General features: G+C 39.3%; 1 protein-coding gene across 3 annotated transcripts; it reads left to right on the forward strand.

Annotated features, from left to right (window-relative positions):
- Positions 1 to 7,944: 7,944 nt before the first annotated feature.
- On the forward strand, positions 7,945 to 119,519 carry furin.L (furin, paired basic amino acid cleaving enzyme L homeolog). Of its 3 annotated transcripts, none has more exons than XR_005966350.1 (17): positions 7,945 to 8,102; positions 23,325 to 23,677; positions 72,047 to 72,145; positions 84,364 to 84,459; positions 88,877 to 89,005; positions 89,800 to 89,876; positions 96,678 to 96,766; positions 98,277 to 98,449; positions 99,351 to 99,563; positions 100,807 to 100,907; positions 101,405 to 101,508; positions 102,557 to 102,674; positions 106,722 to 106,901; positions 107,482 to 107,606; positions 112,151 to 112,267; positions 115,604 to 117,276; positions 117,593 to 119,519. XR_005966350.1 is itself a non-coding variant. In XM_041586821.1 (17 exons), exons 2-16 carry the CDS (start codon positions 23,507 to 23,509, stop codon positions 116,167 to 116,169), a joined length of 2,358 nt encoding a protein of 785 aa, XP_041442755.1. In that variant the 5' UTR covers positions 7,945 to 8,102; positions 23,325 to 23,506; the 3' UTR covers positions 116,170 to 116,175; positions 116,222 to 117,106. The 3 variants fall into 3 exon arrangements, 1 of the variants encoding a protein (XP_041442755.1); XM_041586821.1 differs by lacking the exon at positions 117,593 to 119,519 and having other exon boundaries at positions 115,604 to 116,175; positions 116,222 to 117,106; XR_005966351.1 differs by lacking the exon at positions 7,945 to 8,102 and adding an exon at positions 8,133 to 8,286.
- Positions 119,520 to 144,179: the final 24,660 nt, after the last annotated feature.

Consider the following 144,179-nt stretch of genomic DNA (forward strand, 5'->3'; position numbering starts at 1 on the left):
CCCATTATGCAGAAAGCTCAGAATTACGAGCCATCTTTCATAACCTCCATCTTAAACTATTTTTTTCCAATTATTTCCTTTTCCTTTGTAATTATAAAGCAGTGTCTTGTACCTGATCCTAACTAAGCTGCATAAATCCATATGCATGAAAAACAATAGCATAAGTTCATGTTTTTTATTAGACTTCTATGGTATGGAGATCCAAAATGCATAAGGACCCCTTATCCAGAAAACCCCTGGTCCTAAGTATTCAAGCACAAGTTTCAGTTAGTGATGTGATACAAATTACATAACTAAGCACCCATTATAACTAATGACATTACTAAGCACCATTTATAAGGCTAATATTTACAGGATTATTCATAGCTATTTTATATATACCCATACACACACAAACACATACATATTAAAGACCACAATTCAAGTATTTCATCTTTTTATCTGTATTAAACTCTAGTGCATGCCTTTATACACTAAAAGATACTATTGGGGGATGTAATATGCTTTGTTATTGCACTAGCACCCATTTACACCTTTTTTCACTGATTAAGACCTCAATAACTTCCTTGCAAAGTTTGAGACCAAACTGCTTTTGCACATTTTCACAGTGTATGTAATAAAATTTTGCAATTCGCAAACCGTTTTTTGTGTTCAAAATATTAACTGAAACTCCAGAGCAGGCGTTGCAATTCACAATTAAGATAAACAATGCAATAAAAGCTTTTAATAAAGAAAACTACATTCTGACAGGCACATTTTTATTTGCAACATTTTTGCTCTTTGCAGATTTTATTACATTTCCCCCATATGAGCCTTGTTCAGTTTAATAAATGTTGATAAAATGCAAAATATTTCAAGGATCTAGCTTGCTAATCAGTTATCTGCACAAAAGAACCATTTCACAAAACACTCCTTGGCAATTATATTCAATTCAGACAAAATTAGAAATCTGCCTTTTTATTCCCCTCCTCATAGTTACAAGCTGACAAATTTTCAGCAAGATGGCAGCCACAATACTAATTTTAGATTATCTCCATCTATTCTCAGATAAGATGGTCACATATCTTTTGTATTCCCAAATAAGAAAATGCATGGCAATACATTGTTCCATTTGTTGGCAATAGAAATCTAACTGCATGCTAAATCTATGATTAGTTCTTGTGTATCATGTGTAAAACAGTCCATTTTTTCCCACCTAAGATTATTTTGTCAACAGCAAATCTGTTCTAAGATTGCTGAAAACAAATGTAGTAATGTGAAAGGAATGTTGTAGTTCAGTGATAAACAGTCTAAAGGTGGCCATACACGGATAGATCCGCTCGTTTGGCGATGTCGCCAAACGAGCGGATCTCCCTCCGATATGCCCACCTTGAGGTGGGCAATATCGGGCTGATCCGATCGTGGGCCCTAGGGCCCAACGATCGGATCCTAGCGTTCGCCAAACGGGCGGTCGGATCGCGGGACCGCATCAACGAACAGATGCGGCCGCGATCCGACGGGATTTTTAATCCCATCCGATCGAGATCTGGCCGACGTTCGGCCAGATCTCGATCGGGGAAGCCCGTCGGGGGCCCCCATACACGGGCCAATAAGCTGCCGACACGGTCTGTCGGCAGCTTTTATCGGCCCGTGTATGGCCACCTTTAGGGTAGTGGCACATGTGAAAATTTGGGGGAGATTAGTCACCCAGTGAATGGGCCTTCCTGCCGCCAAGAATACAAATTACCGACAGGATGGCATACATTTTAGAAGTTGCCTCACAAGGAAACTTTGGGCAACTTTGGAAATCCAAAGCGATTCGTATGCCATGCCGGGGGAAAGGCATTTCAGGGAAACTAGTCACCCAAAGTAGAGAAGATTTGTTGCTGGGCGGCTAAGCTTCCCTGAATCTTCACGTGTGCCACCACTCTTACAGAAATGTGAATGGATAGGATTAGCAAATCTTCCAAATGGTCAACATAGCACATCCTGTGTACAACTGTGGATAAGACTTTCCTATTTCAGAGGATTTCCCTTGACAGATTTCAGTCACTTTTACTTTAATGAACAATCATATCTGTGTGGGCAATGTCAGCTGAAGGATAAACTTAAAAGGCTATATCACTACACTTGTACAGAAAGTTCTTTTATGAGTTTTCTTTAGATGTTATGTGTGTGGTTGATCAAAAAACTGATCTTATTACTTTGCATTCTTTAAATCTTTCTGGTCTTTACATGTATGAATGTTCAAGACATTCTTACACCACATCCTGCTGATCCATTAACTTCCCTACACAGTTTCATATTTTTATTCCTTGTATCTCACATATGCCACCCTTATCGATTGTAAGCCCAGATTTAACGTACAGGAGCCCCTGTCATTGACTCATCACATAGCCCCCTCCCCTTCATGCATTTCTGTGCACAAACTTCCCTTATAGGGTGGGCAGGAGAAATCAAAAACAAATCAGTGCCTAATTTACATGTTGCCCCTAAAATCCTGCTGCCCTAGGCCCAAGCCATTATGACCTTCCAATAAACCTGGGCCTGGGAAGGGCCCTCATTACATAATGCAATGATCCCCACTCAGTGGCTTGTAAGCAACATGTTGCTCACTAACCCCTTATATGTTGCTATCAGTGGCCTCAAAGCAGGTGCTTAGTTTTGAATTTCAGGCTTGGAGGCAAGATTTTGCATACAAACTAGGTGCACTGCCAAACAGAGCATTCTGTAGGACATCACATGTAGGCTACTAAACAGCCCTTATTTGGCATCATGGGCCATTACTCCCTACTGCCTTGAGGCAGCTTTCATGCTGCCCCCCCCAGCGTGCTCACCTTTCCAGGGGAGTCCACAATGCAATTGCTCTCTCTGCACTAGAAGAGCCAAATTTCTGTTAACTGGTGGGGCGTTGCCGGCTGAGGCAAGGTTCTCTGCTTGTATTGTTCCCCAACTCTTTTTACATTTGAAAGTGGTTCATGGGTAAAAAAGGTTGAAGGCTAAATTCAGTGCTGTGAAATAGGATAGCTCTTTATAAATAAATGTAATTATAAAACTCTAAGGGTTTTTGGCTAGCTTATTTGTGATGAGTTCTACAGTAGATATTTATAATCCAGTTTCAAACTCTTAGGTGCTTTGGATTTTTCATTTCGAAAAAAGGGTTAATGTTTTTCATTGACATACAACATATAGCAAAGTATATTTTCTATTATACACTACAAAAGTATTCAGATACTTATCTGTCCAAAATCTCTGAATCCACATATATTAACGTGAAGGTGGTGCTCTTTGGCTCCTATAGAAGCCCCTACTCTTCTAGGGCGGCCTTCCACTAGATGTTGGAACACTGTTGCTGGAGTTTGCTTCTATTTTAGCCATTAGTGAAGTTGGGAATCAGACCTGTCTCACAGTTAATCCCACAACCGTGTAGTATGATTGAGGTCAGGGCTCTGTTCAAGCCAGTCAAGATCCTGTCACTTTTGCACATTATTGTGCTGAAATGGGAATGGACTCCTCCAACTTTCCCACAAAGTAGTAAGCACATAAATGTGGCAAACACCACTGTACACTGCAGCCTTCATGGATAACTTTCACTGGAACCAGGGGCCTTAGCTCAAATCATGGAAACAGCCCTATATCATTAATCCTCCTTCAACAAACTCCACTTGGCACCTGCCAAACCCAGACTTTCCTGTCAGCCTGTCATGGATGAACTTTCACTGCTCCAATGGCAGCAACCTTTATGCCACTCCAGCCAATGACTGGCACAGAGCATGGTGATGTTAAGATGTTTGTAGTTACTTTCACAAAAAAATTATGCGTAAAACCGCAGTTCTGTCAGCCAATAGGTTGGATCAGGAAAACAGTATGGGAACCTGTCATAGACCCTACAAGTTTACTTATCTGCTATTCTCTGAATTCTAGTTCCATGAGTTTTTAATGAATTGGAGATTTTACCACATATCCTAGATGAAGCCTGAGGCTGCCCCCATAGATTTTGTACTGCAGTTTAACTGTTTAACCCTACTGCCTAAGCATGTGTCAGTTCTAACAGATCATCGTGTGATCCTATCACATTGCAGTTGATGTGCCAGTACAGAAAATTCTACTGATGCACAGTAGAATCACAGTAATCTAACTGAAATTACTTCTTGGCTATTGTCCTAGCTGGACCTCCTACACCATCCCCCCATTAGTTGTAATGTCTCCATATTTTGTCATTGTCAGGTAGAGAATTAAGTAGGCCATAGACGCACAAATAATATTGTATGAAACAAATTTTTGTAAGATATTAGGTGCGTGTATGGTGGGAGACAAGCCGCCCAATATCTGCAGAAGACTTGGATATCGGTCGGCTCTTAGATCAGGCTGGCCAGAATATTTTGATTTTCCAGCGAGCCTTTAAAGCCCCCTGATGTCGGCCATTGTTAGCGCTGTTCATCAGATACGGGTAGAATTCTATTGTTTCTTCCTGAATATCTGACGATTCAGCTCTACATGTCTGTATTGAAACAAATGATCTTTCCTGCAACTAATGGTCACAAGAACAATTGTAATTGTTACATCTATGGCCACCTTTAGTCCAGTATACAACCAGTTTACCAGTATACAACATCCTACTTTCCACCTTAATCATGAGTATGCTAAAACACTGAAAGCCTTCCACAGAACTGTCTTATTCATGTAATAACTTTTAGGCTATGGGCACACAGTCTGTTGTCAGTGGCAGTTGTCAGTCTACGTATTTTTGCAGGCTGAGAGAAGAAGATCTAAAGAAGTAAGCCGAATTTTCACCGGCGAATTTTAGCAGGAAATTCGCAAATTTATTTGCCAGCGGTGAAACCCCCATCACTACCCAGTGCGCTTATAACGGGCTGTTGAGCAACCCAGCATAACCTTACCTATGGAACCAAAACATACAATTACACTAATCTTATCTAATTAGGCAGTTTTTCCTTTCAGTTTAGTTGCACATCTCTGCACTCTGTCCAGCTCATTGATATCCATCTTAAGGACTGGAGCCCAATACTGCACTGCATATTCACGGTGAGGTCTTAACAGGGACCTAAAAAAGGCAAAATAATGTTTTCATCCCTCCAGTTAATGCACTTTTTTATGCAGACAGTAGGTATTTGCTGTAGTTGCCATTACCTAGAGTTACATAGCTTGTTAGCCACAAAAATCCCTAGATCCTTCTCAATTAAAGATACCCCCGACTCTCAATTATACACATAACCTTGCACTTATTAACATTAAACCTCATTTGAAATCTGCTGCCCAGTTATCTAGTTTAGTCAAATTGCTCTGTGATCTGCAACTTTTGGTTTTGCACAATTTAGTATCATCAACAAAAAATAAAAACAGTATATACACTACCCACCTCATTAATACACAAGTTAAAAAGCAAAGTGCCAAAGACAAACCCTTGCGGTACTCCAATGCCAACACTGGTCCAATTAGAAAAATTAGCACCACTCTTTGTAATCTATCCTTCAGTCAGTTCTCTATCCAAGTACAAATATTATGTTCCAAGCCAATATTCCTTGATGGAGAAGGATAGGCAATTTACTGTAGTGCCATGCACAATTTTTGCAACTCCATTTCAGACACACTACTTATTCAAAGAAAATTGGGGAAAATCAGAGAACAGGCGCAGGTACATTCAAAACCTCCCCTGCACATGTGCACTAACCTTTTTGGAACAGAGGTGCTGATTGCAATGGGTATTGTTGGCCACCAGTAAAAAAATTGTTTCTTTTTCTTCCCTGAGCAGAAAAAAAAATATTTGCACTCTTGGTCAAATATTGGAAGTAGAGGCCTTGATGATGATGGTTATTGTTGGAAACCAGGAGAAATGTTACATTTTTTGATCCCTGCAACAGTCAGAGCTATAACTAAAAAAATGGTTTGGTCAAATACTGGGAGCTGTTAAAGGAGAGCTTAACTAACGAAGTAAGCCAGCAATGTTGCACATTATGTTTTGGGCTTCTACATTAGCTCAAGGAATCCACGGCCAATGTTCCATCTAAGCTGTGCACTCATGTACACACACACAGATTTAAAGGCCAGCAAATACAATAAATTGTATAGCAGGCATATATTTTGATCTGCACACACTGCTTTTTAAAAGTGCACACACACTGTTTTTTAAAAGTGCACACACACTGTTTAAAAGTATCCACACAATAATTATTTTGCCCACACAGTCAAGAAAAAATTAGAGGGAATGTTGGCCCTTTAACACTGAAGATCTTTACCTCCAAAGATACCCTAGTAGTTACCCATCTATTTTTCTGTTGATTCCCACGTTATGCTGCGTTGCTATCAGTTACTGAGCTTAGGCACTGGCTCAGAATATAATGAATATATTTAAATATAAATGGCACAATAAAATGCCAATTAGCAAATAATTCAGATTATTGACGGCTCAGAATCCAGCACAAATAGTATTTGAATTTTATAATCAGCCCTGCAGCATCAGTTTATATGCTAGGCAAACCTCATTTTCTGCTTGATGATTTTTGACGACCCCTAAGCTCAGCTTCTAAACAGCTTCTCAAAGCACACTGAGCATGTGCGTGTTGCAGACACTCCTAAATAAAATGCAAGATGGGAAATGCCAGTGACAACTTTTAAGGCCAGGATCATTACTACTATAGAGATGCAGAACCTTTAGGCTGGTTCAGTAAGTTAAGTCAGGCCCAGACTCCAAAAACCCAGTGGGCCCCAGCTAGGGTTGCCATCATTTCTGGAAAAAAATACTGGCCTTCCTTTATATTTATCTTTTTTTCCCTATTAATAACATTGGGATCAACCATCATTTTTACCAGCCAGGCCAGTATAATACTGGCCAGGTGGCAACCCTAGACCCAGCCCCTGTCGGCCCAGACCTGCTCCCCTAACAGGCGAAACGAAAAAAAAAATATATGTTGGGCGGTGCACGATTGCTCATGCATGCACGTGGTGCTCCGTTTCTTGCGCATTCACACAGCAATCTGTTTCTTGCGCTTGCGCACACCAAGCCAGTTTTTGTGCATGCGCACAGGCCCCCGAGGTTAGGAACCTGGTGGGCCGCAAATGCGCAAGTCCGACCCTGACCGGACTGGCAATCTATGGGTTCTGGCAAATGCCAGAGGGGCTGCTGTAAGATGCCATAGGCAGTCACTGTGGAGTGGGCTGCTGGGGGACTGTTTGGGCCTCTACTTGAAATGCCAGGGCATAATTTGACTCCCAGTCCAGACCTGAAAAGTTCAGTATTTAAAATATGGCATTTCTAGCCATATTCTAGCCATATTCATTTTCAGGGTTCAGTTCTCTGTTAAGATAGCCATAGATGCAAAGATCCGATCAATCGGAATCATCAAACTATTGGACTTATTGGACTTCCCCATCTCCCGACCTGCCACTAACCATTCAGATCAAAGAAAGTAGAAAAAGAACAGATCAGCCGATGTTCTGCCCCTACAGCAATTTGTATAGTTCCTGACACAAGAAGAAGCTCTAGTGAGCAAAGAACTAGAACTGATAAGGAATCTACATGCATCAAAGACAGGATCATAATAAATCCAAGATAACTGGTTTTGCTAAATTTTGCCCATATCCCTTGTTTGTATATAAGACTCCTAACCGGAACTGTTTATGGGTAACCATGGGTAACCGTGTGTAACAGCTGCTGTGATGTGAGATAAGAGGCTCTGCAGACAGCAGGAAAAAACGAAGTGGGGGTTTTGTCGCCTGGCACAAGTACGAGAGACTAGGAGCTCAGGCTCCGGTGCTGGCGGGCATCGCTGGCAACAACCACGAAAAAACAAAGCTCTTTCCCTGTTCCCTTGTAGGAACTGTGATCCTTCTACTATTGACAAACTGTCCCTATCAGCTTGTGATTGTGTAACACAGAAACACTCCGTCCCTGCTCGTCACTCCCACAAGGCGGCTACCTGCGCGTCATTGCGCTTATATACACAGTCTCGCGAGATGAGCTATTTGACATCGGTACTAGGTGTCCGGCGGGAGGCAAGAAGCTGGATATTAACGGCGTTGCGGAACGTTTACGCAGCGATCCGGGCTTGCGGGTTATGTTGAGAAAATCGGAACTATCCCGCGAAGGGCGGGGCTTCTGAGCGGTATGTAAAGAGGGCGTGTCGCAGACTTTGTCAGTGCAGCAGCCTGCTGGTATATCTGGTGCGGGTACCTCAATGTGTCAAACTGTTCTGCTTGTCGGACTTGTGATCGTGTTTATACAGGGATAGAATCGCAGGCGTTTTTTATAGGCGCTTTCTGGGAAAGGGACAATTGTGACTCTCCATAGTAAGTTCTAAGAACTTTTAGAGGACATAGGCTGTTACTTATTCATGGAGCTCAGCTGTTCTCCAACGCGGCATTAAAAATTCACTTGCGTTTTGTGGCCAATCGCTTGGAATGAGCTTGTTTTGTCCTTCAAGGTGCTCTGTACATTTCCACACTGTCTTTTTTTGCTGACTGAAGTCTCTGCATTCTTTCTTCCTCTTACGTTTTTTCACTTTTTTTTTTTTTTTTTTTTTTTTTACCCTTCTGATCCCTTTCATTCCTCATCTTTCCTCACCGTCTTTGTTTTTGTGCTCTCCCACTGAAAAGTACCTGGCAAGAAATAATGATCATATCCTTGTTTGATGACAAATCCAGAAGCCTCGAACCTTTCCTTACATCCTCTAAACCCACTTCTCTGCTTTTGTTGGTTTAGCTTTGGTCTCTTGCACACTAGAAAACCGATCATTTCCCAAGCAAACATGTATTGATTGTAGTTTGCTTTTTCCTGTACATAAGAGTTGCTTTTTATTCATCCCTGTATTTGCCTTCTGTTCAAAGTGCAGACAAATGTCCTTTATTTTCACACTGCAGATTATTGCTCCATCTGTGAACAGGTATACAAATATTTAGGGCTGTGTTGCAATATGTTAATACAGGTATGGGACCTGTTATCCAGAATGCTCGGGACCTGGGGTTTTCCGGATAAGGGATCTTTCTGTAATTTGGGTCTTCATGCCTTAAGTCTACTAGAAATTAATTTAAACATTAAATAAACCCAATAGGCTGGTTTTGCTTCCAATAAGTATTAATTATGTCTTCGTTGGGATTAAGTACAAGCTACTGTTTTATTATTACAGAGAAAAAGGAAATAATTTTTAAAAAATTTGGATAAAATGGAGTCTACGGGAGACCGCCATTCCGTAGTTCGGAGCTTTCTGGATATCGGGTTTCTGGATAAGGGATCCTATACCTGTATATGTTATGTGTTTTCCAAACTTAAGGTCCTAAAGTATTTTACTCTACGTCCTGAATGTTATGTTTGCCAATGAAAATATTTTTTCATAATGCATGTTTACATCATTGTATATTGTCTTCTTTTTTTTTTTTTTTTACGCATTATGTTTTGCTTTTCGCACCAGCCTTGAGTGTACTGACCATGACCGAACATGGCGTGTCTGTGGTTATTTTATTCATTTACTAATCTGGGTAGAAAATACAGGGAAGTAGATGTTTTTGTTGATGCATCGGTGTGCTGGTATTTGTTTGCATTGGCGTATTCGTTCTTTTTTTGTGGAAATTTAGATATTTTTTTGAGATGAATCCTGATGGGAATGATAATGTTCAAAACATGAGTAGTTTGCTTGTTGCATAGACGGGAAAGAATGTGTCGTTGTGTTGGACATTGTTTTTCTGTGACTTCAAAAGAGCAGTCACTAAGAAACCAAACGGATGTCGGTGTGTTTTTAAAGGCTCAATATATGTTGTAGAAGCTTTACCTTTAACCTATGCCAGATGCATACAGACTGTGGTAACCAACACAAAACTATTACACTGTAAGACAATGAGGGGTATCCGACTCTGTTGCCTACAGAAGACAAACTATGTGTTGCACCCCCAGCCCGTATAATAGACAGCTATATAGATCTGCATCTGTTATGGAAGTACGACACCAAAGTCAGCAGCTGAGTGTTGTTGCTGTTCACAAAACTCAAGGAGCCCGAAATCTGTCTGCTCTGTGTGAGCTTTGCACCTATCTGGAGGTCTTTTGTAATTCGAGTTTAACAAATTACCTTCTTCTTGAACAACCCTCAGCCAAAAGTACATCTAGTTAAATTAACCATATGTTAAAGAGAATGCCATGTGTTTCTCACCTTTCTGCACACTTTTATTACATTGTGCCACATTATAAATATGTTTACACTGTGCTAAGCCATATTCAGAAGAGCATTGAAATGACTGCAGTCCTTAAACATGAAGTACTCGTGCCTTGTTTGTTTTTTCCTTTCTTGACTTCTTTTGTCTTTTTTTTTTTTAAATGTTTTCAGGGTCTTTTTCCTCAAAGCACAATGTAAGCTGCCCCTGGCAATCATAGTGGTCCTTGCATTTAAATTCAGCTTGCTTTTGCTTGCTCAGTATGGGCTACAAGAAAGATAATGAACATGGGAGTATAGATGAAAGTATTTTACATAAACTCATTTGTACTCAATCTGCTAAATTTCCTATGTATCACAAAGTGATATGAAGTGTCACTACACTGTATGTTGTTCTCACGAGTAATGTCTGCCCAAGGTTAAAATAGGAATAACCATCTGGGTTCTAACAAGTCCTGTCTGACTTCTTTTTGTGTGAACTGGTTTCCACAGGGCTGTAATAAAAACATCCTTAGGCTGACCAGCAGATCATTCAAGACTGCACCCTTCCCAAAGGCCTTTGTTGATCTGATATACATGCATAAGTATTATGAGTTGCATAGGTGTTTTTACTTAGATTGAAATCATTTTACAAGGCTATTGTACACAGGCATGCCTTTTGTTTGTGCACCAGGTTGATCCTTCAGTTAAACTTTACTGAAACTACTAGTAATGCATATTTCTAGATAAGGCTGATTGCTGAGTATTTAAACACAACCAGAGCTGGATTTACTTGCAACAGCCCCAATTCTTTTCACATGATCTGATACCTTAGCTTTGGTACAATTCCACTTTATTGCATTGGTGGGCATCTTATCACTTTTTTATACTACTTTTACATGTGTTACACAAAAGCATACATTACCTGTAAACTATCTAGATATAAATTCTATTTAGTGATGCTAGATATGAAATATAAGTCATTGAAGCTTGTAAATTGTATGAAATCGCTAAATCTTGCTCGAGGTTGCTAGGTACCGCCTTAAAGTTTCATGCCTGTATAAAAGCACTTGATCTACAACTTATGTTCTCTTGGAATATCCTAACGTTTTTCAAGAGATCACAAATTTATTATTCACTTAACGGCACCCAGGCTAAGGTTAAGTTATGAGTGTGCTCCTCCCATCTAAATAATATGAATAAGAAATAATAACCTTGCCATCTATCACTGTGCATTCACTATGCACGTATTTATAAAACACTGGCATCTTCTGCAGCTCTGTAGAATAGGAGGTTGTTTACATGTAATCTATGTAAAAACTGTTCTTGTATATAAATATTCCATTATCTGTGTTGTGTTGATTTAGTGCATGGAAATATATAGCTTTCCTTTTGAGTGCTACTACATTTCTGGATTTGTGGTTCATTGGTTATTTCACTTAATTATCAATGTTAGCCAAAGAGTTAGAGAGAGAATTTTAATTTTCTTTGCAAGGTAAATTATCTGGCACTGAGCATCTAATTGCCTCTTTCAACACTAACATTATCTATCAAGCAGCCTACACCTCTCCTCCAGCGCCTGGCTTACATGCGTGCGCACACACACTAATGAGGTAAAGAGGTGCCTTACTTATTCACTGCACACTTGAAAGTTTTTCCTATCTTGTTCATGTGTTAAATTTCAATATTGGTGAGCCAGAGCCCACGTGCTTTCTGTCTGGCAAGATTAGTAGATTTGGTGAATCAGTATCTGACTGCTAGTTCCAATAAACTGTCCTTCAGCTGAATGGTATGCCAAATTACTTTATATTCATGGCATGGTATGTTTTCAAAATTAGCTCTTCAGTTACTTTATCACTGTGATTCCCATCATGCTTAGCTATTATTATAATTGCATTATTGCAGAGCTTGATTCTTGAGGGAATTAGACATAAGCTTTGAGACTTTAATATGGAGAATTCTTGAATGGAAAATTAAGACAGAGCAAGAAATCTAGGTTATGTTGGGAACAGAAAAAAATATTTTCGGAGATTTATGAGAGAAGCAATTAGTAAAGTAAGAGGAGGTAAAGGTGGCTGATGCAATCAGAAACAGTTTGGCCCCGTACAGATTCCAATCCAGATATTTTAACTAATGAGATTAGTGAATCGTGGGAGATGATAAAAGGGGTCATGGTTTAAGTAAATATAGATGTTAAGATGAGAAGATTATGATAATAAACCAGCAAAAGGGAATGGTTGTATACACATTTCTAAAAAGATTCCAGTGAGCAGATGTATTAACTGACAAGGTGTAATTTCGTAAAAATAGAATTATCTGAGCAAATACTGGAACTTGCTAGGCTTCTCTTCCCTTTCCCACCAAGCTCAATAACTGTTAAAATACTTAAACTTTTCCTCATGTTTTGTAAAACTTGATGTCTATATGGGACTTTTTAAGCATAGAGCGAACTTTTAAGCTTCTCGGAAGCTGTTTTTTTTGCATTGCAATAGCCCGAAGCACTGGGAGATAAAGTGACTTGCCTGAAGCAAGAAGTAGTTGGCAGAAGCCAAAAGCAGTTTCTGCTTATGGACTCATCACTTCTCCATAAATTGCCAGAGGCCTGCAACATATTACTAACCCAATAATAGGTTAAACCATCAAACCTAAGGTAAAGGTAGAGGGACAGCACCCTTGTTTATTTATGAGATCTTGTCTCTCAACAATATAAGTCCTCAACATCATTTAGAGGAAAACTTTGATATCTTTCTCATTTCAATAAAAATCCTAAATGACCCTTATTACCTGGCTAATATCCATTAAATTCTGCATCTGTTTCATTGTTTACTTTTTCCTCGGTTGAAACAATAGAAAGTGATTGAGCTTTAACCTGTAACAATGCTACATGTTATAAATTAAACTAGCATTGCGCCTGAAATGTATTAATCTAATATGTACAGGGATATCAAATGCATGGTATTAATGATGTCTGAGACCACAGTGCTCACCCTTGCTTAGATATCATTACATACTATGAATGGGTTTTAAGTCTGGAACCTGCACTAGAATTCTGTTCCCCCAAGTAGGGCACAGAAGTTTTTGATTGCTGCAGTTTTTACAGTGATCAGGAATCGACTTGCAGGCAGTTTTTTACCCTCACATTCCCCAAGGGCCATGACTTGACTCTTTATACCTTGGCCATAGACGCAAAGATAAAGTCATATGAAATGTACGACGACCGGTCATTTTAGTCGATCGAACAGGTTTTATTTCTTTTGGCTAACGATAGTATCTCTGCATGTACAGGTATAGGATCCATTATCCGGAAACCCGTTATCCATAAAGCTCTGAATTACGGAAAGGCAATCTCCCATAGACTCCGTTTTATCCAAATAATCCAGATTTTTAAAAATAATTTCCTTTTTCTCTGAAATATTAAAACAGTGCCTTGTACTTAATCCAAACTAAGTTATAATTATTATTGGAAGCAAAACGAGCCTATTGGGTTTATTTAATGTTTACATGATTTTATAGTAGACTTAAAGTATGAAGCTCCAAATTACAGAAAGATCCATTATCCAGAAAACCCCAGGTCCAGAGCATTCTGGATAACGGGTACCTGACGATATCAATGGTGACTCTCACTGCTATTTGTTAGACATAACTTTCGTATGATTGCTGTCTGTCAATTCATGGCCAGAACTTTGTCTGATTTGTTCTTTTTACTACTTTAATATATAAGCCTAACTAAATAAGTTGGTATATTGTACATTATGTTTTGGGCTTATGTATCAGCCAAAGGCAACCACAGCCCATTGGCAGTAAAGATCTGTTTCTCCAAAGATGCCCCAGTAGCTCCCCATCTTCTTTTCTACTGATTCACAGCACGTGCTCTGTGCTGCTGTCACTTACTGATCTTAAGGACCCACTCACAATATACAGTACACATAGAATATAACTGTCACAATATAAGGCTGATTAGTAATTCATATGGATGATTATTACATGGCAGCACAGAAACCAGTGCAATTAGCATCAGAATTTAATAATCAGCCCTGTAGCATCAGCTTTTATTACAGGCCAACCTCATTTTCTGCTTGATAATTTGCGACAACCCCTAAGCTTAGCTTCTCAACAGCTGCTCAGAGCCCACTGAGCATGTGAGTGTTGCAGACACTTTCCAAGATGGTGACCCCCCTGTGACAAGTTTGAAGTCTGGATCATTGCTGCAATTGAGAAGCTGAAACTTTAGGCTGGTGCAATAAGTTCAGTATATAAAATATGGCATTTTTAGCCGCATTCATTTTTAGGGTTTAGTTGTCCTTTAAGCCTCCGATTGAGTCACTTTAATTGACCGTGTAGGAAGTATGCAAAATCTCTTCCTTCAGTGTGGGCACACTGGATTATTGTTATACGTAGATGAGGTTGAGAAGCAATTTATGTTGTCAAGTTCAACCTGTCCATCAAGTTTGCCTGCTTTACTAGAGGATAACACACAGAGAAATGATACATACACTGTCACACAGAAATAGTTCCTCTGTGTTCTGCTACAAGATCCCTCTGTACTCCAAACAGGGTGGGGGGGCAGCATTTTATATCTGCTGACTAGTTTTACTAAAATTATATGAGTATGTTTGAAACGTGTCACAACCTCTTTGTGAAAGTCTCTAGATTGCAACTAATCCTGTGTGTCCTGGACTTTGTATTGATTGTTTGCTAAGGTTTATTCTCATTACTGTAACCAAAGCTGCACGGCATCCATTTGGCGCTCCTCTTCAACTACTGTTTAGAATTATCTGTATGTTCTCCGTAGATTGGGTACTTATACAGCTTCAGTATGTTTTGATTGTTTCACACGGTATAACTCAGTCAGTGAAGGCAAGTCCGCTTTGAAGGAGCACCCCCTTACAAATCGTGGTTGATTTTCAGCTGGAGACCTGTGAGCCAAGGGACCCTCTAAGGGATTTTGTATAACATCATTTTAATGTAATTTGGTTCTCCAAAGATGTGGTATTAGAAATAGCTATCCTTCGGGAAAAATCCACTGACCTATTGAATGTTTATTGTAATAAATATATATTAAAAGTTATGCTACATGGGCTGCTTTGTAACACATTAACGTGGATTCTCTGACCAGGTATTACTTTTTCCCTGTGGAAAGTAGAAGTTTCTTCTCCTAATGTAAAAGTAACCCATCACAGACGGGCGTGTCTCTGACTCACTAGTGATTTCCTCACTCTCTGAGGCTTTTTTTGTAATCATTTTGTTCACTGACTCTTTTACACGTCATGCTCACTTCTTTCCTAGAATCTATGTAAGATTAGGTAAATATGCCTGCCCTAAAGGATGTTCATCACTGCAGTGTGAGTCACCATAGACCTGTACAGTATCTGTCTGGGCAGTGTATCTCTGTGACCTTCTTAAAGGGAAAAAAATTGACATGTATATATTTATATCAATCTAGTATATGAATTGAATGAAAAAAAAAAAAAAAACACTTTGAGAAAAAAAAAAAAAAAACCCTTTGAAAAAAAAAAAAAAAGTAAGTTCAGTGTTTATGCCTGATTGCTCAGATTGAGAGGAAACCATGATGGTCTTCATGATTCTAACGTTGTAGTGCTAAAAATCTTGCATGTGATGAATTGTTTTAAAACATTTTTAAGCATAAAAACCACAAGTCTCTAATATAAAACGACACCATCTAAAAGATGTTGAAATCAATGGGAGGTGCCCTTTTGTAAAACAAAAAGAAATTGAGAGTAAATGAGGAATTCTGTTTTTTTACATTCTTATTCAGGTTAGTTTGTGCTTTTATATACAGATCTTTTAAGGATAAGTACCGTCATTTTCAAAAGTATTCCTCTGCACAAAAGTCAACACCGCGCCTGTCGTGCAGACACTGTTGGGGGCTGTGAAGAGTGGATCGACAGATTCTCTGCCAGTGTTTATATGTAGGCTGATAAATAGCACCTTGTGGCCATAGCTTTAAACTGGCCATAGATGTGCAGATATAGCCTTCATATCGGACGAATGATTGTCCGGTGCCACCTTCCGACCTGCCACTAACCATTCAGATCAAATAAAATAGTAGAAGCAGCAAAGGGAACAAATCAGACATTATCCTGCCCCTGACTGCAATTGTACCAAAGTTATGTCCGACAAATTCTAGTGACAAGCTCCCTTTGATATTGTCAGATTGGCAATACATGCAAAGATATTCTCGTAAGCCGACACATCTTTTAACCTGTCCAATCGACCAAACGACCGATCTCCATGGTACAAAAAATGTTGGGACTCTCCACACACGGTCCGAAAATCGTACAAAGGATTTGTACGATTATATCTGCATGTCTAGGCCAGCTTTAGGCTGATATTCATATAACCCTTATCTCACCTTGTTCCAGCAAACTGATGAATTCTGGTCCCTATGCTTTCTATAGTGGTCATTCTCAATTCAATCATAGGCTGAGGGTGGCCTCTCTCTAAGATGTTCCTTTTTGCGTAATAAATCATTTTTTTTTATTTGCATCATATTTTGGAGTGAATTCCAGTTTATAAGGTTTGGGGACCCCAGCCTATGTCGAAGTGCTTGTGTGCAATAAGCAAATAATTTAAATGCATACCTCCCAACATTTCAAAAACATAAAGAGGAACAAAAAGATCTGACTTTGGCAGTGTGTAAATTTTTGGCCATATCCATTTTCTGGGAGTTAGGGCAATGTTTTATGTGTTATAATGAAGCTGAATTTTCCTTTTAAGGGGTGGTTTATGTTTAGTATGTTATACAATGGACAATTCTAAGCAACTTTTCTACCATTATTTTTTATAGTTTTAATTTTAAATTATTCACCTTTTTTCTTCTGACTCTTTCCAGCTTTCAAATGGGTGTCACCGACTCCAGCTAAAAAAATGCTCTGTAAGGTTAAAAAGGTATTGTTTTTGCTAATTTTTATCACTCATCTTTCTATTCAGGTCCTCTCCTATTCATATTCCAGGCTAGGGTAATTTGAAGTCTAGCAACCAGAATGCTGAAATTGCAATCTGGATTGCTGCTGAATAAAAAGATAAATAACTCCAAAACCACAAATAATAAAAGTCAAAACCAATTGCAAATTGTCTCAGAATTTCACTTGCTACATCATATTAAAAGTTAATTTTAGGTGAACAACCCCTTTAAGATTTGAGTCTCCAGTCTCTCAAGACTTGCTTATTTAAAATTGTTACAGACTTATCAAAGTGCAGGAGCTAAGTGCTCTGGTCTCTCTGCTAAGAGCCTCTTATTTAATTAAATTTCAGAAACTTTGTATCTTTTTCTGGCTGTTCAGTGCAGGGCTGAGCTGTCAAAATCGGGACAGTTGGGTTAAACGGGACGAGTTGTGAAAAACGGGACAGTTGGGTGTATAAATATAGTGTATGACTGAAAAGCACTCAATTAGCATGTAAAGTGACATAATCCCAGAGAGACACCCACCACATCCCGTAAAAGTAAATGACATCATCACAGCAAGCGAGTCCTGCGTGGGTCCATTTTTTGGGACCCGTACCCAACCCGTACCCGCAATCTGTAACCCGGACCCGCAACCCGCATTCTTACCCGCTACCCGACCCGCAAGTACCTTATTCGCTGACCATCAAGACTCAGGAAGTGCTCTTATTGTAAAATGGAAGTGACATCATCGGAAGTAGCCATGATCAGAAATTAAGGAGTAAAACGGTAAGTGCTGTCATTGTAAACCGGAAATGACGTCATCTGAAGTAGACGTGACCAGAAAAAAGGAGTAAATATCGCTATTGAGAAGACCCGTGGCCCGACCCGCTGACCCGTGTCTATACCCGCACCCTGAACTTCTATCCGCAACCCGCAAGGTATTGCAGGTTTTTGCGGGGTACCCGACCCGCTGCAGGACTCTACAGTGAGACAGCCATCGTAAACGGTTTGACTGAAAAATCACCCATAAATATTAAACTGTCATGGATGTCTCACTGTGATAATGGTGCTCGGTATGGCATGTGGTGGGTGTCTCTTTGGGCTGATGTCACTTTACATTGAATGCTTTTCAGCCAAACACTGCATTTAAGGATTTGCTTATTGTACACTAGCACTTTTACAAAAACTGGGGATCCAGCCAAAACATTTTTGTTTTGTTTTTGTTCTCGAATAAATTACCTGTTGCATTTATAAGTGCTGTGAATGTGGATTTTTTCTTTGGTATGTAAATATATAATATGTGTAAAATCAAGTCATTTAAGTTGGAACTCATGCATCGAGTTGAAAGCTTTCCCGATATATATATATATATATATATATATATATATATATATATATATATATATATATATATATATATATATATATATATATATATATATATATATATATATATATATATATATATATATATATATATAATATAATATATACAGGTGCAGGGTGGGACAGCACTCCAAGGATTTGAAGACAAGGATATAATGTCAAGAAAGTGAGCAGGTTTATTCAATCCTTGGATTGAATAAACCTGCTCACTTTCTTGACATTATATCCTTGTCTTCAAATCCTTGGAGTGCTGTCCCACCCTGCACCTGTATCCATTTATCTTTTGGATTAGGATTAGCACACAGGTCTTTTGCCACTTATGGTGTGCGGAACATCTGCATCTCTATCTATCTATCTATCTATCTATCTATCTATCTATCTATCTATCTATATTCTTGTGTGTGGAGCTTATCTAGTTTTTGGGCCATATATATGGAAGTATATGGCCAGCTAAGACTTTTATTCCTTGACTGAACAGGTTTATCTGAGGCTTTGTTTTTGTTTTGATTTGTTTGCACATTATGGCAGTTGAAATACACAGGATGCATTTTTAAATCAGATCCTTGAATAAAAATGTCAGCCCTAATCCTGTGGTTATGCACTTAAAAAAAACGTTCTTAAAATAAGGGTTATAGCAAGCTGTAAACCAGACGTTCTTAACCATTCAGTCACCATTTTCAGTCACCGCTTTAGTTGTAATTACTTAAAAAAAAAACAAAATGTTACTTTTTGTTATGAAGGGGCTACAAGACAGGTCCAAGATTAAAGGCATGCTTTAAAATCTGCTGCAAGACCAGGCCTGTTAAGAATCCAGCATTCTTTCAGTGTAAAGAACTAGTATTGTGAAGCAAAGCGACATTTGCTTAAAGGGGAAGTTAACCCAAAATAAAAATTTGCCTAATAAAAAAAAAATAATTCTAAGCAACTTTCCAATATACATTTACAATTTATTTGTAAAAACAATTGCTATTGAAAGCAGGATTTGCTCAACTCCTTGTTGCTTTTTAAACAACGTTGCAAAAGTCTTTTTTTCCCCAGCAAATCAGCACCTTGTCTTACATTGTATCCACAGTCTGAGCCACCAGGGCAGAGAATGGAAAGGGACAGACAAACTGCTTTCAATGCAATACGTATACAAATAACGTAAAAACCGTAGAGAACTTGTAATTAATTCATATTGCAACGTTGCTTAGCGTTATGTTTTCTTTTATTGGGAAAATTGTTGTTTTTTTTTTTAAATTGACAGCATTTTTAAAAAATTATTCTGCTGTAGTCGGCCATTATTTTGCCAATTTCTATTCAAAATCCCAGCTTACCCACTGCATTCTGTGGAGCCATAGATAATATTTTCAAGGTATGCGCTAAGGGAGCTAGCACACAGGCAGATTCAGGGAGAGTTAGTCGCCTAGCGACTAATCACCTCTTCTGCGGGGCAATAATCTCCCCTAACTGCCTTCCCCCTGCTATAATGAAAACTCCAGCACAATGCACTAGCGGTGCTGCCTCGTGAGGCAACTTCTGACTACGAGTGCATTGGCGCTGGTGTTTTTTCATTATAGCAGAGGGAAGGCATTTCGGGGAGATTGTCGCCCGGCGACTAAATCTCCCTGAATCTGCCCGTGTGCTAAAGCCCTAAAGTAAAGCTACTGTGAGTTGCAGCAAACTCTATATTTTCTAATAAAAATACACTTTTTCAAAAGTGTATACAGTTAATAATTATAGATGCATTATGGGCATTTTCTCTCTGATGTTACTGGCTCTTTGAAGGGAATTAAACAGCAGTGAAAAAGTTAGCAGCTTCCAGAACACAGCTTGTCAGTACCTGCACAAAGCAAGATGGGATAGCTGTGGTCATTTGAGAGTAGGAAGCCAACCACTCCCCTTCAGACTGACCTCATGCCACATCATGTCTACAAATAGGTCCTGGCACATTACAGAATGTCTGAGAGAGCCCTACCCTGTGGTCTGTTGTTTGTGAGGTGTAAGGCTTCTTAAGAATAGATGCATTTTATGAGAGAATGGATATAAGGTATGAGCAATGTGAAATCTTTGCTTTCTAGCTACCGCTGAGTCTCAATTTCCAGTACCCTTCACCGAAAAAACAGCATTGACCTGAAAGCCATGCTTGCAGATTCTTCATGTATAATTTATCAAGTACTGATGAATTTTGCACGTGACACCTATAGACTAGTTCTGAACTCATCATGTTGGCATAGTTTCTTCACTCGTTCAGGGGCAAACCTAAATGTTAATTGAGATATCCTTCTGTTGTACAGTTCCACTGTACATTGTGTGTGTAGTCTTCAACAACTGCAACATATTGCACTATTCATGCATTGTTATACAAGCTATAGCCAAGGTGATTGCAAGGTCTCCATTGCACGTTTAATCATCGGCATGCTGGAATGTTATGGCATGTTTTTAAAGTGGACCCGTCACACAGACATAAAAAGCTGTATAATAAAGGTCCTTTTCAAATTAAACATGAAATCCAAATTCTTTTTTTTATATAAAAGCGTTCATAGCATTTGTAAACTCATTTAAAAATCTCAGCTGTCAATCAAATATTGCCTGCCCCTCCTCTATGCCTAGGCATAGAGGCGTGGCAGACAATTACTTTCACTTTCCATTCAGCACTTCCTAGATGTCACTGCTCTCCCCACATTCCCCCAGTTCTCTTCACCATTTAATTGTGTAACCAGGGCATGGGGATGGACATCAGGTCCCCCATTCAGGTGCGCAAACAAGATTCTGAGATGATGCAAGGCTTGCCTTAATAACAGTGTTCACAAAATGGCGCCTGCCTGCTTGCTATAATTATAAATTCCCAGACTGATGGAAACAATATTCAAATAATTTATATAGCGTCATTAATTTTGCTTGACTAACATGGTAAAATAAGATTTGGGGTACCCTTTAATGAAGTATTACACTTACTTAACCGTGTATATGTGCCTGAATCATTTTTTTTTTTTTTTTTCCATTTCTTTCTTCTGACCTATAGTGGCTGCTTTATACTATCCTTGTATTATAGTATCTGGGTATATTTATCTTTAATTTAGGATAATTTTGAGAATATTTTTTTTAGTAGGAGTTTGTATAATATAATTTTTTCTTAAATTTTTCATCAGTTTCTGCTCTTCAGCTCCTGGCCTTCTCTGCCAACACTTTTTGGACCTGTTAACATTTATATGTTGCAACATATACAGGCCCTTTTTTGATGGGGTTTCAGAATATAAGGGTTATTTATGAATTTTATAGATAATTGAAATCCATCTCAAGATGGAAGTTATTGCTTTAAAAGCCTGCTAAGCATTGCACTTTGTTTCCCATTATTTGTTTTACTGGGTCTGTAGCTAATTTTTACTCTTTTTGTAAAATGCAAGGCACTGTGGCGGTCTCTTTATGCATATCTATGTTTTTGTATATTTGTCGAAAAAATTTGTAGAAAAAAATGTCTCTGTTTTAGATTTCTTCAAGGGCACTTGTCATCTGATTTTTTCCCCCACCAGAAGAAACAATAGTTTTTTGGGGTTTTTTGTTGTTTTTTTAATTCTCTTTTAAATTGCCCTGCCATCGCTAAGCTGCCCGTACCAGGAGGGAGCTCCCAATGTGATGTTGAGCACATGCATGCGCATAATGATCGAGTGCTGTAACTTGCTCAACTCGCTATACAACAGGGCAGCTTTCACCGGGAGTTCCCTCATGGTATGGGTGGCCTAGAACTGGTGGTGGCAATGTTTTTTTGGGGGGTGGGATTTTTTTTCCCCCCAACTGGAGTGTGGGTTCTTAATAGTCTGCACCTCTGGGGGGGGGGGAACATTTCAGGTGACCGATGCGCTTTAAGTGAAAGCAAACCCTTGTATAAAATGGGTTTTCCTTTAACTTAGGCTGCAAATACATTATTACAACCCCCCCCCCCCCCAAAAAAAACAACTTTGAATTATGCATTTCTTTGCTTCTGCTCCCGCTAACATGGCATGGCTCTCAGCTACTGCAGAGGTCTCCATACAGCTGACTATGCCAAGTAATAGAGTTGCACAAACGCCCAGTGGAACCACATGTATTTATAGGCATGTCACTTTATTTTGGCAAATTAGCGGTACCAGCAATCCTGTTTCAGAGAAAATGTGTTTTCTGTTTTGCAGCATTAGGCTAAACTTAAGAGGGAAAGTGGTATAATTCTGTGTTTTTATTATGTTTTGAGGCTAATAAGTTCCACTTTTATCTGTGTGAAGCTCTGCTCAGGGGAATATTGTGCAGTCTGTATGCCTTGTTGCTTGGTATAAGCAGAGTGAACTTATTTTTCCAGAGGAAATGTGTGGGGGAAATCCAATAGTTTTCAAACATTTGGAATGATGTATGCTATTTTTTTTCCCCCTCATTAGATAAGGCCAAAATGTTCAGAAGAGAACAGCTGCTGGAGAGCTCTGTGTAAAAATGCCGGTTGCATTTGTAAAGCCGTGATCTGTTTAATTTTTATGCTTTGGGGTCTGACCTGGAGTTCTTTTATTTATTTATTTTTGCCAAGCCATTCCACAAAAATCATCCTACACAAATTACTGGAGGTGCCAAATGTCCGTGGATTTGGCTATTCATTTTTAGGGGAATGTTGGGTTGTGGAGCTTCAACTGTTTGGAACTATACAATCCGTCTGTCAACTTTTGGTTGAAGTTTTTGGCTACAGCAGATGGTTGTACTTGGGTGTGTGGTGGGGGAACAGATTTATACTTCAGAATCATTTTAAATCAGTTATTCATATATCTGACCAAGAAAGACAGCAGGTTTCCAGGAGATAAATATGTTTGAGTAGTTTGTGTCATTGAGTGATTTTTCCTGTGACTAATACTTAAAACTGTACAATTACACTGTATACATACATTTTGATATCTATTTTTTTTTATTTCTGTTTCTAGATATAAATTTGAACCAAAGTCCATCCTGCAAGATTCCTCGCGTGGAATGAGTTGGTAAAAGTGTTCCGTTTTATCTATGGAATATATTTTGCATTAAGAAAGAAAACTGTGTGGGACCCAGGATTCTTTTTTTCTCTGTTAAAAGCTGGTTATTAGCTAGCCCAGGAACCAAATTTATTCCCATGGATCTGTCGCCCAGTTTGCTGCTAATGTTATGGACTTTGTTGAGTGTGCTATTCAAGGAGATTACTGGACACAAAGTGTATACAAACACGTGGGCAGTTCATATATCTGGAGGCTCTGCTGAAGCTGACAGACTATCCAGGAAATATGGATTCATTAACCATGGGCAGGTGAGTGATTCTCCCCACAGTATAGTTGTTCATTACACTGAGATATTTATTAAGCCTGACACATCTACATCAATGTGTGGATTTGCAAATTTTATGCCCTTCTTGATCTTTCTCACCACAATCAAGCCAATCTGTATCATAGTGAACACATTTCCACTTGTCAGTTAGCAGTCTTTCTCTATTTAGATGTACTCTATTAGCAATGTGGAGGCTGATTTTTCTGCAGATTTGGTGTGTACTGAACATTGCTAATGCTATTGGCTTTATCCATCCTGATGACAAATTCTACTTGGCTGTTTTAGACAGACTAGTTTGGATGTACAAGTATTCAGCCCTAATGCTTTGACATGCCGGGTAAATTTTCAGCAACCTCATTTTTTTTTCCCTTGTGTTTTTATTTCCTGCTTTGATTGCTTTTTCTCTGATCATTATCCGTCTCTCATATGTTGCATTTCTATAGACATTAGCCTGTGCTGTGTCTCCATGGAGTCAGACTACTTCATGGCTCGCTGGTTTTCTCAATACTTATTTGTGTGTTAAAGGAAAACTATACCCCCCAAACAATGTAGGTCTCTATTAAAAGATACTGAGTAAAACAGCTCATGTGTAAAACCCAGCTTCATGTAAATGAACCATTATCATAATAATATACTTTTTTAGTAGTATGTGCCATTGGGTAATCATAAATAGAAAATTGCCATTTTAAAAAAAAAGGGCCACCCCTGGGATCGTAAGATTCACTGTGCACACATACAAACCACATGTAAGGTCACATGAGCCAATTAACAGACAGAGTTCTGCCTTTTGCTTCCTCACTTCTTCCTGTTACAGTTAGTGTTGTAGTATTTCTGGTCAGGTGATCTCTGAGGCAGCACAGATAGAGTCACGAAATGGTGGTTCAAGGCAAGAGATGTAAAAGGGCAATATTTATGTAAATATTTATTCCAGTTTGGTAAGATTCTTTAATATGTCATTCAATTTGATATAAACTATCTGTTGCTTAAGTATTCATTTTGGGGGTATAGTTTTCCTTTAAGCAGTTTTTCTTTCCTCTTCCGTTAATTTTTAAATGATGGACTCTTGAGGCTTCTTCTGGTTGTGCCAGTGATTTTATTTATTTATATATATATATATATATATATATATATATATATATATATATATTTATATTTATATATATATATATATATATATATATATATATATATATATATATATATATATATATATATATATATATATATATATATATATATATATTTTAGTAGCTTGAATTGCCTTTTATCATTATTCTTGTGCAGTCCTTGAAATGCAAATATTGGCCCTGTGGAAATGGAAGTGCACACTGGTTATTTCAGTATTATGTATGTGTGTGTGTGTGTGTATATATATATATATATATATATATATATATATATATATATATATATATATATATATATATATATATATATATATATATATATATATATATATAGTGATGAGCATGTGCTAGAAACATTTCTTGCAAGTGTCTTACATAGTTTGTGATTATCGTGAAGACAAACAGAGGCATAAAAGCGGTGCAGTATTTATATTGGGCAACATTTTTAGCAGTGCGAAGACATCAGTTTGTCCAATTAACGTCCACTATTTCTTTTTTTTCCTGAGGCTGACTTCAATATCTGTTCACCTGAATTCTGAACTGAGCAGTAACATATTCAATAACTTTTGAGGTCAAGGCACAGGTGATAAAGAGATGCAGAAATGAGTTTCTACTAATATTTCAAAAGAGAAAAACGCTTATAGGACAGTGGTTCACAATTAGAGGGTCTAGTGTTAGACGGTCGACCAATTGCTGTCTTGGATACTGCTAGAGAGCACACTTTCTTTTTTTTGTTTGGCCTTGTTGTACAGATTTATACATTTGTAGTAAAACAAAATCAATTATGGGGTAGCTGCTGTCTATACAGCGAGTCCTGTGCACAGGCCCAATTAAACCAAAGTAAATATCAAAGACATGCACAGTTTCTCGCTTAAAAACATTTATTGGTGCATATAAACCACAAAAAATAACATGTCAATATTCAATTCACACACACCACAAAGCAGTGTCTCCCCCCCAGTCTGCCTACCTGTTGTTAGCCACACCCTCCTGACGCGTTTCGCGCTATTGGGCGCTCAATAGCGCGAAACGCGTCAGGAGGGTGTGGCTAACAACAGGTAGGCAGACTGGGGGGGAGACACTGCTTTGTGGTGTGTGTGAATTGAATATTGACATGTTATTTTTTGTGGTTTATATGCACCAATAAATGTTTTTAAGCGAGAAACTGTGCATGTCTTTGATATTTACTTAGATTTATACATTTGACTGGATCCTCTCAGTTTTGGCCCTACACCTGCAGAGCTAAATAGGTCATTCTCTGTACAGCATTGAACTGTTGATACATTGCAGTATATAGGCAGAACATAAGAGGAACACTTGCACAGTTAAATCAGTTATATATTTCATTAAGACACCCTTAAGCTGGCCTCCTACACACATCTATTTGTGTGTGTATATACGTACAGAAACCATTTTTTCTGTTTTAGCCTGATAAAATGATCATCCCGAATTGACTCATAATATTTATGCACTTTTCTTTTTATATTTTTGATCACAACAGTGCTTTTCTCTATTTTTCTGTTTTGTTTTTTTTATGGTAAAACCTCCGGTCTAAATATGGGCCATCCAATTTGACATTCCCTTTAAGGGTGGTGGCAGACCGGCGATTAGTCGCCCACAGACAAATCTTCTCTACTGCGGGCGACTAATCTCCCCAAATGACTTCCCGCCGGCAAGAATACGAATTGCCGGCAGGATGGCATAGACTGTTTTTCGAAGTTGCCTCACGAGGAAACTTCGGGCGACTTCTGAAATCCGAAGCGATTTGTATGCCATCCCTTGCCGGCGGTAAGGCATTTTGGGGAGATTAGTCATCTGCAGTAGAGAAGATTTGTCGCTGGGCAAACTAATGCCACCCTTAAGGTGGATATAAACCAAAAAATAAATAACATTATGCGCAATGAAAGAAAATGTTATTCTGAGCTCTTCCAAATATACATTCATTAAAAAGATCAATGGCTTTCTAGTAACTTGCAAATGTATTTATAGAAAGCAGTCTTTATAGATGTGGGCATACACATAACTTCGATGCTGTCAATACTGGACTGAGGTCAGGTCTAGAAACCACACGACTTAATGAGCATTCCAGAAGACCTTTAAAAAAAATGGCAGACCCGTTTTTACATGCATTTGCTGTGATTAAAGCAGTTGTCCATTATTTTTTAGCCTTTTGTGTATTTGGGAAATACTTGCTATCTTTTCATGAACACATGCTAATATCCCACAGGAAGCAGTGGGACAATAATGGTTTCCTTTACTTATCTTTATCCATCTTATTTTTGTTAAGGAAAATGAATTTGCCACCTTTTTGATTTGAATGAGGTAGGTAGTAAACAGATTTATTTGATTAAAGCAGAAACCTGTTAAAGGAGAAGGAAAGCTATGGAGGCATTTTATTGCCAATGGATTAGCTGCAATAGTGCAAGCTAGAATGCTATATTTATTCTGTAGAATGTTTTACCATACCTGAGTAAAAAGCTCTAGAAACTCTCTGTTTGTTTAGGATAGGAGCTGCAGTATTAACATGGTGTGACATCACTTCCTGTCTGAGTCTCTCCCTGCTCTGGGCTCAGATTACAGTAGAGAAGGGAGGGCTGGGGGGGGAGAGGAGCAAACTGAGCATGCTCTTGCCCAGGGCAATGAGGTTTAAGCTGAAGGCAGGAAGTCTGATACAGAAGCCCATGAGTACACAATAGAAGGAAAGAAATGCATTGTTTCTTTTGACAGGGGACTCAGAGCAGCACTACTTTGGGGGTTTACTGGTATATTTAGATGGATCTTTCTGATAAGGCTTACTTAGTTTTAACCTTTCCTTCTCCTTTTAAGGACATAAATGTTTCATCTTGCCCGATGTTGAACTTTATCTGTATGAGGGCTGTGGGTTTTATTATGATTGTGTTAAATATTTCTCCGTATTGTGAAAGAAGCTTTCCATTTTAGATTCAGGCTTAGGGTAAGGCCACAAGAGGAGATTCGGGGAGATTTTGTCGCCTGGCGACTAAACGCCTCGTCTTTTGAGCGACTATCTCCCCGAACTGCCTCCGCATTTTTCCCCATAGGCTACAATGAAAAGTTGCCTGCGCTAATGCACACGTGGCGATGTGTTTTCTATAGACGCCGAAGTTGTCTCACTGATGTGGCTCAACTTTACAGGAGCTAGCATGACTGGAGCTACCTGGGTTTTGCAATTACGCTTACAGGAATCTGCAATCTGATTTCCTGTACTATTTGTTTACAGATAAACCCCTTCAACCTCTTTATGTGGTGACAGGTGTGAGGAAATGTAAAACAACTCCATGAAACCTTTAAAACATTTGCCTGTCCTTTTAGTACACCCACATCGTGCCAGAGCAAAGAGCATTGGTACCCAAGGCACTTTTGGAAATATTCAAACCAGCTGACACAGGAAGGATGAGGAGATGCAAGGAGTTTGTCTAATGATGAGCTACTATTCTTTATTTTTTTATTATCATTCTGCTGTGCCGCTGCGGTCTAATCTGCAAGAGATTATATAAAAGCAACAGTTACACTGCAATAGATAGAAGTTGGCAGGGTTGATAGGCCTGTGTTCCAAAGCAGCCATTTGGACTTTAAGTGCACGGTCTTCCATGATATAGCTACATTTAATTATGCATTGTATATACCATTTAGGGTTATTACAAGGTTTCAAATGAATTATTTTCATGTACTCTACCTCAGAAGGTATATTAAAAAAATCTAACTTGTGGAAACATTTTCAAAATGGTGCAGCCTTGTATATTAAAAATTCCGAAACTATGAGAATAAAAAATATCAGCAGCCACCTAATAAGCAAATCTGGAGAAGAAATTACTCTTAAACATTGTTTCTATTGTCCAAACCAGAGAACCGAAAAGGATAAACAAATACAGCTTTAAATGCAATTACATTTAAAGGACACCTATCCTAGCAAAATTGTTTCTCACGCTGGAGGTGCTTATAGTAGAGACTGTACTCTGGTTGGGGGAAAATACTGTTTGGGCCAGGAAATCCTCCTAGTCAGCATTTTGCAGCCCACCAGGGGGGGATCTCCAGGTGTGTGCAGCCATGTTTGGGCACATGCAAGTGGTTAATGATAGTTTCCCAGCTCACTAATGCGATTGCAAGCGATGTAAGATCAGAGGAGTTGCATAATAATCTTAAACCACACAAATGTACATAATGAGCATGCTCGGCCATGCCTCATTATGTGCATGCATAAGAGTTCCAACATGGCTGCCCAAATTGGGAGCTCCTACCCATTATGTGTGGCATAGCACCAGATGGTGGGGCACGTTTGTTAAAAAAGGGTTCCATCATTAACTACAGGATGTCATGGGATGTTGGGTTTGGCCCACTGTGGTGAACCTAGATTTTGTTATAAGATTTCATAAACCTATATTTATTGTTGCCCTCTTTCCCATAGTATTATTTTTAACACAACAGCATAGCACACAGTTTGACTGTTGGAGTTAATAATTGGTTATTGTTAAAACGATCCAATTAGTCAATGAAAGGTCACATTCTTCAACAAAATGAGCAATCCTTCTTTTAAAAGTCCAGAACTGGTCATCATTCACTATCAATGATTAAAGGGTTTTATTAACCGTAGTGTGCTCTAGAATGTGCTGCCCTTGTGTTCTTCCTTTGTGGTTGATGCCCTGCCAACATCCAGACAGCTGGACGCCTTGATATAATGACATACTGTGAGTGTAGGAGTTCCCCCATTGTTCTTGCAAAGTCTGTATCATTAAGTAAAAAAAATAATCAATTCTTCCTGTTACTCTTTTTAAAAAGTTTCAATGAATATATGAAAGGCAATAGTTTATCTCTAAATAATTGGTGTGTTTTAGATGGACATTCTAAGCAACTTTCCAAGCCTGTTATACAGAAAACTTTAAATTACAGGAAGGTCATCTCCCCTAGAATTCAAATTTTTTTTTTTTTTTTTTTTTGATTTCCCTTTTCTTTGTGATAACTTAATGGGTAACTAAGCTGCGGAAATCCATACCAGTGGCAAAACAATCATATTTAATGTTTAATTCGATTTTGTGTATGGCACACGCAACTGCTGGCTGAACCATTGCTATGCATTCTGTTGTCATATGTATCTCTGTAGTTTGCATGAGGCATTTTCACCATCTTAATGGAAAAGAACTATAGCATAGACATTACCTTTTTTACATTTTTAATTTGTTTGTGTATGTTTTGAAGGGTTTCTTCTGAATGTTACAGACCTGTGCGCTCCATTTGAATTGTTAGTTCTTCAGTGCAGGAAGCTAACTACCTGAAACAAATGCAATGTCTGTGTGAGTTGACCTGCACTTTGGAGATAAATGGGAGTAGAATGACAGTGAGCAAGAATATTTATGATGAATGTGTCTGTACAATACAGAGCAATAGACTCGTTCAATTTTTCACAACCCCACTGGGCCACATGTACTCCTAATGAAGAGTGCTATAAAGTTAATGGAGTGTATCACCGTTTTACAGCCATTAATGTTTTTTAACCTTTACTTTTCAGCTTTCCACTTCTCGCAATTCCTTGTTCTTATTTTGGGAAATGTGCACAAGGTGTTTATTTGATTCCATGTTTCAGTGACCTTACTGACCAGACCTGCTGTCTCTGACCAAGGGCACAGTGAGGCAACAATATCACAGGACATAAATAAACACTAATGGTTTTATTTGTTTAACCATTTGGTGTGGAATCTTCACTCCTTATGGTTATTGTTTTCTTTCCTAATGACACAACACTAAGCGGATCCTTAACTTGTTTAGTACTGAGCCAGGGCATGTGCTGTCAACGCTCCTTCATGTGGCCCTTTGGAAAGTAACGAGTGCACCTGTGTGGAGCTACACCGAGTAGCAAAACGCAGCCGGAAAAGTGGACAATCCGTTCAGTGTGACCTTTGATCTTTAGCTCTCCTATGTATGACCATCTTCAGTCTGTAATCTCTTGAGAGGCCTGAACACTCAAGTTGTGCTCTTGTTTTAATGGATTTTAGTGAGACTTCTCATAGCCTATTAGCGCAGTGGACCACAAGGAAATTAGTCGCCCATGACAAATGTCCTCTTCTGCGGACTACTAGTCTCCTCCAAATGCTTTTCCACCGGTGATAAAGTGAGTCACTGGTGGTAAAACCCATGTGTCCCTCAAGTCTCCTGAAATCACCCCATGTTTCTTCTTGAGGCAACTTCGGAAGTGACACATAGGTTTTACTACCTCTGATTCACTTTAAGGCAGTGTGCGGTGAGATTCCTCCAGAGGCAACTTTGGACGAGTTATAGATATGTTGGTTTTACTGACAGGTTCTTTTAATATAGATTGCGGAGCATATTCTGGAGATCTGTAGCTCGCAGTCATTCATAAATAATCGCCGGCGACAAATCTCCCCTTCGGTCACTGCCTTAAAGGGGTGGTTCACCTTTAACATAACTTTAAACAATATTATAGAATGGCCAATTCTAAGCAACTTTTCAATCAGTTTTGATTATTTAATTTTTATAGTTTTAGAATTATTTGCCTTTTTCTTCTGACTCTTTGCAGCTTTCAAACCCTTTATAAAAAGGAAATGCTCTGTAAGGCTACAAATGTTTTGTTATTGCTAATTTTTCTCTAGACTGGCCCTCCTGTCAGTGCAGACGCTATGGGGTTAAGTTCCACCTCCGGAGGCAGGACAGAAGAAGTAGCTGTTTTTGGCTCCACCCTCCTCTTATAATGCCAGACTCCTCCACTTTCTCCCAGTTTTTTCTTCTGTCCCGTGGAGGTAGGACAGTAAAACATTTTTTTTTTTTTTTAATTTATTTTAATTGTTTTCTGTGAACAACTTTTCAACTTCAGTGAGGACACCTAACTGCTGGTTGTCCTTCACTTACATCTCAGGAAAGATAGCAGTTCGGCCGTATACCACTCCACAGGACTGGTAGGCTTAGAAACTGGAAAGCAGCAGTCAAATCTCTCAGAGATACGCACTGCTGTATTACACAGACCGCAGTCTCCAGCAGCGCACGATCTGAATCTCTTCATAGCGCACGGATGAGTTACGCAAACCATGGCAGCGTTACCCCTTACACATGAGCGCAACCCACTGGGCTTCCGTAACCCGAACTTCCGGTTTACGCATTGGCGCCAAACGATACGTTCACGTAGTTCGGCCGCCAGCGCCATCTTGTCTTCCAATTGGCGCGTGCTGTGCGCAACGGAGAGGAGCAGGTCACACCAGTCAGGTCAGACACGCTCATAAGAGCCTACGGAAGGGGACATTTATTAGGGGATTTCATCCTCTGTGCGGTATATAGCCTGCAGGCATATCTAATTTTATATATATATATATATATATATATATATATATATATATATATATATATATATATATATATATATATATATATATATATATATATATATATATATATATATATATATATTTATACCGGAGCCCTCATACAATGAATTCCCTGGGGAGTGGCTAATAAGTTAAGTGGCAGGAGGCATGAGGGCTTGGGGCTACTGTCTCAAATACTGAGATACCCTTCTTTTACCTACAGATTCACTATGGAGGTAGACACAGCATTAGATGATCTCAAAAAAGACATGCCAACTGCTACTACTACTCCCAAGAAAAAGGCAACAGATAAAAGATATCAATCTCATAGGAAATGCAAGGTCTGCAAGCACACCTTACGCAAGGGGGAACAAGGGATCTGCAAACAGTGCTCTGAATCAATTGACTCAGCTCAAACACTGTCCCCTAACCAAAATATGCAAGATACACAGGATAGCCCCTTGATTCCCGATGCACAGGATCAAAACCCTTCCACATCAGCAAAACCTCCACAATTTGAGGAATTGCTTGATTGGATCAAATCCACTATTCAATCTTCCATACGGCAACCCTCAGTTCGCGTAAAAAAGCGAAAGGCCCGTTTAAGTTTAGAATCCAGCTCCTCCGAATCACATGGGGTCAGTGATCAGGATAGTGACATAGAGCCGGGAGAGATTTCTGTTAGTGAGATATCCTCTGACGATTCAGACAACGATAACCAATACCGCTCTCTAGCGGGCCCAGACACAGCAAAACGGTTGTTACGGGAAATGCTAGCCACATTAGAAATTAAAGACGAAACAACAACTGCCTCAAAAGCCGATAGAGTTTTGGGGGTCCAACCCAGGAAGTCCAGATCTTTTCCTGTTTTTAAATCCGTATCTCAGATAGTGGAAAATGAGTGGTCCAGGCCAGATCATAGGTCTTCTTTGACCCAGAGGTTCCTTAATACTTACCCCATACCGGAAGAGCAAAAGAAAATCTGGGACAAAGCCCCAAAAGTGGATTCGTCTGTTGCCCGCCTCTCCAGAAATACCACGCTACCAACCGAGGAGGCGGCATTCAAAGAATCAATGGATAAGAAGATGGAGGTTTCCTTAAAAAAAGGTTATATGCACTCAACAGCTATACTTCGGCCCGCGGTGGCATCCGCAGGGCTAGCACGAACAGCTAGATTTTGGTGCCAGGAATTACTACAAAATCCCTTATCACCAGAAGAACTACAGGAAGAGTTGCAACGAATCTCTTCGGCTTTTGCTTTCCTATCGGATGCAGCCATGGACACAGTTAGACTGGCTGCAAAGGCCAGCATGGACAATGTAGTAACCAGAAGGGCTTTATGGCTATGCCAGTGGTCAGGGGACACCGCTTCCAAAACCAAGTTACTCAACCTTCGGTTCACAGGTGACACACTGTTCGGTCCCGACCTTAAGCCAATCATAACAGAGGTCACGGGCGGCAAAAGCACATTCTTACCATCTGGCAAGAAACCCAGACCAGATCTGCAAACTAGACCATACAACCGACAATGGCACTCACAAGGCAAGCCATTCCGCTCCTTCAGAAACAGTTCCTTTCGTACCTCCACTTCCAGTGGGGAGCAAAAGAAAGGCAGGCCTTCCTGGTCAAACCAACCAAGACAAAACCGAAAGACAGGACCTCCCAAACCCTCCTCCACCTGACTCCCATCACCCACGAGGGGGGTGGGCGGCCGTCTTCAAACATTTGGTCCCATCTCGCAGACCCACACACAAGACAATTGGGTACTGTCCATCATCAACGACGGATACAGAATTCCTTTCACTACATTACCACCCCATACGTTCAGAAGATCGTCAATTCCAAAAAATCCCGACAAACTCAAAACTCTGTTGTTCATCGTAGCAGACATGCTCGAAAATGGAGTAATCAAGGAAGTCCCCCATCAACAACATTTCCAAGGTTTTTATTCAAATCTATTCCTGGTCTCTAAAAAAGACGGCAAGTTCAGACCAGTACTAAACTTGAAAACACTAAATCCTTACGTAGCCAAACAAAAATTCTGAATGGAATCAATTCGATCAGTGATCATGGCAATGTCAAAAAATTGCTATATGACAAAGATAGACCTTCAGGACGCTTATTTGCACGTTCCTATCAAAGAGCAATCTCAAAGATACCTCAGATTCTCTCTACAACATCACCATTACCAATTCAGAGCTCTGCCCTTCGGCCTCTGCACGGCACCAAGAGTGTTCACCAAAGTCCTCAGCCCCCTGATTGCACACCTCAGGGGCCAGGGCATTGCGATCACACCTTACCTAGACGACCTGCTCATAAGATCAACAACATACGAACAGTGTCTAGAGGATACCCAAACTTGCGTCAGAACACTCAGCCAACACGGGTGGCTCATAAATCACAAAAAGAGCCAACTCATCCCGACTCAAAGAATTCAGTTCCTCGGGTTATGGTTAGACTCGACTCGACAGACTACTTCGCTGACAGACGAAAAGATTCAAACACTTCAGTGCACGGCAAGACACATCTGTCTTCAACAGACAATGTCGGCGGAATTGTGTCTAAGAATGCTGGGTTACATGGTGGCAGCACTAGAGGCTCTGTCCTTTGGCAGGTTTCACATGCGTCAACGTCAGAATCATTTTCTACAACACTGGAACAAAAATCACTTAGACTTGACACAGCAGATACCTGTGACCGGAACGGTCACTCAGTCCTTGAGTTGGTGGACACTGGCTCAGAACTTGTCCCAGGGAAAGACATGGGTGGCACATCAATGGACCGTGGTGACCACGGACGCCAGTCTCAAAGGCTGGGGAGCCACATTTCCCCCCCGCACATGCCAGGGGACTTGGTCACCTCAAGAATCAAGACTACCCATAAACTTATTGGAAATCAGGGCAATCAAAAACGCCATTCTTCATTGGTCGACGGAACTCAGAGGTCGACCCCTCAGAATCCAGTCAGACAATGCGACGGCAGTGGCCTACTTAAACAAACAGGGAGGTACACGCAGCACCAGGGCAATGCAGGAGGTAGCACGAATTCTCGAATGGGCAGAAAGCCATCTCCGCTGTGTTCATACCAGGGGTACTGAACTGGGAGGCGGACTACCTCAGCAGGCAGCAACTAGACCAGGGCAAGTGGGCACTCCACGCAGAAGTCTTCGACGAGATAGTGTACAAGTGGGGAATTCCGGACATAGACATGTTAGCGTCAAGACACAATCACAAAGTACCTACGTACTGCGCCAGGTCACAGGACCCGGGGGCAGCGCATGTAGACGCCTTAGTCATTCCGTGGACTTTCAGCAAGGTCTACGCTTTTCCCCCACTGGTTCTACTACCACGCATTATCCACAAGATCAAGCAAGAAGGGACACGGACTATCCTCATTGCTCCAGATTGGCCGAGGAGGGCTTGGTACTGAGACCTAGTCCAAATGTCAGTAGCTCCTCCTTGGAGACTACCTTTACGGCCAGACTTACTCACACAAGGTCCGATCAACCACGAAAATATACCAATTCTACATTTGACGGCGTGGCTATTGAAACCGAAATTTGGCAGTCTAAGGGTTTCTCAAGAGAGGCCACTCACATCTTAATGAAGGCCAGAAAACCAGCTACCACTAAGATCTATTACAAAACATGGAAGGTGTTTATCCAGTGGTGCACTTCCACTGGAGTACAATGGAAACTTGCCTCAGTTCAGACTATTGTAGAGTTCCTCACACGAGGTTTCCACCTAGGACTATCGTTAGCAACACTAAAAGGCCAGATTTCAGCCATTTCGCTCCTACTCCAACACCAATGGGCGAGGGAACCTGACCTTATACAATTCCTACAAGGGGTGGGTAAGGTTAGGCCCCCATATAGAGACCCCACCCCACCTTGGGATCTTCATACGGTTCTCACGGCACTCCAGGGGCCTCCATTTGAACCATTGGCATTTTGCCCTCTCAAATTCCTCACCTGGAAAATGACTTTTCTCCTTGCTATTACTTCTGCTAAAAGGGTGTCGGACATGGCAGCGCTCTCACATAAAGAACCCTGGCTCATAATTCACCAGGATCGGGCAGTGTTTAGGACGATTCCCTCTTTCACACCGAAAGTAGTCTCAGCATTTCATATTAACGAAGAGATTAATCTTCCGTCCCTATGTCTGAATCCTTCTAATGACAAGGAGAAGTCCCTACACAAGCTGGATGTAGTTAGGGCAATCAGATACTACTTAGACAGAACCAGAGCATTTAGGAAGGTGGATGCTTTCCTGGTCACTTATGGGAACAATAAAGGGTCACCAGCATCAAAACGTACAATGGCTCGATGGCTGGTGGAAACCATCAATTTTGCATATGACCTTAGTAATAAAGTTAAACACTTTAGCGTGAAAGCACATTCAACGAGAGCTATGAGTACATCCTGGGCTCTCCACAACTCTGCTACACCCGAGCAAATTTGTAAGGCGGCCACTTGGGCATCATTGTCCACTTTTGCTAAATTTTACAGACTGCATGTTTTTCACTCTGCTCCTGCAGCATTTGGGAGAACGGTACTACAGGCCGTAGTACGGTAACTGTAACTGTCATGTACCCTCCCTAGTTTTGGGACAGCTTTGGAACGTCCCCATAGCGTCTGCACTGACAGGAGGGCCAGTCTAGAGAAAGGAAGATTTTACTTACCGAAAAATCCTTTTCTAGATGGCCCGAACTGTTAGTGCAGTAAGCCCCACCCTTCAGATAGTTACTCAAGTCAGTTATAGATAACCAGTTTTATGAAGTTACTGTTGAGTTTAGTTACTAGTTAGCCAAAGTTATTGTACTGTATTGTGGCATGTGTCTCCTCTAATTTTCATCCTACCTAAGCTGGGAAACAACACTGGGAGAAAGTGGAGGAGTCTGGCATTATAAGAGGAGGGTGGAGCCAAAAACAGCTACTTCTTCTGTCCTGCCTCCGGAGGTGGAACTTAACCCCATAGCGTCTGCACTGACAGTTCGGGCCATCTAGAAAAGGATTTTTCGGTAAGTAAAATCTTCCTTTATTACTGGTCCTTCTATTCAGGCCCACTCCTATTCATAGTCCAGTCTCTTATTCAAATCAGTGCATGGTTGCTAGGGTAATTTGAACCCTAGCAACCACATTGCTGAAATTGCAGACTGGAGAGCTGCTGAATAAAAGAAAGGCTAAATAACTCAAAAACCACAAATAATAAAAAAATGAAAACCAATTGCTATTGTCTCAGAATATCACTGTCTACATCATACTAAAAGTTATTTCAAAGGTGAACCACCCCTTTAAGGGTGTGAATCGCAGGCGTGATGGCATAAGCATCAATTCAAGTTTCCGAAGTTGCCTGAAGTTTCCATGTGGGAAGGTATTTCGAGGAGATTAGTCACACGCAGTAGCAAAGATTTATCGCAGATCACTAAATCTCCCCATGTGCCACCACCAACCTTTGTCTAATCTCATGGACCATTGCACTCCGCTATCAGTAGCAACTACAAAATACCCTGCCATAGGCAATACTGATAATTTCCTTTGCTAAAAATAATGTAGTGTCTTAGTAAAGCCAATAATCTATATTGTCGATTTTGTAGCCATGACAAGTAGCTGCTACTAGTAGCTTTGTGTGTCTCGGAGCACGCAATTAGGGAACACATGTAAGTAAAAGTGTGGAGAAGATGAATTGAGTTTGTGTAGTAAGGCCACCACAAGCTTGCACACTGAGCTGCTTGTGGTGTTAGTTTTGGCAACCCTTGCCACGAAAAAATACATTGACAGAATGGCAGGAATTAAATCTGTGACAGTTGATTAGGTTGTTTCTCGAATGTCACTTCTTAATTCACAACTAATTACACAATTCCAGATGTTTTTTGTTTTGCTGGTGTTTCTTTTTTACTCCACTGAGAGAAGGTATGGATGAAATGCCAAAAAGCTCTGTATGCCTAAGGGCATACACGAAGTGGTGCACTGGGTCGCACTGTGAGGAAACGCAGGCAACCAGTCGGAGGTGCAGAATATAATGCAAGTTATAGAAACATCGCAACTACAAACTGCATGCATCCGCCTGTCAGATGAAGACGCAGCTTGCGTAGCTGCAATGTTTCTATGACTTAAATTATATTCAGGGCCTCCAACTGGTTGCCTGTGTTTCCTCGCAAGCGTGACCCAGCGCACCGCTTCGCAGAGTTCTGCCCTTTATTGAATAGAGTTCTCAAACCGTTGATATCTTCAGCATTGCAGTAATGTACATTGGTAAAACATACAGGAAGGTATTTCATTATGCAGATATTATCATAGTGCGTTGCTGGAAACCTCTGAGTAATTAGCTCTTGTTGACTGTACTCTGTTTCTTAGGAAATGGTAAATTTATTTTCTGTAGTGCCAAGATTTTTTTTGGAGGGGGGTTCTAGGTAGGAGAACAGACACCTGTCGGTGCAGTACGCTTATACATATTTTTGGCCTTGGGCTGACTTGATTGCGCCTAGGTGTGGCCACATAAAGTCTGAACCTTTTTTTTTTTTTTTTTTAAAGAGTATTATTATTTAAACCTAGATTTTATTTCTGCTGCATAGTTAAATATCCCAAGCCGAAGGGTGAGTTTCTCCTAAGGTATCCGCTTTCCCTCTGTAACCATTGTTTAAAATCTTTTGCGGAAACATCTGGTATTGCTTATTCCTATAGATTTTATTTCATTATTTAAATTTTTTTGTGTGGTTGAAATCCTGCAAAACCTTTTACAAGGTCCCATTATTTAAAGAACTCTGAAAAAGCCTTAAAAATAAAAAGTGTAGATCCCTTGCCAATTTTCAGCTACATGTTGAAAATGTAGGAATTTTTGTAAAATCCAGTTTAATCTCCAGCTGTTTGAGCAATGAACAGCTGAAACTGATGTACACATGCTGTTCTGATCCAATATTTCAGATATGATTTCAGTGTTGCATCCTGTGGGGCTTGAAAATTGTCTTTGTGTGCAATTGCTCCTCTTTTTAATGTGTTCTTATTAACTTAACTGCTGTAATTGTCACCATTGTCTGCCATAGGCAGAGTTTGTCCAGTTGTTTTCAGTGGGAAGTGGTGTTTGATGATTAAGAATTTTTGACCACCATGGTTCTCCCTGAGGGCATTATGGCTATCAAAGAGATCAATAGAGCAGAAGTGAGAAGGAAATTGTTAGGAGAACATAGTCAATGGCAGACCAGGAAAAGCAAAAATATATAAACACAGGAGAACATAAGGTATTAAAACAAATGGTACATGGAGCATAAAACTGGCAGTGAAGCACGGCTATAGCATTATCCAGAATGCTCAGGACCTGGGGTTTTCCGGATAATGGAGCTTTCCGTAATTTAAATCTTCATATCTAAATTCTACTAGAAAATAATTTAAACATTAAATAAACCCAACAGACTGGTTTTGTTTCCAATAAGGATTAATTACATCTTAGTTGGTTTAAGTACAGGGTACAGTTTTATTACTAAAGAGTAAAATACTTTTTACAAATTTTTATTATTTTGATAAAATGGAATCTGTGGGAGACGCAATAGATACGCCAATATCTTTGTTTGCTGTGGGAGACGGCCATTCCGTAATCAGAGCTTTCTGGATAATGGGTTTCCGGATAACTGATCCCATACATGTATTTTTAAAACTATCCATTATATAATCTTTTGGCTTTACTAGTAGTTCTCAGTTCTCTTGTCTGTTGTGTGTTGTGAAATCCATTGTTTTTCAACCTTACATGGTACATTTAGACCTGTTTAACCAGACTTTTTATAGGGCATATTCCATACCCATCACATGCTTTTGTGTGGGTTGGCAGCACCCTTCCTTTCACAGAAATAAATGTCTTGAATTGTTTATAAATCTCTTCCTATCTGATGAAAAGTCTTTGTTCCATTCTTATAAAGCTGAACACAGTGGCCTGATTCTGTAGTGAGTGGTGCAGTGGAGGTAAAGAAACACCACCAAATTCTCAGGAAAGCTGGACACATGTTGTCCATAAAATCCCAAGGCAATGCAGCTGTACGTGGAATAACAGAGAAATTTTATATGCCTGGAGGAAGTATAGCTGAAAAGGAAATCTCCTGAGTTTTGTGTTTTGCAGATTAGGGGGTGAAGGGCTCTTTTAGTGTGGGTATTCTCCGATTACACAGCAAAATTATTTCATAAACTTTTTTTATCTTTTTATCTAAAATATAACAAACCTCTTTCCCTCTTAACAAGCTGATTTTGTTTTTTTGTCTTTTAGTGAGAATGCATTTTACAATCAGTGTTGTAATTGGTGGTTGGGCCAAGAACAAAATGTCTTAAAGTGGTAGCTCATCTGTAAGTTAACATTTCGTATGTTATGGAAAGGCCTATTCTAAGTAGCTTTTCATTTGGCCTATTATTATTATTATTATTTTTATAGTTTTTAAATTATTTGCCTTCCTCTTCTCTTTCCATCTTTCAAATGGGGGTCACGGAGACCATCGAAAAACAAATGCTCTGTAAGGCTACAAATGTATTGTTATTGCTATGTTTTTATTGCTCATCTTTCTATTCAAGCCCTTTCCTATTCATTTTCCAGTCTCTTAATCAAATCAGAGCATGGTTGGTAGGGTGATTTGGACCTTAGCAACCAGACTGCTGAAATTGCGAACTAGAGAGCTGCTGAATAAAAATCAAAGACTCAAAACCACAAGAAATAAAAATGAAAACCAATTGCAGATTGTCTGTCTCAGAATATCACTCTTTACATCACATTAAAATTAATTTAAAGGTGGACAACCCATTTAAGCATGGCTGCATTATTCTCTGTATGATCCAAGATCTAAATCTCTAGTTTTATATTTAAAGGCTACTTTGTGCATCCCCTATGACATTTGGCTTTTGCCAAAGCTACAGCCTGAGCTATCGGATGATTTTGGCAGCATTTAGGCCCAAAGTGCATGGGGCATCAAAACGGTTAAGAGAGAAAAAGAGTCAAAATAAAGCACTAATGCTACTCAATGGATGTGCTGTGTGTGAACCCGGAGCAGTGATAATGTTTGAGTGGAGGTATGGCTCTTATCATTGAATAGCATTAACCGCAGTGACAGGTAGACAAGGCATTCTGACAATTGCATGAGTGTGGATCATAAATACAGAAACTAGGCCTACTAATAACCAGATTTGATGTGTTCATTGGGTTAGTGGTTAAGCTTGAAATTTACAGCATTCTCTGCATTAGTCTCCCATTGCTACAAATCTCGCCATATGCCTCAAATCTCGCCATATGCCTCCACACTAAATGAAGTGGAGGAAATCAGACTCCAGTTACATTGCTTAGAAAAGGTCACACCCAGAGAACAGAAAGGGATAGAACGTCAACATTTTTTTTTTTTGATGAATGTATACTGAAAAGTTGCTTAGAATTAAATTTTCTTCTATTATGCAAAAAAACAAAAAAAAAGATACCTGTTTAAACATCCAACTATTGAAATGAATGTTGAATATGATAGTCTCTTCTTGAAAAGCTTCTTTTTTTTCATTTAGAATGGATCTTACTGACCTCTATAATCAAAGGTTAACTTTTTTGTATATTATTATTTTAAAACATTATGGTTGATTTGAACTTGGAATGAAATGACTCTCTTTGCGGTAAGTGAAACTATTGCAGCATTAGCAGTCCTACTTGCACAGATAACAAGCCTAGTTTAGCACTAGTTGTAAAATACAGTGGTTAAACTGCTATGCAAAATGGATCATTTTATACTGCAGAGTGAATTGTAATTGGTTGGTGACAGAAATCGTTACATATGGTGGTCTCCTTCACATACTTAGAACCTGTATTTTATTACTCCCCTGAATTTTATTATTAGCTCAATTATAATGAAAATACAGTATAAAATAAGTGACTATTTGGAATGGTTTGATCATCTCCGTGAGATTAAACTTCGTTATGTTATGCTGCATAATTAAACTGATGTTTCCAACATATTATATTAAAGGGGCAGTATGCCCTGAGTTTCAACATGTGTTTAAAAATTGAGCTTGTGCTGAACATCTTGCCTATTGTGTTAATCATGAGAAATCTATGTTTTGCTTTCGTTCTTTCTTGAACTAAACCGATCAAGTGGGGAAAATTTTAATTTAATCTGTTTGGTTTTTGTGAGGTAGATGACAAGTTCAGTTACCCTTTATCTAAAAACCTTATTTACATTTACTTTAATGACACGTGTTTATATCTGTGGTTAATTTTTAGGGTTGTGGCACACGCTGCTATTCGGGGAGATTACTCGCCCAGATTACTCGCCCAGCGACATCTCCTCTTTGGGCGACTAATCTCCCCGAAATTCATGCCTGCCTGCTAGAATGTGAATCGCTGGCTAGAAGGCACTTGAATTGATTCGCTTTCCGAAGTCACACAAAGTTGCCTCACGAGGAAAGTCCATCACAAATAGGACACCATTTGTGAGTTCAGAGTCCTCCAGAACAAACTGTTTCCATTTCTATTGGAGTTCTGCTCAGAACTCTCAAAACAACCAGTGTATTTGCAATGTTTACAGACCCTCATTTCCTTAACTGCTCTGATTTTAATGTATTTACATTGCAGCACCATGTACTATAGGTCTTACACACACACACACACACACACACACACACACACACACACACACACACACACACACACACACACACACACTTGCACACAAACACACATACTATTTTATCCCCTCTGTTTTGTTCCAATTTGCAGCTTGCAAAACTTCAGATACGGCTACACTTGCACATACAGTCTCACAGTTCATTGCTCTCATGACACAGCGACAATATGAACTAAGACTGCCATTTTGCACTGCTCTATAATTTGTAAATCTCTGTTCATGTTTACTTACTTACATAGTGTATGAATGTGGCAAGCTGAAAGGATTGCTGTTTTGTTACATATGCTTGGATACCTGTGCATTGCTACAGCTGTAATATCTAAAATGCAGGGCTGCATAGAATCCAGCAGTAAGCTGCGCACATTGTTTCATGTGTGTGATTAACAACTTTGGCCTTGCTCTGACTGCATTCAATCAACCAACCAACAATGTGTACATTGGTTTTTGTCTCCCAGCACAGCAACCTGTGGTTTTCCATCACATGCTGAGCTGTAACTTCACCTATTCCCATATTTTTGCTTATTCCCCTTACTGCTATAACCAGTCACTGTGGTTAAGCAAAAGCTAAAGAAGATTCCAGCTGTAGCCAAGAATACTTCCTAATAAATATAGATATTAGTCACAATTTACAACCCCTTGGTGGGGACGGCCCCAGGCAATGTATTTCAGTACTATATTTTTTTTTATGGAGGGACCCCCCTCCCATACAGTGTTTAATTTACTGTCTAGACATCTTCAGTCTACAGATCCTTACTTTTAACGAAAGTATTTAGCTGGAAATTACTTACAACTGTTTCAGTGTGATGCTGTATGAGAGCTATTACATCTGCCTTCTTTACAGTGAAAGGTTAAACTTGTTTTGCAACCTACCGGAACAGTGCCGTCAAAACACATTATGCCTAAAAATGTTTCCTTTATTTTAAAGGACACCTCACGACTAAGGGCCAGTAGGCATATGCTGTTAAACACCAGCTTTGATAAGTCCATTCTCGGAATCATAGCCATTTGCTTATTCATGGATTGGCTTTCCTATTTCATGCACTGCTTTTCTTCCATACTGCTGCTCTCTGTTCAGTGCAGGTATAAGTGTGGATGCCTGTATGTATGCCAGCTATATAACAAGTAGTTTGATAGTTTGCACTGTGGCCCAGTGGTTAGCACTTCTTTGGTGCAGTGCTCTGGTCCTGGGCTTGATTCATACCTGGACTCTAGGACTTTGGATTTTTTCTTCATGTTTGTGTGGCTTTTCTCTGGTCACTCAAAATATAAAGGCAGGTAAATGGTCTCCAAATGAAATTATCCCTAGTATATGAATATAATAAGGAACATAGGGCTTATGAAATAAAAGGCAATGTTTGCCCAGGAGCAGTAACTGTTTACAACCAGTCTGCAGGTAGCATTTACTGGTCACCTATTTAACCGCATCGTATTGACTGCTATGGGCTACTGCTTCTGAGCAAACATAGTGCCTTTTATTACATATGGAGGTTTTATATTATGTCATGCAATGGGCAAGATAAATGAAGTGGCTTTCTAAGAGGAAATCCTGGGTAGCTTTGTTAAATGAATTGTGTGATAACTAACCAGTGAAATAGAAATTTTAATGCATTCTTTCATTTTCCAAGTGCTTATCTCTCTGTTGCAGTGCAAGTCATCTGGTTGTACCTTATTCGGGAAGCCAGAGAAAATACTCACTGGGTTGTCTTGCCTGTGCACCGCTGATCATTGTGATGATATTTACCGCCATCCATTTCAGCAGCTGGGTGTGCATAGACCACATATCTCTTCTGTTGATGAGATTTTCTTCTTCTTTTTTTTTTTTTTCTGCGCTTCCTGTTTACCAGCTGTCGGTAAAACACACTGGAAAATGTCTGCATGGCTTTGGCAAGGCCGGCTGAGACAAAGAAGAGAAATATAAACTAACAAGATCAGATTGCTTTACAGGGAGATCGGTATGTAGCAGGCACAGCTGAGTCTGATGGAACTTTAGTTGGCAGCACAATAAAGCCCATCATATGAACTTGTCATAAGTGTCCCTTCTGCATTGTGGAATTAACGGGTTTAAATGTTGGGGGCCAAAAAGCTACTAATGCCTTTGGCAAGTTGCACAAATGTCTAGTAGTCAAGACCAATGATTATACATAGCGAGATCTACATGATCGGAACAAAATGATCGTCTCCATTTGTCCACACGGTTTTAAGTGATCCGATTTGATGTTGCAGCCTTTGAGGTTAGTTGTGGGAGCCCTTGCCAGTTAGGTTGTCTGAAGATGAACCAATTGATTTTACTGCCTGCTTGATCAAGGTTCGCTCTACACTAAACACTATGGGTGGCCAAGCTAGGCAGATTAGATTTTAAAGGAGAACTAAAGCTTAACTAAAGAAGTAGCTAGAAATTTTTACACATGTTTTAGGCAACCACCACCCTTTAGCAGTGAAGATATGTGCCTTCTACCAAAGCCCCAGTAGCTCCTCATCTTCTTTCTGCTGATTCACTGCACATGCTCTGTGCTGCTGTCACTTATTGAGCTTAGGGCCCAAATCAAAATATACAGTACACATAGAATATAAATGTCACAGTATAAGACTAATTTAATACAGATAAATGCTACATGTCCGCTCAGAAACCAGCACAAAAAGCTTTAGAATGCAATAATCTGCCCTGTAGCATCATCTTATATTACAGGCCAACATCATTTTTTGCTTCATAATTTGCGATGATCCCTAAGCTTAGATTCTCAACAGCTGCTCAGAGCCCACTAAGCATGTACATGAGATGGTGACCCCCTGTGACAAGTTAAAGTCCTAGATCATTTCTGCTGTTGAGAAGCTGAAACTCAGTATATAAAACATGGCATTTTTAGCCACATTCATTTTTAAGCTTCAGTTTTCCTCCTTTAAAAATTGAAGGACAAGACTCAGAACCTGAAAAGTTACAAGCCTACATACTTTTTTGCCTTTTTAAGTATGATTAAAATGATTGTCATGATCAAAGAATATTTCCTTGTCATGTAGATTTAGCTTTTTATTAATAAGGAAACATCTGCATTCTCCCAATTGTGGCTTATGCATTCTTATTAGCCAGCAATAGCCGAGCACTGAAGCATGCCAATGTCAAGGTAAACTGTATGGCAACAGACACTGTATGAAAATAAGTAGAGAAAAATGTTTACCATAAACACTAGGGTTCAGTGTGATCAACATTCCCACTCCAATTCAAAAAAGTAATAAAGCATGAACAGAGTTCCCAGTTATTACTAAATCCTTATTCTAGCACTTGAGTGTTTTTACAAGATGGATTCTGGCAGTGCCCCTAAAAGACAGTTTGTTCAGAAAGATTCAACTGTTGTGTAAAGTATCACTAGAATATTATGACTTTACAAAATAGAATGGATTTCCTAGCCATTTTATTACCTTAAAGGGGAAGGAAAGTAAAAATTACTGGGATGGTGCCAACCCCCCCCCCCAGGGATTATAATCAGTTACCTGATAACCCCTTGCTGGTACTGGGATCTGTTATCTGGAAACCCATCATCCTGAAAGCTCTGAATTACAGAACGGCCATCTCCCATTGACTTCAAGTAATCTACATTTTTAAAAATGTATTTTCTTTTTCTCTATAATAATAAACAGTACTTTGTACTTGACCCAAGCTAAGATATAATTCCTTATTGGAAACAAAACATGCCTATTGGGTTTATTTAATGTTTACATGATTTAAGGTATGAAGATCCAAATTACGGAAACATCAGTTATCTGGAAAACCCAAGGTCCCGAACATTCTGGATAACTGGTCCCATACCTGTATTTCTTTTAGAAGAAAACTGCAATGGACCAGGGTACTTCTGAGCGAGTGCCCATCTCCTCCCCCCCACCAGTAATTTAACCTCTACTTCTCTTTAACCCCTATAAAAACTGGCAGTGTGACCATTGTCTTTTAAAGGAGAAGCAAACCCAAAAGTTAAAAAACCCCTACCCTACATAGACCCCCCCCCCTCTATAAACCCCCCTCTCTCCTCCCCCCAGCCTAAGTGTTACCCCTAAGACTTACCCCTCCATGCAGATTCTGTCCAGCGGAGTTCACGGGCACCATCTTCTTCTCTTCGGAATGAGATCGGCGGATTGGCACACGCGTAGTTGGAGCAATTTTCTGTATCGCGACAACTGCGCATGCTCTGAAACTCACGGTCTCATTCTGAAGATAACCAAAGAGGCTGAAGATGGCGCCCGTGAACTCTGATGCCTGAATCTGCACCAAGGGGTAAGTAAAAAGTTAATGGCATTTGCCCGGGGTAATACTTAGGCTGGGGGAAGGAGGAGGAGTCTATGTAGGGTAGGGGGGGTAGGGTTTTCTTTTTTTTAAGGCTTCATACTCTTAAAGAATTAAACCCCCTAATTTGCATCCCCCCTTCCCTCCTATCCTAAATAGGCCCTCCTCCCCCCTGGCACCCTGGGCAAATGCCCCTAACTTTCTACTTACCCCTCCTTGCAGGTCCTGTCCAACGGAGTTCACAGCAGCCATCTTGTCTCCTTCGGTCTTTTTCCTGTAGTGATCTGCATTTTCGGGCGCATGCCCTGTTGGAGGAATCTTCCATTGCAGAGATACTGCGCATGTGCCGAAAGTCACACTATTTGCGCTTTTTTTATCGGAAATTACATGACTTTCGTCACATGCAAATTACCTCCTTAACGGAAGATTCCTTCAACTGCGCATGCGCCCGAAAATGCCGAACACTACAGGAAGAAGACCGAAGGAGACAAGATGGCTGCTGTGAACTCCACTGGACAGGACCTGCAAGGAGGGGTTAGTAGAAAGGGGCATTTGCCCAGGGTGCCAGGTAGGCCAGGGGGAGGGGGGGCCAATTTAGGGTAGGGGGGAAGGGGGATGCAAATTAGGGGGTTGAATTCTCCTTTAAAACCAGTCCATTACAAGGTTACGTCTGCCCTTTAGTTTAGGGACTGTAACCAGAGGGGCATTATATGCCTTGGAAGCTGCTTATAATTAACATTTGTCAGTCAAAGACAACAATAACTTCATGACAGTATTTTTCTAGTGGCACAAATACTGAATCTGGGTTATTGAATTCTATAAGAATCCCAATCCATATACTTCTAATAGTGCCACATCAACAGGATGATTACCAGCTTTATATTCCTAATGAGGCAGCAAATGACAGGAGTTATTAGCATATTTGAAAGGTACAAATCTTGTCACGAGCCCTCACATATTTTTTTAGGCCGCTTCCATAATCCACATGCTCTGCTCCTGCCAGAATCTCGGCTGCAGAATGGATTAACTCACCTTGTGTATTCCTGAATAACAAAATCGTTTTAGGTGGAAGTGCTGAATTTCTCATCAATCCAATTTGTTTTCAGTGTAGCATTTTCTGCTGACCTGGTGGTGTATGTATTGCTCTGAGCCTGCAGTTTTAGCAGCAACACTTTAGGGATATTTAGCGTGCTCTGTCCCAAGAAACGCCTTTTTCCTTGCTACTGGAAAAATGTAAATAGTATTGTTCTCTAGATAAGTCTCTAAACACTACACGGTCTCCTCTAATCCACCTGCATCTCAGTCAGTTGGCATACTACATGCTTGTGGGCGAGGTTATATTAAAAGGATGCCATAGTCAGTCTAATAAAGTAGTAGGCAGATGGGGAGCATAACAATATCTTGGGGGGCCGCACCTTTCCCGTGGGCCTATGATCAAACAACCCTAGTATATAAAAAAAGTCATGCCTTTCATCTATTTTATCCCACTAAAATATCTTCTGTTATCTTCTTTTTTGTTCATATAAGGTATGCCCTAAGGTATTTCCAACATGGTGTTCTACACAACAAATTAGCAGTGCTGCCAATCTCTGTTAGTGAGTAAAGCTTCTAATGGGGTCCTACAACCATTATTTGTGCCAATACTAGTGCTAAAATGTTGTATCAAGTACAGATGAACGGGACAATTTATTAACCCGTGATTGTTTTTACCACTGCTGCTTGAGTAAACCATTTTTTAGAATCGAGATTTAACCACTTTGCCTGGTGGAATTAAGTGATCTATCACTATGCAATCAGGATTAACGTGTTCAGAATTTGGAGTGGCAATAGTCCTCGAAATTGTATTAAAGGAACAGGAATGCCAAAATATGAATGTTTTAAAGTCATGTCAATTCAAAATACTGTTGCTCTGCACTGGTACATCTGGTGTGTTTGCTACAGAAACCCTACTATATAGTTTATATAAACAAGCTGCTGTGTAGCTATGGGGCAGCCATTGAAGCACAGGATATACAGTAGATAACCGATAAACCCATAGAATCCCACTATTTACTATAAAGATTATCTGTTTTTGGCTATGTAACCTGTGCCTTTTTTCCTTTTTCAGCTTTGAATGGTTACACAGCAGCTTGTTTATTTAAACTGTAATAAAGTTTCTGAAGCAAACACACCAGTTTTACCAGTACAGGGCAAAAGTACATTATATTTTCATTCCTTTAAAACATTTTAATTTTTTGGTGTTGCTGTTCCTTAAATTCACAATGATAATGAACCCTTATTCGAAGGGGCTGATTCACTAAGGGTCGAATATCGAGGGTTAATTAACCCTCGATATTCGACTGGGAATTGAAATCCTTCGACTTCAAATATCGAAGTCGAAGGATTTAGCGCAGATAGTACGATCTAAGGATTATTCCTTCGATCGAATGATTAAATCCTTCGAATCTAACGATTCGAAGGATTTAAATCCAATGATCGAAGGAATATCCTTCGATCAAAAAAAGTTAGCCAAGCCTATGGGGACCTTCTCCATAGGCTAACATTGACTTCGGTAGCTTTTAGATGGTGAACTAGGGGGTTGAAGTTTTTTTAAAGAGACAGTACTTCGACTATCGAATGGTCGAATAGTCGAACGATTTTTACTTCGAATCCTTCGATTCGTAGTCGAAGGTCGAAGTAGCCCATTCGATGGTCGAAGTAGCCAAAAAAAACCTTCGAAATTCAAAGTTTTTTACCTTCGAATCCTTCACTCGAAGTTAGTGAATCGGCCCCGAAGTGTTGATGAAACCTTTGAATGTGAGCGTTCAGAAATCCCCGGTTTTACAGAGCAAAAAATCCATGCAAATTGAAAATGTGGAAAACTCTATTGCAATGATTGACTCGTTTGGCCTGCCTCCCTGTAAACCCCCCCCTTCAAAAAAAATCTAACCGCAAATGGTTTCAGGCTGATTGCAATGATAGCAATTTTAAATATGTACGTTTACCTGCGCCTTTTCTTGGCAACTTGATAAATTGCTCTTATTATTTAAATTTTTTAATAATTCAACTCCCTATTCTGCTTCTTTCCATAAAGTAGTTTATAATACCATTTGGTTTTTGGGGTTTCTGTCCCCTGCAGTCTTTGTTTACAAGGAGAAATCAATGAAATTCCAGCTGCAGAGCAAAAATGCAAACTGTCATTAGAATAGTATATGCTTCACACTAATTCATTCAATTTGATTTTAATGCGTTAAATGTTTAACTAGGCTGACGTACAAACTAAAGCAAACAAAAGTCGCAAACAATGAAATCATTTTTATTATGTTATTGTTGATAATGCCTCCGCATGAAATGTTACTTTAATACAACAGAACCTGCACATGTTGCTTTGAAAATAACCTTTGGATGCCATTCATTTTATATTGTGCAGAATTCATTATTCGTTTTGTGAAAATTGTTTGAAATTGGTTTTCTCTTAATCTCAAGGGGGCTGTTTTGCGCCTCGAGAATGCCTAATATTCTCTGTATAAAATGTCTGCCCTCTTTTAGAGCAAGCATTTCAGTGTCTTTTGACCTGTGAAAAATCCATCTTATTGTGTATGGTTTAGTTTTATAAGGACGACTACCCTCCTGTATTCAGTCCACCAGAAAGGAATTATTTAGGGCAAGGAAAGGCCACATAGGAGCAAATTGCTGTCTCTGGCAGCGTAGCTGACAAGGAGGAATACACTTATTAAAGTTTCTGCTGTGATGGTTTGAAACCCGAGAGATACAGTATAGTAAACTCCGCTGAAGGACTTAACTGTTATCTACGGTATATGCACAGATCGCTTTAAAGCAAGTTTCAAATTTGAATTCTTGCCATATGTCTTTATTTACTAATAACTGCTTCATGACTTGCAGTATATATTCAGTATCTATATAAAATTGCCTTGTTTTCAAGTGTATCTTATCAAGTTTGAGGCTAATGGCACACATGGCAGAGAAAAGCCAATGCTCTCCAATCCAAGTGCGCAGACCAGCATGGTGACCGCCTATGAGTGCACAGGCAGAGCAGATTTGTCACAAAAACATGACATATGGGATCGGCTATCTGGAAACCAGTTATCAAGAAACCCCTAATTACAGGATGGCCACCTTCCATAGACTCCATTTTAATGAAATAGTTCAAATTTTTTAAAATGATTTCCTTTTTCTCTGTAAAACACTACCTTGTACTTTATTCCAACTAAAATATAATTTAATCCTTATTGCAGGCGAACAATACTGTTTGGTTTAAATATTTTTTTTTGTAGGCAAAAGGTATGGAGATCAGCATTCTGGATAGCTGGGCCCGTACCTGTACATGCTTAAAATGCAGTAGCTAAAAAGCCATTTAACAGCCCTGTGCGCCACTAGCCTGATAGGCATATTTATTAAAGGGGAATTATTGTGAAAATTATCATCATAATGAAATAAGAAACCTTCTAGATGCAAGCAATCAAAAATTCTGTTCTGTTTCTGAAATAATCAAGTTTATCTTCACTATTCCTCTCTCAGCATCTGTTTCCCTTCATTCTCTTTTCATGTAGGAGTTGGGTGTCAGATGAATATCTTATAGGGGGGCTCCTTTTGACTAGAACATGTATTAGAGCTCACTATTAAAATCACCAGACATCCTGTATCTGTACATGCAGGATTTGTGCAAAAGTCAAGTTATTTTGTTAGATTTTGTTTGTACTGGAATCTGTTATTTGAGTGAGCTCTAATTCATCTGCTAGGAAAGGAAGCCCCCCTATAAGATATTTTGGATCTAACTATCTGAATATCTGCCACCCAACTCTTGCAAGCAGAAAGAATGAAGAGAAACAGCTGAGAGAGGGTTAGTGAACATAAACTTGATTATTTCAGGATGCAGAATATTTAATTGATTGTATTTAGAAAGTTTCTTATTTCAGTATGATGAAGCTTAAAGGAGAATTCAACCCTTAACTTAAAAAACCCTACCCTACATAGACCCCCCTCTCTCCTCCCTCTTCATTGCATACACAGTTGTCACGAACCGGGAAATTGCTCCAACTGCTCATGCGCCGGTCTCCGTCTCAGATTATCGAAGACCTGGAAGATGGCTGCCGTGAACGGAGATCCCTGAATCTGTACTGAGGGGTTAGTAAAAAGTTATGGGCATTTCCCTGGGTTAGCAACTATGCTGGGGGGGGGGTCTACTTCTAGTCGGGTGGGGTGGGGTAGGGGTTTTTTTGTTTTTTTTTTTAGTTAAGTGTTGAATTCTCCTTTAAATTACATCTTCATTTTTGCAATAGTTCCCCTTTAATATTGGAGACAAACCTCACCTCTATAGCAACCCATAGCAACCAAATAATCTATTCGAGTTGAACAGTCCCCTCCAAGTTAAGGTCCCCATAGACGCTAAGATTTTTCTTGCCGAATGACCGATTTTAGCGAAGTCCGACCAATCCTTCGAAATTATTGTGCGTTTAGTGGGATTCGAACGATCGTACATCTTACGTGCTGATCACATAAAGTTCAATAAAATGGCGTTTCCTTGGCGTATTGACGTTTCTGCTGAAAAACACAAATACTGGTGTCTCATGGCAGATGTTGGCTCGCAAACGCCCTGTGGGAATTACTACTGTACATATTCCATTAATTTTAGCTGGGCCTCATTTTGTGCATATTTACCCTGGAATACATGGTTTAAAAAAAAACCAAAAAACTTAACATAACACGTGTGGCCTCGCCATAGCAATCTTTAACCTTGCTGGAATCTAGCACCAGTTCTGGTCATCTGGTTACAGTTATGAAAATGGCACCCAGACTGATTTTTACACTAAACAACTCATACGTCCAAATGCAAAGTGTGGCTAATTTGTTTATTCTTTCATTTTGCAATGGCAGCGTCTCAGGTGACTAGGCTGCTCACGGGTTTAGCTATTAGCTGCTGCTTTTTAATGTCGAAATCTATTAAGGAGTTTCTATTTGTAACCACAAGTGTTAAACTATAAAAAAAATCCCCTTTTCCTGTCATAGAGTGAATTTTATATAAAGAAATTGAATCTGCTTCCCCCACCCTGCAAATATCCTACAATATGTTACACTAATAACTGGCAAATATCTTCTCCAGCTGTTAACTCCCTGTCTCCTAGGTAACTGCCAAGGACTGTCTTGGATGCTGGATTTTTTTTCTACTTTTGCCACACCAACTTTGCTTCTGGTCATTGTTCTATGACTGGAAGAGTGGGCTATTGTGACGTGGCTTCTGTTAGGAACACTGTGGTACATACAGCACACAGACTGCTTCTGGGAAATACATTTAGATATTTGCTCAGCTGTGCTATAAATCCAGCATTCCCATTAGCCTGTTCTGTGTGTTACATCTATACTGTGGTACTGTTGATCTATAAAACTGTCGTTTCCAGAAATTAAATTTTTTGTGTGTGTTTTTTTATTTATATGTGTGTTCGTGTGTGTGTGTGTATGTATATATGTATATATGTGTGTATATATATATATATATATATATATATATATATATATATATATATATATATATATATATATATATATATATATATATTTACATTATATATATATATATATATATATATATATATATATATATATATTTACATTATATATATATATATTTATATTATATATATATATATATTTATATTTATATATTTATAATATATATTTATATATTTATATTTTATATATATATTTATATATTTATATTTTATATATATATTTATTTATAATATATATTATATATATATATATATATATATATATATATATATTATATATAATATATATAATATATATTATATATAATATATATATATATATATATATATATATATATATATATATATATATATATATATATATATATATTATATATATATATATATATATATATATATATATATATATATATATATATATATATATATATATATATATATATATATTATATATATATATATATATATATATATATATATATATATATATATATTATATATATAAAACAAGGGAAAGTTGTGCTCACCACTAATTTTTAAAAGCATTAGGCGGGGGTGCAATGAGGCTGTCTTTTGTTTAAAGGGTAAGGCATTTTTCAGTAGCAGTATGCACAAAATGTCAATGCCTTAAATATATTGAGATATATATATATATATATATATATATATATATATATATATATATATATATATATATATATATATAGACACATACAAGAGTCCTCTGCACCCAACCCATTATCAATATATTTAAGACAGAGACATTTTCATTCACTATATATACACACACACACTAAGAAAAACTATGTGTTCAACATGTACCGTATATACTCGAGTATAAGCCGTCCCGAGTATAAGCCGAGGTACCTAATATTACCTCCAAAAACTGGGAAAGCTTATTGACTCGAGTATAAACCTAGGGTGAGAAATGCAGCAGCTTCTGGTAAGTTTCAATCAAAAAATTTAGGGTTTCTGCTCCCATTGGAGGTGCCGGCGTCTCGTTTTTGGATGCCGGCGACCATTCTTGGACGACGGTGAATATTCTTGGAGACTATTCTTGGAAGCCGGCTACTATTCTTAGATGACGGCGACTATTCTTAGAGGCCGCAACCGTTTTTGCGCTTGACCCGAGTATAAGCCAAGGTAGAGTTTTTCAGCATATTTTGGGGGCTGAAAAACTCGGCTTATACTCGAGTATATACGGTAATACATATCTAGTAGCAAATCCTTGATACTGTTGCATATTAGATCAAACAAATTTGAAATAGTTACTGTTGATCTTGGTAAGTCTATATGTATACAGTATGGTTCCTCCTATATCAAGCTACACTTACACTGACACCAGAAATTAAACCTTTTTTACATCTATCATATATATATATTGCCTTTGACAGCTACTTATAACTTTGCCATAAAGTATTTGCACAATGCTTTTACATAACCTGTCTGATGCCCCATGTTCCTGTATGAAAGTGCTGCCATATTTGTGCAGCAGGAGTCCATTAGCATTAGAAACTTTAACTGACAGGCTGAGATGGGACAGTCAGGTTGGCAAAATAGTCAGGTTTAGAAACTTCAACTAACCATAGCTTACAAAAACAAACCTCTCTGCAAAAAACGATCAACATGGCCTATAGGTAACTTTTAATGTAAGTTCATATTTTAAAAAGTAGTTTTTTAGTGTCAGTATCACTTTAAAGTGATCATGCACTAGATTTAAGCTGCAGAATCTGGTCCTTTAGACTGATTGATTCAGTAGCTTATCTGCCAGTGTATGGGGCCCTCAGACGGGCCTCCCACACTGATATATGACCAAAAATCACAATTGGGCAGGTTTGACTTTTCCACCCAATCAAGAACCGTCTAGGCTAGTTGATGTGGTCCTCACACAGCTGGCTGGTATGCCCGTTGTTGTAATCTGATCGTTTGCCATGTGTCTGCACCCAGGCCAACTCTGTGCCTTTCAGTGCAGACACAGAAAAGTGCGGAGACCCAGGTATCGGCTGATTTTCCGGATGAGAATCAACCCTATCTGGTAGCATTGGGTCACATCTGGAGATAACGGTTAAATGCGTGCTTGTATTATCTGTATTTAAACATAAAAGTCTGTAATTGGCACCAGAGGCTACAAAGCAAAACTGTCAAATAAATGGGGGCATAAGGGCTTCTTGAAAAGGTGTTGAACCCAATCCATTTCCATGCCATCACAAAATATGTTATAATATAGTCTATTATTGTAACTGCCGTCTTAATGGACTGTTTTAGATAAAATAAATGCAGTGATTTCATATACATTTTATGTTCTTCTTGTCTGTCCTTGAAAGAAAAATTGTGTCCTTGTTTCAGAAAAGCTACAGTCTTTTGAAGGGGAAAAATATATTTGGTATCTATGGAGATTGTCACAAAGAACTTCTGGGCTCTATCTGCATAGTAAATAAGCTATTTGTAATGAAATTGTTTTTCCACTGTGGTTGTCAGATATATATGAAGTAAACAGCAGTCCAATGTCCATGGATTTTTGGAAACTATATATGAGCACTGACTGGAAAATTGGAAACTCTTAGACGTGACTAAGTGCACTGAGTACAGTATCTGTACAGGTATGGAACCTGCTATCCAGATAAAGCTATCTATGTAATTTGGGTCTTCATACCTTAAGTCTACTAGAAAATAATGTAAACATTAAATAAACCCAAATGGCTGGTTTTGCTTCCAATAAAGATTATATGTTAGTTTGAATCAAGTACAAGGTACAGTTTTATTATTACAGATTTAAAAATGTGGATAAAATGGAGTCTATCGGAGACGGCCTTTCAGTAATTTGCTGCTTTCTGGATAACAGGTTTCCGTTTAACGGATCCCATACTTGTATTTTATACTGAAACTTAAGTGGTGCATTAAGTGCAGTATATATCTACTATGACAGCAATGATCCATACCTTTAAAGTTTTTGCAGGAGCTTCCCAACTTGGATTCTTTGAAGAGTGTCAGTGACACTGCACATGCTCAGTGCTTTGTGCAGTTGAGTTTCAACTGTCTGATACAAATTGCGCTGATTTCTAAGCTTCCACATAATGAGAATTTGAATTCATTTCTAATAAATCTTGTATACTGACTTTTATATTCTCTATATATTCTGTTGTGCGTTAGTCCCTGTGGTCAAGTAATAAATGTATGGACTGGGTAGCAAAGAAGATGGGTAGCTGCTGTGGGCATATTCGAGGCACAGGAGTTCACTGCTTTAAGAATCCCGGATGCCTTCAACTTGTACAGAGCCACAAAAGGCATTTCTAGCTTGCTTCATTTCTCATTTAAGTGTCTGACTGACTGGTGACTGATACATTACAGTAGCAACACATGCACTGTAGCTTTGTAGACTCCTGTGTTGCCAAATATGCCACCATTATCTCTGCCAATGACTTATATGAGGACACTTAGGGCCGATTTTAGGGAAGTCCAACCAATCCTTTGAAATTATTGTTCGGTTAGTGAGATTCGAACGAAAGTACATCTTACGATTTTTCGGCTGACATCTGCCAGGCAATTGATCGGCCAGGTTAAAAAATCTTTGTCGGTCCCAGTGCAATCGATCAGTTTGCAGGGCCAAGCAGGCAGCTCCCCTTCGTTTTTCTGGCAAATTGGTCTTTTTAGTTGATGGTCAATTCGTACGATCGTTCCGAGAAAATCGTGGTCTCATGATGACGATCGGATCTTTTAAAAATCTTTTAAAAAACATCTATGGCCAGCTTTAGTCAGACAAATGGAATCTGAATTGGGTGCAACTGTGATAACAGTCCCTGGCATACAAGACATTTTGTCTGCCCTCATGTAGAGTACAGCAGAAAAAAAACACTCCTTACTACTTCTCATACTAGTGAATGTTAAGTGTGCAATGGAATGCACACCAAGTGGTGACAGGCGGACCTCCATGCCAGAGCATTAGCTTTGGCTTCAAACAAACTTGTTGACATCAGGGCTAAGTGTATTAATATTCTGTTTGGGTATTGCTAGAATGTCAATAACCACTTGGACTCTTTTCTGCATTATAGTGGATTCTTGGAAAGATTTATTTTCGGTGCATGTTCAGAGTTACAAAGTTACAGAGCTGTGAATGTCAACTTCTTCCTGTTGAGCTCTATTACTGTATTGTTTTTTTTTCATTTTTAAATATACTTTATCTATATTTGCCAATATGCACAGAGCCAAGAATTCCTCCCTGACTGTGAAATACGGTGACTGGTAGTTTTGATCTTAAAGTTCATGCTCCCTCTTTGTTAAAGTGACAGATACAGGTATGGAATCCGTTATCCAGAAAGCTCCGAATTACGGGAAGGCTGTCTCCCATAGACTCGATTTTATCCAAATTTTTAAATATTATATCCTTTTCCCTGTAATAATAAAATCATATCTTGTACTTGATCAAAACTAAGATATAATTAATCCTTATGGAAGCAAAACCAGCCTATTGGTTTTTTTTTTAAAATTTTTACATGATTTTCTATCAGACTTAAGGTATGAAGATCCAAATTATGGAAAGATCGGTTATCCAGAAGCCCCCAGGTCCCGAGCATTCAGGATAACCAGTCCTATACCTTATTTCTCATTGGTTTCAAGCACAAGAAAATGCTTATTTCTGACAGGATCCCTACAATTATCCAGACAACTATAAGAGGAGAAGCTGAATGGTGTGTTTGGAAAAACTGTTGTGCTGTGCGTGGTAACAGAGGTGCAGGATCCCTATGTGTGTCCTCTACAGAAAGTCTTGGTGCTGAATTAAATTGTCAGAAAAGGATAGAAGGGATAAAGAAGAATGTTTTTTTTTTTTGTATAAGGGTGCATTTGTGCCAAATGTAACTAAACTTCTCAGTTCTCCTTTTTTTGTTCAAAAAAGCATCAAGGTCCCAACCATGCAGTGGCCCTCCATATACTGGGGTCCTGTTGCATTTATTTCCATAATTAATTCAGTTGGATAGAATGCAACTGAACTTTACAGGGGCCATTGGTTCATCCTAGAGACGGATGACTACTTTTGATTCACAAAACATCAGTCCCACAATAGTTGAACGTTGTTTTCTAACCAATCAGATATCATTTTGTAAGGCACAATCAAATACAAAAATCTACACAAAGTCTGCCGTATGTTTACTCCAAATTCACATACCTGCAATATGACCAATCGTATGCATGCCATACTATTGTAGATCTACTCAGAAGTGCTTTGTAGCCAAGGGGAAACAATTTGTGCCTATGATAACCTATAATTTGCCATCTGTGTTACCCAAATATTTCATGCCTGACCATCCTTAAAGGGATACTGTCCTCGGAAAACATGTTTTTTTCAAAACGCATCAGTTAATAGTGCTACTCCAGCAGAATTCTGCACTGAAATCAATTTCTCAAAAGAGCAAACAGATTTTTTTTATATTCAGTTTTGAAATCTGACATGGGGCTAGACATTTTGTCAATTTCCCAGTTGCCCCTGGTCATATGACTTGTGCCTGCACTTTAGGAGAGAAATGCTTTCTGGCAGGCTGCTGTTTTTCCTTCTCAATGTAACTAAATGTGTCTCAGTGAGACATGGGTTTTTACTATTGAGTGTTGTTCTTAGATCTACCAGGGAGCTGTTATGTGGTTACCTTCCCATTGTTCTTTTGTTTGGCTGCTGGGGGGGGGGGAAGGGAGGGGGTGGTATCACTCCAACTTGCAGTACAGCAGTAAAGAGTGATTGAAGTTTATCAGAGCACAAGTCACAAGACTTGGGGCAGCTGGGAAATTGACAATATGTTTAGCCCCATGTCAGATTTCAAAATTGAATATAAAAAAATATGTTTGCTCTTTTGAAAAATGGATTTCAGTGCAGAATTCTGCTGGAACAACACTATTAACTGATGCGTTTTGAAAAAAACATGTTTTCCGATGACAGTATCCCTTTAAAGGGGTTATTCATCTTTAGGTTAACTGTCAGTAGGTTATAGAATATAGCCTTCATTTTTCTTTTTTATAGTTTTTAAATTATTTCCCTTTGCTTCTTCTGACTCTTTTTCAGCTTTTAAATGGGGGTCGCTGACTCCATCTAAAAACAAATGCTCTGTAAGGCTACAAATGTATTGTTACTGCTACTGTATTGTTATATTACTCATCTTTCTATTCAGGCCCTCTCCTATTCATATTCCAGACTCCTATTTAAATCAATGCATGGTTGGTAGGATAAAATAAACCCTAGCAACCAGATTGCTGAAATTGCAAACTGTAGAGCTGCTGAATTAAGCTAAATAACTCAAAGACACAAATAATAAATGATAACCAATTGCAAAATTCCTCAGAATATCACAGTCTACATCATACTAAAGGTTAATGTAAAGTTGAACAACCCTTTAAGAGAGTGCAGACATGTAAAACTGATCACATTTTACAGTTTTACATTTAACAGTTTCTGAATGCACAAATGAGACTTTGTTTGAAATGAGTAGAATAATGTGTAATGCCAAACAAAATTATCTTCCTATAATAGAATTCATATCCTCATTATGTGGCACGAGATCTCACAGAGTGTGTAATCTGTTTATCTGACTGGAAAATCAGTTTGTTATTAGGGGACACATCATGAAGACAGATGTGAGCTATATAGTGGTATTACATGCAGGTTTTTCTACCTCACCTGATGCTCTTGTCAGGTTTTACCGATTTTTGTTTAGAAAAGCCATAGCCCTGTTGTAAATGCAGGCCTTATATATGTATATAATGGGGAAGGACCGCAGCCAGCAGCTTTAATTTAATCACCATTTACGGCTTTAAAGATTGCATTGTAGCAGGCAGAGGAGCGAAGAATAGGATTTTCTTGCCAGAGAGAATTTATATTCTGTCCTTGATCCCATCCTTGAGTCGATGCTATGATTTTTTTTTTTAAAGCAATTCTTCTTTATGGTAAAACACAATGTTAATTATTAAAAGGTTGTCCTATTAAATATGTAGTAAGGTTTTTAGTCCTCCCCCCCATTGTGTTTTGTGATGAGTTTGTTTAAGCCCTTAAAGGATAAAGAATCTTTGCTGTGCTATTAACTTGGCTTAATGCTGGATTTCATTATGTACCAGCTAAACCAGGATGTCTCTGCGCAGGGTTCAATAATCGAAGAGGAAAAGGGCTTGCTGGCTCCATCTGAACATCCAATCTTATCCTCATTTCAGACAAAATTGCTCTCTGTTCTGCCTCACTGGTTTTTGCATCCTGAGACCGAAAGAATGCTTTTTTTTTTTTTTTTGGTTGCTGCTTGTAGAAACTAAGAATTAATTAAAATCTTATTTTATTTTTTTTTTCAGGACAAATATGTCTATCAAAATTCTGCAGATGTCCAGTAGTTTTTTTTTTATTTGTAGAATACTTTCATCAGAATACTATCATGAAAAAATAAGAGTGCTGTGTAGATTCTTTTTGATTACCATTTAAATTACTAATGCTAAAACTGAAATTGTAAAAGGTTTATTTTTAGAAACCGAACCATATCAGCATCCAATTGGAATTATCCAAAATATTACATAAATAAATGCCATCTGAAACTCTTAAAGGTGAACCCAGCTCAGTGTAAAATTCCATTTAGCCGTATCTGCCTTGAGGGCGTTGACTAGTGATGGGCAAATTTTTCACCTTGTTTCGTTGTGGAAATGACTTGTATGGTGTCGCACTTCAAAAAGGGCCAAATTCACTAACCTCCAAAAATTCCACCAGCGACAGCTTCACTCACAGCGCAACACTTCGCCAGGCATAAATTCGCCAGGACAACGCTAATTCTCTAATATCCAATGTTGCATCCAGGGCGCCGAATGCTGGTGAAGTTGCGTTAGCATTACTGTGCAAAGCGGAGTTAAGCTAGTGTTGCCTTATTTTCATACAGCAGGAAGTTAAAGTTCAACGGACATATATGTTGCAGCAAATACATTACACTACACAAGCCCGGGCAACCCTAATAAAAGAAAATAGAGTTGTTATATTGCCCTACACATGAGCCCAGTGTATAGTTTATGTGCCGTATGTTAGGAAATGTAGGGGGGAAGCCTGTTACCCCAAAAAAAATGTACGCTCTTTTGCAGCCTATCACCCTGAAAAAAGGAAAAGACGATAAGCATTTTTTGGGACTTTTTGAGGAAGTCCTATCTACTCTATTGCACTTCGTCTGGTCTGAGGTGGCAAAGGCAAATCTGGCGCAAGAGGTAACTTTCAGTAAAAGCCGCATCTTAGTGAATTTGCGCAGTTACATCCATTCACCAGAGTGCAAATTTGCCGGCGTTAGGGAGTGAAGTACCACTAGAGTCTATCTCCTTCGCTAGCGAAGTTACGACGGTGACTGTTAGTAAATAGGTGAAATTCCTAAATGACGTCACGCTGCCGAATTTTCGCCAGCGTTAGTCAATTCGCCCTTTAGTAAATTTGCCCCATAGACTTTAATGGGCGTTATCGACATTTTGGCGGTGGCAAATTTTTGCCAAAACGGGTCAAATTCACCCAAGCCTAACGGTGACCTTGCAAGGGAGTTATGTCACGGATAAGCGGATTTGGCTCTCTAACATTCACGTTATGCCACTCTTTATTGCTGTAAAGCTTCTTGGACCTAACGGATCATGTCCCAGCATTCTTATTGGTTGACTCAATCGCTTCTACTTGCGTGAGCATCAATTAATATTTATCAGTTTATCTGCAAGGAGTTTGTATAAATTCCTAGTGCTTGCATTTGTTTATTCTAATACTTTTGTGTTATTCCACACTCCAAAAATGAACAGGTTATTTCTGTAAAATTGAATTATGGTGAATTGAAATATGTATTATTTATTTAAATAAACATTCTAATCTTCACTTCCCAAAAAATTTATGTTCACTTTTTCATGTGCGCCATTTATAAAAGTTTGTTCTGGCCACTAAAGCCTTATATACTTCTTTTTAAACGTATTGATATGAATTATGAAAAACATTGCTTCTTCTCAAATGTGTACAGCTATAATGGGGCATCGTACACCTTTTTCAACATTTGTTCAGTGAACAGGGTTTGTGCTGAAATATTTTTGCCTATTTTAATTCTGGAAATATTTGAATCTCCGTTATTTATATGTTTATATAAAATCACCAAGGAGTTCCATGACCATATTGCACACTGGTGTGTAATAAGCTTTTCTGCCTCAACTGGCCAAATCCATATTCATGGGTTAGATAATTTTGCTCTATTGGGTTTTGCAGATGCTCCTGATAGACTTGGCTTGAGAAAGGGCAAGACAAGGCCCGAAACGTTGCCTGTTACTGACCAATTGCAATAAATTTTTTCACATTTTGCAAATAAGAGGTGCTGCAGTTTTTCCTTTTTGCTCCTGATAGACTGGGCCTCTCATCATCATAGCCCTCTTGTTAAGAAAAAGTGTCCAAGTCAGAAAAATCAAATATCCTTATGTCTGCTAAAGTTTAAAACCAATGATGGCACCAGCTATATTGCAATACCTTTGCAGACTTCAAGTATATTCAGCTCTAAATTGTGCAAGGTTCCCATGGATTCATTGTGTGAATGTGGATGTATTTGACATAAAGCTAAATTGCACTTTAAGTACCTCAAATCCCTACAGAACAGGAAGTCTCTAAACTTTCTTCCTATTTGTCGTACCTGTTCTTCATCACAGAGTATTCTTTGAAACAAAGTAGCTTTCTTTCATTTTAAAGACTCCAGCTCATATTATTTTTACATTTGAATCCTGTACCATAAGGGAAGCCACATGTCTCTTTGGCGGGTTAAACACAATGCTTTGCTAACCTGTACAAATGCCATTTTCTATTTGGCAGCTCTTCATTTTTTGAGCCACTAAGCTAAATGTATAATTATTTTCTTCATGAGCTAAGAATCTATTGGAAAGCTCAGCATTGAATGGTGTAAAGTAAATTGTACTTTGGGGATATATCCGACAAGCTACTGAACTTGGCACCTGAAAGGTTGAAGCACCAGTTTATTTTCAGCATAAAATCTACACTTGTGTAATTTAAAGGGAAACTATTGTAAACATGTAATTTAAGCTTCATCATACTGAAATAAGAACTTTTCTAAATGTAATCCATTAAAAGTTCTGTACTGTTTATGAAATAATCAAGAAATAAAACTTGTCGTCGTCCCCTTCAGCACTTGTCTCTCTGCATTCTCTGTATGCTATTAGGCATACCTTCAGAATGAAAAAGCACAAGGAAAGTGAGTTTTGTATTGCCTATTGGCTTGCTTGGAAGAGTGTACTCTGCGGTGAGAAAGTGCCAAAATTATCTGGTTACTTCTCCAGTGGAGTAAATTCAAAAATGCAAACAGCGGTTATTTCTGCTGATATAACCTTGCATTTTAATGGATTTTTGTGAAATGGTTGAACCTAAACTGGGTAAGAAATTGTTGGGAGCCACTAGATTACACCATGGTAAAGGTGACCAACCTTCTTTAAAAGAAAAAAGTCCTTGTTTTACTTCTGTGTAAGGGCGAGGTCAGTTTGAAAACACCTTTAATTTGCTAATGCTGAGCCAATCTGTCTGCAACATTTGTTCTGCCAAACCTGTTCACAAAATTACCCCTGCAGAATAATGATAAGGTACTGGATGAGCAAATCCTTCATTGGCATGCTTAGAATATATAGCAAACGGCCACATCAATAATCCCTCGGTCCCTGAATGGTCTGGCATGCATAGGGATGATAAAAGGTATTTTTCTAATATAAAGTACAATTACATAGCAATAAATTGAGAATGCCTAATAATTCCAAAAAGCTGGCATGCTGGAAATCTGTCAGTGTACTGTAACATTCTATAAGTCTGCTCCTTATTATTGTCCTTATGGGGACTTCACTTAGAATGTAGTTACATTGTTCAGTGCAAGAGCTTGATGCTTATATAGACAGTAACACCAATAAATAAGAGCATTTTAAAATAATTAAAATTTAATGTACTGTAGCTATGCATTGGTAAAAGTTACATGTTTGCGTTAGAAAGACTACTATAGTTTATGTAAATAGGATATTGTGTAGCCACGGGGGCAGCCATTCAAGCTAAACAGGAGAAAAGGCACCGGCTACTTAGCAGATACAGATAAGCTCTGTAATAGTATACAGTGGAATTCTACAGCGTGCATCTGGTATTTGCTATATAACCTGTGCTTTGAATGGCAGCCCCCATGGCTACACAGCAGCTAGTTTATATAAACTATAGTAGTGTTTCCAAAGCAAACACACCAGTTGTACCAGTGCAGTTAAACAGCATGTTGTATTCTAATTACTTTAAAACATTTAAAAAATTTTTTGGTGTTATTGTTGTGTTGTTTCATTGTGACTGATACGGAATACATCATTGGAAAAATGTGCACATCTGCTTATGTTAGGTTTCTTATTTTCTGCAGCTGATAACGTTTTTTTTAGCCTTCAGATCTAGCGATCTTGGTGCTACATTGGGAGTATAGTGTGATTGAAAGTTAGCAGGCGCAGCTGTGGGATATGCTGGGAAAGGGGAAATGGTTGGATATTTCATATTGTTTGACATTGTAATGCAGTTGGGGGTCAGCGGCTGGTAATGATGACTTCATTCATTTTTATATAAACCTTTCTGCATGTGCATTGGATGGAATTAATCTGAAATAGCGGTTATTCTTAAAAACAGTTAAAAATATCTATTTGGGCTTCTGGAGCTTTATTTTAACCTGTTGTTTGCCTGGCTCCACTGAATAGTATGTTCATTTATATATGTATTATACAAGACCCAACAGACTAATGCCTGTTATATTGTTTACAGGTAATGTATGCTTCTTTAATGGCTCCTGTCTTGCATAGAGGACTTCAATACAAAAAAATGGTGTGATTTAGCATCCTTTTTACACCAAAATACACATGACTCCCAGTGCCATGAGGGACAGTAACTCATTCTTTATGGCTCGTCCGCAATGGAGGGCTTACTTTTTCAGTGGGGCATGTAAAGGTAAGGAAGATAAAACCAAAAAATTAAAATGTTTAATTGAATGAATATGATGTACTGTTGCCCTACTCTGGTAAAATGGGTGTATTTTCTTCAAATACTCTACAATAGTTTATATAAACAAGCTGCTGTGTGGTCATGGGGGCAGCCATTCAAATCTGGAAAAGGAGAAAAGGCACAGGATACACAGAAGATAACGGATAAGCTCTGTAGTATACTATGGGATTCTTCAGAATGTATCTGTTATCTACTGTGTGTCCTGTGCTTGAATGGCTGCCCCCCTCCAGGCTATACAGCAGCTTATTTATATAAACTATAGTAGTCTTACTGAAGCAAACACACCCGTTTTACTAGGGCTCGGCAACAGCACATTATATTGTCATTCCATTACACCTTTTCAGTTTTTGGTGTTACTCTTCCTTTAATAACTCTTGCAGGTTTTCTTTGGCCAAAACGTTTATTATTCTATGACCCCACACATCCACATTGACTACCTGCCTAATGCTGCACTGGTGCAGCTCCCTGCCTGGTCTTTCTATGTGTTCATGGTGCCCACAGGTACAGGCTGACGTGGCGGATTTCTGTGCCGAAATGTGAGATTTTGCAATTTACAGTGGAATCCGATGCATCTGCCTGCACACAGCAGAGGTAATGTTTCTGGGTGCAGGCGCATTGAGCAGTGGAGGAGCAGATTCTTGGCCGAGATCCACATTGTGTGGCACTAGCCGTAGCATTTTCAATCTAACATTGTAATTGCTCACCTGGAGTTTTCATTACTTTGATTGTAGATGAACTTCCCTTTTAAAGAATAGCTATTTCTTTAAAGCATTTGCTTCTGTTAGCCTTTTTGAATTTCTTAATTTCCCTTGTAGTGTTTACACGGTAGAGAGGAGTGAGATCATAAGCCCGAGCTGGGAGAATTTCCCTTGAGACCTATTGACTGCTTTTAAATTTACCTAGACCGGTATTTTAATCTAGGAAATGATTTGTGTTTCATATGTAGCGATGTGGGATTTATTTTTCTAACTCCTGCGAGGAAAATAAAAAGTTTGTGAGCAAACCATGGATGACTGTTCAGTAATGTTTGATATATATTGGGTTCTTGTTGCTGGGTTACATTTAGCGAAAGCAAAGCAGCCTCGGTATTAAGCACATCTATTATCTAGATGTGCTTCTCTATACCTCCCTACATTACCTCCTGTGTTCTGTCAACGTCTCAGTCCTCTAACCCCTAATCTCCTCCTGCTTTTTCTAGATTTTTCCTCCTGTCAGTCCCACCCACACTTAGTCTCACACACACAAGCTAAATTGCATGGCACCTTCACTCATTTCCTCCTTATCTGAGCACAGTTCTCTGCAGCTGCCTAATCTGCACCTCCCCTCCATAGTTTAGGTATTATCCTATCCAACACTGGAATTGGATCTGCAAATAATGCTTGGGATATGCTGGTGTATGTACAGATCAATATTTTGAGTGAAGAATGTAAAACCAAAAACTTTATATTTCGTTACTGCTTAGTTAAAATTAAATTAAACTTTTGAAACAAAGAGTTTCTTGAATATTGCTGGTATCAGTAGTACTCTTTAATGTGATTCAGCAACCGAGCAAGCATAAAGTTAACAATCCATAGTCTAGTTGGACCTATGTCCAATACATCAAATTCACATACATATGTGAATACATCTTACTGCACATTTCTCTGGTGTTCTTCCATGTTTCTTTCTATCTAGGCCACATTTTGTATTCTTCACACTAATCACTTGCTAATGGTATCCTTGGCATATCCGTACTATCCTTTAGCACGCTATCTTCCAAATGATACAGTGGAATATTTCAAAATAGCATTCGTTCACATGTGCCTTGCTAAACCATATAGCCTGGCATGCACTGGTGTTGGACAGTTGTGTTCCTCAGTGATATATTGTTAACAAATAGCAATAGGTTGAATGGGATATTTTATGCAGTAAAGGTTAGTTTAAACAATCCCTAAAAAAGTTACGGTACTTATTAAAGCAAATACCAATAATATCACAGTTACATTATACTGGAATACTGTGATAGCAGTTTCCCTTTTAGCCCATGGCACTTAATATTGAATGTAATTGTATATATTGTTTATAGGTCTTCATTTCTGCTATTGTATTGATCCCCACATGTTCTGCCAATGAATAGTTTAAATGTACAGTTCTGAGTGTGCAAGTAGCCATAAATAAATAAAAATATATGCAGAACAGACTAGCAAGAACCTGCCAGGAGACTTGAAAGACTCCCTTGTGAGTGGCTGTCATTAAATGTGAATTTCAGCCAGCCACAAAGGACACTATCTAGTACAGTTGCCTATAATTCTCCAGGAAAGCGCAGGTTACTTTTCCTCTGTGACCTGCTAAAACTCAAATAGACTTATTGCTAGTCACAGGAGGGACAAGTTCCCTGACAGGTCTCTGCTCGACTTTCATAACCAGGAGCTGCTTCAGCAAACTAAAGTAGTTAATAAGAGTGCTTAGGAATAATAAATTTCCAGTGAGTTTGTGTTGAGTAAGGAATTTTCATTATTTTATGTTTGTTCCAAATGAAGGGACCTACAAAGTAAAAAATGTAAATAAATAAAAATGGGGCTCCAATTGGTCGGGGGCCTAACTAAGGCACAGAGTGGGAGTAGTTCAGAGCGCAAAGTTTTAATTTCTATTACCCTGCCTTGTTTGCTTACCAAATACTAGGATCCTATAAATTGTCTTTCCAACATGCAAAATTGATAAAAAAAAAAAAAGACAACAATTTTTTACATCCTTCCACCATTACAGTTTACAGGGGTAATAAACCCAATTACTAAATATTTCCATAATGTAAGCAAATGTAATTTCTAGGCTACTTTACACTTGCAAATAACTGCAAAATGAAAATTTTTAATATATATTGCAATCATTCATAAGTGTTTTTGTCTGTCCCTTCCAATTTTTTTTTTCACGTTTGATCCTATGTGAACCATAGAAACTGTTTAGCAGTAGTAATTCCCAAAATACCTTGCAAATTTTGTGATTATAGCGGACCATACACATACCAGTACAATTAAATTTGCCAATCCTGACTAATACTCATGTCCTATGAATATCGTCCCATTTGGCCCTCTAGAGTGTACCCAATCAGCTTGTGTGTGGCCGCATTTAACAGATCTGTAAAAAAAAAAAAAAAAAAAGGAAAATCAAAGATGTCTGCTTGCGGGAACTGGAGTCTTGGCTGGAGAGCAGGGGGCTATTGCTACATTGTTGCAATGGTACATTTAGTCCGCATTAGCAGTGCATGAAATAGCATAAGGACAGCCAAATATGGCTTTCAGTATCACTGAAATGTTTCATGTATATTGGAAAGTTGCTGAGGATGCAATTAGTATTGATTTATGTTTATTGGTTATTTTTGTGTTTACTTCCACTTTAAGGAAATGAAGTTGCTCAAGCAGAACATAACAGAATCCTGTACTTATTAACTAATAGAGAACGGCACATACTTTTTTTCATGACTCTTCTCCAATTCTGCAGTAATTGTGTATTCTCTTTTTCTATTAGGTTTGCAATGTTAAACTCTACAAGTTATATTGTATGTCCACGTCTTAATCATTTTAACAAACTTGGAAGCCATAACTGCTTTCTACCTTGTGTGCGAATTTTCATTATTCTAGTGCCATTGAGTTCTGTACCTTAAGCGTGACAGCTTGAAAGGGGTTGCGGCCTCCAGATTGTAAGAGCATTGCTGATTAAAAGGAACAGAAATGCAGAGCATCTGAATGTCACTTCTTCCTATTGTCTTCTTTTCACTGTGAATACTATTCATTGGGGCTGCTGGAGGACATGATGCATGTTTGGTAGCGCACACATTTATGTATGCTAAGCTTTGATCAGCTTCCATATGAACTAATGTACAACTCTAGACTGAAAATGTAGCTGCAAGTATAGACTAAGATATTTATTTTATACTTGGCCATCGTTTCCCAAGTCCTAATGTTTTTTCACCTGAAGAGAAAGATTTATATTTTAATAATGTACTGGATTCACGCTGTAGTATGGGGAATGTGATGTATTCTGCCTTTAATAGATCTGTCATGAAATATTCCTTTAGTGGTCTTATTTTGTTATATGGCATAAAGTAGGACACCTACAAGCCAGATTGATTGATTCATTTTCCTTTTATGCTGAGAAGTGGCCTTCTGTTCTTTTGATAGAGAACATAAAAAGAAAGTTTGAGCTGCAGCTATTAATTTTGCAAATCTACATTGTAAGTTTATAACCCTGGTTTAATGAGCATTATAAACTGTGAATGAGGATATTGGATACACAGAATAATCACTCCTTCCATTTGTTCTATGTGATGTATACGTGTTTATTGTGTAAAGGTGGCAATACACAGGGAGATCCGTTCGTTTGGTGACGTCGTCAAACAAGCATATCTCTCCCCAATATTCCCACATTGAAGTGGGCGATATCGGGCTGATCCTATCGTGGGCCCTAGGGCCAAATGGGCGGTCGGATCTCAGGACCACATCAATGAAAAGATGCGGCCACGATCCGACGGGATTTGTCAACCTGCCCGATCGGCATCTGCCGACTTTTGCCATATATCGATCGGGGACGCCTGTCAGATGGCCCAACACACGGGCCAATAAGCTGCCGACTCGGACTGTCGGCAGCTTTTATCGGCCCATATATGCGGGCCTCAAAATATGAATCATACATACGTTGGTGCAAGTGGTTACTCATTTTTAAGCTTTTTATATAATTTGTAGAAAAGCTTTATTATGTACTCTGTGTCATTATCCTCAACTGTAATGTGAAGTTTCTATTGATAGGATCCTCTATAAACTGAGCCACAAAGATGGCTGACACCTCTTCCCAGTTTCCTTATACCCTGTATTTCTCTGCTGTTCATGGTGCTCCTATGTCACAGAGACCAAGAAGCACAGGGAGCTAGTCCCATATTTCAACAGGATTAATCAGACTAAAGAAGGGCATATCTTTTGTAATTAATTTCTCAGTAGAATGTCTTAAGCAGTCATTTGCTTGAACTTCTTAATTATGGTCAGGCTTACATTTGTATTCTGGCACATATTGGGGGAAGAGAAATAACACACTGCCAGGCTATTGTTTCTTCTTGATGAAATAATATTGCTCCCTTAGCACTTTCCCTACTGCCGCTGCACAGAGACAGCCCTTTTGTTTATTTGTCAGCTTGCTCTTTGAACCAGCAAAGGAGAAATGACTGAAATGGTCACGTCACTCTCTATTTTATTTTTCTGATCATTGCAAGGTCAGGATAGTCATTGTAAATATAAGAACTGCAGTGGCTTTTATTTATTAACATTCCACAGACATGTACTCTTATCCTTTAAACTTGCTGTGCTTGTAATGGGTTACGCTTGTCCTGGGTGATCATTTAACTCCTGGCAAGACCTTCATCCGGCAGGCTTTCCTCAATCATATAGTTTTTATTATTTTTCAACTTGAACTTTTTTCCCCCTCTTGTTCATAAAGGAATTCTATCATAATTTTTATGGTGTCGTTTTTGTTCCTAAATTACACTGCAAATAATTCACTCTACCATGTAAAATTTAATTCCTGAACCAGCAAGTGTATTTTTTTTTTATTTTTTTTTTTTTTTATTTGTAATATTGATGTGTAGGCAGCCATCTCAGGTCAACTTTTAGATTGTAGGGTCTGACGCATGACTGCACTGGCATGGTCTGTTCCAGGAACTTACCAGTGTTACAGAATTGGTCCTGGAGATGCATGGTTCTGTATGACCTGAAATGAAAGCCTGGCAACTTCTGGTAATATGACATGTTCTAATTTGAAATATGTATGTTTGTTTTTGTTTTTTTGGTTATTTCTTGTACTACACAATATGTAGACTGAGAGAAAAACTCCTTCACTTTCCCACCTATACTGCATACACGTTTCAATAAAAACTGGTATATCTGCATGCAATTAAGCTTATGTTTGTGTTACTTCAAATTAATAAGATTTCATTTTGGCATTACTGGTCTTTCAAACAAATTAGCCAGTCCACAGATAAGCCCTCTGTTTAATAAACTCCTTATCTCGCAGCCTGATACAGACTGTAACTTGGAGAGAGGAAGGGTTTGTTTATGCACGGTAAGCGAGAGGGAGCTATAGTGAAGGTAAAACAAATCAATGATTTGTTCCTTATTAGAATACATTGGAAAATGTGGATGTTTTTGAAAAAGCAATACATTTTAACACAAGTACTACTACTCATTGTTCATGTTTTGAACAAAGGTTTATGCTTGTAAATCTACGTTTCCTTTGCTACAAGTAAAATACTTATAGGCAAAGGCAAGAGATGTATTACTTGTGTTTTAATCAAGACCTATCTGTAGAGGAGTTGTACTGGAGAGTGGAATGCACATTATTCTGGGACTATGTAAAAGTAATGGTTATCAGTCATGTACTAACACGTCATTAAGAATGCAGTTCTATGAATGCTTTGTGTACAACATTGTTAATGTTCCTCTCTGTCTCTTCAGATTTTTGAAGACCATTATCATTTCTCTCACCGAGCTGTGATGAAAAGGTCATTGACCCCCAAGAGAACTAGACAAGTCTTGTTAAAGAGAGAGCCTCAGGTAAGTTCAAAGCTTCACAAAACGCTGTTGAATCAAATCCTTTGTCAAATTGTCTTTGCTTTTATTAGTTGTGTCATGTTTTAGCCTATGACATTCATCGTGTTATAATACACAAGAGATATCAATAAATATCCTGTAAATTATAGTCTTATAAATGGTGCTTAGTGATGTCATTTCTGTCACATTACTCCCTGAACTTGTGTATTATAATAATAAAAAAAAAAGTAATCTCTGAAATATAAGGATATTAGAATTCACCTCGGAGTTCTATGACCTGTATACAAGCACTGGTCATGGAACTCCTCTGTGACTTAAGCTGGCCATAGATGCAAAGATCTGATCGTATGAATCATCGTACGATCGGACTTTCCCATCTCCCGACCCGCCACTAACCATTCAGATCAAAGTCTTACCAGTCAGATTAGTTAAAGAACAGATCAGCCGATGTTCTGCCCCTGACAGCAATCGTACGATATCTATGTCCAACCAAAGCTAGTGACAGTCTCCCACTGAAAATCGTACGATCGGCAATACACGCAAAGATATTATCGGCAGCCGACAGAAATTTTCTAACCTGTCCAATCGACCAAGCGACCGATCTCCGCCGGACGAAAAATGTCGGGACTCTACACACACGGTTCGAAAATCGTACGAATCCTCGATTCGTACGATCAGATCTTTGCGTCTATGGCCAGCTTAATAATATCTCTATTATGACATTATTCACTGTTCAGTTCAATGAATAGTGAAACGTATTTGAGACCGTTGGGGGTCATTTACAAACACTAGGCAAATTTGCACATGGGCCGTAACCCATGATAACCCATCAGATATTTGCTTTCATTGTTCGCAGCTGGCTGGAAAATAAAAACACTAATCCCTGATTTCGTCGCTATGGGTTACTGCCCAATTGCAGATTTGCCCAGTGTTTTTTAAATGAGCCCCAGTGCCTCCTTCTCTCTTTCAAGTAAGTTTCTTCTTTAGCCTTTTGTGTACAATTTTAGGAAAAATGGTTTGTTAAACGAAACAAGTTTTAATGTAACCCTCCTTCTGCTGTGCCCCCTCCACATGGTACAGGTGGAATGTCTCGAGCACTAGGGTACTCCATATGACTACCCATTTACTTTCTGAATATTTTGTACTGGTTAAATAAAAAGCTAATTATTTTGGACCAAACTGATGGTGGCCATTACACGGTAATGGTCCTTTAGACTAATTCGGCATCTTATCTGCCCCTTTATGGGGCCTTCGACGGATCTTCCTAATGGATATCTGCCCATGATATCGACCGGGATGGTTTAATTTTTCAGGCGATCGACCTGTCACAGCCCATTGCTCCTCGTTGTAATACGATCGTTGTGCCCTAGGGCCGAACGTTCAGATTAACCCACTATAGCCCTGCCGTTGATGGGCATATCAGGGAAAGATCCGCTTGTTTATCGCCAAACCAGTGGATCTTATAGTATATGGCCAGCTTGACCCAGCGTTGTTCCATGTTTCTGATCAATCTTAATTTTTTTGTTTGTCAAAAATTTAAAAAAAAATCTGAGACTTAAAAGACTTTGGCCTGGATTGAAAAACGGATTGGCCACTGTTAGATACGGCTTGTATTCCTATACCAGACAGCCTGGCACCACATGTAGCCACTTTTTTGTTCTGAGGGCCAAATTTGTGAAATATATCAAATAGGTAATAGATAAACTAACCAACCAGTTAGGAGAACAAACTGCCTGTGATCCACCATTTGGATTGTGTAGCTTTTTTGAATGCATGTGAAGGAAATGCTTAGGTCAAATGTTAATGTTGTGTAAAAACAACCATGTTATCCTCATTTTTATAGTTGTTTGTTTACCTTAAGGTTTTGTTTAATTAGTCTATGTATTGGAGGAGAAATATTTATCAGAGTAGTGTGGCTATCACTTCCATAAATATAAACACAAATACACAAATAGGGGCAATTGAAGTGGCAAATTGCAAGATCTTGTGTCAAAAGGGTGGTGGCACACGTGAAAATTTAGGGAAGATTATTCTTCCATAGACAAATCTCTTCTTCGGGCAACTAATCTCTCCGAAATGCCTTCCCGCCTGCAAGAATACGATGGCATGGATGGCATACAAATTGCTTTGGATTTCCGAAGTCGCCCGATGTTTCCTCGTGAGGCAACTTGGGGCGACTTTGGAATTGTATGCCATCCCGCCTGCGATTCATGCTCTTGCCGGCGAGAAGACATTTGGGGAGATTAGTCTCCCGAAGTAGGGGAGATTTATCGATGGGTGACTTATCTCCCCCAAATGTTCACGTGTGCCACCACCTTAGGTAGCTGTTATAATGAATACAATAGTTGCTGCTGAGAAATGTATCAACTGTATCAACTAATGTAGCTAATTGTTACAGTTCATAATATGCACCTGGATTACAGAGTTGCCAGTCTGAAACAACAGATATAGGAACATAAAAATTTAAATATTTTAATTTTGGAAAAATGGCCAAAACTATAATAAAATAGAAAGTTTTTTTTTATTTCTGAAAACATCTGGACTGAAAAAAGTGTGTTGAACGTTACCCCCCCCCCACACACCTTTAATTGTGTTCAAAAATTACCATCCTAGTCTTCCACAGACTAATAAGAGTACACTTCCTAGCACACTGTAATTGTTGTAGGGAAGTTAAAGTTTATTCCTGTGAAAAAGTCTTCCTAATGCCACTAAGATGTGTGTAACATTGTGACAGGTTAGCTGCAGTCTGATTCTGTTTATTCCCATTCATGTGTGTGTGCTGAGAACTTCCCCTCACTGGCACTCTTGCCCTCCTCAGCTTCCTTCTGTGTTGGCATTTGTGAGCAGACACAGACTCATCAAGTGGATTTCTCCCGGCATCTGTCTTTGTTTATGTGCAGATAACTTGTACTTTAAGTTCTTTCCCATTTAGCTGCCAATTTGTGCTCACTGACCCATTCTGAGGGGTCCTCATTCATCTCTGTTTTGTTTTTTTTCTCTCTCCCTTCTCTCCAAGGCAGCATAGATGTCATATGTATCTCCCTTGATTAAAGCAGACAATTTTCCTTTGCGGTTGATACTAAGTATCTTGGCTTGACAAGTGCTTATATCTTATTCTTAAGTGTTTATAGCCTTGAGCTCTTGTAATTTCTCTCCCTTGTACATATTCCCAATTGAACATTTTTGTTATTTACGGTATTTTGTGTATCTTGGCTGTCTTTTAGTAATCACTTATCTAATAGTTTTGATTGGCTTCTGTTTCTTTCCCAGGTTCAGTAACCCATAGCAACCAATAAGATGTGTCCACTAAATTAATGCCTGCCGATTTTGGTTGCTATAGGTATCTGAACCCATAGCAAACTTTGCACCATTTAATCCATAACTCTACAGTGCAAGTGAATACATTTATAACATGGATTTTTTTTCTGTTTAGTCCCTACTCATTTACAAAGCAAGCAGTACTGGAGCATTTCAGAGGTACCAGTGTTACTGCATGCAGTTTTATATAATAATAGCTGGGATTTATGCAAAACCGTTCTCGTTAGAATACTGCATAAGAAGAAATTTATGCAGTGGTGTCTTATATGTCATGACACACAAATTTGCCACTGCATCCTTATTTGAGCCTTAAGCTGGCCATAGATGTTGAGATTTTTAAAAGATCAGATCCTGATCGTGAGACCACAATTTTCTCAGTACGAATTTACCATCAACTAAAAAGACAAATTTGCCAGGAAAACAAAGGAGAGCTGCCTGCTTGGCCCTGCAAACATAGATAGATTGCACTGGGACTGACAAAGATTTCCTGACAGATGTCGGCCGAAAAATCGTAACATGTACGATCGTTCAAATCCCACTAACCGCACGATCATTTCGAAGGATTGGTCGGGCTTCCCTAAAATCGGTCGTTCGGCAAGAAGAATTGTCGCGTCTATGGGGAGCTTTAGGCTAATGGCAGACATAGCTGTTTCTTAGCCTGTTTATAAGCCGAGAAACCGCTGATCTTCTCTCCTCCGGTCTCTCCTCTGCCTCAGCCTTTGTACAGACACACAGAACGGATTAGCGCCAAAACGTATACTTTATTAAAATCAATTCAATTAGATATAAACATTGATATAATAAAATATTGGCAACCAATCCGCACAACAGATCATTTTACTGTACGGATTATAGTCTTGGCAGAAGCAAGGAGGCCACGTGCCTGCAAACAGGATTACAGGTCTGTCAGGAAGGTTAGGGAAAACACTTACAACCAAAAAAAACCACTCTTTTAGCTCAGAACTGACACAACCAGAGAAGGAGGGGGCATTCATTGAGCATAATTATAGTTTTTGTTACATGAAGTCTAGATATAAAACGGTTTATTCCAGCAGAGTTTGTAGTGCAGCAGATCAGAAGAATCTCTGTGTCAGTCCTTTGTTCTGCTTCTCAGCATACCTCCATAGAAAAGACTACTGAAATATGTGCAAAAAGCAAATGGATGCAACTGCTGTTTGATGTGTATTAGCCACAGGGGCTACCCGCACCAGCTAGAGCTCAATGCTTAAATGGAATTCAGACTTTTCTACTCGGCAATACTAAGTGCTTTTTGCTGCAGAAAATCTTGGAAATATGACTTTTCTTAAGTTTGGATTTCAGGGTAGCTGAGTGCAAATAATAAGGCTAGACTGAGCTATTTGCAGATGGTAATATTGCATACATATGTCGGTTACCTGATATAGGTTTTTACAAGTGCATAGGCTTCCCATACCACACAGGAGATTCTAGCTGCATCCCTTGAGATCATGCCAAGTATAATATCACCATATAGAGAGACTGAGGAAAACTACAATTTTCTGCTATTTTATACGAGAAAATATGTCTCTACTCCTAAAGTGCTGTATACACAGTAGTGCTACTTTAACAAAGATACACTGTACATCTGGCTACATTCCATGTTTTTTCCTTTTCTGAGCTTGGTCTGTAGATTCTACATATTTGTGTTTTTAGCAGCAGTGAATATAGATATCTATAGTGATCACCAGATGGGCACCTATTTTAGAACAAATTCCACCCCTGGCTATGTCGTGATATTCCTTTCTTAAAGGGATCAAACCAGTTAATAGTGCTACTCCAGCAGACTTCTGCACTGAAATCCATTTCTCAAAAGAGCAAACAGATTTTTTTATATTCAATTTTGAAATCTGACAAGGGGCTAGACATTTTGTCAATTTCGCAGCTGCCCCTGGTCTTGTGACTTGTGCCTGCACTTTAGGAGAGAAATGCTTTCTGGCAAGCTGCTGTTTTTCCTTCCCAATGTAACTGAATGTGTCTCAGTGGGACATGGGTTTTTACTATTGAGTGTTCTCAATCTTAGATCTACCAGGCAGCCGTTATCTTGTGTTAGGGAGCGGTTATCTGGTTACCTTCCCATTGTTCTTTTGTTTGGCTGCTGGGGGGGAATAGGGAGGGGGTGATATTACTCCAACTTGCCGTACAGCAGTAAAGAGTTATTAAAGTTTATCAGAGCACAAGTCACATGACTTGGGGCAGCTGGGAAATTGACAGTATGTCTAGCCCCATGTCAGATTTTCAAAATTGAATATAAAAAAATCTGTTCTTTTGAGAAATGGATTTCAGTCAGCATTCTGCTGGAGCAGCACTATTAACTGATTTATTTTGAAATTTTTTTTCCCCATGTATCCCTTTAAAGTAGTGACTTGAAAAACTAAATAGAAGCCATGGCTGACTCCGTTCCTGTCAGTGCAGAGACACAGTGGATTGGATGGAAGCTGTGGCTTCTCTTTACATTTAAATTGTATTCAGTGCAATTGAACTCCTTAAGATCACACTGATTGCAGCTGTAAGCATGTTAGCCTCTTAATAATACATATTTACGTCTTTGAATGGTTCCTGCTTTGGTTAGTGCATGTATATTAACACATTAAGAAGATAGTTTGAGAGAATAATAACGTTGCTCTCAATGAAATTCCCCAGTAATAGCCTATTAGGCAGAAAAGGATTATCCTCCTAACTTCATTAGAAACAAAGGGCATTTACTTGTTCTCTCTGCCTTGGCTGCTTAAACAAACCGGGTGCCCTTTAGTCTTGCACTGGGACTTAAGAATTTACATTTCCTACTTCTGCTTGTTATAGCATTTGTGTGGGGGATTTTCTAAACTAGACTAGCGGTTTTCTTTCTGTGAAATTCCTTTTGTTTATAATGCCTCAGATGAAAGAAAGTGGTGTTTCATATGTCATCTAGGCTCCATAAAATGAATGGATCGCCCTGTTAACAAATGTACCCGCACGCACCCTTGAGTCATTGTGCTTTTGATGAAGACTTAATCGCCTTTCAAATGTGGCTTTAAATGTGGAAGTTTATCACGGTTACGTTGCAGAGCACAGCAGTGCGAGGCTGGTTTGAAGATCAGAAGTCTGTCTGTGGGGGCAGCTTTCATCGGAAGAAAGGAGAAATATAAACATTGATGCCATTATAGTTTTAAGTCTTTCACATTGCTTTGTGTCTATCATGTGTTTGGTTGTTAGAGCCGTAATCCAGAGGATCCCAACAGCAGTTTACTTTGATTCTTTTTAATACAGTTCAGTCAATGAAAGCTGGGTTCTTTTGGTTTGCTCTGCAGGAGCCCTTGTTTTTGTGAATTTAGGCATAGGCACTGACAAATAGGAAACTGTCGGTGAAGCGTAAGCCCTAAATTCTGTCTAGATGTTCTTTTTTTCCCCGTATCCATTGTATTTAAAGGACCAGGTCCTTTTTAAATGGATTTCACTGCTCAAACAAAGACTCCTGGATAAATCAAGAAGAAATCATGATGAGTTAATGGCTGTGAACTTGCAAATGGATCTTATTACTCCTATGCTTTCCATGTAAAGGTGAATACATTTGCTCTTGATGTCCTTTGTTCTAAATGAGGGAAACTGCTGTTGAACAGTATAAGGGCAGGGGGACACACTGCGATTCCGCGGGATGGCATTCGGATTGCTTTGGTTTCCGCGGGATCGCATTCGGATTGCTTCGGTTTCCGAAGTTGCCTTGTGAGGAAACTTCGGGCGACTTTGGAAAGCGAATCGTTTCGAGTGCCATCCCGCCAGCTATTTACATTCTAGCAGGCGGGAAGACTGGAGGCAGTTCGGGGAGATTAGTCGCCCCGAAGAAGAGATTTGTTGCCGGGCTACTAATCCCCCCCGAATTGCAGCGTGTGTCTCTGCCCTAAAGCTGATCTAGCAGGTTAACTAATTTATTTTTATTTGTGTTGATTGTCCTTAATTGCTGGTGGAGGTTTAAATTGTTACAGTATTGAGCAGAGCTGTGGAGTCGGGTCGGGAGCAATTGTGGGTATCTGGAGTTGTCAAAAATGTTTCGACTCCTATTAACTTTAAATACAAGCACTGAAAATGATTAAATCAGATTTAAGAGCTTCTATGAAGGAGGATATGATCATAGCAATTCTGTTTCTAAGAACAATACTTTAGGTCATTTTGAATTGTATTTAGCAGCTATTCTACAGCTATATGCCAGGTTCAATTAATATATAAATTGTTTTAGGTTTTCCAATTGTTTTTAGTTTATGTAGTTTAACTTCGATTTTGGTTAAACTACATAAACTAAAAACAATTGGAAAACCTAAAACAAATTATATATTAATTGAACCTGGCATATAGCTGTAGAATAGCTGCTAAATACAATTCAAAATGACCTAAAGTATTGTTCTTAGAAACAGAATTGCTATGATCATATCCTCCTTCATAGAAGCTCTTAAATCTGATTTAATCATTTTGTGGTCTATATTTTTGAGCATTGGCAGTGATAAAATGCCTTGTATGTTGTACTTAAAGGAACAGTAACATCAAAAAAATTTTTTTATAAAATTCGTTGGTATACATCAGAAAATAAACACCAAGACAAATAAAACTTTAAATTTGTAAAGCCTTTATTAAGAAATAACTTTAGGAAACTCAACTTCCTGTTCAGAAAAGGCGACATGGTGACCATCCATTGTGCGGCGCTGGATTTCTCCTACCTGGCTATCTCTCCTGTAGTACTGACAGCAAGTGAAGCGGCTGCACCTCGATGTGGAACAGTTGTAGGTGCTGCGTCGGAAGGGTGATCAGCGTGGGCAGCACATCCTTATTCCTTAGGAAGGGGCCCACCTGCGGCAGCTGAGGAGCCCAGCGCAGAGCAGAAGGGGGAGCGGATAATCTGATGCTTTCACTGCACAAGCGGAGCTCCCAGCCTGCCCAATACACCGATAGAAGGGTATCTCTCGCATGCGCAGTGCCACCCCCCAACTTGCACACAGAGCCAGCCATTTGGTGATAAAGACTGTCAAGTGCCAACGGTGCTAGGATACTGCCAGCCACAGTGCTGTAACTGTCAGTAAGTAAGGCACTAGGAGTATGGCATGAGCTCTTATTTCGTCAATACTTTTTTTTTTTTTTTTTTTCCAAATACGGCGACCCCGGCAGCTTCTCTGTGTGCATCTGTGGTCTCATCCATGGGAAAAGCTGGGTTGGAGACGGACTCTGCTCTGAGCTCTCTGCCTCTTCCCCCAGCCCAGCAGAGGTCAGTTTGTGCTCACTGTATTGCACCAGCTCCGAGTCTTGGCTGCTGAACAGGCTCTGCCTTTGCAAAGGGTCGTATCCATAGAAGCTGCCGGAGTCGCCGCAGGGGTTCTGCTGGTAAATGGGAGAAGAAAGGGAGGGCGTTCCATGGTAAGACTAACAGAGTCTCGCAGAACAAGGATCCGCTCCGAGCATTCGGCACAGACTGCTCTGTCACTCAAAGCCGGGCACTGTTTTCCGAAGTTCCAGCTGCTCCTCTCTGTGTAGCTGGCTCTGTGTGCAAGTTGGGGGGCGGCACTGCGCATGCAAGAGATACCCTGCTATCGGTGTATTGGGCAGACTGGGAGCTCCACTTGTGCAGTGAAAGCCTCCGATTATCCTCTCCACCTTCAACTCTACGCTGTGCTCCTCTGGCTCCTCGGCTGCCACAGGTGGGCCCCTTCCAAAGGAATAAGGATGTGCTGCCCACGCTGATCACCCTTATGACGCAGCACCTACAACTGTTCCACATCGAGGTGCAGCTGCTTCACGTACTATCAGTACAACAGGAGAGATAGCCAGGGAGGAGAAATCCAGCGCCGCGCAATGGATGGTCGCCATGACGGCTTTTCTGAACAGGACAGGAAGTGGAGTTTCCTTAAGTTATTTCTTAATAAAGGCTTTGCAATTTTAAAGTTTTATTTGTGTTGGTGTTTATTTTCTAATGAATGCTAACGAATTTTTTTAAAAATTTTTTTGATATTACTGTTACTTTAACTTCTTTCAATCAACATGAAAATACATTAGAATATTAAATGAACATTAACACCAAAAAAGGAGTGTTTTAAAGTAATCAATATAATGTACTGTTATCATGCACTTGTAAAAGCTGTGTGTTTGCTTCAGAAAGACTACTATAGTTAATGTAAAAAAAAGCTACTCTGTCGCAATGGGGGCAGCCATTCAAGCTGGAGAAAACAAGAAAAGGCACAAGTTACATAGTACATAACAGATAAGCCCTGTCCATTACAATGGTGTTTTAGCCATTATCTGCTATGTAACCTGTGCCTTTGCTTCTTTTTTTTTCCAGCTTGAATGGCTGCCCCCATGGCTACACAGCAGCTTGTGTATATAAAGTATAGTTCTATAGTAGCCTTTGTGAAGCAAACAAATCTTTTAAAAGTGCAGAGCAACACTACATTATGGGGCAGATTTATCAAGGGTCGAATTTCGTAGTAGAAAAAGCTTCGAAATTCGACCATCGAATTGGAATACTTCAACGTCGAATATCGAAGTTTTTTTACATCGAATTTGGCCATTTGGCGGTCGAAGTAAAATCGTTCGATCGAACGATGAAATCCTTCGAATCGAAAGATTGGAAGTATTTAATCGATCAAATGATTTTTCTTCGACTTCAAGAAACTTAGAAAAATGCTGTAGAAGCATAGGCTAACATAGCACTTCTGCAGGTTTCATTTGGCGAAGTATTGAAGTTGAAGTTTTTTTAAAGAGACAGTACTTCGATTATCGAATGGTCGAATATTCGAACGATTTTACTTCGAATCGAAGTCGTAGTATCCTATTCGATAGTCGAAGTATTCAAAAAAATTACTTTGAATTTCGATTGTTTTTACTTCGAAAATTCCCTCAAATTCACTTTGACCCTTGATAAATCTTCCCCTATATGTTAATTACTTTGTTACATTTTCAGTTTTTGGTGTTATTGTTCCTTTAAAAACAGAGGCGTCAGCAGTACAATAAGATAAGTCGGAGTCAAAGGATTTATGTACCGACTCCACAGCCCTGGTATTGTGCACAAATTGTATCAAGGATTAGTAAACTTACTGAGCCTTGTGAAATAGAGTGTAAACTTGGTTATTTGCAACAGTTGAGGTTTTGTGAAAGAGAAGTTGTTCTAAGGAATCTGCGGCACTACAGAACTGCAATTCATTGAGAAGGAAGGAAGTATACTTACACCAGCAAACAGTTGCTTTTCCCCCAGAAATGTTTAGAAATGTGTGAAGAACTATTTTAAAGGGATACAATTATAAGCTGCTAGTTACATATTGATCAAAAGCTTAAAGTGGTACTGACACTAAAAAACTTTTATCCCATTTGATATAATGAAAAGTCGCCTGCGCTAAAGCACAGGCGGCGCTGCGTTTTCTGAAGTCGCCTGAAGTTTCCTAAAGTTTCTAATGCTAACGGGCACCTGCTGCACAAATATGGCAGCCCCCTCATACAGGAACCTGGGCATCAGACCGGTAATGTAAAAGCATTGTGTAAATACTTTATGGCAAAGTTATAAGTAGCTTTCAAAGGCAATATTATGATTTGTAAAAAGGAGTTTAAGTTCTGGTGTCAGTATCTATTTAATAGCTCTGCCACAGAAGTTCAGCTCACTCCTGATCAAAACTATCTAAATTCCCTCCAGCCAGCAAGGCAGAAAATGGTAAATAGCATTTAAGATTTAAGGCAGTTGACCTTTCCTTGCGTCTGGTGGGAGTCTGTATCTAGTTTCAATAGTTAGAGTCCGATAGTTTTAGTGTAATCATTTCTCTCTTTCATTGTAGTTTCCTTCATTTAAATGGACCCCTTTATGCAGCCTTTACACAGCATTGAATTTTATCTGCACACTGGTCGATTACATTCCTTTGGCATGAGAGAAGCGATTACCTTTATTTTTTTAGGATAAATATACCCACTTTTACAGTAGCTTGTCTTCTGCTTAGTTCCCCATAAGGGCAGAGATGCGGTCATATTCGGGGAGATTAGTCGCCTGGCGACAAATGTGATAATTGGCTTTGCAAGATTACGAGATGCAAAGACCAATTCTGTATTTCCGGGTGACTAATCTCCCCGAATCTGACCATGTGTCTCTGCCTAACATTGCCCCTTCCTCCTCACGATCTACACACACAGAGATACTAGTAGAAGCTACTTGTTTTGGTTACAAAACAGACAATACTAGCAGCAGCTACTTGTAGCAGCAACTTGTCATGGCTACAAAACAGATCATACTAGTAGCAGCTACATGTAGCAGCTACATGTTGTGGCTTAGAAAATGCCAAGAAATACCCATTTTATTTATTTAGATCTTAACTACTAGTAGCTCTGTGTGTCTTCGTCCTAATTGTGTATCCTGTAATAGGCATGGACATCAGGTTCCCCATTCTGGTCCTTAAACAAGATTTTGGGATGATGCAAAAATTGCCGCAATAACAAGGTTCACAAAATGGCTCCTACCTGCTCGCTGTGATTATGTATTCCAAGACTGAAGAAAATAAGATTTAAATAATTTATATAGTGTTAGCAAAGTTTATTTTGCTAACCTAACACATTCCAAAAGAATTTGGAATTATTTATTAGGGTACTTTTAACTTCTCATATCTGTCCGGTGTTGTATTTTTTCATGATGACCTTTCCAGGTTACAATGACGTATATGTTAGAAATGAAAAGTTGACCTTTTCAAGATTATTGATTTACCTGAGATGTTAATGACTCCTATTCCTGTTATTGGGTAGCTAGAATTCCCACACTCCTAAAAAGGAAATCTGTGTATATAGATGACTATACCAATTTGTTCAGTACTGCATCACTTTTGCTTTTAGACTTAACCCTTCTTACACATGTAAGGTTTATATAGCTGTTTCATTATATGTGTCTTTCTCAATATCAGGTGCACTGGTTGGAGCAGCAAGTGGCAAAAAAAAGAAAAAAGAGAGATATTTTTATAGATCCAACAGATCCCAAATTTATGCAGCAGTGGTACCTGGTGAGTAACTGACCCTTGAAATGCAAAGACCAATTCTGTATTTCTGCAGAGACTCTTTAAGGTGCAAATGTATTTCACATTACATATTCTAATGAACATGCAGAAATCTCTTAATCACATCTCTTCTACTGCATTCTCTAGAACTCTCAATAATGTCATAATTGGTTTCATAAAGCATGAATATAGTAATTGTAGATTGTGTCTCTCTCTCTCTCTCTCTCTCTCTCTCTCTCTCTCTCTCTCTCTCTCTCTCTCTCTCTCTCTCTCTCTCTCTCTCTCTCTCTCTCTCCTCTCTCTCTCTCTCTCTCTCTCTCTCTCTCTCTCTCTCTCTCTCTCTCTCTCTCTCTCTCTCTCTCTCTCTCTCTCTCTCTCTCTCTCTCTCTCTCTCTCTGGGGCCCTTTTACTAACAATCAAATTCATTTTTCTTTCCCATAAATCTATAACATTTTTTAGTTTTCCTATTTTTTTTTTTTTTTTTTTTTAAATAAAGCTCTAAAATTGAGATTTAAGTTTAAAAACCACAAAAACCATTAATACAAAACTCCAGTTAACGTCAGGTTAAAGTTGTCAAGGTCCTATAGGAGCTGCGCTGATCCTATTGGAAGATTTTAAATAAATTTGAACCTCTGCAATTTTTATTTATTTTATTTGCTAGGAAATGTCCGAAAAACTCGAAAAACTTGTACCGTTTGTACTTTTTCTAAAACCTTGAAAACCTCTAAAATCCAACCTTTGATAAATAGGCCTCCACATGTGTGGTTTTATTTTACATGGTGCTTCTGGAAATACTGGAAACAAACACAAAATACACAGTTAAAATGATTACTATAATTCTTATAATATTTAAACTGGCTTCTTAATTCCTGTTATTTTCATAACATTGCCAAAATTGAGCTTGTAAGGTTTATAAAGATATCCCAGATAAAGTCAAGATTCTGTCAATACTAATTCCACACTTGTGTGTGTAAGTAAGATGAGTCTGTGGATATGGGCTGTACAGGATACTCTAGCTAAGGCATTGTTTCCCTTGCTGCATTGTTCCTAAGACATGCCTTCAGTTCAGTTATATGAGCTGACCAACACAGTTGAAGAGAAAAATGTATAAAAAAGTATAACTCACAAAGGTTGAGCTAAACACTCAGTGGGCATCTTGTGGCTTGTAGAAAAGTCTCAGAACTACTGACTTTGCACTTGTTCTGCCAAAATTATTGCTTATGAGAAAATATGCTTATCCCTCTGAGACAGGAAAGCCATTTGGCGCACTTTTTTTTTTCCCATTAAAATGAAATCAGCCTTTCTGCTTTATCCTTGGTGATTAGTATGCCAACACTGTAAGCAATCCTTGGAGAATAGAAAACATCTGGCTAGCAGAGACGTCAGGTTAAATTAGGTTAAAGGACTTGCAAACATGCATGCAAAACAATTTACAATGGGTAATATATAAAAAAAAAAATCATCATACTGTTACTGGTGTGTGCGGAGTTTCCCAAGAAGAGGCCGCTAATTCTTTAGTCCCCAGCAGTTACGCCACCTTAGATTTGATGTATATATACAGTTTTTTCATATGTTGCAAAGCTTTGAAAGATAGTTGAGTGTGCAATACACTGTGGGCTTTCCCAGTCTGTTTCACTGAGTGTATGTGAGTGGATATATAAACACATTAAAAAGTCTTTCTGTAAATATAAACAGAAGCAAGCACTCTCTCCTAATGTAGTAAAACTTTCCTGGGTAGATGGAGCACACAGCACAGGAGCAGAAAAGGCTTCCACTTCATATTATGTGTACACTGACAGGCACTGCATCGGCTAGTGTATTTCAGTGCAAAAATGCATCATTTCATATATCTGTACAGACATCCACCTATGTGCACACACAAAACCGAGCAAACAACAGCTCATCTATCTTTTCTCAGAAATTGCAGTGTGCCTTTGGCTATAGTGTAAAAACATGTTAAAATTACACTTACAATTCATTGGACATATGTACACTTACAGTATCAAGTCATCATAGTACCAAAGGAACTGGAGGCATCTTCACTTTCAATGAGTCCACAGGTGCCAAAGGCAGGAACAATCCATCTAGAAGGAATATGCATTGTTCTCTTAACTTTCCGGCAACGTTACTTCTAAGCAGTGTGCTCGTTCACATACACACACTACTTTTGAGGCTATTGCATACAATAATAATAACAATAATTTGTGATGAACCATCCACTTCTGTATACAGTTTTTAACATGAGCATATTTTTGTATGAGGGCAAACAGATGATAATTTTAACACACACACACAGCCCAAAGGCTATTGGAGGGAACATTGCTTTTACATCAACATTTTTTTTTATCCTCCTCCCAAATGTTTTTATGTATTGGTTGTACTCTAGCAACCAATGGGTTTTGCCTATAGTGATCTGGGATTGCAGCCAACCCAAAGTGACAAAACATGGGTAAGACAAAGCCAAGACAGGGCAACATCTTTAGAGTGCAATGAGGGATGGAATAAATCCATATTATATGAAAGGTTTTTCCCTGTGGCATTAGTCCCTTGTTCAACATCCGTTCAATTAATAAGGTTTGTGCTAAACATAGCTTTTGCTTTTGTGTACGAAAAACCTTGAGCTAAACAAGCCAAGCAGGGAAACTAATTAACTACCTCCCAAGGACCAAACATGGAGTAGCTTTAGTTTTCCTGTTTAGCAAAAACATGGACTCGTGTTGAACAAGGGCAATATACTTTTCCTTTAAATTTTTCCTAAATATTCCCAAAAATGGCGTGTTATTCGTGTGTAAGTGTAGTACATTAGAACATGTGAGGTTTATAGTTGGGTCCTCCAGTGTCAGTGGTTTTATTGCTCAATATTAGAGCTCCTTATCAAGATCAGAACATATTTAGTTACTTTTCAATGGCATCTTCCACTGATATCAGGAAATGGTAAAACGTGTCCATCTTTTGTTCCTGTTCACACCTCATAACTTGAGCCATGCAGATTAGAATTGCTTGTTCTGCAGCTTCAGTTCAGATCAGAGAATGCATTTATATTAAAAGTACTATTAACTTAACGTAAGTGATTCCTCCGTTCATCAGCTGAGGGTTTAAAATATGATCTTTCTGTACGCAGGAGAGATCATTTCACCCAGCTAATAGCTATTACATCTCTTTCCTCCAGGAAAAGTAAGAATGATTGAAGTAATGAGTTTCTTTTATGATACACAGCTCTCTGGAGCTCTTTAGCATGAAGTGCCCCTTTTGGCAGCTGACTTCAATCGAGTGCAACATGGCAGACGTTAGAGTATCTCGGTTATTTTGAACATAAGGGCTCATTTATTAGAGGGAGCAAGATGCTAAGTGCAAACGACAGTCACAAAGTGCCATATTTTTGCACACAATATGTCCTGCTCGTACTTTGTGCATCCACTACTGTCAAGAGCAGAAATTTTAAACCTCTTGAAATAAGCATAATGATTTGTACGTGACACTGAATTTGTGTGTCACCATGTAAGGAATGATGAATGGGCCATCCATGTGTGCCCACCATTGCTAAGGTGCAAGAGGTATCACCTGTGTGCGCAAAGAGCTCTGGGAAACCTGTTCTTACACCTGCTCAAGACAGTACAAGGCTCCTTTGTGCTGCTGTACGCAAGTGTATATGTTGCCCTAATGGTCACAATTTTATGTCTGTTGGCACTCTAGTGCTTGCTCCCCCCCCCCTAATGTTTAAGGGAAGATTATTCCATGACTACAGTTTCAATTTTTCCAGCTCCCCTTATTCCTTTCACATCATCAATGCAAAAGGTGAATATGTACTAAAATACTTTTACTCCTCTTTATACCCAGGAAGTTTAGTCGTTGTCAGAACAGAAACTCTAGCAATATTTGCCCTCCTCTAGTAACCCATACCAGCCAATCAGACCTTTAAATTTATTATGTTAACGGGGAAAGAACAGAAAAACTTTATTTTTTGCAAATTCCTCATCAAAAATAATTCACCTTTTCAACATTGGGACTTGAACGCCTAGAACCAAGATCCATTGCTGTGTCTTAACTTCAGAAGTGCATATCCTTCTCTAAGCTTTGCAGTGTTACAACATAAAGGCAGCTACGGAGAGCATAATGGAGATGATGGTGGTGGGATACACATTTGTATGCACGTTATGCTTGGATAAAGGGGAAGTGTTATAAAGGAGTGTTTTACAGTGAATAGTTTTACAGTATAATGTGCACTTAATTATGTTATTTCAGTGTTCCCAATTACGGATAATTTAGCTTCTCTACATTCTGCACCCAGTAATTCTGATGCTTATAAGTTAATAACATCATAGGGAAAACATTTTGTCTATAAAAGCCAATGGTGCCGTTTTTTTATTCAAAAAAAAAAAAAGTCCATACGTGATGTATTCTGAAAGGCCAATGTCTTTTTCAGCTTGATACAAACCGACACGATCTGCATGTGAAGGAGGCTTGGGAGCAAGGCTTTACTGGCAAAGGCATTGTGGTCTCTATTCTTGATGACGGTATTGAAAAGAACCACCCAGATCTGCAAGCTAATTATGTGAGTTGATTACCAGCCCAATAAGAATGTGCCTGATCTTGCCATTTTGTATCATACGGAATATGTTTGTCCCATTTTGTTTTCTATAAATAATGCTTGGCTTTGTTTAAAACATGCAGAGTAGTTATTTGAACAGCCAAATTCATGTCCTGTTTCGGTCTCACTCACTGCATTTGAATGTCAATGGCCTGAGGTGACCGATGCACTTGTGTTAGGTGCATGGTATAATGGTATGGTATAACTAAATCGTTAAAGCCAAAATGTGCCTTGCTATTAGGAGCACCTAGGATAGCCGCCTTGCACTACATGCACACATCCCAATGCCTATGAGCTAAAAGAGTTTCTTCCTTCTCTTCTTGTATTCTGAGAAATGGCTGTTAACGGTTACTATGGATTTCACTAGTAAATAGACTTTTTTGTGAGCCTTTTTTTTAGTGTAATTTACTTTCTCTGCATGTGTATTTAACGAGCAATTCGATAATGCATGTGTATACATTCATCTGCTTTGTGGGGGGAAAAACAAGGATAGATTATCGATCTCCACCACTCTAGAGATGCACTTGCTCCAGTGCTCTTGAAATTTATTAGCAAGAAGCCATTAAGTTGATTGAAAAAAAGCTGAATGCAGTTAGACATCTTGATCTTTTCACGCCAGTATGCAGAAATATAAATGAGCAGGGCAAAAGCGATAAGGGATGTGAGATGAATGTGGGTGTCAGTTAAACTGGTGATAGTCCCTTTTTTGCAGTGTGGTTTTTGTTTTTTCTCTTAATTGTACAATGGTTTGTTTTCAGGATCCGGCTGCTAGCTATGATGTCAATGACCAAGATCCAGATCCTCAGCCTAGATATACTCAGCTGAATGATAACAGGTGGGCACTGGTACTGTATATTTTATTTATAGTTCACCACTGATGCAGACTTTCCAGGTACATCTTAGCTGTTAATATATTGACCTTACATTATTTTATCTTTTAGGTTACGTCTTAAAAACAAAGCTATTTATATTTAAAAAAAAATTATGTAAAGCATATGTTGTTTAGTCTTAAATAACTAAAGAAGTCTGCAAGTGTACGTGTCTTCTTTATGCATCCAGGACCAAATAAAGACCTTCAAGGCTTCCTAAAACCAGAATATTAGACCTAAACTTTGTGTATAATGTGTTATTTTTTTTATAAAGCTCTGGGTATTGTTTTCATTGACAATCGGCCTTAAAGGGGAACTCCGGCTTCCAAACCACAATTTGATAAAGAGGCCCACTTAACACAGAAACCCCTAATATATCCATCACAGTTAACGGTTTCTGAAATCCAGCTATTTAACAGTTCTTCTCTTTCTGCATCATTTGAAATCCTAGCAAGGAAGGAGGGACTAAAACACTGATGTTAAAAATTGTAACAGCTTCTCCACAGCTTACAGACAGCATGCAGGAACTACATCACCCACAATGCACTCTGATGTCCTGTTCCTTATTGAAATCACGTGTGCAGGAAATTGTGGGGTTTGGAGGATGCAGGCTAAGGACAGCTGGCTGCAATTTAATTGATGTATATTGCAAAGTTGCTTGAAATTATGTTTACTTTTCAAAAAGCTCTGTTTTTGTGGAGTTCCCCTATAAGTGACTGCAGCTATATGTACATGCAACGCACACAACACGTGCAGCATCTAATCGGTTGATTCTGGATTAAAAATATAGTTACTTTCTGAAGGAAAATTCCATGGATGCTGCAAATAATTTAATCAAACTAATTGTTACATACATCTTGCCTAAGGGTTTATTTAAGCTGCACACCTCAAGTGTAATATTATTTCTTGTATTAGTAAAAAGGGGTGGTTCGACTTTCAGTTAACTTTTAGTATGTTATAGAATGGCTTATTCTTAACGAATTTTCAGTTGGTCTTTTTATTTTTTATATTTAATTAATATCACTGTCCACTTCATACTAGAAGTACATTTAAACATGAACAACACCTTTAAATCCTTACATTTGTTTGAAATGACCAGAAATTATTGTTTAGATAGAACCAGAAAGATTGTGGCTCACATCTGAGCCTTCAGTAGCTGTGAGCACCATTTGCGTTTCGTTGCCGTTACCTAGTAAAAACCTATTCTATATGCAACTTGAATTTGAGCTATTAATTCACTCCTGATTTGCCATCTTTATTACTTCTGGAGTTATGTTATGGCTTGGAAATCTGCTTGTACTGCTTACATTTTAGAGTGGCAAGCTGTAACATTCATAACTCTCAGTTCTCACTTTATTTTTCTCTTGTCTATAATCACCTCTCACCTTGTTTTCCTTTGAGACACTTACAATTATATCGGCTTTGACTTGGAGGAAATGAATCATCTATTCATGACCGTTGGGTGTTTGTGCTGTGCCAGTCTGTTAACGACGACAGAGAATTGTGCTTCTCTTGGTGGCTGTTAACCTCATTTCAAAGCATCCATCTTGATTTCTAAGCAGTCAGTAAACTGCACACGCAAAATGCAATGCAAAAGGATTTTATTTACAACATAACTATTCTCCTTCCTTATTTGTCCTTTAAAAAAAAACTTCTGAAACTTTGGTATGCAAGAGATTTTATTTATTTATTTTTTTTTTGTATTCCCAAACTCTGTTGCTGTTGCTCTGGGAATTCAGAGCACTATATGTTCCCATTGTTTTCATAGGTATAACATTGTTGGCTAAAATGGGGAGCCAGGGCAAATGTTGGCCTTCAAAAATGGTCACTGAGACCAAAAAGTTTGAAAACCATTGGTTTGTTAGGCTCATTTAATGTCTGAAAACAATTTATCACTAGATGTCGTGGTTTATAACTACAGTGTATGCCATTATAACTATCCAATTTTTTCCCAGACATGCATAGTTATTGTTTGTGGGTTCACCCAGTCTTTTGCCCCCACGTAGTTGAACAACACAAAGCTATTGCACAAATTAATGCAAAGTGGATCCGTTATCCAGAAAGCTTTGAATAATGGAAAGGCCATCTCCCATAGGCTCTATTTTATCCAAATAATCCAAAATTGTAAAAATGTCCATTTTCTCTGTAATAATAAAACAATTCTTTTTAATGATCTATTATCAGAAAACCCCCCAGGTCTTGAGCATTCTGGATACCTGTACCAGTTCTTTTAGTGTTAAAGGGGACCTGTCATCCACAGATATTAGATATCTTTTTTTATATTTAAAAGTCATTTGCAAAATAAACATGAAACCCAAATTATTTGTTTTAATGAAAACATCCATGCCTGTTATAAATGTATTTAAAAACCTGAACTGTCCCGCAATTACTTTCACTTTCCATTTAGCATTTTCTAGATGTTGCGGCACCTCTCGCATTTCTCCACCCTTCACATGCTCTATAACTGTGTAGCAGTTGCATGGGCATGGACATTGGTACCCCTTTCTGGTGCATACACAAGATTTTGGGGTGATGCAAAACAGTGTCCACAAAACGGCACCTGCTTGCTGTGATTGTGAGTTTCAAGACCAGGAAAAAACATTTAAATAATTTATATAGTGTATGTAAAGTTTATTTTGCTCAGAAAGGATTTGGAAATATTTCTTAGAGTGACAGGTCCCCTTTAAAGGAGAACTAAATCTTAAATAAAGAAGTAGGCTATAAATGTTGTACATTATGTTTTGGAGTTCTGTACCAGCCCAAGGCAACCACTGTCCTTTTAACAGAGAAAGTCTGTGGCTCCAAAGATGCCCCAGTAGATCCCAAGATAATTACTTCATGGCAGTAGAGAAACAAATACAACTAGCATCAGAATTCAACAATCAGCCCTATAGCATCATCTTATATTACAGGCCAACCTAATTTTCTACTTGATAATTTGTGACAACCCCTAAGCTTAGCTTCTAAACAGCTGCTATGTGAGTATGTGAGTGTCGCAGACACTTTCCAAGATGGTGACCCCCTGTGACAAGTTTGAAGTCCTGGATCATTGCTGCAATTGGGATGCTGAATGGTGCAATAAAGTCATTATATAAAATATGGCATTTTTAGTTAATTTTTTTTAGGGTTTAGTTCTACTTTAAAGAGGTAGTTACCTTCACAAAATGGCAAAACTACCTTTTTTAACTGCTACTTTATTCTAAAATGTAAGCTTGTTTAGCTGGCAATGCCAAATCAGCGTCTGGCTTTTCTAGCAGCACTAGCCCCTGCACATGTCTTGAACACTTAAGTTAATATTTGATACATGTCTCAGCTGCTGTTTGTATTCAATTGCAGCAGCGTAGAATCTGAAGCTTTCTGAGCTCCTAACAAACATGACAGGTGGAGGTTGGAACAAATTCATTTGAAGATTATTCAAAAAATAAAATATGAATAGAAAGTCATGATTTGTTGTGTAAGAAAAAAGTTTTGTAAAGGGTAACTACCCCTTTATGAATTAATTTGAATTATCAAATAAGAATATTTGATACATGTCTCAGCTGCTGTTTGTATTCAATTGCAGCAGTGTAGAATCTGAAGCTTTCCGAGCTCCTAAGAAACATGACAGGTGGAGAATGAAACAAATTCATTTGAAGATTATTTAAAAAATAAAATAGGAATAGAAAGTCATGATTTGTTGTGTAAGAAAAAAGTTTTGTAAAGGGTTACTACCCATTTATGAATTAATTTCCCTTTTTACAAGAACTAGCACAACATTAGATTAGGATTTCTTTAGAAAGTGATGTCTTTCCAATCACTATCCTGTTTGACAGTATGATAGATTCTGCCAAAGGAGCATTATTTCCTATGGCCTGCTGGAAAGCAGCCAACTCTTGTCTTCTTATGTTCTGTCAAGCAATGGAAGCATTTGTCACTTCAAAAGCCACATATACAGAGTGAGACTTATCACTAACACAACTTGTCTTGAACATTATTTGACCCTTTAAATCAGTGATTGTGTTTTTAGGAGGGGACAGTTTACAAGTTTGGCAGTGTTAGTAACATGACCGGCAAAAGATCAAAAGTTAACTGAAAGGTGAACAACCAATGTAAAGGGTCCATATTCACCTAGCAACCGTACATTGATTTTAATAAGAGCCTAGAATGTGAATAGAAGAGGGCTTGATTAGAAAGATCAGTAATATAACGCAGCAGTAATGATAAATGTGTAGCTTTACAGAACATTTGTTTTAAGATGGGGTCAATGACCCCCGTTTGAAAGCTGAAAAAAGTCTGTAGAAGAAGGCAAAGCATCACAGTCTTCCTTGGCTGTTGGTGGGATGATGGTATTAGAAAACTGGAGGTCCAGTTACCTGAACATCTAACAGTGATGGCCAAAGCTATGGTTTTCATTTTACTATTAGGGAATGGAAATGGAGTCAAAGGTGACAGGAACATTGGACAAAGGACTCGGGTGATAAATGTTGCGTATTTTGACCCGCTTTTAAATAAATAGTCATCACTCCTCTCACTGTTTGGCTGCCATTTCTTAAACAGAATCTAAGGGTATTGGCAAATCTACACATATTAACTTTAGTGAAGGTTGGGAAGTTCAGTTTTAGTTACAGTAAGTTTGTACATTGGGTTTTATAGTCCATCTTCATCTGTTTAACCTTTGCCAGCACATTGGTGTCTCTATCCAGCGAAGACTCGGCAAGGATTCTAAAGGCTTAAAACTATCCATGTGTAAGAGCTGCGGATAGAAAATATGTTTTTCTGTTCCACATGAATGTACACATCACGGCTGTCTGCCATGCTCTGGCTAATAAGGCCTTATTACGGCAATTGCTGCATAGAGATGTCTTGTGATTCTCTTTTACTCACATAGCTGCTCTAACTGGACTGTTGCTGGTGAAGGAATTTCATTGAAGTGCAAGGCTTTGCCTTAAACGTTGCCTTAAATTCCTGTATATTAATTTTCACTACTAACATGCTGTTTCTGCTAGAGAGCTTCCAATTTTTCACACGCTTTATATACAGGTATGAAATCTGTTATTCAGAAAGCCCAGAATTACGAAAAGGCCGTCTCTCAAAGACTCTGTTTTATCCAAATAAATAATTTCCTTTTTCTCTGTTACAATAATATAGTACATTGTATTTGATCCAAATTAAGATATTATTAATCCTTATTGGGAGCAAAAGCAGCTTATTGGACTTACTTAATGTTTGCATGACTTTCTAGTAGACTTAAGGCAGTGGTCCCCAACTAGTAGCTTGTGAGCAACATGTTGCTCCCCAACCCCTTGGATGTTGCTCTTAGTGGTCTCAAAGCAGGTGCTTCTTTTTAAATTTCAGGCTTAGAGGCAAGTTATGGTTGTATAAAAACTAGGTGTATTGCCAAACATAGGCCCCTGTAGACTGCCAGTCTTCATTAAAGCTACTAAATGAGCAATCACAGCACTTATTTGGTTCCTCCAGGAACATTTTTCATGCTTGTGTTGCTTCCCAACTCCTTTTACATCTGAATGTTGCTCACAGGTAGAAAAGGTTGGAGATCCCTGACTTAAGGTATGAAGATCCAAAATATAGAAAGATCTGTTATACAGAAAACCCCAGGTTGCGGTCATTCTAGATAACGGGTCCAGTCCCTGTATTGCATTTGAGTTTTAAAGTAGCTCCCAATCTAAAAAATACATTTTCTATGTTGCAGTCAAGCAGAGGATTCAAGTAATTGTTGCATGTTTCCGCCTAAGTCACAAATACTTGCATGGGCAAAGTGCAAATTGGTACCATAGGAATCCACACTAGTCCATGTATTTACTTCAGTTTTTTGACCAAACATATCTGTTTTTAAAGCTGCCTCTGCCAGGTAAATGTGAATATTTTATTCCCAGCTATAAATGTGAAGTTGTAGGAATAAACAACACAGGCAAATTATTGTTCCCTTATAAGATTCCAGTATTGCTTTCAGTAACAAACTGGCGCCTGGGGGTCATTCGTAGAGCATATCCTGGACACGAACAGATGGCGGTGGTGTGCAAACAAATGGTTAAGATCACTGGCAGCACTCCGAATGCCAGCCGAGTTCCTGCCAAAGTTCCTGCCGTTCTCCTGTTTGACTTGCAGAGATGTGGGTCTTGTCTCTACTGCGTGATGCTGCAGACACACAAGATTAATGTTCTGTCTGCACAAAGCCCCGTTTCATTCGTATCCAGGAATTCTCCGGTCTGTTCACGCTTACATTGGTACGGCAATATTTTATGGGTTTGAAGGAGTGCCTGTAAACGAGTAAATAGCTAGTTACACTGCTTCAGCACCACCGCTGCTCTTGGTTTGGATAAACTGCGTAACTCATACATATCTCTTGTCTAGACTAAAGCAGCAATGTTCCCTTGTAACTAGTGTAATTGGCGACAGCTACACAGATTGTGTTGATTACATTTTCCATATAAGATGTATTTCAAGGCAAACAAAACAGATCTTTTACATGTTAAACCTATTCCTTGCTTCAGAGGGGTGTTTATCTTCAGGCAGATGGCAGACCATGCTTGGATTTTCTTTTTTTTTCTTTGATTTTTTTTAAGCTTAATGTTTTCTTGGAGAATCATGGCACCTGAGGAAAGATGACTTTGCAAGTTGCATATCACGTAGTTTTATCCATAAAGCATTAAAAGGAACTTTGTAGTGCATATTTGGTGTCCCTTGAGCAGATCTTGTTTAAGTATTACCATGCAGAAATGGTGGCTGTGAGTCAGATATATTCAATGTTTTTTTCTTTCTGATTAAAGGCATGGTACTCGCTGTGCAGGAGAGGTGGCAGCAGTGGCAAATAATGACATCTGTGGTGTTGGAATAGCATATAATGCAAATATTGGAGGTAAGAAAGTATTAATGTTATTCAGTAGCTAAATATACTTACCTTGTATACTATATCAGTTTGTAGTTTGCCTCCATTGTTTTCATATTGGCTGTCGCACATTGTTTATCACCCCTCATAGTCTTTCTGTAGTGTTCTAAACCACTCATAAGGGCAGAGACGCACACTGTTATTTCACATTATTCGCCCAGCGATAAATCGCTTCTACTTCGGGCGACTAATCACCCCGAACTGCCTACCCGCCGGCGAGATGGCACTCGGATTGCTTCGGTTTTCCGAAGTTTCCTCGTGAGGCAACTACGGGCGACTTTGGAAAATTAAGTGTTCAGTTGAACTCATGAAGAAAGGTTGATAAACATTGAAGCTGAATCATCAGAAATACTTTAACCAAAGTAGTAGTGGAGTTACATAGTTAAATCAGGTTGAAAAAAGACAAAGTCCATCAAGTTCAACCCCTCCAAATGAAAACCCAGCATCCATACACACACCCCTCCATATCTTCACATAAATTATATATACCCATACCTATACTAACTATAGAGCTTAGTATCACAATAGCCGTTGATAATACGTCTGTCCAAGAAATCATCCAAGCCATTCTTAAAGGCATTAACTGAATCAGCCATCACAACATCACCCGGCAGTGCATTCCACAACCTCACTGTCCTGACTTTGAAGAACCCCCTACGTTGCTTCAAATGAAAGTTCTTTTCTTCTTTTCTTCTAGTCTAAAGGGGTGGCCTCTGGTACGGTGATCCACTTTATGGGTCCCCTGCCATTTGTCTATAATGTCCTCTAATGTACTTGTAAAGTGTAATCGTGTCCCCTTGCAAGTGCCTTTTTTTCCAGAGAAAACAACCTCAACCTTGACAGTCTACCCTCATAATTTAAGTCTTCCGTCCCTCTAACCAATTTAGTTGCACATCTCTGCACTCTCTCCAGCTCATTTATATCCCTCTTAAGGACTGGAGTCCAAAACTGCACTGCATACTCCAGATGAGGCCTTACTAGGGACCTATAAAGAGGCATAATTATGTTTTCATCCCTTGAGTTAATGCCAGAACTGCCCAGAATTATACAATGTGTTATCTACAAAAAAAGACTAGATCTTTCTTATTTTAAGGAAACTCCCAACATTGCCATTTAGTGTATAACTTGCATTTATATTAGTTGCCAAAGTGCATAACCTTGCATTTATCAACATTGAACCTCATTTTTGAATTTGCTGCCCAGTTTCCCAATTTAGACAAATCACCCTGCCTTACCTTGGTTCATTGCATACTTCTTTTTGAAGTCCCTCTGCTTTCCAGACAATTTGTGACACATATAATATATATTTTTCATTATTTTAATAAATCTTGAAGTATTCCCGTTGAGTGTGGTACTATGTTAATTTATTTACCTTATTTACCAGCACCCGGGAAAGATTTCAGGGTTTAGTAGACTTTGTAGACTTTGACTATTGGGAGTACTATTAAGCTGCTTTGTACAATTCTTTTCTTTTTTTCAGGAGTGCGAATGCTGGACGGAGAAGTTACTGATGCCGTGGAAGCAAGGTCCTTAGGACTCAATCCTAACCACATCCACATCTATAGTGCCAGCTGGGGACCAGAAGATGATGGAAAAACTGTGGATGGGCCAGCAAAGTTGGCCGAAGAGGCTTTTTATAGAGGAGTTACACAGGTGAGATAAGAGAGATTCTTCTGGGAGGAAATAGAAGTTCAAAAGTTTTTTTTTTGACAAAACCAACAATACTGTGCATCTGTGCAATATGGTGCATCTTTAGAGCAATAGAAAAGGTTAAAAAAAAACAAGTCAATTTGTAATATTTTCCTTTTGATAAATGTGTAATAATTACGAAGCCTGAATTTCCCTGGTGCTATTTTGGAAGTTAATAGCCTGTTAGGGTTCTCAATTGCAGCTTGGTCATACTGATACAGCTGATAAACCATTTCAGCAGTCTCTTAAAGGGGACCCATCACGCAGACATAACTGTATAATAAATGTCCTTTTTAAATTAAACATGAAACCAAGGTTCTTTTTTTCTTATTAAAACATCCAGACCTGTTGTAAAAAGGTCTGAAAATCTCGGCTGTCAATCATATATCGCCTGCCGCTCCTCTATGCCTTAGACATAGAGGCGGGGCAGCTAATTACTTTCACTTTTCATTCTGCACTTCCTAGATGTCACTGCACTCCTCAAATTTCTCCTCACCATCAATTGTGTAGCCAATGCATGGGCATCATGTGCCCCATTCTTTCACAAAAACAAGATTTTGGCATGATGCAAAACTTGCCTTAATAACAGTATCCACAAAATAGCACCTACCTGCTTGATGTGATTGTGAATTCCAAGACTAAAAGAAACCAGACTTGAATAATTTATCTAGTGTGCGTGAAGTTTATTTTGCTTGAATACTATAATAAAAAAAGGATTTGGAATTATTTTTTAGGGTGACATGGCCCCTTTAAGTGTGTCTTCCAGTACATCTGGATAAACCATCTAATTGTTAGGGATTTTTGAAGCATCTTCTTTGCATCATGAATCTAAATATATGTAAGCTGTATCTAATTTTTGTTGCAGGGTCGTGGAGGCCTGGGCTCCATATATGTTTGGGCTTCCGGCAATGGTGGCAGACAACATGACAGCTGTAACTGTGATGGCTACACCAACAGTATCTACACCCTTTCTATTAGCAGCACCACCCAGACGGGAAATGTTCCTTGGTACAGTGAGGCATGTTCTTCCACTCTTGCCACAACTTACAGCAGTGGCAACCAGAACGAGAAGCAAATTGTAAGTCAGCCACACAGCTCAGATAAGACTAGCATCTCACTATGGGGCATATTTATCAAAAGTGTAACAAAAGCTTGCACAGTCCACCAAAGTGGAATCCTGACACACTCTAATCATTTATTGGGATTTTTGAGGGTGTGTTTATCAATGGTTGTCAGTGAGTGTTCACTCTATAATAAATATTCTTTTAAAAATCCAGCAAGGTCTACTTTCGCTCTTTGAGAAGTAAGCCTCAGTGTTTGCTGGAATCGGTTTTCTTGAATGACTATTTACTGAATAGTAGGGATCCAGGTTGCCAGGATTCGGTTTGGGATTTGGCTAAGATTTGGCTTTTTTCAGCAGGATTTGGCCCAGTCCAAGTGACTGGCCGAACAGAATCCAAAAAAATCACATGACTTTTCGGCACACAAACAAGGAAGTCAAAATTTTTTAGCCACGCATTCCATGTGTGGTTCTATTTCTCCCTAGTTTCCTAAGTTACATATGAAAATTCGGGTTCAGATTTGGTTCTGTATTCAGCCAAAACTTAAACAGAGGATTCGGGCGATTCCTAAAATAGTGGATACGGTGCATCCCTATTAAATAGTTAATCGTGAATTTGACTGCTAAATGTTAGTTCTGTTTATTAGGTGTTTGAATATTAATAAATACATAATAATTATTACTTAAGATGCCCGGGGAAATGTCCTAATATTCTCTATACTGTTTCTCCCAAGGGCCACATTTGTTGTTATAGGCCCTTAACTCACTCCACCATTGTAGACATAATGCAGTAAAAACCCAGCTAGTGTTCGGGTAATTGTTTACCAATTGTTCCTTCATCCCCATTTTACAGCTCTGCTCAAATGATCCTAGAGCCTTATACATAATTAATGAGAATTATTTCTGCGCTTAATGAGTTGTTTCCAGTCTATTAATTGTGTAACATGATTTAGGATATGCTGAGAAGGCTTTTCATGCATTTGAAGTTTATTTGCTTGTCTCTAATTGTTAAGCTTCAAATCTATATGAATTATGTATCAGCCTTAAATTGATTAGTTAGGCCCATTTTCAGTGCAGACGGGACTCCTTATCCTGTTTTCTCTTCCTCTCGTCAAGGTACACTTCTTTTTCTTGTTTGTTTTTCTTGTTTACCAACACAAACAGTGTTGGTAAACCCCTGACCTAGACCCAAGTATTTGTATTCTGGGAGTTTATATGGGCACAAGATTTTAGATGTCTCAGCAGTGTATGTTTTTACCAGGTTACGACAGATCTGAGACAGAAGTGCACAGACTCTCACACTGGGACGTCGGCATCAGCACCGCTGGCTGCAGGAATCATCGCTCTCGCTCTGGAAGCAAAGTATAAATTACATGCAATAATGTTTTGTGTGAGCCCTTCATTCAATAGTAGCAACAGGGAGAAGGGCTTTAACTGGCATTGCTCTTGACAAGCTGATTTCTTATTAAATTCAGTAGGGACAAGTTGCAGTTTGTGTTCTTGTCACAACTTCACATTTCAACAAATCCTGGAAATCAAGAGCATTGTAGATTCAATTAATAACATGCACATTCTAAAATACATGGAGATTGTTTCATAACTCCAATAATTAAAATGATTTAAATCTGTGCACTGCACTTGGCTCCAATCTTTTCCATATACAGATGCAAACATTGGCTGTTTTTTGGATATGCTGCCCACTTGTTTTCAGCTGTACATCTTCATACACCTGCTACACAAATCTGCCCCACTAATTTATTGCATATGTCCTTTCTATATATGCATGCATTTGGTAAACCACCTTTTTAGGATCTATGTCAACCTCTGTCTTTTTTTTCTTTTGCTTTCTCAATTTGTAGTAAAAATCTTACTTGGAGAGACATGCAGCATCTGGTTGTACAGACATCAAACCCAGCTAGCCTGAATGCTAATGACTGGATTACCAATGGTGTTGGGCGCAAAGGTAACTTTTATCAATGCAACTGTACAAACTATTTGAAGTTAAAGGGCCCATTATATATATACTTTTCTCAAGAGTATACATGTGTCCCAGCCCTATTCTATTTTTAAAATGCAAGCCTATTTTCCAAATTCCCTTTTTCTATATTCTTTATACATTAATATCCACCTATGTGCCTCTGCTTAAGCAGCAGTCTGAGTGTGGTAACCATGATTATATCTGACTTGCAGTCCCTTTGCAGAGAGTCTGAATACACAGAGCTTCTACTCATGTCATTGTGTGCTTAGCTGTTTTTCTGGAGAAGACTCCTCCTGCATCAGCAGATATGTGTGAAGGCCATAAATCCATTTATACAGTCTTCCTATTACAATTTTAATTTAAAGTGAGCAGAACGGGACTCAGGGATTCTTGCAAAAGTAGTAGTTTATGAAGCCTCTTTAGATTATCTCCTGGAATCCTTTGCGCTGTTCATCTTGCACAACTCACATTGAGCTATTTTATCCTTTACTGCAATATAGTGCAACATCAACAACTGCAGAACTTGCATTGTTTATTGGGTGAAAAGACAAGAAAGCATATAATATAGAAGGTGTAGTGGCAAGGCTGTGTATAGTGCACTGACCCTACTAAACCTTTACTAAACGTTAGCACCGAGTGACTCACACTTTATCATTTATTATCAAATTCCTTTGGTTTCTCCTAAGGAATCTCCATTTAAAAGAAAAACAACCTGTTGGTCAGTACGGGGGTTATTTTTCCGTTTGGGTTTATTTGGACCTGCTCAAACTTATTGTCATAATTGTTGTAATGTGATTATCAATCAATTGTAGTTGTAAAATGTAAAGTGATTATCCATCAATTGTATGTTTGCTTTTAATTTGTCAGGGAAAATGCACATAAATAACCATACATGTTTTGTTTGCTTGTCTTATTGCAAGATAAATTGCAGTTATTTACACAGTCATTAAAGCAGTCCATATCTTATGTTATTGGAGATCACCCTTGATCAGTACTGATCCTTACCCAAATGCACTCTATTCTGTGCTTGCAGTGAGTCATTCATACGGATATGGTCTGCTGGATGCTGGAGCCATGGTGGCGATGGCCAAGAACTGGGTCACCGTTGGACCACAAAGAAAATATGTCATTGACATTCTCAGCGAGCCCAAGTGAGAATCATACAATATCTCCCCTAACATCTAAAAGAAAAGTGTAATTATCCTTCGGTTTTACAGATGCTAATGGAAATGCTGTGGGTTATTACTGTAAAACTATAGTCTGGGGGCAGGTGCAAGCCCTCAAGAGTCTCTGGTTGCACAGGTTTTCAGAATTACAGGGAAATGTTCCAAGGGAGGATTTGTCACATTGGGATAATACCACCTGTGCTTTACACAAAAGCATTTCATTCATGGCTCTCCCCGTGGTCTCTACATAGAGATAACCTGTCTTTGATCCTGCAGCTACTTTCAACCAAGCGAGAGTCCTATACTTGTTGACATTTCATTTTATACCCTTTGCATTTTTCAGTTGTACAGTGTAAAGAATTACCTACCTCTGTAGGTAGGTAATTCTTTCTACCATTTACTATGGGAAGATCAGCCTGTGGCCCTTCATATTTTGTTTACCTGTAGACCCCAGCTTTCTGTGAGTTAAAGTTCAACTGCTGGAAGGTTGGAGAATTTGCTTTGAAAACTTCATCACATCCTCTGCTGAAATGAAAGCTGCTCCTGAGCTCATATTGTATCTGCTAAGGAGGTTTATTTCTTTAGCGTGGTGGGGAAAGGTGCAGAACACCATGTTTTTGTACTTCTGCTTTTTGCAGCTTTTTAGGTGCAACTCTTTGCGATGGCACATAATCATCCCTTGGAGAGCCCCCTACCTTGTGTGTCTTTCAGAATTTTTAAGGTGCAAATGATGAAAGATAATAGGAAGCTTTGTATTTTTGTGCCCTCGAGAGTTGTACCTTGTGCCTGATTTTTAATGCATATACTTCTATATATATATATCTATATCTATATATATATATATATATATATATATATATATATACATATATATATATATCACCATGGCTGAATATAATAATATGGCTTAAGTGGGATTGACTGGAATCCTGTCTACAACGTGGTGATTTTCAGTGTAAAGATGTAGGAGTTGAAGCCCTTAGGGCCACACTGTGAGTATCCTTGTTCTTGAGAAGTGACCTCTGTTTCTGGGATCAGAAGAATCTCCTTGTGATGCAGCGTGAGTCACTTTTCTCATGCTGGGCTGTACTCTATATTGTTATTACTGGAATGTTTGAAAGAGCCAGTGAGCTGGAAGCAGTGGTCAGAGGTGACTGTGCTGAGCTGCATTCAGTGTCCATGCTTTGCTTTGGTTTTGTACTCTGCTTAAACCAGGGCCTTGATTTTATAAACAAATAGCAGTCTCCTGGATTAGCATCTTAAGCATAGCTCAAAGGCAATAGCCGTGTTCTTCAGCTTTGCTACCGAGCCTTAAAAATACCCTTTTTTTTTTTTTTGTGATTCTATTTTCTGACATGTATAAACAGTTCCCCAAGAACTTATTTATAAACATGTACCAGAAAAAGCAGAGTTTTGCTTGTAAATTTCTTATGTAAAATCTCCAGTGCCCCAGTTTAGACGATTGTGTATTCCAGAGTCATGCTGGAATGTTGATAGCTGGTTTTTCAGCCCCCCTTGGCTTGGGGAAGCCCATTAAGAGCAATAGAAACCCAAAGCTATGAGTGCCAAACTCCCATGGAAAGCAAGCTTAGTTAGTAAAACTGTGTACAATAAGGAAATTTCTACTTTAATTGTAAAACCATGCCAATTTCTACCCAAACGTAATAACTTATTGTATTGTTTATATTGTTTTTTGCACAGATTCTTACATGTTGCGGCACCCTCCATGTCTCTAATATAGTGAACAAAAGTGTTAAAAACCAGTGATGGAAATTGTTTATCATAGGCGTTATAAATATGCCCTGTATGCAATTACAAATTGAATATTCTTTCAAATACTTAGTGGCTATTGAATGACAATAGTGGGGTTTTTTTGGGTGGGGGTTATTGAATGACAATAGTGGGGGTTTTTTTGGGTGGGGGTTATTGAATGACAATAGGGGGGTTTTTTTTGGGTGGGAGTTGTTGGAAAAGGTTTGGTCCCTGATGTGCCCCACTGCATTGTACTGTTGGCAGAGAATAGTAGATGAGGAGCAGCTTACTATTATGCATAGCAGCATATTGCTTGCTAGGCTATAGGCAAATAAGGTACCCTTGGTTTGATTCCCAAGATGCCTTGGCTTCATTAGCATTACAGCAGTATGCAGCATCTTACTCCTATTTATCCACACATATTCAGAAGCAGATCTTACAAGTGGTTTGTGAGTTGTAGTTAAAATTCAGCAACAGTTAGGCTAAGGCCACACTAGGCGATAGCGCCGCGATTTGACTCGCGGCGACTTTTCGCCGCGACTTTTAAGCCGCAATCGCTGGGGAAACTTTTGCGCTGGCGTCTATGGGGAATCGCAAAAAATCGCCAGCGTAAAAACACACGCGGCGATCTTTTTTCTATTGTCGCTCGAAATCGCCTAGCGAGGCAATTTCGAGCGACAGTAGAGAAAAGATCGCCGCGTGTGTTTTTACGCTGGCGATTTTTCGCGATTCCCCATAGACGCCAGCGCAAAAGTTTCCCCAGCGGCGAGTCAAATCGCGGCGCTGTCGCCTAGTGTGGCCTTAGCCTTAGAGAAGCTCAGGTTTGTTTTGGGCTGCAGCCTTTCTAGCATTAAGTTGGGCCCCATTTTCTTTCTCAGCCGCGGTTTGTTTTAATAAGAAATGAGGCAACAACAGTTTTTCTGCAAAGAGAGACACTCTGAACAGTGTTTTTCATTCTAAATTTTCCCGTGGGTAAAGCTTGATCTCCAGTATTTAGCTCTTTCGACTGTGCTGCTGATTAATTTACAAGCAGAAACCCTGTTAGTTCATGAGCTGACTGTCAATCAGATGGTGAGCACATGATTTGTGCCTGAAGGGTCCGGCTGCAGGGAAGGGGGTCACTGACTCACCAAATCACAGGAGAGCCTTGTATTGCTCTTGGTGCCTTCACAAGTCATGATTTTTTTACTCTGTTTGCCATATCTCTCTGCTTCATGCAGAGCATTCGTAAACAGCTTCTTTCTCCCAAGCACAAATGTTCATTTAAGAAAAACCCTGCTTTAGCACCTGAATTTGGTTAATGGGGAACATAGAAGACACATTTCCCATTCACACCTCATTGGGCCAAAGCCAGGCTGACAATAAGGCTTCTGTCCTGATGTGTGTGAATGGAACAGTGCAAGAGAAACAGATGCTGCTTTCTCCTCTGCTTGTGGTTTCTGTAAGCAAACTGGTCTCAATATCCTCTTTTAATATCCCATCTGCCGCTAAAGATGTACACGGTGTCTTGCTCTTGCCTTGACAGGAGCAAAAAGGCATTCATTATATATGTGTGGGTGTGTATTTTTGGTGGTGGGCACATGCTGTCCCAATTCTCTGTATAACTTCTTTAAAAACAACCGCTCCATTCAAGTTTATAATGTTCCTTCCATCTCTTATTATCAAAGAAACTTTTGTTTTTTTGCCAAAGTAACTTTTCTAGCATAACTATGTTAAAGTGTAGAATGCCTTAATAAGTATTGAAGTGTGTAGAAAATGTTCTACAATTTCCCATTGGCTGTTTATTTCGATGAGAATATTTGCTCTTGCTTTGGGAGGAAAAGCTGGATTCTGGGCATGGGCACTTGTTTACCTCTTACCCTCTTTTTATTTTGTAAATCTGACATTTACTAGGGTAGATGACTGCCTACGAATAAAACTGTTTATGCAAATGATTATTTTTGGGCTTCTTTAGGGCAGATCTGTTAATTTGTTGGGCGCAGACCCGGACTGGCAATCTGTGGGTTCTGGCAAATGGCAGAAGTTCCCATAGAACGTTATTATTTATTGGGTTGTTTGGGCCTCTGTGTTCCTGACATCCCAGGCCTGTTTGGGTGTCTTATTGGCAGCTTTAAATTCCCAATATCCTAACCTTTCTGACTATTTTGGGAGTAGTGGCTCACAAAGGAATGCCTTTCTGGCTTGTGGGGCCAAACATTACCTGAATAATGAATGAATTCATTGATGGGTGTAATTTGCTGTTTACAAATGCTTCTTCTAATTTTGGTGTCTGTATCTCAGGGACATTGGGAAACGTTTGGAAGTCAGGCGCAAGGTAGAGCCCTGTGCAGGGATGTCCAATTACATCAGCACCTTGGAACATGTTCAGGCAAGGCTCAGCTTGTCCTACAATTGCAGAGGAGACCTGGCCATCTATTTAACCAGCCCAATGGGCACCCGCTCTTGCTTGTTGGCACCCAGGTAAGCACATTAAACCATCTCCTCACTCTTTAATCTCCTCCTAGGGGACAGCTTCCATGTGACTGATCAACCAAGGAGGCAGCTTATTACTTGTGCTGTGCCAGTTAATCCTCTTACAGCAGGATTTCTTCTTCTTTGGTTGATGGATGAAGAGCTAGAAATACCATTTATATTCAAATAAGCCATCCAGCATTAGTAAACTGCAGCTCCCAACATCCTTTGCCTTACTGGGAATAATTCTCCACTGTAGCTGAAGGCCACAAGTTAAATTTAACCGCCTGCTACAGGCATTTTCCACCAATAAATAAAACACGTGAATTAAATAGTGGCACTTGCTGGTATACATGGTATACATGAGCATAACCATACATGCAGCCTACCCAGCGGTTTTTGGGGCCATGGAGTATGGAGAACCCTAAGGGTATCCTGACTGTTGTGTTATCTTAGTGTCAGAAATCGACCCCAGGAATTGAGGCATGGGGTGCACCTTAAAAAGGATTTACTTTGAAGGGAGACACCTTTCAGAAATGTCTGTTTTACTAACAAAATATTTTTATTTTGAATCTGCAACTTGCCATAGACTCCATGATTACTCAGCAGATGGCTTCAATGATTGGTCCTTCATGACAACACATTCATGGGATGAGGATCCTGCAGGAGAGTGGGTTTTGGAAATTGAAAATGTCAGCAAAAACAATAATTACGGTAAGTGTAGTTTCTGTACACTGACCAAGCAAACATTCCTCGGTCTTTGTATGGCTTCCAATGTAATATGTAAGTGATTCATTAAAATATGCCGCTTGCTCAACTGTAATGTGTAATATCCAGATGAACAATGTGAATTCCTGCATTCCGTGCATTCATTCACATGTTTTTTTCCAGCTACATCTAAGCTGTTCTTCCTTGTGCTGCCTTCTTCATGAAAATATGAAAACAATATACATCTTCCCTAATATAAATTGCATCACACGCCCAACATCCAGAAAAAAGGACACGTTCCAATTTAGTTGCAGCTTTGCACATAGTATCATCTTACCAATATCTGAGTTGCTCTTGGTCTTAAATGGCAACTTTCTCTCTTTTTTTTTTTATTTTTTTTTTTTTAAATGGTTGATGCAAAGTTGTAGGGTTTCCGTACCTGAAAAGAAGGTAGGCTAATAAGCATTTACCTGTACTCCCAAATACTACTTTTCCCAGGTCCTTCCTGCCTGAATACAGATAAGAATAAGGTTAGATTTGTAGAGTAGACCAGTTGCTGCATATTGGTTTGCATTATAATAAAACCTGGACATAAGGTGGGATTTAAATTATTTCATTACAATAAATGACTTTAACTGCTGTTTTGAAAAAGAGAAAAACGTGATTTTTATGGTTTACATTTTATTTCCAAATTATACTCTTTACATTGCAAATAATTGACTATACCATTTAAAATTGTATTCTTGAACCAACAAATGTATTTTTTATCTGTAATATTGGTGTGGAGACAGCTATCTCAGTGCATTGTGTCTAATTCTGAGCTTTGAGAAGGAGCCAGTACTTCAGGATGGAACTCCATTGAGACAGCTATTGTTTCACCTCCTCTCATTGTACTTCAGTACAAACAACCCAAGTTGTGCTCCCTAGCCCTGAAAAAGCAGGGTTTACCTGCTTGAAGGTTAGTCTCATGTCTACTATTGAATGGGGCTAGGTAGGGAACACTTTTTTAGAAATGCAAACAATTTCTGAATTCATTTTGATCTCTACAAGGCTCAAATCTTCTTCAACCTTCAGGAAATCTGTAATTTAGAAGGTTCTGGGTGTCATAAATCATTGACTCTCATTGTATGTAATGTATTTGGTCCTAAAGTTCCCACTGCCTCTCACTGTATTTATTGTTCATGGAGCTAAAGCTCCCACTGCTTCTCATTGTATTTAATGTATTTTGAGTGCCGCTACTTCTCTCTTGAGTTATTGTTTATAGAGTGTAACATTATTTAGATTTAAATATTGTGTATATATCTATATATCTCCTTTACTGTACAAGTCTATTGAGGCTAATAGTACATGGGACAGTTTTCCATAGGATATTTTAGCAGGCAAAGAAATGCCTGAAGCCACCCTAAATTATTGGGGGCAGTATAGGCAGTTTTGCCTGTTCACCCACTTGCTAAAATTTAGGACAGTAGCAGCAGTGCTATTTGACCATGGAGGCACTATCCGTTCAGGCAGAGGTTTTGGTGTTTTGTTGATAGGCTGCTGATGGGATGCTAGGGAGGGAAGAGAGGGGGTGATATCACTCCAACTTGCGGTGTAGCAGTAAAGTGTGACTGAGCACAAGTCACATGGTTGGGGCACCTGGGAATGGACATCATGTCTAGCCTCATGACAAATTTTAAAATTAAATTTAAAAAGATCTGTTTGCTTTTTTTAAAAAATGGATCTCCGAACAGAACTCTGCTGGAGCAGCACTATTAACTGATGTGTTTTGAAAAAACATGTTTTCCCGTGACCGTAGATGGAACACATGCGAATGGTAAATATCGCAGTTGCATTTTTATCTATGGATAATGATGAAAGAATACAAAATAATTTTAGTGGCAAAACGGTGTTGTGAGAAACTCAAGCTTGCAGTGTTTCTCTTCATAACCAATAAAAGTTTATTTCTCAGGGGGTCTGAGCCAATAAAAGTATTGCCTATACTCTAGTTTTGTTCCAAAGCAGGCAAAGGAGAAAGCTCTACAAACACAGAGGGTTTAGAGCAGAGTTATGTAAGACATTTATTCTTGATCCATCTAAAAATATTGCAGTAGGAAGTACTTTATTTAGACTACATGTTTGCCTTTTCATTCTGTTTCAGAAAAAATTCAGATTATAATGAATTGGAACCAAACAAGACTAATTTAAAGCTGGTGTTGAACACACTGTTTCTTTCATTACACACAAAATTCATTTTCATGTAGGAAGTAGCCAGTTCTCACCATACTAGGGGTGTAATATTTGTGACGATTATGTAAATAGTGTGGAAGCATCTCAGTGTTTGTATTTCTTCATTGAGCTCAGATCTGTTCCTATATTCAGAAGAGATTTTTTTTTTTCTACATATTGCTGATATTTTTCCATGATACAAGAAACCCGAGATTAATGCTTCTGTCCCTTGTGGATTCCAGATAAACTCCGGAAGACTGGAACATTAGAAAGCCTTTGCTTTGCACATAAACTTACATTATTGAGAATCCATAGAGGTAGCATTTGGAATATAGGCTGGTGGGTTGATCAAAGAACAGCTCTTTATCATATTTTTAGCTTTGCTGAGCATGCTGTGAACAGTAGTTCTGCTGGTTTAAAACCTGTTGTTATGTGATCATGCTGATCACACAAAGGTTATTTATCATTGACACATGTATAGTGAAGCTAATAGCTGCTGTCAACCTAACAGGCAGATATCAGGTGGAGTAGCAGGTCTGTTGACTCTCGGTATAGTTCAGATGCAGCTGCCCAGTGTGTAGACAAATCACTGACTGGATAGTTTCTAAAATGCTGTTAGTTTATAAAGACATAAACTAAACAAAGTCCTTCCTCGGCTCCTAGCAGGGGTCTTGGCTTGGCTCAAAACCACAAAAAGTGGCACAAATATGTTAGGCTCCCGTCCTACATAGAATTTTCTAGTGATTACAGGTAGCTGCCTCCAGAAGCCTTTCCTATATGGTTGTTTGGGCACTTGTTTAAGGTTAGTGGGGCAGCATTTTAGCTGTTGAAATCACATTCAGCAACCAGCTGACCGAGGAGTTGGTAACCTTTTAGATTTACCAGTTGATTCTACATAGCCAATGAGTATCCTCTTATCACTGAACCCATGTCCACTGGTAACCTGGACCAGAGTGGTGTAGTCCACATGTGCAACACCCTAGGCCACTGATTCCCAACCATTGGTTTGTGAACAACATGTTAATCACCAACCCCTTGGATGTTGCTCCCAGAGGCCTCAAAGTTATTTTTGAATTCCTGACTTGGAGGCAAGTTTTGGTTGTATAAAAACCAGCTGTACTGACAAACAGAACCTCCTGTAGGCTACCAGTCCACATAGGGGCTACCAAATGGCCAATCACAGCACTTGTTTTGCACAACCCAGGAATAATTTCCATGCTCATGTTGCTCACCGAGTCTTTTTACATCTAAATGTTGCTTACAGCTATAAAAAGTTTGGTGACCCTCGCTCTAGACAATATAGAACCTTGCTGGGGGATAGTGAGTAAGTTCGAACATCATGGGTGCCCTATCTTCAGGGCATAGGAATACAGGCATGTGAGAAATATACTTGTGCCATAAGCTTAAAACCCACCAAGATACCTGGAGAACCTAAAACTGCCCTTTTTAAAATTCTTTCTAAATGGACAGCAGACTCTGTGCTCAGTGCCTGCTATGGGAAAGAGCATATTGTAGAAACCCCAGATATTAATCTTGGCTGTCATTTCAATGTTCAATTTATTCGCTTTGCTTGAGATCTGAGAAATGGAAGACATAATCCTTCAAAGCTTGTCCTTTAAAAATGATTTAGTACAACACAAACGCAACCAACACCATACCATTTCTCTGCATTGTATCGCTATTATTAACCTTCATTTTATAATCCGCAGAGCTGCATAAATGCATATTAACATAACAATAATGAATAGAGATACATGGAGGCAAAAAGCCCTGCTTGCTGCGCTCTCAGTACGTTGTTCTGAATACATTTGTGTGTTTCCCTTATCTGTGTGGAAAAAGTATTTTTAGGTTTATTGCTTTCAGTCCTATCAGGTAGAACACAGGCAATCAAAAGACCCTTCTCATTCTGCCGATTGGGACATAGCAGCCCTATGGCACATTTCATTTTCATTAAGAGACTATTGCTCACCACTGCTGGACATTCTCAAGTTGTAGCCACTAATAATAATAGCGTGTGCCATAAGGGAAGAAGCCGCTGAGAAGGGAGTGCTTTCTGCTGTAACCAAAAATGTTCCTGGCCTTTTCTCGTCTACTCCTAAAACTATAAATACAAGGAGGTCTGCTTGTTACATCATGGTTTTTCAAAGAGACTGAGATATTGTTTGTAGCAAGTGCATCACTAAGCAGTTCTAAAGCTTCCAAGATCATCTGCGAGAGTATGTGTACATGTATGATATGGCAAAACTGTAATCCATAGAGTTGTATGTTATCTCATCTCCAGCAGACACCTTCAAAGTAAGAGCAATATTAAGTCCAATATTATAATTTCATTGTTTCATTAGGAACACTTACCCAGTTTGTCTTGGTGTTGTATGGAACTGCATCCGAAACTCCGGGCCTCTCCAGGCAGTTTGATGGGGATGGATACAGAAATGTGGCCTCCAGCCAGTCTTGCATTGGTAAGTGTTAAAGGAAAAATCTGTTAGTGGACTGTAATGGGTTAATTATATGAGACAAGGGGGAAAGAAGTGCATAGCCCCTGAATGCAGGAATCGTCGTATTTGTAGCCATGGTAATTCTGCAACAAGAGCATTGCGACTTTTTTTGCATTTTGCTCACTGCCTTGGCGATCACCTTCAAATTAAGCTTCATTGTGCAGGTTACGCTGCAGCAGCAAAAACGTTTATGGTATATAGGACATATTTCAGCTGCCACCCATTCAGTTGGATGGTCTAAAGGCTGGTAGAGCCAGTACGCGTGTTATAATTAGTTTACAACTTGCCTGCAATTTCTTACTACTGTTTAGAAATCAGGATATCTTTCACTAATAAAAACATAAATATATATATTTAACTCATTTTATTTATAAGTTGATTCATTTCCCTGTGTTGAACATGGAGCACTTATTTAAAAATGGCTGCTGTCTGCTGTGATTGCGATTTCAAAGGCTTGTGGCAGCAAAGATTTAAATATTTTTTTATAGCATAAGTAAAGTTTATTTTGCTAAACAATACAATCGATAAGAATTTGGAATTATTTCTTAGGTTGACCTGTCCCCTTTAATTAAAATACCATCATTCTTACTAATATCCTCCGTTAGTATGTTGGATCTGGCTTTTACAGTTCCAAACGATACCAGTCTGGCAGCTCTAGTGTGTCTGTAATAGCAAGAAAGAACCATGTGCAGCAGCTCCTTTTTTATTAAGGCAATAGACACATAGGCTTATCCCTGTTTCTTTGTGAGCCTGTAATTTTAGTAGCTACTGGGGTGGCACCAAGTCATCTGAAGTGCTCATGTAAATCCTTGTCTGGCGAGTATTGCTTGGAAATACAGCAGTGTTTGCTTGCAAGCTGCAATTGCTCATGTGAGAGATATCAGGCATATTCCATAGCAGATAATAGAGAACAATTTTGGGCTATTTGGATCCACCCACTCAAGCTACTAAAAGAAAATGCCCGTGTGCCAATGCTAAATTACCATTATGGGGGTAACTCTGCTGTAGCACCTGTTGTGAAAACTAAGCAAAAATATTCATGTGTGTACCCAACACACGTCTGCCAGAAAGCTTTAATATCCATAACACTGCAAAGGAATGATGTGGGCATTTTAGTGTAAGTGGGTAAATGTAAAATAGGCTGACTTTGATGTTTAAGGGCAACTTGACCTTTAAAGCATTAGCATACACTCAATTCTCCTGCCTTGTCAACGCCGTTTGTCTAATGAGTGTGATCACATATTGCTTCACAGGTATAACAAGTATTTCCACCACTTTATTTCAGCATATGACATTCAATGCTATTCTGTCTCTCTGGGCCACCAAGGCACAGTTCAGCAAATGGATCCTTCTAGGGAAGAAAAATCTAGGCCTTATTTGCATAATTCAATCTCGCATGCTCCGCATGTTTCACGACTGCTTTTTGGAGGCAGATTCTGCTTACGATGGCCCTGCTCGCAGAACATATAATAAGCTCCGAAGGGGTAGAGAACTCTTTGAGATAAGAAAAAACGACATAAGCCCCAAGTAATACGCTTCTTTAAAAATGAATTTGCCATTTGCAGCGCCACCTGCGTTTATGCGGTTAAATATGCAGTAGAGTTTTATAGAACTGACAGACCAAAGGCATGAAGGTGGTATTTGCATATCTCTCTCTCTGTGCCCAGGTGCTGCTTAGAATCTTTTATTCCTAACATTTTGCTTGAAAGGGCAACAAACAATTGCAAGTCCGAGTTTAATATACCCTCTTGGCATGGTTGCTACAACAGCATATTACCATTTCGATGATAGGAGAAAAATATGCTGTGCATGTTAATATTCTTGTATAGGGCATTCTCCCAAGAAGAGATACCGATTTGTCACTGAGCAAAATTTATTGTGTGATTTGCTGCCCCAGAGTAACAAGCAGGTTGAAAGTCATTCCTATTTTGTATCCATGTAGCAGCAGATTAAAGCGGCTTTCTCTAGAGAAACGCCATAACAGATTATTTTCAAGTGAAGTGCTTTGATATCACCGGTGAGGCCCCATCCACCTTGTGTTAATGAGATTCTCAAATCTAATTACAAAGTAAATGAGGGCTCAATTTCCACTAATTAAACTGCTTTAAGCAGAACGGGTCAGGTAAAGTGTCCATGATCTACATGTCCTTGTGTAGATTAATGCTCTATTTTGGCATATACATTCCTGTTTGTGTCATACAAAAAAGCGTTACAGTGCTCTCACTTTAATGTTAGTTTCAAAGGGAACTCTGCTGTGTCCTCTGCTTGCAGATAAGAGGTCTCTCTCCCATTGCAGCACAGTAAATACTTCAGAAATAGGCAGAATTCTTTGACTTGTTCAATGTCCAGTATAAGGGGCTTTTTTGTCCATGTGTAAAGCCACAGGCAACAATATGTGCAAATGTACTTTCCATTCAGTGACTGTAAAATCAATATATTCCTACTGGCACACAATGCTTTATCACACAAATTCAGCAAATTTGCATTTTCGAGCAATAAATCGGGTGCACCAGTAAGGCTAGGATTCCAGTGTCTCCCGTAAATAAGTAGGGTTGCCACTTGGCCGGTATTTTACCCGTCTGGCAGGTAAAAATGATGGCTGATCCCAAAGTTACTAATAGGGAAAAAAGATAAATATATAGGAAGGCCGGTATTTTTTTCCAGAAAAGGTGGCAACCCTATAGATAAGGCAATTCAGTGTTAACACTCTGCATCTGCCATTGCCCAAATATTGGGACTTAAAAAACTGAGCTGGGCTGAAGGAAGTGGCAGCTGGAAATTCACCTGCATGTTTAGATTCCCCTCAGAGAGACTGTCTGAATCACAAGTCCCTATAAACCTGCTAATATCTTTAAAACACTTAAAAATAACAAATTTAATTGCTTAGAAGAGCACTGCCATCAAGCACTTCCATTTTTTTTCTTATTGCAGCCTCTTTAATCATCGATAGATGGCCACAAGTACAGGTTTGGGATTGGTTATCCAGAAACCTGTTAACCAGATCCCATAGAGTCCATTTAAACCAAATAAGTCAAAATTAAAACAGTGCCTTATATTTGATCCCTGCTAAGATCTAATCAATCTTTATTGGTGGCAAAACAATCCTATTGGGTAGTTTACGTCCACTAAATTTAGTATAGAGATCCAGATTCTGGAAAGACCCCTGACCGGTCCATACCTGTAATACTTGCACTTTTTGAATTTCTACATTTCCTTTCATCTTTTAGTTTCTTCTGTGCACGCTTGTTTTTCTTCTTTATTGGCCACTGTTTTGATAATTGTGTTTTCTGTTCTCTGTAGTGTGTGAAGAAGGCTACTTCCTTCATCAAAAGAGCTGCATAAAATCTTGCCCATCGGGCTTCACGTCCAGTATCCAGAATATGCACTACACCCTTGACAACAACATAGAGCCTCTCCTGGTTAATGTGTGCGTGCCGTGCCATCCTTCCTGTGCCACGTGCAAAGGCACCACAATCAACGACTGCCTAACATGTCCTGCACACTCACACTACAACCTGGTGGACTATAGCTGCACTCACCAGACTCAAAGGAGCAGAGAATCTCCCACATTAAAAGACTCTGGTCATGACTATATTTCCGGGACCTCTAATCTGCCATTTATCGTGGCCATCCTGAGCTGCTTATTCATAATCGTGGTCTTTGGTAGTATATTCCTCTTCCTTCAGCTGCGATCTGGGGGAGTCCTTGGTAGAAAGAAGTTGTACATGTTGGACAGCGGCATTATCTCCTACAAGGGCATCCCCTCAGGGGTGTGGCAAGAAGAGGGGTTTTCAGAGTCTGAAATAGAAGAGACTGGTGCACACAGTGAGAGAAAAGCTTTCATAAAGCAACAGAGCACCCTTTGATGATTATGATCACTTTCCTTCGCCACTCACCAAAACGTTTTGCCAGATCCCTTTTTACCTATATTTTAAACACTGGACGTGTCCACGTAGATACAAGGTAAACGGCAAAATGTTGGCTCCAGCAAGTTCTTAAACCTGTTGCCATAGGCAATACCAAAACATTTTGCTTTTTCTTCCTTCTTAAATCATTGTATTGTCGCTATTTTTTAACCTGACGGTGCCTGGCCCTTTTTCATCATGTGGTCTTATGATTATTATTTTTTTAAATTTATTATTTTGCCCCACTGTCAGTTATCATTTTGTCAATTAACCCGTTCAGTGGCAGAATGCCTTTTTAATGGCCATGTGACAGGTTTAAGATCTGATTGTGCATATCCGAAATGATTTAATGTAGAGCACATATTTAAAGGACCATCGGATACCATTGATGAACTGGAAGAACCGGTTGCCCCTCTAAACAATTTTAAAAGTAGATTTCTTTACAGAACATCAGTTTCAGACATGAATAATAATGTAGGTAACCAAAGCCATTTCATGTATATTGGTGAGATAGTCTGACCTAAAGGGAATCCAGGTGTATGATGAATGCACCCTACCCACCCAGCTTATTGGAGAGTTCTTGGATTTTCATTGAGGAGGTTCAGTTCTTTCAGTACAGGAGTGACTGCATTTTCTAGAGATCCATGGATTGTGACAGCAGTGTTACTGTTGGTGTTAATTATTTTAATTATTCATTATTTTTTATTCCTGGGCAAGACTACAAGTCAGCTGTTAGCTGCTAAATGGAAAGCTGGAAGTGTTAATATGACAGGGAAAGTGCATGCGGTATGATTTAATTGCATTAGCTCATTGTCTGTCCATATGAAAATCTGTCTGTCAGCCTCAATAGTATTGGCCACAGAGATTACTATGTGCCGCCCCACAGTGGATAGAAAATGACATAGTGAGATTGCAGTTAGCAGAAACAGAATTATAGCTTCTGTGGGAATAACACTGACCATACGTGACTAGATCTAAACAGGCAGACGTAGGCTAATTTCAACCATATTACCTAGCCACCTGGGCACGTAAGGTCAGTTTAGGGGGTGGGCATTCAGAATTATAATCCCCTAGTGCAGTGATCCCCAACCAGTAGCTCGTGAGCAACATGTTGCTCTCCAACTCCTTGGATGTTGCTCCCAGTGGCCTCAAAGCAGGTGATTATTTTTGAATTCCAGGCTTGGATGCACATTTTGGCTGCATAAAAACCAGGTGTACTGCCAAACAGAACCTCAATGTAGGTTGAAAATCCACATAGGCGTTACTAAATGGCCAATCAAAGCACGTATTTGGTGCCCCAGGAACCTTTTTCATGCTAGTGTTGCTCCCCAACTCCTTTTACTTCTGAATGTTGCTCATGGGTTCAAAAGGTTGGGGATCCCTGCCCTAGTGAATCAAGAATTATCTTGTCGGGCGCCTCCTGTTCTAGTTTATATGGTGGTAAGCCTGAACGGAACAGGACAAAGATGGATATATATATATATAGGCACCATTATTATCTCATGCAGTATCTGTATTTGCACCTGGGCCTATTGCTTGGGCTACTGTGATGGTTGCCTTGTTTATGGCCACCTTAATAAATACAAGCTATGTTTGTATAGCAATGGGCTGGAAGTAAAATGTGCACAAGTATTCAGTGCCGTATAGTGTTGCAAGACTTGCTAGTTATTATCAGATGGTGGAAGTCAGGTTTGCACAAATGAATGGAACAATCAAAGGAAGTCAAACATATTACAAGCCCATCAAGCACAGCTCGGCCTGTGTAAGCCAATATGATTGTGTAATATTTACCATAAATTTCCTAATTGTTATTTCTTGTGAGGATTCTTTAGTCAGAATTTCATCAAAATAGCTTGAGCAATAGGGATTGCCAGCGCCTCCCACAGATTCATGTTGTTTCAAAACTGTGTAGAAAGTGAGTTGCCTCTAGTGCTTTTGTGCAATAAATGAAGAACCTGCAGAAACTGTGAAGATATGATGTGAACCTTCAGATGTCTCAGAAGCCATGGTTGGAGCTGGGGCCAGTGGGATCACATGTTCACCATTATTGGATTTAGACAAATCTGTCCGATATATTGGCTTGGCATGGATTATTTAATGATTTTACAGGCAAATATTAAGAATACCTAGTGCACAGACTATCATACTGTGGCTTTGTTAAGGCATATTCTTAGATAACATTACCACTTGGTGTTAGAGCTCCCAGTACAGGTAGCCAGTCTATGCTTGGGACTTGATCCAGATAAGGAATCTTTCCATAATTTGGATCACCATACATTGTCTGCTAAAAACATTAAAGAAACCCAATAGTTTCTTCACCAATAAAGATTTAATGCAGCTTAAGTTACCATCAAGTACAAAGTACTGAGAAAAGGAATTCATTTTTAAAAATGGAAAACCTTTTGCTTAAAATGGAATCTATGGGCGATAACCTTCCTGCAGTTTGGAGCTTTCTGGATAAGGGATCCCGTACCAGCCAACAACCTGTCCTAACCATAAACTAACTTTCTGTCAGGTTAAGGAAACAACAAGAAAATAACGACTGCTTTTTGGAAGAATGTTTTGTTTTTTTTCAGTAAAGATATACAACTTGGCTTTGGTTGTGTCCAAGACTGTATTAAGGCCCTTGGCATTCTGCATCTAAATGGGTTAATTTGTCAGAGTATAAAGCACCTACTCCGCTTCCAAATTCCTTCTTAATGGCTCAGAGCCTCGCCATCTCCATTTTGTTTGTGGGTGCTGAGGTCTAATAGGGTGTCTCATACAATTATCACTACATTGGCACATCCCACTTGGTTATTTGCTATCTAGGTTTTCATACCCGTCCAGAAAAGCACTGGTTTTAAGGAATCCTGGTTACCGGAATTGTGTGCCTTCTCTCCCCCCGAATGATTGTGTGCCGATATCTGCCCAGCTTGCCTGCATCCCGAAGACAGCGTTTGTATAAATGAGCAATAATGGAGAGCGGGTGCCAGGCATTCCTTGGAAGAGCCTCCCCCAGCGGGAATATCGCACACATTATTATTGCATTGCACAGAGACATATCTTAGGCCCTTTAATATTTTTGTAAAGTAATTTTAAGGACAAAAATACCTTTCCTATTGGGGCCGATCAATGGATGTGGACTAAACCGGAGTCGCTAAAGATCTGCAGCTGTAATACGATGGAGATTCCGCTGGATCCTGTATATGTGCAAAGGGACAATTGATGGTGATTGGAACAAAACAAATCCAATGAAAACTATTTTTGTATCATTTTTGTGCAAAGTAAATTTTCTTGTAATTTAAACATAATAAACGTTTTTTATTTAATGGATGTGGATATACAATTGAATAGAAAGATTTAAGGATATTAAAAAAGAGAAAAAAAAACTATGCAACTCCACCCCCGCTGTCTGCGCTTTTATTTGCCACAATACAAAGGAGGCTGGTTGGGCGGCGTGCGGCTGTTATGATGGACGGCAAGGGGTTAAAAGATGGCAGACCTGTGGTAGATAAGGGAGGCAAGGTTGGGGATGCAACTTGCTTTCCTTTCTTCTAAATATTCAGTGAAACCTATTGCCATTTAGTTATTGTGCCCAGGGAGCCATATCTAGTCGCATATTTGTGTTTATTCATCAGACGGTACAGCTTGTTGTCACACAAGCCCATTATCATCATCTTCTCTCCTCCTAATTGTCCCTCTGTTAATAACTGCATTATACTTTATAGCACAACCTTATACAGTGCCGAGGTCTGTTCTGCCAGCTGTTAAGCTTCTGCTAAAATACAATTCATCCCTTAACAGGTATCAGCAGCCATTTCTTATTTCTCTCATCCTCCTAGCCTAATCCATCACACAACTCCACAGCCAGCAGAAGAACTGTATGGGACCTGGCACACACCCCAGATCAGGGCTGTCCAAGTGGAGGTCCATGGGCCAGATATGCCTATACAAAGGATTTTTATGGCCCCAGTCTACTCTGAGGCTCCTCAATTCCCTTATAAGACCTCAGTATAATATGTTTTCCTCCAGCATATTGTATAAGAGCAGCAGCCTATTACATGTAACAAATTGGACAGCACTGGCCTGTATGGTTAGGTGTGCACTTTTAAGGTGGTCATATCTGCTGGATCACAATGATGGCAAATGCAGGTGGTTGGGGTGATGACCACACTGTACTGTCTTTGCCCTAACACAGTTTCCAAAGCATCATCAAGCAGATTTTTAGCACAAAAGTAAACCTTTCCAAATCCAGAGTGCTGCTTGTTTTGTATTGGTTATCATTTTACTGTTCAATTCTACAGTTTCATTCATGTGTACAAGACCACAATGATCCCCCATACCCACCAAATGACTTCCCCTTAAAACTAATACAACAGTGACCTCTGGTGCTGAGACTTTCCTGAGGAAAATGGGGACGTTTTGTTAGGCAAAAGGGACAAGCATTTAATGAACAAATTGTAGTGATGGGCAAACGTGACCTGATTAGCTTCGCCAAAATGGCAAAGAAGCCTCTAAATGAAGTCAATGGGCAATTTTTTTGCACTACAATTTTTAAAATGATGCAATGTTTTTTTTTAAAGCGCAGCATTTTTTTGTTCTATCATACTATCTATTATAGTCTGTGTTTTTTTCTCGTGAAACAGGGCGTAATATTTCGCTCATCCCTACAAATCAGCCCTCCGATGTGAACAAGTAGGTAGGAAAAATTTATAGCAAATGTACAAAACTGGTGCTAAATAGGAAGACCTTTTGAAAGAGAACTAAAGAAAAAGAAGTAGGCTGGAAATTTTGTACATTAGGGCTCCGTTACTGAGCCTATAAAAGAAAGCTGTCGTATAAACTGATTTCATTCTGTAAAGGAATTTATTTCCGAATCCACTCTTTGCACCTGCATGGTTTGGTGGTGATACACTGTGCCTTGGAAGAATTGTGCACAACTGCAGAAATCCTCTTCATCGGGGCAACTAATCCCCCCCGAACTGCCTCCCCTGCCTTTCTGCCGGCTAAAATGTAAATCGGGTGACTTCGGAAAATGAATTTACATTTTAGCGGGGGATTAGTCACCCCAAGGATGAGGAGATTTGTCGCTGGACAACTAATCTCCCTGAATCTGTCTATGCGCCCTGACCCTTAAAGCTGGCCATAGATGCAAAGATACTATCTTGCAAAACAAAGGTTCGGAGCAATTTACAGCCCATGTGTGGAATGTCCCTGCATTTTTTGTACCATGGCGATTGGTCGTTCAGTCGATTGGACAGGTTAAAAGATTTATAACGGCTCACTTTCCAAACTATTATTCCTCCTCTCCTCACTCAACCTCTTTATTCTCCTAGTCTCTTTTCTCTACATACTATACTCTATTCTTCCTTTATTAAGCCTCTTTGTTCCCATAAAGTAATATGGAATGACCATGAAATAAGCCAAATGATTAGAAGCAAGAGGCCCACTGGCACCTGGGCCCACCGGGAGTTTTCCTGGTATCCCGGTGGGCCAGTCCGACACTGCTACTATTTGTCGGATGTAGCTGTCATAAGATTGCTGCCTGTCAATTCATGGTCCGAGCATTGTGTGATTTGTTCTCTTTGCAACTTTATATTAATCTGAAAGGTTAGTTGCAAGTCGGAAGATTGGAATGGATGTTCATTCGTCAATATAGCCTAATAATCTGCACGTCTATGGCCAGCTTTACTTTGCTCTGGGTTGTTGTCAGTTGCCTAAGCTTAGGGACCAACCTGCAGTATAAATATTCTATTAATATGTAAAAGTCATGTTACAAAGTCTGTTAGATTCAGTTTACGTGGCAGCTCAGATATCCGTGTGGTGTGTACTGTGCAGCATTGGTGTCTATGAAAGATGAACCTCTTTATCGGCTTGAGAAATCCCATAGAGCCCTGAATTTGGCCAGGCTATGGGTTCTGTTCTAGCCTGTTTAATACAAAGGAAATTGGCTGATGTAACGCTTCCTCATTACAAAACAACATGTTCTCAATTTTGTTCCTGTAAAATCTGTCCGTGTGTGTGTATGGGGAGTATCACCAATTTGATAGGTTAAATGCTACGTTTCTGTCCTGGTATGTACAGTATATACCCCAATTTAAGCAATATTACCAGTTTACATCACTGGAGAACCTCGCTCTAAGGTACAGACCCTTGAAATTCATCCAAGTCTCTGTTTCCCTCTCTATGAGTTCCAAGCCAAGCAGAGACCACAGACATCTCAAATTGTATTTTTCTTTCAAAAATGGTGTATTTGTTCTCCAGTCACAGGACATATGTGTGTGTTTTCGGTGTCAGATGACACTCCACAAGATTTGGCTGTAGTGTTAAAGTACTATATAAACGTATGTTGGATAAATATAAGTGGGTCCCCTTGGAGATGCTCTGGAATGCCGCAGTCCAACACTGTGCAGACTTTACTGCTATTTATCTGTAAGGTGAGGGACACACACTGAATGCTTGTTCTAAACCTGCACTGCCCTCTGGTGGCAGGAGCAATGGCTTGCATTCAATAGTCTACAGCAGGGACTGCTCTTAGTGAAGACTTCAGCCAGACCCCTGCCATGATTAGTTGGCCATACATGCCCAGATTTGGTTGATCATATTACCTGCCTGTCTGGGCATGGGTCCCTGGTCAGGGGATCATGTTTATGAGACCCTTATTCTCATGCATTGTTGTTGACTTATATATAATATTTTCTTCCCGTAACACAGCATGCCAATGGTTGCACAGTGCAACAGCAGATGAGGAGCAGCATCTTTATGGTTTTAAATAGTATATTAGTATGATTCTAATGGCAGACTGGGGGGGCAGGGGAAGTTGTTTTCTTCGTGTCCTGCCCTTGGTACAACATTAGTAGCGGGAAGTTGGAGTACATGTTGGGAAAGTCCTTGGGGTAATATTTATCAGAGTGCAGCAGTCCTAGCCAGCAGTGTTGTACTATGATAAATATGTTGAAGAAGATACAGGATTTCAATCAATATGACCTACCCAGGGATTCAGAAAATAGAACTGCCTTGGTACTGGTTACAGGAACAAATGGTGAGCAGATCAATCTGATAAGGATCCCAAGCAGAGATATACTGTTGTGTGCAACATCGGGGTCCAAAAGACAACCCTGCAGCCTCGGCTATAGAACATTATTTCCCAGCAACACACTGCTGCTCTTGAACTACAACTTTCTTCATGCTCTGGGCGGTTGCCAGGAGAGGCGATTCAGCAACAGTTGAAGGGGTGCTGCTTGGGCACAATTGCTGCAAACCTAACAATTAATACAGAGAACAATAATGTATATAAAGGCCATATTTCAGCTTGTGTCATGCCACTTGAGGTAATTCAGCTATCGGGCCCGGATTTGTGGAAAGGCCACCAAGGCCCGGGCCTAGGGCGCGACATGCTGCCCAAACACATCCATATTGGTTCTGGAACATCAATATGGCCAATCCCCAGTGCTATGGACTCAATGAAGAAAATTTGTGGACATGCACAAATAAAGGGGAGGGGACAGGGGTGACAAATGGCAGCAGGCCTGGGGCACTCCCTATGTAAATCCGGCCCTGGCAGCTATATGCCAGGACGCCAGGTGTATGATGGGAATTATACACCAGCTCTTTTGGGGTAAAAGAGATTTATCTTTTTCTCAGGGATTTAGTTGTCCTTCAAGCCTCTTGAACGAAACCTAAACAGGAGTGTAAATATAGATGATTCAGCCCCTGTGAATGCCAGGGGGGTCCTTTGGGAACACTGACTGATAAGCTGTTTCACTATGTGTTATAAAAGTTTAGGGGGCCCTAAAATGATTTAGCTGTGGAGCCCAGTAATTGCTTCTTCCTGGTACAGAATACTTTTGAAAGCGGTACATAAAGTACAAATTCCCTGCATCGTTTCAGAGTGAAGCGCAGGCATTAAATAGTTGCATTATGGCACATCTCTGACAGCAATGTGACATGCCATTAGCAGCTTTTTATTTGCTGTTTCTCTTTCATGCCTGTTACTTGCTTTCAAGTATCTCATTAATGCGCCGCTTCCGAGAGCTAGCCCCAGTCGTAATGGTTCCCCTAACGCACACAAATGCATGCACTTAGCCACGCAACTCTCCATAAACATGCCTGCTTTCTCCATTTGCTAAACCCCTTTCAAAGGTCAGTGACTCAGGCAAAATATTTATTTAGACATATCTGTCTCTCCAGTACATACAGATAACATATGTCTTACCACTGACCCATATTAACTGAGAGAGGTTTTTGGCCTGTAGCTTAGCAGAGAAGATTTACTGACCTATGACGTCTAGTAGCAAATGTTTATATAAGATTCCACAGTGTGGGGTAGCAGTACATTATAAAAGGAATAAAGCACAAACGCAATAAAATATAAGGAAAGTTGCAATGGAGTTCTATGAGCACATGATGAAGTTATGGAATTACAAAGCGACTTCTAATATCCACACGTTGTACAATAGAGGGTACGTTATATTATACACAAGTTTCCGTGACTCGGGGCATTAATGGCATTACTAAGTACCAATTATATGAAGCATCTTGAAGAATTTATTTTACAGAATTATCCCTTCATTTTTGTTACTTGCCCTTTAAAGAAACTCCTTGTGGCTATGACTGGTAGTAGTGCTGGGTGAGAGAGGACCACAGAGTATGTGTCCCAACACTCACATAGTGATTTTATATAATATGATAATAAATACACTTCGTTTATTGCGTCACTTAGTGGGGGGGTCTCCTCTGATCATTTAATTCTTGTTACGTATGAAGGAAGAACAGGGGCCACACACCAACACTTAAAGGATAAATAAACCTTAAAAGCATGTAAAGGCAGAAAAATAAAATCACATTTTTACTTTCTTTAATGAAAAAGAAACCTATCTCCAATATACTTTAATTAAAAAATGTGTACTGTTTTTATAACCTGACTGTATGCAGTGAAAATTCTCCCTTCATTTACTGCTTGGGGATAGGAATTGTCAGACAGTCCTAACTGCTCTGCAGGGAAACAATCATACTTATGAACAGCAGGGGGAGTCCCCACCTTACTTTCCAGACATGCAGAACTCAAGCAGCTTTGTTTGTTTCCCTGTAGAGCAGTCGGCGACTGTGTAAAGATTTGTATTGGATTTTATTTTTGCCTTTACATCCCCTTTACGGTTTCCAACTCCAGCTGCAGGGACAAAGATCATGGAGCCAGATTTAAACAGATAAACTGGAATGCTATTTAGAGGATTATTTTGCTGCAGCCACTGGTTGTGGAAAGTTGGAGAAAGTTTGTATTAAACTAAAAAACTATAAAATCCACATTAGATTACATTACAACACAGGACCCAGTCTGCATATTCTAATTATTAATCAGTCTTGCTGTATCGGCTTCTGGCAGATATTATTTGACTTGTGCTGTTTTGATCTATGACGATCCCTAAGCAGTCCAGACCACACTGAGCATGTGCACAGTCTTGGTCTTGCAAAGATGTTTAACAAAATTACAAGATGGTGACCCCCTGTAGCCAACTTTGAAAGCATAAATCATTTGTTTGATTAGGCTTGTGGTGCAGTGAGTTCATGTTTATGTTTAGTATACAAAATACAGCATTTCTAGCCTTATTCTATTTTAAACTTTACTTCCCTTTTATGAAAAATTTACTGCAAAATTGATCGGAAGCCTCGGATGCCGTTTCCTATCTCCTTCCTGGATACTGCAACATCAGAACACGTCTGTTTTCCTGCCAAAGGTATGTCTCCTTGACTGATCAGAAGTCGGTGCTTTTGTTACAAAATTCATTATATTCGAGGGTAATAAAAACATAAATAGCTATGAAACTGAAAATAATGTAAATTGCAAATGTGTTTAGAAAAGCACCCTGGGCAATTTGACATAATTTTTTTTTTTTAAAGGTTTACTTATTCTTTACCATAGACATGACAGGAGACTTGTATGCAATGCTTAATTAAAGGGGTAATTCACCTTTAAATTAAACTTTTTGGTTTAATATAGAATAGGGCGTAGGTGTTTTGGTGCCCAAGGCAGACCAGGTGCTGCCCTCTCATGAGTGTCGTAACCATGTATAAAGCAATTTTAAAGCTTTATTGACGTTTCAACCACTTGTCTCATGTCTTAAGTGTTTACTCCACAGTCTTCCCTACCTTTTCCCCCGTCAATCTCCCTATCTTCCATTCTCCATTTATGGCCCACCCCATATGCACCAGAGCTCTGGCCCAACCTGCTTCAGTCCCTGCTGCCTAGACCTGCATAGCAATGCTGAAGGACTAGGCAGAGAACTTGCTCTTTATTGGATCTGACTGGAAGCATCTGGTGCATCTCAATAAGAGGAAGAAGAAAAAGGATGCACAGGCATCATGGTGGTTTGTGTATACTGGGCATTTACAATTGTAATCTACAATAAGAGACTGAATATACTGATAGGAGGGAGCATTGATGGCTGGTGCTGGGTCTTCTCATAGTTTGGTGTGCATACATTCTAACAAAACAAGGGCTGATTTATTAATGCTAAAGCAGGGGTGTCCAAATTGTTTGCAACGAGGGCCAGATTTTGCCCAGTCTGACATTCTTTGAACCATTAACATTAAATTACAGGAATCGCATAGCCGTAGCAGTAATATTTGGGCACATTAGTGAAATGATCTGCTACTTGGTCTATACAACAACAGTGCTAGCTGTCCCAAATGATTTTTTTAATTATTTTTGGAAATGTTTCCAAATATCTTTGTTTTGTGCTCTGACTTTAAGAGATTTTGTGATGGGGAATTTATTTTCTGAACACCAGCAACATGTTATTATAATGACAAGCTCCAGGTCTAGCACCGTAACTTATCAGAAGTCTCATTTACCAAAGGGGTGCATGGTGCAAAGTGCAATATTTGCAAGCAGACTGCCATGTTTTTTCCTCCACTATGTAGTCTCTATTTGCCAGATCATTTTCAAGTTATGATGGACATATTTTGCCATGTATTTGTGTCAGAATTGCAATAATACTGGAATTAGCATCTGATTCACATGTCACAAGTCAGTAATGTCACAGCCATGGTCTGAGCCAGTGTATTGTTTAATAAAGGCATTTCTAATAAGATTTCCACATCAGTACAGTTTAAAGGAATGACTGGTCCAAGCAGAGCCATGTAATAGACTTCTGCCTCTCTAATTCACTAGCTATTGCTACTGAAGGGACAGAACTGAGAGCCTAAGTGGCAGTCCTGATTGTCACTTTCAAAATATGAGTGGCAAACCAAGGGGCAAATTTACAAAAGGGCGAAGTGACTAACGCAGGCGAAAATTCGCCAGCGTGACGTCATTTCGGTACTTCGCTGATTTACTAATGGTCGCTGGAATAACTTCACTAGCGAAGGAGATGGACTCTAGCGGTACTTCACTCCCTAACGCCGGCGAATTTGTGCTCTGGCGAATGGACGTAACTACGCAAATTCACTAAGATGAGGATTTTACTGGACATTACCTCTTGCACCAGACTTGCCTTCACCTCCTCAGACCAGGCGAAGTGCAATAGAGTAGATAGGAGTTCCTCAAAAAATAGCTGAAAAAAACGTTGGCGACTTTTCCTTTTTCATGGTGATAGGCTGGAAAATAGCGTAAATTGTTTTTGGGGTAACCGGCTTCCCCCTACAGTTCCTAACATATGGCACATAAACTATACACTGGGCTCATGTGTAGGGCAATATAACAACTTTATTTTATTTTATTAAGCTTCCCTGGGCTTGTGTAGTGTATTGTATTTGCTGCAACATATACGTCCATTCAACTTTAACTTCCCGCCGTATGCAAATTAGGCAACGCTAGCGCAACTTTGCTTCACTTGGCGCAGTAACATTAGCACAACTTCACCAGCGTTCGGCGCCCTGGACGCAACTTCGGATATAAGTGAATTAGCGTTGTCCTGGCGAATCTACGCCTGGTGAAGTGTTGCACTGTGAGCAAAGCCGTCGCTGGTGAATTTTTGGAGGTTAGTGAATTTGCCCCCAAATCTCAATACTGCCACTTTTAAGCAAAATATTTAAACACTCATAAATTATGTAGGTTCTCTTTATACGACACACATGTATATCATGAATTTGCATTGTATCCCAAAAACCTGGCTTAAGGTGGCCATACATGGAGAGTTCCGCTCGTTTGGCGATGTCGCCAAACGAGCGGATCTCCCTCCGATATGCCCACCTTGAGGTGGGCAATATCGGGCTGATCCGATCGTGGGCCCTAGGGCCAGAACGATCGGATCCTAACGATGCCTAACGGGCGGTCGGATCGCGGGACCGCATCAACAAATAGATGCAGCCACGATCCGACGGGATTTTTTGTCCCAAGTCGGCCAGATCTCGATCGGTGAAGCCAGTCGGGGGCCCCATACACGGGCCAATAAGCTGCCGACACGGTCTGTCGGCAGCTTTTATCGGCCCGTGTATGGCCGCCTTTAGCCATTATTGTGCACCATATTTAAACCTGCACTTCAAGATAGGGGGCGGTCCATGGAAAACCATGATAAACTGCATTCTGACTGTAGCCATTTACATTAAAGCAGGCTTAAGCAAGCGATTGCTGTCACAACTTTACTTTCTTGCAACTAAAGGCCGGCATAGTTTCACAGCTCCAACCCAGCACCGCACAGTGCAGCTACCTACTGTCTAAAGTCTGACCAATCACTATTAGACGTCACTTCTTGCATGTGGGGGTGGGGCTGACAGTTTGACTGATATCCCTTGCTTGCAAAGTGCTGCTGTTGTGTTAAGTATAGTCTGGGGGAGAATAACATGGTCGGCGAAGAGATTACGGTGAGGGTACATGGACGAGGTGAATAGTCACGAGCGAGGCTGAGACGGCGGGTGATTACTATTAATTTAATAACGGAGGCTGCGGGCCGGTGTAAATTTGAAACCGGGCCGCAATTGGCCCGCGGGCCGGACTTTGGACATGCCTGTGCTAAAGCCTCCAGGCTCCTAAAAGTCGGCATGTTTTAGGTGTGGGGGGGGGTATGTTAAGTGAATAGTCCAAATTTAAAATTAATGCTTTAGAATGGCAAAAAAAAAAGAGGAAAATATGGATTTTTATTAAACATTTTAAACTGGAAACAATAAATAGAATGTAATTTCAACACAAATCCCATTTATTATGTTCAGTTTTAGCAAAGGTGTTTTTCGGTGTACATTACCCCTTTAAATTTGTGGTACTGGTTCTGTTTTTGGTGTACACAATGTTATACATAGGAGGAAATGTATATATGTGTATATATATATATATATATATATATATATATATATATATATATATATATATATATATATATATATATATATATATATATATATATATATATATATATATATATATATATATATGGAATTTACACCTGTTGTAGAATCAGCTGCTTTAGTAATATAATGTCTTTTTTTAGCATAGAATAACCATCTCTGCTTTATAAACAGACCTCTAGAATTGCCATATTTGTTGCTGCTGTTTAAGATGCAGTCTCTGCCTTTGACCTCTAGATGGAGTGCCTGATCAATTAAACATCTTTCTTAAACAACGTTTTAATGCCTAAATAAGTCCTCAATTGCTTGAAAAAATTGACGCAATAATAAATGTAATAAATGGTCCCATTTTTTTATTTTGTTCCATATGTATCTTCCTTCCAGCCCGATTCATTGTCTAAGCAACACTTGAAACAAAGGTGATCCCCAACCAATGGCTCCCAACAACTTGTTACTCACTAACCCCTTGGATGTTGCTCCAGGTGGCCTCAAAGCAGGTGCTTATTTTTGAATTTCAGCTTTGGGAAGATTTTGTGTATTGCCAAATTGTCTCCCAAACTGTAGGCTGACAGTCCACATAGGGGCCACCAAATAGCCAATCACAGCCCTTATTTGGTGTACAGGAACAATTTGGATGCTTGTGTTGCTCCCCAACTCTTTTTACATTTGAATATGGTAAAAAAAAAGTTGGGGATCCCTGTCCTAGAGGAAAGGAGATTTCCCAACAAGTACAGTAAGTGTCTCTAATGTGATGTGTGGCCATGTTCAGGCATGGACTATTTTAGGAGTTGGTAATAACTGATTAACTGTTTTAGTTTAACATTGTAGATTATTTATAAAATCAGTGAATAATCACTGAACCTGTGGTTGCTCTACTACTCTGAACTTATCTGGCAGATTCCAATATGTGATGCTGATACTGGCATTGGACCTGTTGTCCAGAATGCTCTGTATCTGGGGTTTTCCAGATAAGGGATTTTTTTTTAATTTGGATCTCCATTCCTATTAGAAAATCATGTAAACATTATGGGGTCATTATCTGGCAAATAAACATTTAAACATTAAATAACCCCAATAATGATTAACCTTTTAAATGCCACAGATCGTAGAATCTACGTTCTGTGGCAAAGGTACTTGAAATGCCACAGAACGTAGATTCTACGTTCTGCAGCATTTCCTGTTTCAGGAGCGGAGGAGCGGCTGTTAGAGCCGCTCGCTCCGTTCCTGCTCGATCCCCTGCCCCTAGGCAACGAGCAGAGCAGGGGATCGAGTGGCCCCTGGGGCGCGATCGCCCAGGGGCCCAAAAACAGCAGCAGGCACGTGTTACTTACGTGTCCTGCTGCTGCAGCCTGCACCGGATCGTCGATCTCCGCCCCCACAGCACACAGACAGGAACCACGAGGCAGATGTCTTCCAGGGGCTCTTCCTGATCGCCTGCAACAGTCTCCAGCGATTTTTTCAGGTTAGTGCAACAATTACACACACAAACACACCAACACACACTTATTACAGTAATACACACTTAGATTCACACTTACACACACTTACACATACATTTTTGGGGATTGGGGGGGTCACTTACACTCACTGCACTTACACACATGTGCACACGCACACACGCGCACATAACATGTAATTTACCATTTGTACACACGCACACGCACATACATGGCATTGTGGCCTTTTTTTTTTTTTTCTTATCGCATCGTTTCTTTTTTTGGCTGAAAAAAATGTTTTATTGCCATTACGCATAGCGTATTCGCTAACCGTACTGTGCAATACCTTTTGTATGTTATTTCGGTGATTATATTGCAATTTTGGGTATTTTGGTGCATTTTTAGCCATTTTATTGAATTTTTAGCCATTTTATTGCATTTTCAGCTCTGCATATATTGTGTTCACTTTTTTCTAGCCGTATAACCTGTTTGGCCCATCTAAAATATTCAAACTGTGATTCTGACAGCTGATAACACTAGTCTGGAAAAAAAACATTGATTTTTGTGGTTTTATTGGATTTTTTTGCATTTCACCCTTTACTGCCTTATTTTGTTTTGCCTTGTAAATTTTATCTACTATATATCCATTTGGGGGTCTCTGTGCGCCACATAGTTTGGTATATCTATGCATTTTGGGCATCAAAGTGTTCAGTAGACCTCTGGCGTTCATATTTAGGATGTTTTATGCTGATACGTTACGAAATGTGGGGCATATAATGGGGTAAAATTCAAGCTTTCTGACAATTTTCAGAAATTTGATAAAAACCGTTATGTTCAGCATTGCTTTGCAGTTTGGCAGTTTGCAGTAGAAACACTTATTTACCCATATTGGATTCGTCAGAATGTGTACTTTCTGAAAATATATGGTTTTCTGGGGTCTTTGTACTGTTAGGGGGGTCTAATGTCGCATAATACACACACCAGGTGCTTATATTGCAGCAGCCAGCGCGTCAGCTGTGAAAATGTATATACACTATTGTCATTTGGGGGTCTCTGTGCGCCACATAGTTTGGTATATCTATGCATATTGGGCATCAAAGTGTTCAGTAGACCCCTGGCGTTCATATTTAGGATGTTTTATGCTGATAAGTTACGAAATGTGGGGCATATAATGGGGTAAAATTCAAGCTTTGTGACGATTTTCAGAAATTTGATAAAAACGGTTACGTTCAGCATTGATTTGCAGTCTGGCAGTTTGCAGTAGAAACACTTATTTACCCATATTGGATTCGTCAGAATGTGTACTTTCTGAAAATATATGGTTTTCTGGGGTCTCTGTACTTTTAGGGGGGTCTAATGTCGCATAATACACACACCAGGTGCTCATATTGCAGCAGCCAGCGCGTCAGCCGTGAAAATGTATATACACTATTGTCATTTGGGGGTCTCTGTGCGCCACATAGTTTAGTATATCTATGCAAATTGGGCATCAAAGTGTTCAGTAGACCCCTGGCGTTCATATTTAGGATGTTTTATGCTGATACGTTACGAAATGTGTGGCATATAATGGGGTAAAATTCAAGCTTTCTGACAATTTTCAGAAATTTGATAAAAACCGTTATGTTCAGCATTGCTTTGCAGTTTGGCAGTTTGCAGTAGAAACACTTATTTACCCATATTGGATTCGTCAGAATGTGTACTTTCTGAAAATATATGGTTTTCTGGGGTCTTTGTACTGTTAGGGGGGTCTAATGTCGCATAATACACACACCAGGTGCTTATATTGCAGCAGCCAGCGCGTCAGCTGTGAAAATGTATATACACTATTGTCATTTGGGGGTCTCTGTGCGCCACATAGTTTGGTATATCTATGCATATTGGGCATCAAAGTGTTCAGTAGACCCCTGGCGTTCATATTTAGGATGTTTTATGCTGATAAGTTACGAAATGTGGGGCATATAATGGGGTAAAATTCAAGCTTTGTGACGATTTTCAGAAATTTGATAAAAACGGTTACGTTCAGCATTGATTTGCAGTCTGGCAGTTTGCAGTAGAAACACTTATTTACCCATATTGGATTCGTCAGAATGTGTACTTTCTGAAAATATATGGTTTTCTGGGGTCTCTGTACTTTTAGGGGGGTCTAATGTCGCATAATACACACACCAGGTGCTCATATTGCAGCAGCCAGCGCGTCAGCCGTGAAAATGTATATACACTATTGTCATTTGGGGGTCTCTGTGCGCCACATAGTTTAGTATATCTATGCAAATTGGGCATCAAAGTGTTCAGTAGACCCCTGGCGTTCATATTTAGGATGTTTTATGCTGATACGTTACGAAATGTGTGGCATATAATGGGGTAAAATTCAAGCTTTCTGACAATTTTCAGAAATTTGATAAAAACCGTTATGTTCAGCATTGCTTTGCAGTTTGGCAGTTTGCAGTAGAAACACTTATTTACCCATATTGGATTCGTCAGAATGTGTACTTTCTGAAAATATATGGTTTTCTGGGGTCTCTGTACTGTTAGGGGGGTCTAATGTCGCATAATACACACACCAGGTGCTTATATTGCAGCTGCCAGTGCGTCAGCCGTGAAAATGTATATACACTATTGTCATTTGGGGGTCTCTGTGCGCCACATAGTTTGGTATATCTATGCATACTGGGCATCAAAGTGTTCAGTAGACCCCTGGCGTTCATATTTGGGATGTTTTATGCTGATAAGTTACGAAATGTGGGGCATATAATGGGGTAAAATTCAAGCTTTGTGACGATTTTCAGAAATTTGATAAAAACCGTTACGTTCAGCATTGCTTTGCAGTTTGGCAGTTTGCAGTAGGAACACATATTTACCCATATTGGATTCGTCAGAATGTGTACTTTCTGAAAATATATGGTTTTCTGGGGTCTCTGTACTGTTAGGGGGGTCTAATGTCGCATATTACACACACCAGGTGCTCATATTGCAGCAGCCAGCGCGCGTCAGCCGTGAAAATGTATATACACTATTGTCATTTGGTGGTCTCTGTGCGCCACATAGTTTGGTATATCTATGCATATTGGGCATCAAAGTGTTTAGTAGACCCCTGGCGTTCATATTTAGGATGTTTTATGCTGATAAGTTACGAAATGTGGGGCATATAATGGGGTAAAATTCAAGCTTTGTGACGATTTTCAGAAATTTGATAAAAACCGTTATGTTCAGCATTGCTTTTCAGTTTGGCAGTTTGCAGTAGAAACACTTATTTACCCATATTGGATTCGTCAGAATCTGTACTTTCTGAAAATATATGGTTTTCTGGGGTCTCTGTACTGTTAGGTGGTCTAATGTCGCATAATACACACACCGAGTGGTTATATTGCAGCAGCCAGCGCGTCAGCCGTGAAAATGTCTATACATATTGTCATTTGGGGGTCTCTGTGCGCCACATAGTTTGGTATATCTATGCATATTGGGCATCAAACTGTTTAGTAGACCCCTATGTTTATATTTAGGATGCTTTATGCTGGTAATGATACATGGACAATACGATGCTGGAAAGTTGAAGCTTTGAGGCAATTTCCAGATATTTCACCAAAACCGCCAAATTTGGCAAAGCCTTGCGACTCAGTAGTTTGGAGCAGAAAGGCATGGGTACCCATTTTAGATTCCGTAGAATGTGTACTTTCCAAAAATATATGGGTTTGGGGGGTAAACATATATTTCTGTGTTTTTACCCCGCAAAAATGCAGTCAATGTGTTGATTTTTCATTAGCTGAAGTTACCCACGGGACTGTTTGTATGCGCTAACTTCATTTTGGGGCCTCTAAATGCCAGATACTTTGGTAAACTTATGAACAATGGCCACCAAAATGTTCAGAGGAACCCTGGCAATCATATTTAGGGTGCTTTTTCTTAGTACGTAATGACACATGGGTGATATGGTGCTGGGAAGTTGAAGCTTTGAGGCAATTTTCAGATATTTCACCAAAACCGGCAACTTTGGGAAAGCCTTGCGACTCGGTAGTTTGGAGCAATAAGGCATGGGTACCCATTTTAGATTCTGTAGAATGTGTACTTTCCAAAAATGTATGGGTTTGGGGGGTAAACATATATTTCTGTGTTTTTACCCCACAAAAATGCAGTCAATGTGTTGATCTTTCATTAGCTGAAGTTACCCACAGGACTATTTGTATGCGCTAACTTCATTTTGGGGCCTCTAAATGCCAGATACTTTGGTAAACCTATGAACAATGGCCACCAAACTGTTCGGAGGAACCCTGGCAATCATATTTAGGGTGCTTTTTCTTGGTGCATAACGATACATGGGTGATATGGTGCTGGGAAGTTGAAGCTTTGAGGCAATTTTCATATATTTCACCAAAACCGACAAATGTGGGAAAGCCTTGCGACTCAGTAGTTTGGAGCAGAAAGGCATGGGTACCCATTTTAGATTCTGTAGAATGTGTACTTTCCAAAAATGTATGGGTTTGGGGGGTAAACATATATTTCTGTGTTTTTACCCCACAAAAATGCAGTCAATGTGTTGATTTTTCATTAGCTGAAGTTACCCACGGGACTGTTTGTATGCGCTAACTTCATTTTGGGGCCTCTAAATGCCAGATACTTTGGTAAACTTATGAACAATGGCCACCAAAATGTTCAGAGGAACCCTGGCAATCATATTTAGGGTGCTTTTTCTTAGTACGTAATGACACATGGGTGATATGGTGCTGGGAAGTTGAAGCTTTGAGGCAATTTTCAGATATTTCACCAAAACCGACAACTTTGGGAAAGCCTTGCGACTCAGTAGTTTGGAGCAGAAAGGCATGGGTACCCATTTTAGATTCAGTAGAATGTGTACTTTCCAAAAATATATGGGTTTGGGGGGTAAACATATATTTCTGTGTTTTTACCCCACAAAAATGCAGTCAATGTGTTGATTTTTCATTAGATGAAGTTACCCACGGGACTGTTTGTATGCGCTAACTTCATTTTGGGGCCTCTAAATGCCAGATACTTTGGTAAACTTATGAACAATGGCCATCAAAATGTTCAGAGGAGCCCTGGCAATCATATTTAGGGTGCTTTTTCTTAGTACGTAATGACACATGGGTGATATGGTGCTGGGAAGTTGAAGCTTTGAGGCAATTTTCAGATATTTCACCAAAACCGACAACTTTGGGAAAGCCTTGCGACTCAGTAGTTTGGAGCAGAAAGGCATGGGTACCCATTTTAGATTCAGTAGAATGTGTACTTTCCAAAAATATATGGGTTTGGGGGGTAAACATATATTTCTGTGTTTTTACCCCACAAAAATGCAGTCAATGTGTTGATTTTTCATTAGATGAAGTTACCCACAGGACTATTTGTATACGCTAACTTCATTTTGAGGCCTCTAAATGCCAGATACTTTGGTAAACCTATGAACAATGGCCACCAAATTGTTTGGAGGAACCCTGGCAATCATATTTAGGGTGCTTTTTCTTGGTGCGTAACGATACATGGGTGATATGGTGCTGGGAAGTTGAAGCTTTGAGGCAATTTTCAGATATTTCACCAAAACCGACAATTTTGGGAAAGCCTTGCGACTCAGTAGTTTGGAGCAGAAAGGCATGGGTACCCATTTTAGATTCGGTAGAATGTGTACTTTCCAAAAATATATGGGTTTTGGGGGGTAAACATATATTTCTGTGTTTTTACCCCACAAAAATGCAGTCAATGTGTTGATCTTTCATTAGCTGAAGTTACCCACGGGACTGTTTGTATGCGCTAACTTCATTTTGGGGCCTCTAAATGCCAGATACTTTGGTAAACTTATGAACAATGACCACCAAAATGTTCAGAGGAACCCTGGCAATCATATTTAGGGTGCTTTTTCTTAGTACGTAATGATACATGGGCGATATGGTGCTGGGAAGTTGAAGGTTTGAGGCAATTTTCAGATATTTCACCAAAACCGACAATTTTGGGAAAGCCTTGCGACTCAGTAGTTTGGAGCAGAAAGGCATGGGTACCCATTTTAGATTCAGTAGAATGTGTACTTTCCAAAAATATATGGGTTTGGGGGGTAAACATATATTTCTGTGTTTTTACCCCACAAAAATGCAGTCAATGTGTTGATTTCTCAGTAGCTGAAGTAAAGTCCTGATCAATTTGGATGTGCTAACTTCATATTGGTGTCTCTAAATGCCAGATACTTTGGTAAACCTATGCATAATGGGTATCAAACTGTTCAGTGGACCCCTGGCAATCATATTTCAGGTGCTTTTTCTTGGTACCTAATATAGTTTGGGATATGCGGAGCAGCAAAATAAAACCTTTGAAATGATTTTTCAGAATTTTGAATTTTTTTTTGAAAAACCGCTATTTTCAGACAAGCTTTTATGTTTGGTAGTTGGGAGTAGAGAGACATAGTTACCCATTTTGTAATCGGCAGAATGTGTACTTTTCAAAAATGTATGGTTTTCTGGGGTAAACCTACGGTTTCAGGATTTTTTGCCTTGGAATCTAAAGCATGCCGTTTTCTGCCTTAGTGCTTTCAAAATTCGGTAATATACTGCCGGGAGTTTTTGCTGTACAGAAATCCTAAATCTCCCTAAAACTATACATATCTGGTATTGGCACGTTCGAGAGACATAAGGCTTTCCAAATCAGTTGGATTTTCATCCCTAAAATGAAATATTTTTCTGGTATAAATTGATATACGATGAAAAATGGTAATTTTTCATTTTTTTTTGGTATTTAGCACTATAAATTTTTTTGCACAGGTGGAAATACATGAAAACTCCGGCAGATTTAGAAAGCTCAGTTTCTACCGAAAAAAACAATGTATAGTTTTCCTAGGTAAACTATAGGTTTCCCCTCAGAAAATGCCCCTAAAGTGAGAGAGCACAAAATGTTTCAAAAACGGCTGGCATTTCGCGTAACCAAAATGTGAAATTCTGCTGGCACTTAAAGGGTTAATTATATGAGAATTTGGATTTTAGTTCTTTGATTATTACAGAGAAAAAGGAAGTTATGTCTCCCAACATTTTAAAAATAGAAAGAGGGACAAAAATATTTTTTGAGCACGCCCATTTTATGACCTCGCCCTTTAAATACATCCATTTTACAAAATGTGACAGGTTATGGGAAGCTTGAACACATTTCTGTGGGTTTTTATTGTTGTTACCTCTCTGTATGTGATACAAAATACACAGATCTTACCATGGCTTTCTGATGGCTGTACTATGACAATGGTTTCATGGGTTTGCAGAGAAGACACATTTGCTGACACCTCAATTATTGGTTTACTATACTGTGGGACCCACATGCCAGCCATAGAACACTATGATCAAATAGCAGGATCTCCACATGTCTACAGGTAATGTGTGCTCCCTCACTTAGGGTAGGTTGCCCTCACTCACATAAATATAGAAAAACACAGGGCACCAGGACCCATCTTATTTAGGTATGGGACCTGTTATCCACAGTGCTCGGGACCTAGGGTTTTCTGGTTAACAGATCTTTTTGTAATTCGGATCTCCACACCTTAAGTCTACTAGAAAATCATGTAAACATGAAAAAAAAACCAATTGGCTGGTTTTGCTTCCAATAAGGATTAATTATATCTTAGTTGGGATCAAGTACAAGGTACTGTTTTATTATTACAGAGAAAAAGGAAGTCGTTTTAAAAACTTTGGATTATGTGGATGAAAAAATGGAATCTATGGGCTAAATTTACTAAAGTGACAAGTGACAAGCGCTGGCGACAATTTGCCAGCATTACCACATTTGGCCACTTCGCCGATTTACTATGGGACGCAGGTGTAAATTCGCTAGTGAAAGAGACAGGGGCTCACGGTCATTCGCACTCTATTGCCAGCCAAATTTTTGCTCTGGCGAATGGACATTATTCCCCAAATTCACTAAGATGCGGATTTTACTGAACATTACCTCTTTCGCCAGACTTGCCTTCACCAGCTCAGACCAGGAGAAGTGCATTGGAGTGCATAGATCTTCCTCAATCTTTTGTTACTTACATCATATTTTAGTGGGAAAAAAAAACACTGGCGTCTTTTCCTTTTTTCAGAGTAATAGCCTGCACAAGTCCTTAAATTTTTTTTGGGTAACCGGATTCCCCCATCAGCACCTCTTTACTATTCCGACCGGGATCACCAATAGTCCTTCTTCTTGCCCCAGCCCAGGCCTCCTTAACCCTATCCTGTGTCTTCCCTATATTCTGAGTCCCTGACTTGTGGGATGTCCACGGAAAACTAATTTCCACTACACTTCTAGGTGGGGCAAGAAACTACCCATGCTAACTTCCCTATGTCAGACACCTAGTGCCTGCTAACTACAAATTGCTATTCTAGGTTCTACCTTTCTTCCCTTCCTGCTGTAGATCTTCTTCAGGACAGAGTTTCCTTCTCTGACAGTATCCTTTCATTAAAGACATCAACTCTAGGGTGTGGCCTCCTTTTATATCCTCTAGCACTCTGGGCTCCCTCTGCTGGTGGGGGAATAAATTACACCTTTTTACCCTTGAGCACCACCTGGTGGCCAATTACCCAAATAACACTCTCAACAATTTTAACACATACTCACACACATTATTCAATCAACTTTCAACCACAAATCAATTACAACATTTGGTTCACCCTCTTACAAATTAGCGTTGTCCTAGAGAATTTACGTCTGACAAAAAAAAAAGCTTTCGCTGGCAAATTTTTGCTGTTTAGTAAATTTACCCCTATGGGAGATGACCTTTCCGTAAGGGAGAGGGCAAACCATAATAGTACAAAAAAAATAACCATAGTGCACTCTATTTTTTTTTTTTGATGGCTTATTTGTGGACTTTTAGAGTGCCCTATGCCTATTTTTTCTTCAGGCAGGAAGTTAGCCCACCTTGCACATTAACAATTTATTCCATTAAAGACAAGAGGGATAACAACAAAATTTGGTAACTTCCTTCCTTTAAATTGCATATGACACCCTTACCCATGAGGGGACCTCATGGGCCCAAAAACTTCTGAACAGAGAAAGAGAAAACATTTGCATAAGGGAGACACTCTTACATGCTGGGCTAAGGCATGTGGCTGTATAAATAAGATGGGGTAAAGACACTGGTTGTGATTGGCAGCATAGTAGCGTGGTGTGAGCAATGAGAGGTGTGGAAACAAATTATGGTTATAGTATATCAGTCAGGATATAGAGGTGGCATAGATCCCAGACAAAAGTGCAAGAATACTAAGGAGCACAAAGTGCATCTCTTTGTGTTAATTCAAAGAATATATTTGCCTGAAAGCAGGCATCATCATCATCATTTATTTATATAGCGCTGTCAAGATACGCAGTGCTTTACTGCAGTTATAGCAAACAGGGAATAAATGGTGGATAACAGACAAGGATTATAGAGTGCAATAGGGTTTACAAACTTTAGGGTACAAGTTTAGGGTACAATTGAGACATTAGGATTGTATAAACACTTTGTCATTTTTGATACAGCAATGATTAATTAAGGTACATTGAATAAGCCTCTTTAAACAGATGGTTCTTTAAGGAGCGCTTGAAAGTTTGGAAGGAAGGAGAAAGTCTGACAGCATCAGTGTATTATCATTCATCATGGGCCACATTTACTGATTTGGAGTTCAGAGCACTGTGCTAATTCTTTAATGTGCACAAAAACATGGAGGATTGTGCTTATTTTATTGCACTTTGCTCCCTGGCCTGCACATAGTAAATGCCTCCTTATCAGAACATTTGCAGAGCTGCATACGGGTCTAGCTTACTCCGCATAATCCATATACTTAAATGCATTTTTGAAGTGATTTTTTATGGTAACCACAGAGCTGTTGTTCCTCTCAACCTTAATATTACTGTGGGGTGGACAGGTCTGACTATTCCAGAAGCTGCTAAATGTTGGATTGTATAAATGCCTTAACAGGCAGAAAGGGTTTTTTTTTTACTGTTGTAGCTGTGTAGATGCCACAACTCTGAAGGGGTTAAGCAGAAGCTGAACATTTATAAACCTAAATTGTAATTATGCAAAGCAAAACCCAAAGAAGCTTACACAACAAACAAAGCTTCATAGAGAAAGTGGAAGTGAGTGATCCTGCGGTATCTGAATTGTCCTTTGCATGAGATGCCTGAGCGCCAGGAGAACAAGTGGGCAGAGCGTATGAGAGACAAAGGAACAAAAGAGACAGTGTGTAACACACCTGCAAGGACTGGCATTCACAGCAAGAAAGTGCCACTCAGCAGCTTTAGAAAAAAGTTTTTCTTACAGCTCCTTCAGCAATCAAGGGGTAAATTCCCTATGTGGAGCATCTGAATTGAGAAGCTTCTTTGCACAGACTGGGCATCATCATACCTGTATGTTGTTTAATGTCACTGGAGGGATGGAGCTTCACTCCAAGCCAAGCTCAATGCTAAACCCAGAGGTGCTGGTATCATGCCCTATCTGTGATTCTACGCATACTTGTGTGATAACCTGGTGCAGGGTGTTGTGGAACTGGAAGAATGCGCACAGAGATGCCAGACTGCAGGTTAGAAGTCAGCTTTATTCCTGGCTGTTCTTCCTGTTTCCAGAACCTTTCTCACTACTCCACCTAGTACTAAGCTGCTAATGCATATTAAAATCAACATTCAACAGTCTCACAGGAATGGATGGCACAACATTACAACTTGCACCAAGAAAGCACCACTTTATATATTTAGTTTCATTTGGATTGAGTTATTCCATCCTCTTGTATCTGCTAACACACTCGCACCTCTGCTTTCTGACCTGGCAGCCAAACAGGAATATTACTCCCAAGTGCAGCAACTCATGCAATGGGATCAAACAGTTTCACAAAAGCACAGAATTAGTATTTCAGCAGTTGGGCAGAGGTGCTGTGTAGCCGGTGTATTACCTTGCAGAGATCAGCCCTGCATGTTGACCATGTCCAGAATCATTCATGGAAAATTCAAAATGATGCTCAATTGAATTTGCAGAAAGGCAGATGAATGGTCATAATGGTCAGAAAAGACCAACATATCCTTACTGTCTCACTTTATATTCCTGGGACAGGGCGCAGTTCTTGGGTACCCTACAGGGAGCAACACAAGAGCCAAGTTACTTGATGAAGCATCATTTTTCTGTTTAGATATTTACACAAGTACAACAAAATGTAAATAACAGGGTAGAGGAATGCCAGGTGATACCCATGCCACACCTTCGTAATATGCAGCTCTTGCTGGCACGTCATACATAAATCGGCCCAATCCTCGGCATATAAGTACAAACAGTTGCACCTATACTGGGTTGGACTGAGCCTGCGGGACACAGGAAAAAATCTGGTGAGACCTTCCGACCCAGACCTGCTCCTCATCTGTGTCTAAAGGCACTCCCCCCTGGCCTCAGCCATAAATGAAAAATTCTAGATATGTTTTGCACATATATACTGTAAGACATCTGCTCCAATGTGGCCAAGTGAAAAACAGATGCCATTTTGTGGCTGTTTCTTGCACTTTCCATCTTGTCCTGTTTTTATATGAGACAGTTTTTTATTCTTTCATTGTATATAAAGCCATAAATAACATATAACTCCTGCTTATATTCCTCTGTAAGTACAGAAACCATTGTATTTTTACAGAGTTTATCTGTTATCTGCTGATTAAACATGAGCCCTTTTGCACTAATTGCCAGCGGGATGGCAATCGGTGCACTCCGTTTTCCAAAGTCGCCCGAAGTTGCCTCACAAGGATACTTTGGAAAACGAAGTGCTCTTGGTGCCATCGCGCGGGCGATTTAGATTCTAGCCGGCGGGAGGCAGTTCGGGGAGATTAGTCGCCCCGAAGAAAAGAAGATTTGTCCCTGGGCGACTAATCCCCCCAAATCTGAGCTTGTGTCTCTGACCTAATAGTGCCAAAGGGATCTTGTTTACCCAGTAGATAACAGATAAACTCTGTAGAATCAATGGTTTCGTTACTTACAGAGGACAATAAATAGTCATATGTTATTTATGGCTTTTTATATGATACAGTGATTTACATTCTTTTACTATATCTTGTATATGAAATCTCTGGTCCCCATCTATAGTGTTATTCCATTTAATCATATCACTGTAACATTATACGGGAGGAGTTCAGTGACTACTTTTTGTTGACAAAATATCAGCCTCTGCCTACAACCATTCACCAGTCTATATGACCAATTATGCAACAAACCTTGCCTAGGGGGTTTCATGCTGAACTATAGTCAACAAGCTGTTTACAAAAAAAAACCACTAGCCTGTCTGACCAATGAGATTTCATCATTAGCAAAATTTCATAGATTGCAGAACTATTTATCAGCCCATTGTTGCAATGTGCAAAACATTTCCTCACGTATTTTGAAGGAGTCTGAGCTTGGTTCATTTGCCTGCAAATCAAATTGGTTTTCTGGGCAATGTTGGGTACAGGCCTACCTACCTATATGAACAATGATATTCTAACATTCCATAATATAGAACTAGGCATTGTCATATTACTGTGGCGTTATATTTGCTCTTAATACCGTTCTTGTTGCTTTAAAATGGTATAGTAATGTTTCCATACAGCAAAGAGTTATCGTCTTGAAGTATTTTCGCAAGTGGAGACATTTCCATGTGTCAGTAATTCCACACCTGCAGCGGGGAGGACATTGTTATAATGCAGAAGGAATGTGCCCAGCGATGCAGTCTTGCCAGTTTGAAAGAAATTGTTTTTTCATGTACCGCTGATTGAATAAAGACTCGTGAGTAGGGTTGGTGAGTAGGTCTGAGGACATAGAAGGGGAGCGGAGAAAGGGGATTGGGGGCAGCCCAGGGAAGAAAAACTAGTTATTAAGTACATTGTCTGTACATTTTTAGGAGAACTAAACTCTAAAAATGTATATGGTTAAAAATGCCATATTTTATATACTGAACTTATTGCACCAGTCTAAACAGGGCCAGATTTATAAACTGTGCACCCATAGGCCACCCAACCAGCTCCGCCCCCGCTCCGCCCCCACTCCACTCGTACCCGACCCTCTCCCCCCCTGCACCTGACCCGGTCTCGACCTGCTCCCCCTTACCTGACTCGCTCCTTTCACGCAGCCCAGCATGACGCCCCCAGCTCTCTGCCGTCCTAGGCCAGGTCCTTTGTGGCCTGCCCACAAATCCGGGCCTAAGTCTAAAGTTTCAGCTTGTCAATAGCAGCAATGATCCAGGAATTCAAACTTGTCACAGGGGGTCACCATCTTGGAAAGCGCCTGTGACATGCTCAGTGGGCTCTGAGCAGCTGTTGAGAAGCTAAGCTTAGGGA

Source organism: Xenopus laevis, chromosome 3L, assembly GCF_017654675.1.
Source record: "Xenopus laevis strain J_2021 chromosome 3L, Xenopus_laevis_v10.1, whole genome shotgun sequence".
Classification (NCBI taxonomy): Eukaryota; Metazoa; Chordata; class Amphibia; order Anura; family Pipidae; genus Xenopus; species Xenopus laevis.

Coding starts and splice junctions, on each gene's coding strand:
- furin.L (XM_041586821.1), top strand. CDS start 23,507: ATGGATCTGTCGCCCAGTTTGCTGCTAATGTTATGGACTTTGTTGAGT. Junction 99,564..100,806: donor ACCAGAACGAGAAGCAAATT/GTAAGTCAGCCA, acceptor TGTTTTTACCAG/GTTACGACAGATCTGAGACA. Junction 100,908..101,404: donor GCTCTCGCTCTGGAAGCAAA/GTATAAATTACA, acceptor CTCAATTTGTAG/TAAAAATCTTACTTGGAGAG.